Source organism: Carassius auratus, chromosome 4, assembly GCF_003368295.1.
Source record: "Carassius auratus strain Wakin chromosome 4, ASM336829v1, whole genome shotgun sequence".
NCBI lineage: Eukaryota > Metazoa > Chordata > Actinopteri > Cypriniformes > Cyprinidae > Carassius > Carassius auratus.
In genome coordinates this window covers 17,677,301-17,821,479 of record NC_039246.1, presented here as the reverse complement: position 1 = coordinate 17,821,479, position 144,179 = coordinate 17,677,301, and the positions used below count along the sequence as shown (strand labels likewise).

The window sequence follows — 144,179 nt, the reverse complement described above, 5'->3', positions numbered from 1 at the left end:
AATGTTAAGATTAGTTACCTGCTTCATTATGAAAAGAGCATATGAATTCTGGAAAGAAAAAATGAGAATTTTGGCAGTAAATGACATGAAACAAACAAATCAAATCACAGCCATTTTCAAAATTGCCTTAGCTCTTTTATGGAGAGAACTCCTAAGCTATTGCTAATTTTTTGTCCAATAAGCGTTGAGGATTATCTCTCTTATTTACATTTATTTGCATACTGAATTGTGATGGGTCATTTTTTCAAGCATCTGTTTGACTCTCTAGTCTTATATTTAACATTATATAGAAAACGCGCTCACTGTGGTGTAGACTTTTATTTACAGTAGCTATAGCCTACAGACGTATGTCTACCCAAAGTTCACGTGAAGCGTATGTGTCCTAACCATGTTCTTGAGGAACTGCATATTCCCTGCACGCAGCTCGCACGGACTCGCCCAAAAGTGAAAGTGAAAGAGAACGTGACGTTTAAACTAAAACGCGTACAAATGTGGCACCTCTCTGCCAGTCGCTGTTATTTCACATACATTCATGAGGATTTCACGAGGATTTACCCTTCGGCGATCCCTCTGAATTCTCCGTGACAAGTGGACATGCATATGCTCTTTACATTGATTTTCATAACGGCGGCAAATATGCATAGTATTGCCAGAGCAAGCGGTGAGTTTGGATCAACATTTCTTAAAAATACATGTTGAGCAAACCTAAACAGCGTTATTGCAGATACTGTGTTGAGGCTCAGCATTACTAGCTTATTGACTGTGGATTATGCTATTAATAACTGAACAGCTTGGCTAAAGCACGTTCTCTATGAGGGCCTTCAAAGTAAAAAAAAAAAACCGAAACCATGTATTGGAAAAAGAAACTGGTAAAGGAACAAGCTTGAATGTGGAATATGAAATAGCCTAGTGAAAACCCGTTCACGTGACAGTCCCTAAATTATGGAAATAAGAGGCCTACTTATAGGCGATTATTTGCAGCTTGATTATATATTTATGTGTATATTTATTTGTTTGTATTTGTTTAAATACCGTGATTTTTTCTATTTTTTTATGCTTGTAGAAAAATGGACAATGCAGTTGGTGTAAATGCGGGAATTGAATGCTGCTCAATGTGAGCAATTAAAACAATCGCAAAAAAACATTACATAGTCTAAATAGCTATGTTTGTCCAAATAAAGGCAGCTTTGTATTAACCAACGGCAAACCATGATCTGCTTTACTAGTTCAGCAAAGAAACCGTATGTACTGATACCTGGGCTGATTGTTTAGACATTAGAAGTTTAAGTGATTACATTTTTTTTTTCTAGATAGGCTATTAAATTAAGGGAATAGTTCCCACAAAAAATAAATAAATAAATAAAATAAATAAAAGAAATTCTGATACTATTTACTCTCCTTTATAGTTTGAAAGCCAAGTGCTATTATGAACACAAAAGGATCATTTTGAAGAATCTTCAAGCAGTTCTTTTTTAATACAACAGAGGTTTACAGTGACCAGTCTGTAGCTCCAATAAGAACCACAAATGACTTGTTTTCTGAAACCATACAGTGTTTTGTGTGGTAAACAATTACATGACGTTAACCACTAATCTTTCCCTCTAATTAGGATTCATTATGATAAAACTGGTTCTTTTCACATTGAACTCATCTGGTGATGACTGGTAAATGTCAGCATGAATAAACAGCAAAAATAGAATGTGTTTGTGCAAACCAGCCTTTATTTTTTTGGTTTAGACAACATTCCCAGAAATGCACACAAAGGAGGATGTGGCATTTTTGATCCGTTACAGAATGCTGAATTAGTTAAGTGAATAAGAACCTACATTTGGCTCAGCTAAAGCGGAATATATACTGTTGAAAAAAGTCACTCACATGTTGTCATCAACCTAAAGTATATTCATTTTTGTGCTGCACACAAAAGAAGATATTTTGAAGAATCTGGATAACCAAACAGTTGCTGGTCCACATTGACTGGGAAAAATACTCGGAAGTCACTGTGAACCAGCAACTGTTTGGTTTTCCACCTTCTATTAAAATAGAGTTTATGTTTAGCAGAAGAAGGAAACTCATTCAGGTTAAAAACAACTTTTGAGTGGGTACATGAAGGTATAAAAAACATAACACTAACCCATTTTAATTTTGGGGTGAATTATTGTTTTTATGTCAATAAAACACCAAATACAAAGAGAAAAATCACTCAATACTCTTGACAGAAAAAACACATAATACAGTTGCTTTAATAGGAATCAGTGTATAGTGTTTTATTTTTATTTGTTCATAAAAAAATTTGAATGCCCCTGCTAAATACTATTGTACCTGAAAGTAAAACACTTTATTATTATTGTATATTATGTGTATTTGTAATGTGTATCTTTGTTCTAATTTTTATTTTTAATAGCAAAGATAAAATAATGACAAAGATATTTATCTTCTCCCACTTTGGCCTAAATATCTGCAATACTTTTTCATATTTTGTGACCTTAATGTAACAAGCTTTTTCTTTATTATAGGAATATTAGTTTGGCTGTAATGCTCAAACAGCTTGCAAAATAGAAATCATGATATTTCAAAAAAGAATTGTGATTGTGCCCTCATAACAACAATTCACCCCCCCCCCACCCTCTGTGGGGTGGTTGAAAATGACTTCTACAGATTGCAAAGGCACATCTTTACTGCACAACAGCTCCCTCACATTTTCTTCCAACAATATAATCAGGTTATGCACTTTAGCTAATTTCCAATTCATTGAGATTATTCTCACTTAAGTCACTGAACATCAGCAAAGCTGGTGAAATAAGTGCTAAATTTTGAGGTGATTTGTGTTTCAGGGCTGTTTTTTAATAAAATGTAGGTGTCAGATAAATAGTGTGTCCTACAACCCCCAAACTGTAACTTTACCCTCTTCTTTTCAACAGCTATGCGTACAGTCTTGTCCAACAATGTACTGAAGATTTTTTACACCACAGATATAGCCAAGGATTTTTGTACCAGAATTATTTTAATCTGACCTTTTGACTTTTTATTTTACGCTTGATTTGATGATTTGAAACACACTTAAAGTGCAAGTTAAGTTTGTTGCATTCATGTTGGTCTAATATGGTTTGGAAAAGCTTTTTATACCACTTCAAAAACTTTTGATTTTTAATTCAATTAGTATTAATACACCATGTCTTTTAACCAGATAGTAAAAAATAATAACATATTTCCCTTGTGACCAGGAGAAGCAAACATTGCTAATAATATGTTGAAAAAACCCCGGGCCATTTTGTTTTTTTCAGATTTACTCGGGTTTGTTTTTCTGGTGTGTATCAGCTTTCACACCAGCTAAAGTAAACTCTGACAACAAGCTGACTGCCCCCGAAAAAGTTCCTTACAATCTTTGTGAAAGAAAGCATAACAACACTTACCTAATGGCTTTGGCATTGAGGTCTTGTCTGGGATTACATTGTGACTAGGTCACCATAGAATAAGTGGTAATAATAAGACTAACAATCATGAATTGATTCAAATTGTTTCAAATCCTTTTGAAGTATATGTAGAGCTATAGGTGCTACACAAACCCAAAATCAGGAAAGTCTTATCACTGTTGGTGGGCCAAGTTTCTGATCACCTAATAGCTGTCATTTATATTTATATCCACTTACCTGATGCCAGATAGCTGAATTTTATTTCAAAAAAAGAGAAATGCAATATAAATCAATATATTTCTTATCGTTATTCTTATTGTTTTTAACACATTTCCCATTTAGTCAACATTTTCCATCAACAGGTCGAATGTACATCTTGACATATGCAAATACTGTGATTCCCATTCATTGATTTATTTGTGACAGCCAACACATTATCAACACTGACTGCCACAAACAGCTTTTCCAAAAGGCTTTGACTTTGTTGAGAAAAACTGTACTATATAAAGTCAAAACGCCTTTGAAGGCAACTGAATATCTTCAGAAAAGTTTAGATGTCATTTTCATTGCATCATTTATATTTAGCTTGATAAATTAGCTTTCATAAGTGCAGTTCTGCTTTGTGTACAGCCAATATCATGGAAACTGCTGTATTTCTGCAGTTCCAAAAGCGCCACCTGCTGGCAGGGAATGGATAAGCATAGTCTATATATATATATATATATTATCATTCATATGTGATATTTCTCTTACTTTTTCTCAGGTGTTTGTGGAAAACCAGAACTGGCAGACAACACAAAACCTGTGTTATCATATATTGGAAAGACCATCGGTGAAACTATTCGCATTGAGTGTGCAAAGGGCTATGTAAGGAAAGCAGGGACATCCAGCCTGTTCCGATGCACTCAACAACAAAATAGCAACGCATGCTGGCACTCTGATCTTCCTCTCAAGTGTATACGTAAGAGTCTTGTTTGTTGTAAAGATACTTGATCCCTGGACATGAAATGTCTGCCCCTTGTTTATGGTCTGTGGATCAGTGGTAGAGCAATTGGCAGTACAAAAGGTCATGGGTTCAATTCCCAGGGAGCACACATACTGATAAAAAAAAGTATAGTCTCAAAGCACTCTGAGTCACTTTTTTATTAAATGCATTAATGTATATGTGGCCAACATTTTATTAAAATGAGAAAATAAATGTATAAATCACTGGAATAAATTCTGATTTGGTGGACACAGATACTACGTTTTTTGTTTCCCAAACTAAGTGCCATCTTCCTCATAGTTTAAAATGAGCTGTCAGCCTCAAGTTAGAAAAAGTCATATATTTTTGGAAAAACATAAATGATGACAGAATTTCACATGAATCTTTATTAAGCTAAAGCTATGTTTATATATATATATATATATATATATATATATATATATATATATATATATATATATATATATATATATGTGTGTGTGTTCTTACCCTTATGAAGGGAATTCACTAAACAGAAAAAGTCTGTTTGTCCATGGTCCCTAAGCGTAATAGCTGAGTCTTATTCACTAACCATCACAATCCAGTTTACTGTCAATTAACATTCCTTTTTTGTGCAAACATGCCTCCTTTAGGCTAATTGCAAACTGTGCTTTAATTACAAAAATTGCCTGTTACAATTTGCTCTGCACTGTTGCCCCCGATTAATGATTGAAGGCACTTTCAAAGAAACCACGGCTATGGTCATTAGAAATGAAAATCACTGAAAATAACTATGCTTTGGCAAAACATGGTAAACATGACATGATTCTGAAATGTAGAAGTTGGTTTATCTTAACAGATATCAGATTATCAATGTAGTGATTTTATTGTTTCTACTTTGCAGCTGATCCCAGAAATCCACCTGTGGCCACAAGTAAGTGCCATCTTTCCTAATTCCTCTCTTTTCTGTATATGTTGTTGAAAAGTGCAGTGTGTCATTTATGCACCTCAATACCAAATGGAATTTAATAAATAGCACACATCACCCTTGAGACCTATCACCAAGATAGGAAGTCGACTTAAATCTCTGGTATTATTTATTTGCTTTAGCAGAGCCCACAAGTCCTCATCCACAAGTCACATCATTGACCACAGAAAGAACAACAAGTAAGCATCCCACACTTCATGACACAAGCTCGCCAACCACAGGTATGTGTGTTATATTGTGCTAGTATGTGTTGATATTGTTTGGGTAGGCTTACATTTAAGTTAATTGCATGACACACTCCAGCAACAGGACATATAGCTTTGACAACAACAAATGAAGTTTTCACAACCAAAACAAGAAGAACCACCAGCCAGCCTTTGATGAGCACAACAAAAGAGACGGAGTCTATTACAACAACCAATGAGACAACAACCAGCTACACAAGCAGAGAATATATGACAACAACATCGTCACATACGCTGTCAGGCTCTTTCACTACAACAACAGGTGAAGCCATTTACTATGATGGGTTAAGGTGCATGGGGCTAACTAGTTAACACAAAAATTAACATTCTGTCATTAATTACTCACCCTTGTGTCATTCCAAGCCAATATGACTTTCTTTCTTCCACAGAACCCAAAAGGAGAAGTTTAGCAGAATGTTCACGCTGCTCTTTTCCATATAGCATATAAAAACTAAGAGCTGTCAAGCTTTTTAATTACTCATGTATACATTCAATCTTCCTATAACAGGTTGTATCAAGTTTGAAAAAGTCATAGAGGTTTGGAAAAACATAAATGATGACAGAATTTCCATATTTATCTTTACTAAGCTAAATCATTGTTTAGGTATAAAAATATGTCCTCACACTTATTAATCCGGGCTCAGACTACAGGTGTTTTAAAATCTTTACCGATTATGAAATCTGGTTGCAGCACACCCATAAAGAGAATCTTCACAGATTGTCTTCCCTCAAATCTTATACTGTACATATAGACATTAGTTAACATTCTAGCAGCTTTCAACACTCATGCAGTACGTTCAAAACTGAGGCGATTTCACTCCAGAGTGTGGTGTGTTTTGGACACATCTCCACTATTTAAAGGACCCATACAGCAGCTTGTTTTGTGGTCATGCACTGGTTATTATGAAAGTTCTAATGTAATCATAGCCAGAGGTGCAATATTCTATGTAATTTAGAAATAAATTGGCCTAAAAATTTTAGAGCGGAATTCACTAAACTGTAAAACCCTATTTGCACATGGTAATTCAGTGTAATATCAAAGTTTTATTCACTAACCATCCCAATCCACTTTACAGAGTACAAGGCTGAAGTTGCACTGCATCGTGAATATTTAAATTAACTAGTCAAGTTACCACCATTCCTTTTCATGCAAACATGCCTCCTTTAGTCTCAATATAGACTGTTCTTTATTTGCAAGAATTGCCTAGCAGAATTTGTACTGCACTATACCCACCAAATGAAACTAAGCAATAAATTAACGTAGCCTAGGCACTTTTTATGTGCATTTTATTTCAATGGTAATTTTAACCATGTGATGACATTGCCAACCCCTGCAATATATGTATATTTTGAACAAGAATAGGTCAGCACTGTTAGCACATCGTCCCCTTGGAATTATAAGGTTCTATCTGACATTTTTGTCAAAATTGAGTTATTCACATTTTCTTATTCTGTGAAAATTTATTTACATTATGTGATGTTTTATTTTAAGTTGTGTACATTTTGGGATTTTTTATTGAAAAAACAAAAAAGTTCTATCTACAGAAGTCTATGGAACACAAAAACTTTAAAGCTCAATATCTCAAAACTACTCAGAACGCAGATAGAACCTTGTAATTCCAAGGGGACGACATGCAAAACACACTTTTACTGGCTGGAGTTCATTCTTAGTGATACAGTTCTCTTCTGACCAGATGAAACCAGCAGTTCAATTCTAGGCAAAAAGCAAAGTAAGATTGTGCAGAAGAAACATCTCTTTCCTGTGGTTTTGTCCCGGTGGCCATCTAGGAGACAAGGTCTTTACTGTGGATCTGTCTCTGTAGCTCATATAGTTGTCCTGGTCTCTGCTAACATTCAGGGCTGTAGAGGTCCTCTCTAGGTGCTTATCCACAATCTGTTCTGGATACGTACTGGATCCAGGTGACTGGAGTGACCATATGATTTGGATACAGACTGGATCTGGTGGCTACGGTGACCTCGGAATAAGAGAGAAGCAGACTAATATTAGCATAGATGCCATTCTTCTAACGATGTAGCAAGTACATATGGTTTCCGGTTTACCTAATTAAGAAAACTGATTTGAATATTAGAAATGTGTTGGTGTGTTATGTGTAAACCAGGTTAAAGAGGTGGGTCTTGAATCTAGATTTAAACTGACAGAGTGAGTCTGCCTCCCGAACAGTGTTATGTAGGTTATTTCAGAGTTTGGGTGTTAAATAGGAAAAGGATCTGCCGCCTGCAGTTGATTTTGATAATCTAGATATTATAAAATTGCCAGAGGTTTGAGAGCGCAGTGGACGTGGAGGACTTTAGCGCAATAAGAACTTGTTCAAATACTGAGGTGCTAAACTATTCAGGGCTTTATAAGTAATAAGCAAGATTAAAAAATCTATATATTGTTTGATAGGGAGCCAGTGCAGTGTTGACAGAACCGGGCTAATATTATCATACTTCCTGGTTCTAGGAAGAACTCTAGCTGCTGCATTTTGGACCAGCTGGAGTTTGTTTATTAAGCATGCAGAACAACCACGAGATGGAAAAATGCAGTTTAACAAATGGTAGAAATGTGGCTTTCAAAGGAAAGATTGCTATCAAATAGCACACCTAGGTTCCTAACTGATGTCTTAGACGGTGAAGTCTTAGACAGTGTTCTAGGTTATTACATGCAGAGTTTTTATGTCCTATAATTAACATTTTTAGTGGTAAGAAATTACTCCTATTTCAGGTTTTTATATTTACTATGCATCCCATACATTATTTAATTGGTATGTTTCTCTGGGCCTCGAAGAAATATAGAGCTGAGTATCATCAGCATAACAGTGAAAGTTAACACTGTGCTTCCTGATGATATCTCCCAAGGGTAACATGTAAAGCGTAAATATAAAATCCCAAGTACTGTGCCTTGAGGTACTCCATACTGCACTTGTGATCGATATGATACCTCTTCATTTTCTGCTACAAATTGATGGTGGTCAGATAAGTATGATTTGAACACTAAGATCCAATAGCACTAACAGAGAGATAGAACCATGATCAGATGATAAGAGCAGGTCATTTGTAACTCTAAGGAGAGTAGTCTCAGTACTATGATACGGTCTAAATCCTGACTGGATAACCTTACATATACCATTTTTCTCTAAGAAGGAATATAATTGTGAGGATACTACCTTTTCTAGTATATTGGACAGAAAAGGAAGATTCAAGATCAGTCTGTAATAACTAGTTCTTTGGGGTGAAGTTGTGTTTTTTTGATGAGAGGTTTAATAACTGCCAGTTTGAAGGCTTTGGGGACATATCCTAATGACACTGAGCAATAAATAATAGTCAGAAGAGGATCTATGACTTCTGGAAGCACCTTTTTTAGGAGCTTAGATGGAATAGGGTCTAATATACATGTTATTGGTTTAGATGTTTTAACAACTTTCTCTACTGTTCTAGAGAATGAGTGGAACTGTTCTTCATGTGATCTATAGTGCACTGTCTGATGCGATACTGTAGCTGACGGCAGCATGGTTACAATTTTATCTCATATAGTATCGATCTTAGAAGTAAAGTAGTTCATAAAGTCATTACTGCTGTGCTGGTGTGAAATGTCAGCACCTGTTGATGCTTTATTTTTCATTAATTAATTTAACTACTGTATTGGATAAATACCTGGGTTTATGTTTGTTTTCTTCTAAAAGAGATGACAGATCAAAGACAAATCATAGTTCAGTGGTGCCTGGGCAGAAGAGGGAAGGGGGGGCAAGTTCGGGAGTGAGTTCAGCTTCCTGACAGCCTGGTGGATGAAGCTGTCCTTCAGTCTGCTGGTCTTGGCCTGGAGACTCTGCAGTCTCCTCCCTGATGGCAGCAGGCTGAAGAATCTGTGTGACGGGTGGGTGGGATCACCTGCGATGCAGAGGGCATTGTGAGTGAGAAGGGTTCCATAAATGTCCTGGAGGGAGGGGAGAGAGACACCAATGGTCTTCTCAGCTGCTCTCACTATGCGTTGCAGAGTCTTTCGGCAGGACGCGTTGCAGGCGCCATACCACACAGTGATGCAGCTTGACAGAATTTTCTCGATGGTGCCTCTGTAGAAAGTGTACATGATGTGGGGCGGGGCTCTGGCTCTCCTCGGAGGAAGTAGAAATGGTGATTTGATTTCTTGGCCAGTGCTGCTGTGTTTTTTGTCCAGGAGAGGTCCTCTGTGATGTGCACACCCAGGAACTTGGTGCTACTCACTCTCTCCACAGTCGCACCGTTGATGGTGTGGTGTATTTTGCCGGTTCTCCAAAGAATCGAACTCAGTCAGGGATTTTTCTCTCAGAAGAAAAGACTTTATTTTGCGCAAAACAAAGCCGAGAGCTCCTGGCAAGGAGATCTCTCGTATACTATTGGGTTTTTCCTTGTATACACTATATGGGGCGGTTCCACATAGTCAACAACTTTATCTTTAGTCTACACATTTCATACATCCCTAGAGGAGAGGCCCTCTGCTTGATTTACGCAGGCCCTCAATGTATATCTGACCCTGTGTTTCTTATCAGTTTGGTACATTCCAGGGCGTAGGCAACTTTCTATTAGATTTTAATAGAATAATAACTTAAAACAAAAATGGCTAGATTCACATTGATTATATACTTGATTAATTAAAACCTTACTACTAAAAATCTTCCACATATTCTCCCCTTTGAGACTTAATAAGTCTCACATTTGATTATTCTTATCCAGAGTGCTACTCCATAATCCAGTCATATTAGTTACACTACCTAGTGACTAAATAAGTCACATTGTATTATCACCAGTGACTAGATTATGAAATTCCACTCTGAGGGATTACTGGACCAAACATCTCTCTCCTTTTTTGATTAGGAGCGAGTAAAAGATCCAGTCTCCCTATTTCCTTCTTTAATAGTACACAATGTTAAAAGCGTGAGCGTGCAATTGGTTCAGCATTTGCCTGTGGTTATCACAGTTATGTATAAAAGACATAAACATACATACATCATGTCACACATTGAATATCACAAGATTATAAGAGTTGATCTTCGGCTCAGATACCTTACGTATCGTAGAGAGCCTTTTCGGTTACCTTAAAAAATCTATTTCCCATTGTCTTGACATCTTTGAATTTAATTTGCTTAGCTGTGGCTTTGACTCGTGACCTCAATATAGGAAGAATACAGTATAAAGAATAGTAAATATCCTGTTAATAATGCACTTCCTAAAAACTTTCCCAATTTAGTTATAAACTATGCTCCCCATGCTCCTAACTGTAAATCAAACCAGTCTTACATTTTATTATCTTTTCCAACAGTTTCTTTATCTACCCTTCTTAGCCTTTTCAATTTGATCAGTACTTCATTAAATGCTCCTTCTTGAGCAGTATTATTTGGTATATAAATACAGCATTGTCCCCCAAACATAACACATACTTTTCCTTCTTCAATTCACAAATAATCTTGAGCTTTTCTATTTTGCTCCTTTCATTCTATTTGTTGCATCCAATTGCTCTATTCTCCCTTCTATCCTTCCTACATCCATATTTCCCTTCTCATAACCTTCAAATTCTTCATCTACCATTCCTTGACATTCTTTTTCCACTTTTTCTTTTCTATTTGTTGGCTCATATCTGCACCCAAGTATTTTGATCTCAATAGCAGTCCCATCATTCTCTCATTCCATCTTCACCAGGGAGACTCTTTGCGAGTCGTTGCAATGGTCTTTCCCTCGTTGGCAAGGGTGGGTCGTTACTAGCACGCCATTCATCCCTCACTTCATGCTGTGTGGAGTTGTTGAAGCTGGTTGGATTATTTTAAGGTTAGAGATGTGAACTCAGGTGTCACTCTGTAACCATTTTGCTGATTAATGCCAGGCTCTCTTGAGATCATAACTGCACCCTCACTGGTTCTCTTTGATGGGGCGAAGCATTCCTTGGTCTTACTGGAACTGCTGTCACCTGTAAATGGAAAACTTAAGAGTTTTTTGTTAGTGTTATCAAGCATGCTAATTTGCTCATCTTGCTAGTCGTCCTTCTTGGTGTGACCTGTGGAAATGTAATGTGGGTTGAGGGCTGTCCTGGCCCCTTTTTGAGTTTTCAATTTCAATTTACAATTCCAGTGCTGTCTTTACTATTTTTTAATTCATTTCAATTTTATTCTCAACAATTTGCTTATTTAGTTATCTCTTTGTTTTGTAAACTGAGTTCCACTAGATTAATGGATAATTTATCTAAGCCTATGTTGCTCAGTAGCATAGGCCTTTTGACCTGGAAAACACTCAACCCACTTTATGTTAACATTTAGAAAGACAATATTTTATCCTTTTGACACAAAATCAGCTCCCTAATGTTATGCTGAAAAGAAAGTTAGATGTGGGTGGACAGAGCAAGCTTGCTTTGCTCTGCTCTGCCTTCCCATGTTATACGCTGCGCAAAGACCTAGGTACTGACCAGGAAACTTAACCAAATTCATCCATGGTCATTATTTTTCTGGGCATAAGTTTGCGCTGTGGGCCCACATTCAAATTTGTATACAGCTGTTTGGGCAAATTGATTGAATTGCCTCAGTGTCTCGTCAGACACTCTCTTTCATGCCATACAACACCATCATTCATACTTTTTCACACACTTTCACTCCCCCTTTTTTTTTTTTTTTTTTGCCAAAAACTTTTATTTTCTTCTCCTTTTTTCAAAATCTCATAGATGAATTTGTTTAGAATATTAGGCCTAGGCATTGGGCATTTGAGAGAGCCAATTATAATTTCTCAAATGTCACTTGTTCGTCTAATTTAAAGTTTTTAGTCAAATACTTTTTTGTTATTGCTCATGAGCAACTCTGAGAAGAGGATTGGAGATCTCTGTAAATCTTGGATCCATGGTCATCAACATTTCCATCTTGTTATCCCCAGTGATGACAGCATATTTGATTTCATGATTTTGGATCTTTGGAATAATTTTTTATTCAATATTATTTTATTCAGTTTTACCTTAGAAAATTACCTTTAAACAAAATGGAGTGACCAATATTTCTATTTTTTTCAACCATATATATTTTTTCTATTGTTCATCAAGATACCCTTTTTTTTTTTTTTTTTTTTTTATTCTCTTTTCCCAAAGCACTCAGCATTGTTGTCAAGTATTCAGTTATGCATTTTCCCCTAGTTGGTTAATGAAACAGCCCTACTATGCCAAATCCAGCTCCATGTTTATCTGATCGGTGAGTCAAGTACTCACTTCTGTCTGTCAGAATATATATATATATTTTTTTCTTTAAAATATAAGATTGGACTGGAACCTATTGAAAAGCAGATAGAGAGTTAGTTAAAACACAGAATTTAAAGAAATGCTGTGAGACCAGTGAATAATCAAGATTAAAACATAGTAAATAAGATAATGAAATAAAATAATTAACATTTGAAGCAGTCTCTATAGTGTTCATTGAATATGCAGGACCTGTGCACTGAAGGGATGGAAGTCCTTCTGATGACATCATCAGCCTGGGCTGTTGTACTGGGTCGTCAGTCTGTGATGGCACTCAAAGACCTGATGTTGTGGAGTACGGTCTCTGTTGTTCCTCTGCTTCGCTTCTGGTTGCTTTCTGCCAGAGTTTGGCATTTCATAATGTTCTTTTCACCCTCAGGAAAAGTCTCAAGTGAAAGATTCACCTTTTCCTGCTTTTATTCAGTCTTTCTCCTTGCTGCAGTGTGTTCTTCTCTTTTAGGAGGTTATAGCGTCCATTAGCCCCTCCCTCTTCTTCTCTCTGCTGCTGTGTTTGCTGCTTTGCCACTTCTCCAGTTCATTGCTTTCCTTTGTCAAGGCACTGTTCCAGAAATCATCTGAAAGTTTAACACTCAGAGACTGCATTAATCAAATGTACCTATGTAACTTCTGACCAAATTGTTTCTGAGCAGTCAGCTCTTTTTCAAATTTTATATACTTTTAATCCTCCTCTTTCAGTGGTCCCTTAATAAAAACAAAATCATCTGGTTGAAAACAGCAGTTCTCTTATTCTTTGTTAGTTAAGCAAGTTCTTCATTGCAGAAAAATAGCAAGCATTTTTTCTTCTTTGCAAAATGCAGAAATCAGCTACCTTTATTATCTAAGTATACTGCAATAAAATAAAATAAACCCTTTTATAACAGCATGACATGCGCATGGTAAAATAAAGACTTCAATCATCATTTTTCTTCTATATTTGCATACATGATTCAGCATAATCTGGTATTGGTGAATTAATGTTTCCTAACCAACATAAAATAATTCCTATTATTGTAAATAAAATAATTAAATTAAATTATTTAAGCAACTAGTTCCCTTCCTATTGTAAAATGCCTATGGCTTTTGTATCAAAATGTCTATTAACTTGGTCACCCAATCTTGCTTTCATTCCACATTGCACAAGTTATTTATTTTATTTTTTACATTTAAACAAGCCCAATCTCTGAAACTCTGTAATGGATTAATTTTTATACTGTGTCCCAGGGATAACAAGATACAAATTTTAGATGTCTTCACATATTAGGTATAAAGTTTTAAGCACGTGCATCTTTTAAATTAATTAATCTATTAATATAAGTTATTAAATAATAAATGCATATCTTATTTTTATTAATTTATTATTATTTCTATATTCCACCATATCTACCATCTCTATATTAGTCCATTTCTTGGAACATTTGTATTTATTTTTCTCTAAAACAACCTTCATACAGTTAACTTTATTGTTTTAGGGCTCCTGCACTTATCCTTTCTGGGTTGCCTCTGTGTTTTCACAGCTGGCTTATTTTCCTCATCCATGTCTAACTGCCCTTCTAACTCTAGTTCTCCTGTTACCTCCATGGTTCCCTTGAGTATTGGGAATTCTCCTGCTAAAGGCAGATAAGGCAGATCTGGGTCGAGTCCAATTCTACCAGTTCACACCAAAGTGAAGGTCCAGGAACGGTGCTCGACCCTTACCCACCCAATACGGAATTTATTTGTTCATACATTCATCATCGTTCACACAGTCATTCGTCCGGACACAGTTACATCCACACAACAAAACACAGCTCTTCCTAGAGCTCCTTAAGGGCCCACCTATTCAGTCCTTAGAGAATTTCACTTATACTTTCTCAAAGCGGTATCCGTGGGACTTTTCCTCGCGATTCCTTAACTAATCTGCTTATCCGTTTATCACTGCCCTTTCCTAGGTCACAGCTATCCAATAAACACAGAACATTGCATACAATGTCTTTCTGCCTACACCATTTTTGTTTTAAATCAAGGTTACCTTCCAAGGCTTTCCTATTAATAACCCAAATATGTGCATGCAGTTATTTCTTCTGGAGTAAAACCCCTTTTTCAATTTAGATATCCTATTATTTTTCTACATTTGGAAGAGCAGATTTTAAGTGTCTTTACCACTCAGAACTGACCAGTCAACAACACACACTAATTATATAAGCAAAAATGCTTACCTTATTCTATGGTGGCCACCACTGTGTGTGTGTGTTGCTCATCAGTCAGCTCAAAAGCAGTCGTCCACTCTGCTCCTTTCCAGTCCCATCTGGGGTGCAAAATATGTGGTGTATTTTGCCGGTTCTCCAAAGAATCGAACTCAGTCAGGGATTTTTCTCTCAGAAGAAAAGACTTTATTTTGCGCAAAACAAAGCCGAGAGCTCCTGGCAAGGAGATCTCTCGTATACTATTTGGTTTTTCCTTATATACACACTATATGGGGCGGTTCCACATAGTCAACAACTTTATCTTTAGTCTACACATTTCATACATCCTCTGCTTGATTTACGCAGGCCCTCAATGTATATCTGACCCTGTGTTTCTTGTCAGTTTGGTACATTCCAGGGCGTAGGCAACTTTCTATTAGATTTTAATAGAATAATAACTTAAAACAAAAATGGCTAGATTCACATTGATTATATACTTGATTAATTAAAACCTTACTACTAAAAATCTTCCACAATGGTCAGAGGAACGTGCTGAGTGTGTGCTCTCCTTAAGTCTACAACAACCTCCTTCATCTTCTCCATGTTCAGAGAGAGATTGTTGTCACTGCCCCACCTGGACAGGCGGCTCACCTCGCTCCTGTAGTTTGTCTTATCATTGTTGCTAATGAGACCCACCACAGTCGTGTCATCTGCAAACTTAATAAAAAAGTTGGAGTTGTGTGAAGGTGTGCAGTCATCTCTTATCATCCCTTGGCTGCATAATTTCAACACCATCAACATCAATTCCATGCATCAGTATTAAATCTAGAGTATGATTTCAACAATGAGTAGAACCTGACACGTGTTGTCTAACCGCAGTAGAGTTCATTATGTCTATCAATGCTGGTCCCAATGCATCTTTTTCATTATCAACATGGATATTAAAATAACCAACAATTAAAACTTTATCTGCAGCCAGCCCTAACTCGGATATAAAATCAGCAAATTCTTTAATAAATTCTGTATGGTGCCCTGGTGGCCTTTATACAGTAGCCAGTACAAACATCACAGGATTTATCATCATTAACACTTGTTTCTCTGGATAATGCTATATTAAGGACCATTACTTCAAACATGTTATATCCGATCCCGCCCTCTGAGAAATACTGAAAATATTTTTTTAGAAACTGAAGCAACACCTCCCCCCCCCTTTACCTTTTGGACACAGCTCATGTTTATAACAGTAATCATGGGGGGTAGACTCATTTAAAATAATGTAATCATCAGGTTTTAGCCTGGTTTCTGTCAAACAGAGCACATCTAGGTTATGTTCAGTGATCATTTCATTTACTAAAAGTGTTTTCGTAGAAAGGGACCTGATATTCAATGAGCCAAGCTTTATCATTTGTTTATTCCGTTACACTTTTTTCGATAGTCCACTTTAGACATTCTGCTAACAATAAGTAACTTTGTAACTACAAGTCAACTACATGTCAACTAATTCTCTTTAATTTGCAACTAAATGTCTACTAACTCTCAGAGAAGACTGTTAGGGTAGGTTTAGGTTAAGTATAATTTGACTATAAGTTGATAAAGAAAGTGTTAGAAGATATTAAGCAGATAGTCTACTAATACACTACTAACTGCTAATTGACATGTAGTTGCAAAGTTATTTACTGTTAGTAGAATGTCTAAAGTGAACGATCAAAATAAAGTGTTACCATTTATTCATATTACATTTGTTTTCTTATTTGTTGAACATCAATTAAATTGTTACTCTTAAATTGGTTTGGTTTTTTTCTAGTTCTTGGGACAGACACTATCTCTATATTGTGATATCTAGATGACAGAGTCTCTATGTTCTGAGAATTAACTGTTTCTGTGGCGTAAACAATGGATTAAAATGTTCAAAGAGAACCTTTTTAGAATATTGCATGCTAATTTTCTATTTAGTTAAATTTCAAATGTTCTCAAATAACTTTGATCTAATTTAATGATGTCTGTGGGGATTTGTATGTAGAGGCCCTGACCTCCACATTACCCCAAGAGATTAGGTTACATAAAGATCCCAGTGTTGAACTTGAATTTGAAACAAGACAGGATGCATACCACACTTTGACAAGATCTTCCTTTTATGTACAAAAAATGTTGGTGCATAATCACAACTACATATCACCAAACCCAGAGTGTACAAAACTAACCACGTACAACCAGGAAAAAGACATGACACACTAGGGCTGTGCAATTAATCTAAAAAATGATTCGATTTAGATTTTGGCCTCCAAGGATTATGAAAATCCAATAATCGAGATAAAACGATTATTGTGCCCCATTCCTCCCCCTTTTGCAGCACTGTGCTTTCGTTCCGCCATAAAAGCCTAATTTCCATGCAAATCAGTAAAATCATGTAACGTGACATTTGCAAAATGGAATGTGCATGAATTATCGAAGTATATTTATTCATTCTTTTAAAAGCACCCACCTTTACACATGGGCATACATTTAATCAAATAGGGGACAATAAACAACATTTCTCATGCTATTTTTCAAGGGGAACACCATGTTTTGTCTTAATATGGGGACTTTTTGTACCTGGCATTTTGGTGCACTTAAAAAAAGTGATCTTGCCAATTCTGTCAATCTCTCTCAATCTTGTCTTAATACTTTCTTTACACTTTTCTACATATGAGTTACTAGTAAACTAGCTACCAAACAATCTAGATGACATTATAAATGATAAATGCATCAGTTAGCATTTTTTGTCACGACTAATTGGTTAATGACTCAACATTAATTGTATTAAAGAGAAAAGATTCACTGCATCTGATGTTTAAACTGAATGAAATAGTCTTGACAGCCTACTTACTGGTCTTCCAGAGCTACTGAATTGTGTATATAGGCTTTTAAACTTAAAACATATTTATTTATTTACTTATTTTTTCCTTTCTTGTTTGCACAAATTAAGTATATATTGTTATATAATTAAAAAAGTGTGGTTTTAATTATATTTTTAAGGGGTACAACCCTCAGAAAAGGTGTGACCATTTTTTGTTTCTGACTTTGACAATAAATAGGTATTTTTACTGCTGCACCTTTATGAACTCCCTTATCTCAGAATATAACTCTTCATGATACTGCCTTTTTCAGTGTATACAGGTGAACAACAGTAACAAAGTCTGTGGCAGTGTCAGCATATGCTGGCTTGCAATCAATGAACTAAAGAGTGCTCGCCACTATTGACATCTTTCTTACAGATTTTAATTTATAATATTAAACTTATCTGATCTCCTACAACTGGCCTCATTTTCCTTCTCCTGTTTTTATTTGTATTTTTTATTTCTATCTTTTATTAGGAGTCAATGCATCTGTGAGGACCTCAACTATTTCTGAAGGTAATTTCTTTTCCTTATTCATAGGGACAATATTCTCAGTCTTCTTTCTTTATCATTATTCTCTATCAATCACAAAATCAATTACATGGAATTTGAACCTGAATTTCTTTGACTAACCTGAAAATTTGAGACCAGTAGAAACAGTAACAAAGAATAAAGCCACGATTGCAAGCTTGCAAGCTATCTACATTTCTGTCACTGCATCGCAAGATGTAATAATCCATTTTAAACAAATCAAAACTCTTATAATATTTGTATGCATATCTTTCATATAATTTTAAGGAGCTGTCAAGCTCCCAAAATGCTGAAAACTACAGTGAAAGCAGTACTTTAAGAAGTACATATTCATGAACTGTAAGTCTCACGAAGCTATATGACATCTTGTTCATGAAGCAGATGGAAATTCTAGTTATTCATTAAAAATCTTCCCCTCTGCTATAGTTCTATACACATGCATTTATTAAAACATGAAAAAACATGCTTTTACATCACTGGTTGTTGTATGTTCTTACATGTAAACTAAACTTTAGAGCAGTGGTCTCAGACTCAATTTCTGGAGCATCACAGTTCTGCAGAACTTCGCTCCAAACAGCTGCAAAAGCTGTGGCCTTTCAGGAATTGAGTTTGAGACTGGAGGGATGATGTTCAGTTAAAAACATCTTTCAGTGTGTTCTTCACAAAAAAAAAAAAAAAAAACTTCTCAGTGGCAACAGAAGACTTGGAATATAGCATAGAAATCATATGGGCTTTATTTATATGGCGTATTTATGTTTTTGGAGCTCTAAAGCCTGTTAAACTGTTTATGATTTTTCCACTCCATGAAAACACAATTTTCATCATGTTAAATGATAGAAATTAATCATTTAGGCTTGGAACAACGTGACATTTTGAACAAAATAAACCTACTTAAAATCTCTTTCATTTAGGAGGAAATGCAGGGGCAGCCTTTTCTAATGCTTATACATGTAAGTGCCATTTATTGCTGTTAATTTCTTACACACACAAACTACTCTTCTCTACTTTGTGCTAACTAATTTTTTTTTTTAACAAGTTCCATTGTTGTTGTTTTTTATTTTTTTCAACACTTAGCAACAGCAGGTGGAGTTACAGTAATAATTCTCCTTTGCCTGGTGGGAGCATTCATTTTCGTGTGGTATGTTTTAAATCTATTGATGTTTGAAGTTTGACTTTTTGTAGCCTCTTTTTTAATAATTTTCACCTTTTAATCCACAGCTTAAGACGTCGAAATCATAGAAACCACCATGAACATCACCCCCAACCAGATCTCTGCATTTCTTACTCAGCTTTACCAGTCGGTGCATCTGAACCCAGTTCGGCTCAATCAAACAAAGCTGAAAACTCCACAGAAGGCTCTGTCATTGACAACAATCCAGTCATCACCCATGGTGTGGACACTTGTGATGAGCTCCTCCCACGAACAGACTCCTGATAAACCTTGTTCAAACTGTCGGTCCAAATCTAAATTTTTGAGCATACAGTATCTGATTGGAATCTGATCATATTTAGCAAGTGCGAACGGGGAAAATAAATCTCATGGAATACCATTTTTTACACATCTGTTTCAAGATACTTTAATTTGTTGCCTGTTCAGATCCCATTTCTGGACATCTGATTCAAGTCTGACCACTTTTGACTGGGTTTCGTCACTTTTTCATGCCATGTTTAATGTAAATACATCAGATTTGCTTATAGAAAACACGCCAAATGTCTTTGCAAAAACAAGGTTTGTGTTGTTTTGCAGTGCAAGTCGAGCAGGAATGTACTGCTCGATATACTGCACACCTCTTTTAATAGAGACAGGTGGAGACAGTGAAATGGAAAAAAGCCACTGCCTCATAGGAGATGTAAATAATCCAGTATTTATACATAATAATCCAGAACAGATAATGCAGATAATCCAGTAATAATACTGTAGGTAATAATCCAGAGCAATGGCAATAATGCATGCCGATAATGCAGATACTCCATTAAACAAAAGGGCAGCACTGGACACAAAAATCGAATGTGAACAGTTGGGATACACAGTGTGGACATTCATTGATCTGATTCCAGTCAGATGCACAAAATACTTCACACTCCACGAAATACACCACCATAAATGCACGTTTAATCACTTCCATCTAATGTACCTCATCTAACTCTCCAGTCTTTTAATGTTATCATGAAATGAATAAAGTTTTTATATTGTTTTTAATACATTGTGTTTTTATGTATATTTTTTCAATGACAAAACACACGAGTAACATTTAGATAAATGGCTGCAAAAAGTGTCTCCCTACACTGATCATTCAATAGAAATGATTTGAATGCAAACACACTTGTGACTGTGCATTTTGTAATACGTATTAAATTATTGTGCATAATTGTCAGGGTTTGGAAACAGATATTTTGATACCCTAGGCAAGATATCTTTTGTCAACCATCCACATTTCTTTCTAACAACAATTCAGCTTGAATTAAGGATTTTATTTGGAAGCTTCATGTTCAAATAATTTGTTCAACTTAAATATCAAATGCATTATGATTGCACTTTATAATTTCAGGGGCTTTATCACATGCAGTAAGCATCAGAAATAGATTGTGGTATGGCAAGTAATGTAATAGACCAGTGGTTTTCAACCTGTAGGCCGCAGTGGTATTGCAGGTGGGCTGCCAATTACTAATAAAAGAAATAATAATATTGTTAATAATGTAAATGTAAAAAGTCATAACAATAACAATTTCATATATATATAATTAAAGAACAAAAAATAAATATTATCCTGTAACTATGCTTCCACTATTCGAGCTCGCTGAATAAACTGCCAATTTATCTTAGATATTTTTGCTGCATATGCTACTGAACAACAAATTCAAACATGCATAAATGGCTGTCAAGAGGGTTAACATAAATGGCTGTCAACATGTTCCCTCCTGACTGCATGCTCCACTGACTGTCTACCTGCTGCCGAGCTCTGCCTGGATCTGGTTTTCCCATTTTGCTGAGCGGTGCCAGCCCGAGTTATTTTCTTTTCATTGCCAGTTCATTCAATAAAGACAGTTAACAGTCTAACTTCTGAGTACTAAGTTATTAACCCAACAGTAACAGGGTCAGTTCATTTTTTTGCAGTGGGCCGTGCAAACATATGTGTTTGGTTGTGTGGGTCGCGAGTTGAAAAAAGTTTGGGAACCACTGCAATAGACAATATAATACAAAGTTACATTTCATTATTTTTGCAGATACTGTTTACAGGTGCATCTCAATAATTTAGAATGTTGTGGAAAAGTTCATTTATGTTAGTAATTAAACTTAATTTGTGAAACTTAAATTCAATGCACACTGACTGGAGTAGTTTAAGTCTTTGGTTCTTTTAATTGTGATGATTTTGCCTCACAAAATTTTATTTAATTTGGAAACCAAGGTCCTAGAGTCTGGAGAAAGGGTGGACAAGCTCATAGCCCAAGTTGCATGAAGTCCAGTGTTAAGTTTCCACAGTCTGTGATGATTAGGGGTGCATTGTCATCTGCTGGTGTTGGTCCAGTGCACACATTTACCAATACATTTTGGAGCACTTCATGCTTCCTTCTGCTGACCAGTTTTTGAAGATGCTGATTTCATTTTCCGGCAGGATTTGGCACCTGCCCACACTGCCAAAAGCACCAAAAGTTGGTTAAATGACCATGGTGTTGGTGTGCTTGACCATCCAGCAAATTAACCAGACCTGAACCCCATAGCATTGAGTGCATGTACAGTAAATTTACATTATTTAAGTCCATCAATTCACTAAAAATGTAATTTTATTGGTCTTATTAAGTATTCTAATTTGTTGAGATCAAAATCAAGACAATTTAAAGAACCATACTCTTAAACTACTTCAGTCTATTTGCACTGAATGTATTCAATACACGAGTTTCACAATTTGAGTTGAATTACTGAAAGAAATTAACTTTCCCAAAATATTCTAATTTATTGAGATGCTCCTGTATGTATGAAAAAAGGCGCTGTGCTAGTGCATGCCAGGGCGTGCCAGGGCCAGTCGCGTTTCCACTCTCACTACCAGTGCTTGATCGTACCTCATCGGTGCTAATCAAAGTATGTGTATGTGGTTTGTGTCAAAGTAAAATCCACATGAATGCCAAGACTCTGGTTTTACCAGCAGGACGTTGACCAGAGCAAAACACTGCCTATCTCTCATAGTGCATCCTTCTGCCATCTCCCCAGGTAAACTATACACATGCGCCCAGCCACCTCATCTAAAATAAATCTTGATTCATCATACCTAACAATCTTTTTCAATTGCTCAATGGCCATTTTTTGACACTAACATGTCCTTTCAACTGTAGGTACTTTTATGCAGCCCCATATGCAGCAAACTGTGATGACCAGACCACATTTATTTTAATAATTAACACAAAGCACATTATGGGCACCACATTTTCTGCAGTGTTTAGTTTAGTTTATTGCACAAGTCATACATAACTTAATACATTCATTCATTCATTACATACATGAACGAACAGGACAGGAAGAAGAAAATCGTCTCGGTTACGTACGTAACCCTCGTTCCCTGATGGAGGGAACGGAGACGTTATGTCGACCGACAAATGGGGTCTCACTTGGGAGGCCAATCATCTCTGATTTTAAGAGAAAACGCCAATGAAATTGGCAAGTGGATTAACACACCTGAGCCACTCCCCGTGCCAGCGGGTATAAATAGGGCGACAGGTGCATCCACTCATTAGGTTTTACGCTGAGGAGCCGAGAACGTGTCCCGGCAACAGCGAATGGTTCAAGGTTGTGGCATGGGGACATAACGTCTCCGTTCCCTCCATCAGGGAACGAGGGTTACGTACGTAACCGAGACGTTCCCTATCTGTCGGTCACTACGAGTTATGTCGACCGACAAATGGGGTCCTATGGAAAACGCCATAACCTGAACCTCGTCACAACCCTGAGGCGCTGCAATTGTTGACAAGCCTTGGCGTGCCACAAAAGCTACGCTTAAGGTCGTAACCTTCCCAAAGCCCCAGCGCAAATTCACTGACCTTGGTACCGAAGGGGCCAAAGGGTGAGTACATCGCTGCTGGAGAAGGCCATGCTGCTGTTCCGCCCACATAAAGTAAATGGAAGGGATTTCAACCTTCAGTGAAAGATTGCTTCAAATCTTCCCTATTTGTTCTTTCAGCTGGCAAGACAATGGGGAAGCGAGCCTTTAGGAAAGGTCGCTACGGAGACCACATCCTACCCGTAGGGAGGTGACATGTGGATATACCGATATGGACTGACCCAGGGGGCAGTACTACATATGGAAAGGGTCTCTGAGGCAGGTCCTACCTTGGAGTAGGGATGGAACGGCTGCCAGAAGAGACTGACAGAGCGATCTGTCAAGGGAAGACATGGGTTTGCCAAGAGGGAAACCTTACCGTGGAAGAATACACATATGGGATTACCCGTAGGGAACCCAGCCATATGGACACCTAGCCCAGTACAGGGGCTGACCGGCTCCGGGCATGCTAACGCCAGTACTGGGCCTGGCGACAGACTGCTCCGCCAAGTCTGACGCCGAGGGTGCTGGAGGATGCTCGACCAGGGTACGCCAACCGGGGAACTCTACTGGGAGAAGAAGGCGCTCACATCCCCGTGTTAGGGGGAATGGCGCAGCAAGCGAGACACCCAGCCAGCCCTTCCCGCCAATTACCTGTTACCCAACACACGGGAGGAAACTGGCTCTACACGGAGGTTGTAAAACCTCGCAAAGGTGTTAGGTGTCGCCCAGCCCGCAGCTCGACAAATGTCTGCCAGAGAGGCGCCGTGCGCCAAAGCATAGGAGGAGGCCACACTCCGTGTGGAGTGGGCCCTCACCCCCAGGGGGCACGGCTCGCCTTGGGAATGGTAAGCCAAGGCGATGGCGTCCACTATCCAGTGGGCCAACCTCTGCTTAGAGACAGCCTTCCCCTTCTGCTGACCTCCAAAGCAGACCAGGAGCTGCTCAGAGCTTCTGAAGCTCTGGGTGCGGTCCACGTATATGCGAAGCGCTCTTACGGGACACAGCAACGACAAGGCTGGATCTGCCTCCTCCAGGGGCAGCGCTTGCAGGTTCACCACCTGGTCTCGGAAGGGAGTGGTGGGAACCTTGGGCACGTATCCAGGCCGGGGTCTCAGGACAACGTGAGAGTAGGCCGGCCCGAACACAAGGCACTCTTCACTTACCGAAAATGCTTGGAGGTCCCCGACCCTCTTGATGGAAGTGAGCGCGATCAGGAGCGCTGTCTTGAGAGACAGGAACTTCAGCTCAACCGAATCCAGCGGCTCAAAGGGACCCCTCTGAAGTCCCGCCAGGGCAATAGAGAGGTCCCAGGAGGGAATCAGGGGTGTCCTAGGAGGACGTAACCTTCTGGCACCCCTCAGGAACCTAACGATCAGGTCATGCCTCCCCAGGGACCGGCCGTCCACTGCATCGTGATGTGCTGCAATGGCAGCCACATACACCTTCAGGGTGGAGGGTGACAGCCCACGCTCCAGCCTACCTTGCAGGAAAGAAAGCACGACTCTGACCGGGCATCTCCGGGGGTCTTCCCGGTGAGAAGAACACCAATTCGTGAACAGACTCCACTTCAGAGCATAGGCCTGCCTCGTAGAAGGGGCTCTAGCCTGAGTGATAGTGTCTACCACCGCTGGGGGCAGATCACTTAGGTCTGCCGCGTCCCGTCTAGAAGCCACACGTGGAGGTTCCAGAGATCTGGGCGCGGGTGCCAAATGGTGCCAAGCCCCTGAGAGAGAAGGTCTCTCCTCAGGGGGATGCGCCAGGGAGGGGCTGTCACGAGGAGCATGAGTTCCGAAAACCAGGTCCGGGTGGGCCAGTAAGGCGCAACCAACAGGACCTGTTCCTCGTCCTCCCTGACCTTGCACAGTGTCTGTGCGAGCAGGCTCACTGGGGGAACGCATACTTGCGTAAAGCCAGAGGCCAGCTGTGTGCCAGTGCATCTGTGCCCAGGGGGGCCTGGGACAGGGAATAGTACAGCTGGCAGTGGGAGGACTCGTGGGAAGCAAACAGGTCTACCTGGGCTTCCCCGAATCGACTCCAGATCAGCTGGACCGTCTGGGGATGGAGTCGCCATTCCCCGGGGAAAGTGAGCTGTCGTGAGAGCACGCTGGCTGCACGATTGAGCTCCCCCGGGATGTGGACAGCACGCAGCGACTTGAGCCACGTCTGACTCCAGAGGAGGAGATGACGGGCGAGTTGAGACATGCGACGTGATCGTAAACCGCCCTGTCGGTTGATGTACGAACAGCCGCAGTGTTGTCCGTGCGGACCAACACGTGCTAGTCCAGCACTAGCGGACGAAACCGTCGCAAAGCTAGATGCACTGCCAGCAACTCCAGGCAGTTGATGTGCCACAGCAGTCGAGGTCCTGTCCAGGACCCTGAAGCTGCCTGCCCGTTGCATGTCGCGCCCCAGCCCGAGTTGGAGGCATCTGTTGTGACAACAACGTGCCGGGACACTTGTTCTAAGGGCACGCCGGCCCGTAGAAAAGCAAGGTCCGACCAAGGACTGAATAGGCGGCGACACATCAGTGTGATGGTGACACGATGTGTACCGCGGCGCCATGCCCATCTCGGGACTCGGGAGTGTAACTAGTGCTGAAGTGGTCTCATATGAAGCAACCCGAGCGGCGGGACTGCGGCTGCGGATGCCATATGCCCCAGGAGCCTCTGAAAGTGTTTCAGCGGTACCACTGTCCTGCCTCTGAAGGAACTCAGGCAGTTCAGCACTGAGTGGGCACGCTCGCTGGTGAGACGTGCCATTATACTCACCGAGTCTAACTCCATACCGAGATAAGAGATTCTCTGCACAGGGGAGAGCTTGCTCTTCTCCCGGTTGACCTGAAGCCCCAACTGACTGAGGTGCCGAAGCACGAAGTCCCTGTGATCGCACAGCTCTTCTCGGGACCGGGCCATAATGAGCCAGTCGTCGAGATAGTTGAGGATCCTGATGCCCACTTCCCAAAGTGGGGCAAGGGCGCCCTCCGCGACCTTCATGAAGACACGGGGGGACAGGGAGAGCCCGAAGGGGAGGACCTTGTACTGCCATGCCTGACCCTCAGAAGCAAAGCGCAGGAACGGTCTGTGACGAGGGAGGATAGAGACATGAAAGTACGCGTCTTTCAGGTCGATCGCTGCAAACCAGTCCTGGGGCTGGACGCATTTGATAACGCGTTTCTGCGTCAACATCCTGAACGGGAGCTAGTGTAGGGCCCGATTCAAGACTCGCAGAACCAGGATAGGTCGAAGGCCACCGCTTTTCTTGGGCACGATGAAGTAAGGGCAGTAAAGCCCCGTCCTCATCTCGGCTGGAGGGACCGGCTTGATTGCATCCCTCGCCAGGAGGACAGCAATCTCCTCGCGCAAGACAGGGGCGTCCTGGACTGCCACCGAAGTCTCGAGCATGCCATTGAACTTGGGGGGGGTCGCCGGGCGAACTGAATCGCATAGCCGAGTCGAACCGTCCGGATGAGCCAGCGTGACGGGTTGGGCAGCGCAAGCCACGCTCCCAGATACCGTACAAGTGGCACCAAAGGGACAGTCGACATACCCGCAGTGGTGCAGCGATGGGGAGTCGTGCCGGAAGGCCCAGAAGGCACTGCGTCCTGGGTCATCGCAACCACACTCCCCGTGTTCCCGGAGGAACTGGCCAGAGACGCGTGGAGAGGCGTTGCGTCTCCGAACCGCGACCTCTTGGCCGCTGGCGAAAGGGGGCGTCGTGGGTGAGAATGAGGAAGCTGTGCGTCGCTCATTGTCAGCCCACAAGCCTTGCAACTCGGAGGAAGGAGAAATTGCTCTTCCAATGAAAATGTGGGTGCCACTGGCCGTTCGACCAGCGGCGGAACAGAACCAGAAGATTCTCCACCCGGCCCTCCTCCGGGGGAGGGAGTGGCGCTCTCTCCGCCATCTCCTGAAGAGCAGTTCTCCGCATCTCCGAGTTGCCCGTGTCAGGGCCGCTTAGTCGACTTCCTCGAGGACTTTGCAGCCGGGAGTGACACGGGGGGCGCCGCTCTCCTGCGCGGGGCTCGACGCGCCGGCCTCGAAGAACTCTCAGCACGGGGCGGAGCTGGTGTGGAGGACGCAGGGGGGCGCCCTCGGCGACGAGCAGGCTGAGGCACTGCCTGCGACGGAATGGTGGCAACCAGAGGATCACGTCGTGGCAAGATGTGCTGTATGGCCTCAGTCTGCTGTTGTTCTGTCAGGAACTACTGGGCACAGCCCCTGACAGCGTCGCCACACAGGACAGCCTGGGACATGGGAGCATCGAGAAAATGCACTTTGTCAATGTCTCTCATACAGACCAGGCTGAACCTGAAACGGCACTACTGGACCACCAGAGTGGACATCGCTTACCCGAGGGACTGCGTTGTGACTTCCGTCACCCAGAAGGGGGAGGTCAGTCGCCATGCGCAGCTCCTGCATCAACCTCGGGTTGGATCTACCCTCGTGCATTTGTTAAAGCCTTGGCTTGTTGGGTTTGCAGGATAGCCATGGCATGCAAAGCAGAGACAGCTTGGCCCGCAGCACTGTAAGCCTTGGTAGCGAGCGCGGCCGACAGCTTACAGGCCTTGGGTGAGGGGCGCGGACTATCCCTCCCAGTGGCGGCGTTTTGCGGACACAAGTGCACCGCAATCGCACTCTCCTGCTGGGGAATGTCAACACACCCCTAGCTGCCTCGCCATCGAGGGTAGTGAGGACGGAGGAACGAAATGAGCTGCTTCCGGCCGTAAAAGGGGCCATCCACGACTACATCACTTCCCCATGCACATCCGGGAAGAAAGGAACCAGAGTAAAACGCGGTTGTGAGTCGCGCTCCACACCGAGAACCAATCAAACAGCCATGAGCACTCAGGGCTGGCGGTGCATTCACCTCCATCCTGATGCTCACAGCTGCCCGGGCAAGCACGGCTGTCGACTCTGGGTCCAATTCGGCAGTGGCGACAACACCCGAGGGGGGCAGCCCCGCCGAATCTTCATCCACAGAGGTCGATAACCCATCCCCCGATGCTGCAATCGACATCTGATCTCCGGCGGCAAACTGAATGACCCGCTGGGACTGCCATAAGACAGCCCAGCAAAATCACCCAGCAGCTGCACAGGACAAACACTGCGGAAGGGGTAAGAGGTCCGTGGGGCGTGGCCCGGCGGAGAAGCTCTCACGGTCACCTTCAAATCTCCCAGAGCACTAGCCGGCGGTCCTCTGCTCGAGACAGAGAAACCAGAACGGGTAGTGACAGAGGGGTCTGCTCCCTTCCCTTTAAGAAAGGGGAGACGCGATCACAGCGTTGCCATGGTCACACACGCAGTGCGTGCATGAACCATCCACGAACGCGCCTTCAGCGTGCTGAATGCCCAGACACGGAAGAGAGCGAACGTGGCCGTTGTCAGAGAACAGGAAACGACCGCATCCAGAAGGACGCGGACGAAACGGCGTCTTGAAAAAGACGCGAATCGTCCGCGATTTGCTCTTTTAGGAAATCTGCTCTCTTAGTTGAAGCGCCCAGGGGAATCGCTGAAAGGGACACCGCTGTTTGCGCCGTACCGCCAACCAGAACAGCTTCCCGACACAGCAGATGAATGGCTTTGTGGAGTATAACGGCTTTCATACAACCACTCGGCTCCGAAGCAAAAATCTAATGAGTGGATGCACCTGTCGCCCTATTTATACCCGCTGGCACGGGGAGTGGCTCAGGTGTGTTAATCCACTTGCCAATTTCATTGGCGTTTTCTCTTAAAATCAGAGATGATTGGCCTCCCAAGTGAGACCCCATTTGTCGGTCGACATAACTCGTAGTGACCGACAGATAGGGAACTTATGGTACCTGTCACTTATTTGTGCACATCAAGAAAACAAAAAAACAGCTACTTTATAAATGAATCAACCCCAATCCTCACCCAAAACACCAAGTATTTTCAGTAATACCTATCTTTACACTTAATTATCATCATTATAAGCATGTTAGTCATCATTTTTCTTATAACATTCCTGTATTTTTTTCTTATACAAATTCTTAAATTTACAAACACTTTTGCAGCACTTCTATTCATAGTCCAAGGTGTTCCATAGTTTAACTCCGTAAATAGACAAACACATCTGTTTTTGTGTAGTACATGCAAAAAGAGTTTTAAAATAATATTGCTTTCTATGGCCATCTTCCTCAGATACAAGAGTAAATAAATTTTGTAAAAACATAGGCAAAACTCTCTGCTTAGCTTTCCACATAAAAATCAAAATCTTCAAGTCAACCAAATCTTTGAATTTTAGAAGTCCAGAATTTACAAATAAACTATTTGTGTGTTCTCTGTAGCCTGTCTTGTTGATAATCCTTAAAGCTTTTTTTTGTAACAAAAACAGAGATCTTGTGTTACTAGAGTATGTATTACCCCAGACTTCTGTGCAGTATCCAAAATATGGGAGTATTAGGGAATTGTACAACATATGCAATGAAAAACTGTCTAGAACATCTTTAACCTGATACAAGACCCCAATACTTTTACAAACTTTACTCTTAATATAAACTATGTGATCTTTCCAATTCAATTTATCATTCAAAATAACACCTAAGAATTTTATCTCATTAACTCTTTCTATTTCATTTCCTTCAATTGCTATTCTTACATTTTCATTCTTTTTACAATTACCAAAAATCATGTATTTAGTTTTCTCCCAATTTAAACATAATTTATTTTTGTCAAACCACTTCTTAACTTTTCCCATTTCTGAATTTATATTTTCTGTAATTTCTGACAAATTATTTCCAGAATAAAAAAAGTTGGTATCATCGGCAAACATCAAAAAATGTAACACTTTAGAAACTTCGCAGAGGTCATTAATAAACAAAAGAAATAGTAATGGGCCTAAAACGGATCCTTGTGGAACTCCACATATTATATCTTTTAAATCAGATCTTTGACCATTAATTTGAACAAACTGCTGTCGATTATTAAGATAACTTTTGAGCCATTGATAAGCTGGACCCCTAATGCCATAGTTGTATGATTTTGACAATAGCAAACTGTGATTTATAGTGTTGAATGCTTTACTTAAGTCGATGAAGACCCCCACTGTATGTTGCTTTTTCTCAGTTGCAAATGTTATTTTTTCTATGAGTTCAATTAATGCCAAAGCTGTTGATCGTTTTGCTCTAAAGCCATATTGTTTTTCAGTAATTAATTTATGTTTTTCTAAAAAAAATAATTAGTTTTTGAGCAAACCACTTTTCAAGGATTTTTGAAAACTGAGAGAGCAATGACACTGGTCTGTAGTTGTTAAAATTATGTACATCTCCTTTTTTGAAAAGTGGAACGACTTTAGCGACCTTCATCTTCTCAGGAAAGACACCCGAATGTATAGACAAATTAAAAATAAAAGTCAGTGGATTAATAATACAGTCAATGGTCCTTTTTACAATGGCCATGTCAAGTCCATCACTATCAGTAGAAGTTTTATTTTCACATTTACTAACAATAGATGAAATTTCATTTTCCTGAACCTCACCCAGGAACATGGACTGCATTATTCTACTTTCCATTCTACAAGTTACATTTTGACTTTGGTTAGATATATCAATTGATCTGGCAATATTTTCCCCAATATTAATAAAAAATGAGTTAAATTCATTCGCGTCATCTATGCTATAGTTCATAACAGTTTCATTGCACACAAAATATTCAGGTAACTTAATATGTTGTGAATTTGGTTTTATTATATTATTTAATATATTCCATGTTATTTTCATATTTCCTTTATTATCTTTCGATCGTTTATTATAATAGTCCCTTTTAGTTTCTCTTAAAATTGTCGTCAATTTATTTTTGTATGCTTTGTATTTGGCCTCACAATTAGATCCAAGGTTTATTACTTTTAGGGGTTTTCTTTGACAGCTTTAGTGGGCAGCATTTATCATAGCTAGATATATATGTGTTTAAGAAGGTTTCATATGCTGCATTCACATCATTCACATAGACACCTGACCAGTTCTGCTGTGAAAGCACACTCCTAAAATCATTTATTGTTTTCTCGGTTCTCACTCTAAAATATAATGGATGATGTGAACTCTTGTATATCTCAGGTTGCATGTCATATATGGTAAAAACAGGCAAATGATCATTTATCAATAATCCACTTTGAACAATTTTTTGAACATCATTTGTGACGATATTATCAATTAATGTGGCACACGAGCTAGTGATTCTGCTAGGCTGCGTAATTAGAGAAAAAAGAGATCTTGTATACAATGCTTCTAAGAAATCTGAAATAAACTTACATTTAGATTGATTAAGAAAGTCAACATTGAAATCACCACTTATTAAAAATGTTTTATGGTTATTCTGTGTAACAAGTAATTGTTCAAATTTGTCCTGAAAAACATCAATTTTGGATCCTTGAGCTCTGTAAATGCAAGCAGCGATCACATTCCTGTTTTTTCCCATATCAATTTCAACAGCTACACATTCAAAAATTCCCTGGATTGCAATAGACATCTTTTCAACAAGTTTGCATTTCAAATGACTATCAACATACAACGCCACACCTCCTCCTCTTTTTCTGATCTACTTACATGGTACAGCTTGTGTCCTTCTATTTCAAAGTCTACACCCTTTTCATCGTTAATCCATGTTTCAGAAAGTGCTATTATTTTAAATCGACTTGTAAATGTAGTGATATAATCCTTCAATTTGTTGAAATTTGCATTAAGACTTCTGATGTTGAAATGAAAAAGTGACAGACTGTCCCTTGAATTAACGTTTAAATTAAATTCATAATCAGTATAATATTTAGAGGTGTCACAGTATAATATTTAGAGTGTTCATGAACCAATGCAGAAACAGAGAGTATAGATAGCCAAGCAGTGATCTTCCTGGAAAAAAAATTGAGGGCAAACCATGTCAGGAGGTAGGGCAGCCTAAGCCCCAACATCCCACGGAATGTTCTGCAACACGTGTTGAAACAGATCCAGAATACACATCCCCAAGTGCATTTGCAGTCATGCTTGAGGATAATTTATCTGAGCTGTGCTGCCAAATTATCTTAAAGGTCTAATGCCCGTTGCTGGGATAATTCAGAATGCAAATGATTCAAGGCCTTAAAGGCATCTGAGCTTTTATATGCCAAGCTGCCTAAAGTAAAACTCAGAAATGCTGTATTTTATCATGGGAAAAGGGAATCTCACTCTGGTTGCATCTTTAAAATAAATAATAATAATTATATATATATAAAAATAAAAATAAAAATAGGAAGTCGTGGCCTAATGGTTAGAGAGTCGGACTTGCAATCGAAAGGTTGTGAGTTCGAGTCTTGGGCTGGCAGGAATTGTAGGTGGGGGGAGTGCATGTACAGTTCTCTCTCCACCTTCAATACCACGACTTAGGTGCCCTTGAGCAAGGCACCGAACTCCCAACTGCTCCCTGGGCACTGCAGCATAAATGGCTGCCCACTGCTCTGGGTTTGTGTTCAGTGTGTCTGTGTGTGTGTGCACTTCGGATGGGTTAAATGCAGAGCATGAATTCTGAGTATGGGTCACCATACTTGGCAGAATGTCACGTCACTCTGGTTGCATAAAGCCTTTATGTTTAATGCATTATAAAAGTAGTTTTAAAGTACTAATTATGCTTTGCAATTAACCTTATAATGCATTTTATGAACTCAGTAATGCAGTTATAATTATTGTTGGGCAACACTAATTATAACAGATTAGTGATTATTTCTTTAATCACAATTAATTGCATTATTATACAACAGTCACTGGCTTGGTTGGAAGAGGTGGACAAGAGCGCGGTTCAGTTATACATAGATCAGTGAGTTTGACTGCTGAATGCGCCGGAGTGCAGATCTTCTAATACTTGCTGCATGATTGCGTGAATATTTCTGAGAGTCAAAAATGATAGATTTGTAAACTAATATATTGTGAGAGGGATGTGTGTTACCGTGTCCCATACGACTTAAAAGAATAAACCACACCGTTAACAAAATAAGTCACTCCACTGTGTTGAGCAAACGCTTCTCTGCTGTCTTCACGTGTTATCGGAAACTTCCTAAACCCAACTTATAAAGTCATTATTACGAGCTCATTGCATTCTTTTTTGTTAAAAATAACAGTGGACAGTTAATGTTGATACTTAGCCTTAATAATTTGATCAATAGCAACCCCAAATGTGACCCATGTATGTGTATTCACTGTATTATTTTTTTGTAATATTATTATTGTGTATTATTATTTATTTTATTTTTTTTCTCTCCTGGAATAGCCTTACCAGCTGTCCAGCTCCTATGCCTGGAGCATTTGGGCCATTCGCTGGAGGACCACACCAGGGACTTTCTCGATCTGGCGTGCCTTACCCCCTTCCAAGACGGTACGCTCTGTACTTTGTATTATCACGGCCTGAGCGAGCGGTATAAACCAGCGAACGGTCCCAGAGCGGATTTGGGTAGACAGAGGAGAGGAGTGCTAGTGAATAACAGATCCCTGTTCAGATCCACTCCCGCTGCATGGAGTTACTGCCTGAGCCCACTGCAGATGGAGAGCCTAATCCCGCCACGACTGAGCCGATCGTCGCCATGGAACCTGAGCCTTCATCATGGACTGACCAAGCGCATGAGACGGCAACATCGTCCGCTCCCGAGGGAGTTTTGGTGAAGATTGAGGGCTTGGAGGGTGAGCAACTGAAGGTGACCTGCATCTGGTTTCTGGATTATATTTTGAGGAATTTATAGGCGTTTTCCAGACAGATTTAATTGACTGGTTTGGTAAGGCATTAACCAATTCCCCTCTGTCTCCGCTGGTTCTGCCCAGCCCTGAATCTCATGCTTCTCCGCTTTTTCCGCCCAGCCCTGAATCTCCTGTGTCTCCACTGGTTCCACCCAGCCCTGAATCTCCTGTGTCTCCACTGGTTCTACCCAGTCCTGAATCTCCTGTGTCTCCACTGGTTCCACCCAGCCCTGAATCTCCTATGTCTCCACTGGTTTCACCCAGCCCTGAATCTCCTATATGTCCGTTGGTTCTGCCCAGCCATGAATCTCCTGTGTCTCTGCTGATTTTGCACAGCCCTGAATCTCCCTGCGGCTCCGCAGCGGTCTTCTGGAGCCCAGCCTCTGCTTCGGTCACCTGTGCCTTGATCGCCGCCTTGGACCTCTGGACCCTCTGTGTCATCCTGGCTCTCTGTCTGCTCGGCTCCATCCTGGGCTCCTCATCCATCGGTGCAGTCTCCATCAGTTGGCCCCCTGGTGTGGTCGGCTCTCATTCCACCATGGCTCCTCCCGCCATCGACTCCACCGTGGATCATCTACCTGGCTGGCCTCTGGAACACCATCTGGCTCCTCCTGCTCCTGGCTCCTCCCTCCATCTACTCCACCCTGGTACTAAAGTCTATGCTCCCTCTCCATTGCCTGCCCGACGACCGCCTCCTGAACCCCCACCCTCCCTTGGCTGGTCTATCTCTGTTGGTGCAAGGACACACTGTTATGGGAGAGGGTGAACTGTTACAGTTATGGACTTCTGTTCCTTTTGAGTTCTCCTTTTTTGGTCATGTTCTGTTCCTTGTTTTGTTAATTGATTGCTCCCCACCTGTTTCCATTCCTCTTACTTTCCTTGCCATTTTAAACCCTGTCTGTTCAGTTCTGTTTTGTCTGCTATTGATGTGATGTTACAATGATTTGAATATGTTTTTCGATGTGCCCTTTCTACTACTGAGAATCATTAAAAGAACTGTTTATATATCTTCTTCATTATGTTATATTTGGTTATGTTAGTTTGGGGGGGGGGGTGAAAGGACATGGGGGTTCGGGATCTGCCGTGGGGTTCATAGTTCAGTGGTGCCTGGGGCAGAAGAGGGGGGGGGAGCTTCAGGAGCGAGTTCAGCTTCCTGACAGCCTGATGGATGAAGCTGTCCTTCAGTCTGCTGGTCCTGGCTTGGAGACTCCGCAGTCTCCTCCCTGTGATGGCAGCAGGCTGAAGAAGCTGTGTGACAGGTGGGTGGGATCATCTGTGATGCAGAGGGCTTTGCGAGTGGGACGTGTTCCGTAAATGTCCTGGAGGGAGGCGAGAGAGACACCAATGATCTTCTCAGCTGCTCTCACTATGCGTTGCAGAGTCTTCGGGCAGGGCGCTTTGCAGACACCATACCAAACAGTGATGCAGCTCGAAAGGAGGCTCTTGATGGTGCCTCTGTAGAAGGTACACATGATGAGGGGCAGTTCTCTGGCTCTCCGCAGTTTGAGGAGGAAATAGAGACGCTGTTGTGATTTTTTAGCCAATGTTGCGGTGTTGTCGAATATAGATTAATCAATTAAAGTTATTAAATTATATTCAGTCAATATCAGTGAATGATTTTCTTTTAACATTAATGACAGGCAGTGCGTTTATTAGGCTGTCTCTTTAAGCATGCATATCCAAAAATACTGTACATGTGTGTTTTCTTTCTCATCGGTTTACATTCACGTAAGATAAAAATGTGTTTTTGTATATACTGCATATTGGTTGACAAATATGAAAGAAGTGAATTTCTGCCTGGAACAACCTTTTCTACAGTCGAAATACACGGAACGGTTCGAGAACGGACACAAACCTGGAACCTGTCCCGTACTGCTAACTGTTGTTCTTTGTGCTCATGCTTGTGCTTTGTGTGCACTGCACGCAAACAGGGTAAGTTCAGGGAATCAGTTCTCTGAAATTTGGAACCGGTACTAAAATTGAACTGGTTTTCAATACCCAACCCTGATATCAGAAAAAAATTATTAAGTGACCAGGTGTAAACAGCCCCTAAAATTCTTTGAATGTAAACTGCTTTTATTTAGAGTGAGAAATACAGGGGAGTGGCTTCATTACATCAGCTATATATCACTTTGCTCACAACTGATTGGTCCAGTTTGGGTTTGTGATCTTGAAACCAGAATAAAACTTGCTCCACAGCAGGTTAGCCATGTATTCAGGGTATCGAGAGTTTGCTCAAACTAAACGTGAACTTACCTTGAGAAAAATAGGCCTCTGGGCAGTTAAAAAAGTTCACAGTGAAACGAAAAAAAGATAATATCATAGCTGAATGTTTTCTCAAAGTTTTGGGATTCCTTTGGAACCCATTTAAATATTTTGCTGGCCACCTGCTATCCTATGGGGACTTATCAAAGTGAGAATCCCTATTTCCTTGTTCAGCCTTTCTGATGCTTCAATTTTAGAGTCATGCTTAGGATTACAATGAGATGGTTTATTAAGTATGTGTGGCTGACCAAACCGGTTTTACCTTGTGGAGAGAGAGCTAACATCAGAATCAGAAAGAGCTTTATTACCAAGTATGCTTGCGCATACAAGAAATTTGTTTTAGTCACATAAACTACTAGTACACAGAGACAACAACAACACACAGAGAGACTAAAAAATTAAAAATATATTAATAAATAAGATGGACTATTCTGACCATGCTTTTCATACTTTCCTGGACCTTGACACTGTTATTTATTTGGCAGTCTATAGGACAGTCTCAAACCTGCCAGTTTTCATCAAAAAATATCTTAAATTGTGTTCCAAAGATGAACAAAGCTTTTAAGGGTTTGGAACGACATGGGATGGAGTATCCCTTTAATAATGAATAATCACTTGATTTATTACCTAGAAAAAGGTGAACCTAGAATACCTTATTACTTCCAGTAAAAACTCTTTCCATAAGACTCAAAAAGTGAAAATTCAGTCACTTCCATTTGTCAATCTTTGAGCTTTATCCATTCATTGTATCTATTTAGTAGTTGTTAGTTACTCTTGTCTATTACTTTGTTAATAAAACTATTTTTTATTACACCTGTGTGTTCCTAGTACAGTAAAAAGTCTCTACAAGTTAACGATATCTCACAAATCCTTCAGATTGGACAGATTGCAACTTTCTATTGATTGTAATTCTTATTTATTCAACTACCTTCCATGATTGTTCTTTATTGTTAAGGTGCAAATCCTTGGCTGGTGCCCCATAAAATAGTATGACCAAAACGAAATGTTTATATTTATATTTAAGTCCAAAGCCATTACACTGGTGGTGCTACATATTTCTAAAATCACTTCATTTAGTGGTGCCCCGTGTTTGGCTTTCTAACATCTGATATCACTACAATAAGAAAAGTAAAAGGTAACTGGATAAAAGCTTTAACTCATCCATTATGAAGTCATGTCAAATGATGCTCTAAATACAGCATGGTTTCTTGGAAAGTCAGTGTGCTACAGTATATAAATAGATGCGCAGGTGTGTAAAAGAAGTCCTAAGAGTAGATATGCCAGGCAATAAGGTTAATTCATCAGTGAAGGTCAATAAATGAAACGGGATACTCGAGAGTCATCGCAAAAGGCCATGGTAAAAATGGGATTGCACAGACAAGGGTGATGTGCCAGCAGAGTCATGTGGAACTGGACACATTGTGAGAGTGAGACTGAGATGCCATTCTCCAAACAGTCTTTCACAGTCTTCAAAATTTTGTTGTGGTAGTAGGATGTTTTAGCAGTGAAGACATTTGCTGAGAAGGAAGAGAGGAGAGACTGATACACACTGAGGTCGGTAGAGTTTCTTGATTTCTGCCATTTCCTCTCTGCAGCCCTGAGTTTAGAGCGATGTTCATGGAGAACCTCGGACAGCCAGGGGGCAGATGGGGAGGTGCGTGCTGGTCTAGACAACAGTGGGCAAAAGTTGTCCAAGCAAGATGTTAAAGTGGAGCAAAGAGTGTCCGTAGCGCTGTTCGTCTCCAAAGCTGAAAACTGAGAGAGTGCAGGAAGCGAGGATGAAACCACAGAAGATAGGCGAAATGAAGAGAGTGAGCATTGGTTCCGTCGAAAGGTGACCTGCGTTGGAGTGTGTGTCGCTTCAGGAGTAAGTGCTAGGTTAGCAGTAATGAGGAAGTGGTCTGAGGTGTAAACTGGAGCAACTGAAGAGTTGTCCACAGAGCAACAGCGCGTGTAGATGAGGTCCAGTTGGTTGCCTGATTTATGAGTCGCTGTAGTAGGCACTTGCTTGAGATCAATGAGGCGAGCAGAGTTTTGAAGGCTGGGGTTTATCTAGGTGGATGTTGAAGTCACCAAGCAGTAATAGAGGAGTACCATCTTCAGGAAAGTTTGATAGCAGCACATCCAACTCCTCCAAGAAGTTTCCCAATTGTCCTGGGGGATGGTAAATGACCACAAAGTGGATTTAACTAACCCTTTAAACTTGCACGAACCCGGTAGTGAGATTTTTGGCACAGAAGTTCTCTGTCATACATCCAAAAAGTTTTTTCTCATGTTTAGCATGAGAATCCAAATATTTATCAGAGTAAACAACTCTGAATGCATGAAACAGAATTGCACCCTCTTTAATAAAAATTGGCAGTAGGTAGCGACAAGTCATAACAAATAAATAACTAAACCAGTCATTCAAATATATTTTTTTAATGATTCATTCGGGGACGAAACAAAACTTGTTCTTGTGTTGCTTGGAAGATGTACAACTTTCCGGCGTGGTTTTGTACCTATTTATAGTGAAAAGACTACATTTTTCGAAAATTTAAGTTAGTTACTATTAAGTTACTTACTAACTAGTTCACATTTATCACATTTGTAATGGTGCCCATGTTCAGGGAAAACCGCAATCTTGCTTGTGTGATAACTCTTTACTATATTATAAATATAAAATTCACATACTTACTATTGGAGCATTTTTGTCCACATAACTCGAATATTGGAATTTGGTCATTTTTATGCTATTTTTGCCCTAAGCTCCCATGTATGTGCGTCAAATCAAAATCCACAGACTAATTCAATTTCGAGGAATAAAAACATGACAAATTAAATGGTTTAATAAAAGCAAAAGTTTTTAGCCTCAATTAAAAACTCCTCAAAATTCATTGCCACCATTAAAGTCCTCAAAATTCATTGCCACCATTTGTCTCATTATGGCCGCCACGCTAAAGCTTTGTCACATTTTGCCACTCCAGAGTCAAATCAGGGCTGCTCTGCCAAAGTTTCTTCATTTTATGACCTCTATACCAATGAACTGCAAGCAAGAGCCTCCTAGAGTTGGGGTACTCATACTCGAATCCGGTCTTAAGTAGAATTTTGGATTCTGACTCCGATGCATTTTTATTGGACTCAGACTTGAGTCCAACCGAGTCCAGGGACAGTTGACAGAAATGTCACTGTCTTGATGCATTATCACAAAAGTAATATTCAGTATTTTCATGTGTTTTTAAGTCTTGACTAGTACTTGAAATCCAAAGGGTATTTCTGTATTCACACACCGAAAACGCGCTCACAGTTCTGTTATTGCTACACATTTAAACAAAAAGTTATGTTAAACTGTTCATCTGATCCTGCTATTGGTGTCTTTGCTGTTTGCATCATTAGGCTTATTTAACTTCATGCAGCAATGCAAAGATTGGCTGCCGCCTGACAAAAGCAATGGATTATGGTGAGAAAATGTCTTGACTTTTTTTTAATTGGCGCAGCTTCCGCCGCCTTAGTATCACATGTGCCATCAAAGACTAGCTAGCCATCTATTTCAGGTGCTGCAGTTGCTCAAAATTGTAAATTGAAAACAATTCCGTTTTTATAACAGTAAAATCTTTTTTAGTGTAGTTGCAATGCTGTCACATAAAACCTAAAATACTGATAAAAGCATACATACCCACACTTTTTTGGCATTTAAATAATATGTTTATGTTGAAAATTATTCATGAACTGATAGCAAGGTATCAGGAAGTTTATAAAAAGTGTTTCTGCTGCTCATTAAAAGGTTTCTTAAACACCTGTGTGTTTGACAAATACTGACTTTATTTCACTTTACCTGTGATAAGAGTATGCAAACACTATCTGTAAGTGTCCATCTTGATGTCTCCACTTTTAATTCCTCCAAGACTGCAAGCTGCTACTCTCGCCAGTCGGTGGCAGGCTAGTACAGTTCATCTCAAACAAGCCTATTTTCTTTGTCAAATCACTGTTCATCTTGTATTTTTTCATGGATATCAAGAAAATGCACATCACAATCCACATGACTCCAAGTCCATCAGTTAATGTGTTGTGAAACAAAAAGCTGTGCGTCTGTCCATCGTTAAGGTAGATTAATTTTACAGTCATTTCAGGTCAAAATAGAAATCCATAATGTATATAAACGCTTACTCCAATTGAAAATGTTCTGTTCTTTGAAAAAGCCCTGTTGTTTTCTCAAAAATCTAACTTCACTGACATATTTGTTTAAATTAGATTTGGACAGTTTTCAGATAAAAAATGAAACCTGAATTTACACCATCCTGTCCAAAATGGCACACTTCATGTGCACTTGCTGTCCTGCAGACCTTCAGTGGCTGCTGCATGTGTGTGTCTGTTCACTCCACGAGATCGAGGATGTCCAATTCTTCATTTTAGTTTTTAGAAGTAGTGAAGCAAGTGCCTCCTTTATGCACCCTCGATGCTCATTGCTGCCAAGCCCACATTGAGGCAAGCTCCAAAGTAGACTTCTACCCGACAGTCAAAGCAGCATGACATCATGAAAGTGTGCACTCAAAAGAAGACCACGAGGGTTTAGGGTGTGATTTGTGACAGGGTCTAAGATTCCTGAGTCCATGTCGGCTTCCTGGTGTGGGCCTCATGGTCCACAGCAACCCCACTGGGTCTGTGCCTTCATAAGTGCCTCCCAAACTTTCATCTTTGATTTTTAAAGCATTTAAAATAAGTTTTGTATGCTCATCAAGACTACATTTATTTAATCAAAAATACAAAAAACTATAATTCTGTCATATTTTATTGCAATTTTAAATATCTATTTAAAATGTTCTATTTTAACATACTTTAAAATATAAATTAGAATTTATTCATGTGAAGCAACGCTGAGTTATCAGCATCTATTCTCCAGTCTTCAGCGTCCCATGATCCTTCAGAAATCAGTCTAATATGCTGATTTATGATCATTGTTGGCATCACATCCATATTCTAGAGTGCCCATGACAGCCACAAGAGGGCACTCCTTTCGTCTCATTGTTGGATGGTTTTCCGACAGGTTTCCATCACCCAGAGAAGGACTTTGGAAGAACACGTCTACGATCTTCTATGTTCGGCTGCCCTGGCAAGTTCATTACAAAGGCAACGACATGGGAGTAAGTGATTAATGACAAAATGTTCATTTTGGGGTGGAGTATCTCTTTAAGTTGATTATCTAAATGAGGGCCACCTGTGCTTAATTAGTTGATATCTGAACATTCCCCTCCCGAATGGTGTTAATAAAACATATTTTTTTGGGTGAACTATCACTTTAATTAGATTTCTCATTATTGGCTTCAGACAATTTCCAGTGCACAAAGACTGACAGATTACTATCTGCGCTGTTGCTTAAAGGGTTTACCTTCTTTCATACATTTTTAACATTCTTTGTACTTGTAATTATTACAGAATCACAAATACCCCAAAAAATAAATAAAAAGCCCCCCACACACACACAAGTCATCACAATTTCGTCCGCTTATGCGGGTATCCGCCCAATCTGGCATCCATATACCTTGTGTTGGAGTTATGTATGTGAGTCAACACTGGATGGAAAATATAGAGACACTTGTACAAGGACATAAAAACACATGGATTGAAATTACATTATTATGGTATGCAACCGATCGTTATGTTGTCCTTTAATACTGTGCAGATTACTACGATGATATAGACGCATTTTCTTGGGCGTTTTCTTAGGTGGTGGAGCTTCGGTTGCAGTTTTTGGGATGTTTCTGTCCTGCAAAATGTCATGCTAAATTACGGTTTTTACACTGTATTACACAAAACACAAAACATTGAAACAGAAAACGGATACTCTAAAGGACTTATAAACGACCTTTGCTACTGTAAGCACACAACCAAAAGTGTCAAAGGTAACATTTCGTCATCAGCATTAGCCGATGAGCTACACTTAAGGTTCTTCATCATTACAGGCATTAATACGACAATCTGATAGCTAGATCATCTATCTTCCATCCATATTTCTTATTATTAATCATAATTTTCTAAAGGTACGATTTGAAATATTTGCAGAAAAGTACAATTCGCAGTTTTCTCTTCCTTCGGCTGGGTCTTAACACCACCGTGCACAACTTCAGCTAAACTCATGTCTCATGCCAAGTGGTTGTTGTTTCATTCATAATTTTTCTATGGTAACGTGAAGTTTAACTGTAACTGTAAAGTGAATATAATGCTGCAACTTAAATGTTTTTGGTTGTTGTCGTTGTTTTTCCAGACATTTCTGCCCCGACGCTGTTTGAATCAGTATAATATCTGATACGGAACCTTTCCTAGAAGAAACATCATATCGGACTCATTTATATCATGTTGGCACCTATAAGGTACAGACATTTTTTTCACACGTCCCTTACATTTTTTTTTTTTTTTTTTTTGCAAAGACAGACACTGGTGGCAGCGTTAGCGCATATGCAGCTGGGTGGAAAACATATAGCCTACGTTACCATGTTGTAGTTCATTTCACAAACGCTATCGTATCATCGTTTATCAACCCTCAATTTTTTTTAATATAATTTATTTATTATAATTTACTCTAATTACCATTGTACCAAAGCCCATTTTTTTGTCTTTCTTGTTAAATTATATGACAATGAATTTCAATGCTGACTGAATGTTAATTTACTTCAAAAAGAACGGGGAGCAGAACAAAAACATCATAAATATGGTCGACATAATTCTTGCCTTGTATTCCAATTCGTCGGAAGCCATATAGCAGTTGTTTGAAGGTCAATCATGAAAATTCTCGAAATAAACGTCGTTATTGACTGAAAATTCCAAATCCTCATCAGCTATTCTGAAGAAGAGAGCGAAGTCCGATTCATAACCGTTTGTGATTCGGATCTTTTCAATGAATCAGTTTTGAACTAATTGGTTAATCATTTGGTTTATTTACCAATAGATGCTTACCCAAATCTCTGCCACTACTTTTTTTATTTATTATAATTTATTTAAACATACTTGATGATACACAACCATGCTGTTTAATAGAATACAAGACATTGTTTATACAGTTTTCAATCTCATTTCATTTGTATAGGACTGTGAGCACCGAGAGGGGGACTTGTCCTCTGCTGACTGTTCAGCCCAATCGAGCACAGGTGGACGAGAAATTTCAGATTGTCATAATGAATTTACTGCCAAATCAAAAGGTGACGCTACACTCTCTACATCAATCAGAGGACAAGGACTTCTGGGAGGCTTTCGGACACTACATCAGTGATGAAAACGGGACAGTGACAGGTGCACAGTCAGTCTAATGAATGACATTTAGAGTTTTAAAGGTATTATGTAATTTAGTTCCTGCCAACAACCTACAAAACCATTCAAAAGTTGAATCAGCAAGATTTTACAGTAAGATTTTCTACAATACGCTCAAGTAACATTTGTCAATACTGAAAACATTTGTGCTGCTCAAATTTTTTGCTCAAACCATGATACATTTCAAGATCCTTAGGAGAATAGGAAGTTCAAAAGAGCAGCTTTTATTCGAAATATAAATTTTTTGTAATCGTATAAAAGTCTTTATTGTCATCTTGGACCAATTAGTTAATCTCTACCAGATAAAATCCTCCTGAAGGTGGTGCGTAGGCTACAAATATAGTTAATTCCTTAACTATGTTTACTATAGGGAGATAATGAAAGGACCTAAACCTAAACTACATTGAATGATAATGAATAACCTACTTTGACCAACATAAAAAAATTGAAATTTAGTGGCCAAAGATGAAAGTTTGGGAGGCACCTATGAAGGCACAGAGCAGATGGGGTTGCTGTGGAGCATGAGGCCCGTGCCAGGAAGTCGACCTGGACTCAGGTAACTGAGGCTGGCAAAATCAGATGTTTTTAAGTTTAAATTCCCTTTTTAAACAAATGAATACAAAAAGTAAGAAGTACTGTAAGTCTTGGACGAGTCATCAATTTCTTCAGCATTGTCCTCCACTAATCTTTGATTCCTGTCTCTTGTATTCAAGGCTGCGTAAGATGAATATACTCACACCAATAGTAATTCACATCTCAGTATACAATGGGCATCTCTCTCAAGACTTCAGCCAGCAAACACCCTTGGCAAGCAGTGTCACTGAGCGCTGGTATGTTGCTCCAGGTGTGCAGAGGGTGAACATCAGGGAGAATGGAGTACGAGGAACTTTATTTCTTCCTCCAGGTAAACACACCCACATAATGATGTAAAGATGATACAGAAAAAAAATCCATATATATATATATATATATATATATATATATATATATATATATATATATGACAAAGTTGATTCATTTCTAAATTTTATTACTGTATTTTTTTTTTTTAAATGGCAGTATGACTGTTAGTATCATAATAAAAAAACGTAATATAAATAATAAAAGTTCTTTAAAAATATTTCTAGAAATAGTTTGGCATAATCTTTTATTATTGCTTAGCATTGGAAAAAATTTTGTCTGCCGATTCAAGATTATGTTCAACTTGTTTAAACATAAATGTCGAACCCCTCATGACATGTATTGTATGTCAAGGTCGCTATATCTTTTAAAATATATGAGATGATTTAACAAATTTATGACAAGGCAGTTTTAGTTCAGGTTGTAAGATGTCAAAATTGTTTGAGTTAATAATCCAAGAGACTTAGAAATACCTTTTATTAAAAAATATATTTAATTTGATATACTCGGATGTAAGAAAAAATATATATTACATTTAATACACGTTGCTTGACACATGGCATTGTAATGCAGTACAATATTTACTGCAAGCTGTTTTTTTGTTTATCCATTTTACTTGATGTATGTCACAATAAAAAAGGACATCTTTCTATTTAAATTAAATGAGAACCACTTGTATGCTTTCACCCAGCGGGTTATTACTGAGTACATACAGACGATTGTCTTGGAGACTTTTAGGTCCTGTAAACTGCTTGTAAATAGATTGCCATGTGTTTTTTTAAGGTCCTGGGCCGTACCCAGGAGTGCTGGACCTGTGGGGAGGAGGTGGTGGTTTGGTTGAGTATCGTTCTGGCTTGCTTGCATCTCATGGCTTTGCATCCATGGCCCTCGAGTACCTCGCTCCAGAAGAGCTGAGAACAGCTGATGTTGATGTGTCGTACTTTGAGGTAATGTCATTCAAAACGTTTGACAGTCTCCTAAAAGTGTAGCGACTCTGACATGATATCCTTGATGATCTGCAACTGTCACCGACCTGTCATTTCATTTGTCACCCATGCATTTTGGTGCACTTCCAGTTTCCCTCTTCTCAGGTCTTTCTGTCTTCATATTTGTGTGTGTGCATATAAATATACTGTTCCTGTAGAAAGCATACCAGATCCTGCAGAATCATCCGAAGGTACACAGAGACCGTATGGCAATGCTTGGGCTGTCTTTTGGAAGTGCCGTCACACTCAGTATGGCAGCCTACTCCAAAGTCATCAAGGTTTGCTTCACCTACACACATGGACAGTTATCTACATTTAAAAGCAGCTTTTTAGCTTTTAATGTCATATTACTGTGTTGTAGCCCCAGTGCTGTGTGTGTATCAGCGGAAGTCATGTGTTTCCTGTTGATAAATCCCTCTTTGAAGTCTTTGAGGAAATGAAAAAGTGAGTGAATATTAAACATTATTAACATTATTATCCGACTGAGCCTTATCCAAAGCTTTGGTGGTTCTTGAACTTTGGAGTTTGAAGAATGTTTGGAGAAAATGTGACCTTTTTTATTAAAGATAATCATATTAGTTTAGTTATCCAGAGCATTTGAGGGAAATTTTCCCACACATTTAATTGCTAGAATATTTAAACGAGAAGATTGTAAAAAACATTTACAGTCCTAATCATGATCCTTATCATAAACGTTTTTTTTTTCTTCAGGTATATGGGTAGGATATATATGAATAAAGAGAACCAGGTAATACACAGAGACATTATCTTGCCAATTCCCTCAGACCCAGCTCTCAAAGTGGATGTAAGTACAGTTTACAGATTATCTAGATTTGTTCATACGTGGTCTTTTTCTTTGTTGTTGTTTTTAATGTTAGCTCTGTTTTTTCACACACACACAGGTTGGGAGAATAAAGTGCCCTCTTCTGTTGGTGAACGCTGGTGACGATCAGAACTGGGCTTCTGTTGAATCTGCTGAAGATGTGAGTCACGTATGTTTCACTTTGGCTAAACTGAACAAATAACATTTATGATTTCATAAGATATCTGAAAAGAACAGCACTTGTAAAACATTTGACAGTAAGACAGTATTAAAGGAATAGTTACCAAAAATGAAAATTCTGTTATCAATTCATGCACATCAGTTCACCCCCCCCCCCCTTTGTATCAGTAGTATTGATTACTAAAATAATGAAAAGCTGAAATAAAATATAATTAGAAAAACACTTTTTTTAATGTAGAGCTGAAATTGTTGAAGCACTAAAACTATTTATTATTATTATTATTTTTTTTTTTTTTATAAATAAAATATTTTTAAATAAACACTTACTGAAACAAACTAAAATTAAAATAAAAATTGATCAGATAAAAACAAAACCGTAATAGAATGTTTGCAAGAGTTTTGGTGACCATTGACTTCCAGTGAACGGACAAATATAAAAGACTGAGATATTTCTCAAAATATGATATATTATTGTGATTATATTTTATAATTTAGACATGTGCTATCAATCTTGGCCACTAGGTGCCACGATCACTATAAACATGAAATCTTAGGAGTTCTTGGAAACTTAGATCCTTGATATGGGTATCTTACACTCAGATGGAGATGATGATGGAGAAAGCAGGAAATCGACACCTGTTGACGGTCCTGACGTATCCTGACGCAGGTCATCTGATTGAACCTCCATACTCGCCTCACTTCAGAGCATCTAACTTCATCCTGCAGGAAATTAAGGAGAAGAGTAAGCATGCATGAGCTACTGTTTCTTTTCCTTCATGCATTTTTTTGTGTATGATCAAAGTATTAAGACCTTCTTAAATGTATGATCATATGTGCAATGTATTCCTTGAACATTCACTGAATCTTTTGTTGTTGCTGCAGTTGTCATGCTGTGGGGTGGACAGACGAAACCGCACGCATACGCTCAAGAGGACTCATGGGAGAAGATTTTAACATTTCTGCGCCAGCACCTCTACTTCAGTTCAAACTTTGCAGTTAAAGCCAAACTGTAGTTCTATCATCTAGAGCAATTCAACTTTATTTCAAACAATGTTGATAATGATCGCCAGCACGTGTTACTTTTCACCTTGGTATCTGTAAAAAATTAAAGTTGAGCAAGTATTATATTTTTTAATACTTTAGTAGTATAAGTTACACATAAATGCATTATTAAGGCTTGTAATGATGTTATAGGTTATGATGACAATAACTAAAGGCATTACAAGAACAGTTTAGGATGTGCTGAGCAATATTTCTTGATGCATTAAATACAATATTTGGGCAGTATTTTTTTTATGTACTCCTGTTTGTACCCAAAATCCATTTCTAAGAATGTGTTAGAAAGGCAAAGTTGAAATGAGATCAGTCCATTCTCTAATTTAACTGTTTAAAATTGATTTTGGGAAAAAATAAGTATTTTCTAAAGCGAATATCATGATTGTTATATAATTATGATAATATTTTGAACAGGAGGACTGATGCAAAAGCCACCAGATTCTAGATTTTAAAAACAATGACAATAATATTTAGTTTGTTTTAAAATTTGTAAGTATAGGAATGTGATATAGAAATGTAATTCACTTTGAATGTAATATTGAATGCCATGTTTTTAAATTCACAAATCAGTTGTGGATGAATAAATATGCTATTTTAAAAACCCTGTCTTTTTCATTTAAAAGTGAAAGTGTTTTATTTTTAATTTATGTATATTGTATATTGCTTAGGTATTAAGTAATTACAATTAGGCTTATGTTTTTTTTCCATCTTTTTTTTCTGTTGCATTTGGCTTTGGTGGGATGACATTGATGCTTGGGGGAGAGACAAAATGTTTGTTTTAGTGTCTAAAATGTAGAACAACTAATTCCAAAAATGGAGATAATATTTTAACACAGTTTTATTCTGTTAACATTAGGTTTCCAAGGAAAAAGCTAATAAAAAATTAAGAAGTGTTTTACATTATTCATAATGCCACATAGAATCATCGATTTAAGAAGGTTTTTTGGTTTTTGTTTATCGAAAGAATTAAGAATATGTGGAAAGTATGATTACTAAAATTATGAAAAGCTGAAATAAAATATAATTAGAAAAACACTTTTTTTAATGTAGAGCTGAAATTGTTGAAGCACTAAAACTATTTATTATTATTATTATTTATAAATAAAATATTTTTAAATAAACACTTACTGAAACAAACTAAAATTAAAATAAAAATTGATCAGATAAAAACAAAACCGTAATAGAATGTTTGCAAGAGTTTCGGTGACCATTGACTTCCAGTGAACGGACAAATATAAAAGACTGAGATATTTCTCAAAATATGATATATTATTGTGATTATATATTCACAGAATATTAATTTCTGAGCTGCAACTTTAGACATGTGCTATCAATCTTGGCCACTAGGTGCCACGATCACTATAAACATGAAATCTTAGGAGTTCTTGGAAACTTAGATCCTTGATATGGGTATCTTACACTCAGATGGAGATGATGATGGAGAAAGCAGGAAATCGACACCTGTTGACGGTCCTGACGTATCCTGACGCAGGTCATCTAATTGACCCTTTTTCTGTTGCATTTGGCTTTCGTGGGATGACATTGATGCTTGGGGGAGAGAAAAAATGTTTGTTTTAGTGTCTAAAATGTAGAACAGTAATTCCAAAAATGGAGATAATATTTTAACACAGTTTTATTCTGTTAACATTAGGTTTCAAAGGAAAAAGCTAATAAAAATTAAGAAGTGTTTTACATTATTCATAATGCCACATAGAATCATCGATTTAAGAAGGTTTTTTGGTTTTTGTTTATCGAATGTTGTAACGTAATACCGTGTTTATTAAATTAAAACGTTGTTTGTCAGCGCGCCTGCGGTACGATGCCCAAAAAAATGCTGTTCGTGCGTGCGCCATCAAAACATGCTTATTCTAAAATGTGCAGCCCCAAAATAACTGTCTTGGTAGGCAGCTTACAAAGATTTGAGACTGCTCCAGAGTGTTTGGCGTGATATAGTGTTTGCAGCAGCACTACAAGCGTAAATCAGCGTTGACTAACATCATGGGCGGAAGCTTCGCTGCTCCCACGCTCCACACACACACACACACGCACACACGCACACAGTTACTCAGCTCTGGAAAACACTGCTGGAGAACGAGAGCAACGATGTGGATTCTCCAGATTACAGCTCTTACAATATGTAAGTTTGTTTATTAGTATTCTTCCATTCATAACGTAAATGTAAAAGACAGTGGCTTTCATTTGATACAGTTTGTGTATGAAGTTTGATGGTGAGCCAGAAATATTATTGTTTTACACAGATCAATGTTTTGGTGTCTGTAAGGTAGAATTCGAAAGAACTAGAGAATAAAAGTTGTTTAAGTGTCCCTGTCACGATTCAAAACAGTTTTAGTTCTAGTTTGAAACTTTATTTTGAAACTTTACTTTATTCTGAAGTATAAGTATTGGAAGAAAGGTACAGGTATGTAGTGTTTGTGAAATGTTTTGTGGTCCAAAGTCAGCATCCAGTTTAAATGTAGTAGGTTTTGGTGTTACTAAGTGTCAAGTTTGGTGTCTAGAGGTTTGTGTGCATCCCATCTGGTTTCCTGCATGCCACATTCAGCTCTCCATCAGGTCATTAAAAGTTCTCATGTGAAATTCATTTCAATAATTAGAAACAGACTCCAAAGACTGTAACCAGAAACCAAAATGATTAACCATGTACTTAGTTCACCCATGTTTCAGTGATTATAATAAAAAATAAATAGAAATAATGTATGAGTTACATAACTAAGGGGCTAGTTGTCACAGAAACTATAAGATATTGAATCAAAATCACAGGTCAGTGTTTGTTTATTGTGTGATGTTAGTGGTTGCATGTAAAATCGAAAAATTAAAAAATGTAATGGAAAAATTACCCTGAGAAACATTCACTGGACCTATAAGTATGACATCTGGCTCTCTATAAAGGAACTTTTATTGTACTTTTTAATATTTCTGGTTATCATTTGGGATTCATGACACTAGTAATGCGGCTCATGTTCAAACATTTTAGGATGCAATCTAATCGGTACAATCAATGTGATTCCCATAGCTATTGCTTTACACACCCTGGCACAATTACCTGATCTTAATGACAAGTGTGCGGAGGGGAGCTGTTACCCTGCTACTGGTGATTTGCTGATAGGAAGAGCACATCGGCTTACAGCCTCCTCCACCTGTGGACTGGATGGACCAGAGAGATTCTGCATTGTAAGCCATTTGCAGGTAATGCATAGTTAGACATATACAGTCATGCACTATTACAGACATGCACTTGAGAATCAAATATCCAAAGATATGTTCAATTGGTTTAAACAAACATTGTATGCATAATTATTTGTAATGCACTTTTTTAATCTCATATACAACCTAAAAACATCTGATTTGGTCATGATCTTTCTATGTTGCTGGGTGGGTTTCTTTCCATGCTTATATTCTCTGTCTGATGAACAATCAGATCTCTGTGTGGAGAGTATGTGGTGGGAGGATGAAGGCACATGCCCGATGTTCCAGACCCCCTTAGGCCACTGTTTTGCTCATTACATTCTCTGTATTCTGAGTTCTATATTGTGAGAGATAAACTGAGCAATGGTAAGAAGCTCAGACTGAAGTCTGACTGTAAATGTCAATGTGTGATATGCGTGGGATCTGAACTGTGTGTATTTGATCTGAAACCTAATAGTCAAATGTCTGGATGCACAAATGTAAGATGCTTTCAATCTTTAATGACGTTCCAAATCCTTGAAGTTTTTCAGAATTTCCTTGCAATAATTATAAATGAAGTTGGAAGATATTTAGAAACCCATCATAAAAGTATGCAAATTTGCTCGGATCTTGGTAGATTGCGTTGGTCATTGCAGTCAGACCATTCCCATAATGACCAACGCAATCTACCAAGATCTGCGCAAATTAGCGTACTTTTATGACAGGTTTCTAAATAGCTTCCAACTTCATTTATTATTATTGCAAGGAAAATTATAGAAAGTGATTTGATCAGAAAGACTTTCAATCCTTAAGGATTGATAGCATCTTGTTCGATATTGTGTGCATTGTCAGCGGATAAACCGCAAAACTCTTGAGAGTGGGAAAAACAGGTGCATGTTCAGAACATCTGGATTCCTGCAGTCCGCATTAATGTGTTTTTCTTTTCGCTAAACCCCGAAAGACACTATATGTCTCACTCGCTCCACTAACATCTGCATCTCGATCTCTGTCCATCGTCAGGATGAGGCAGACTGTTTTGAATGCAATTCTCGGCGGATGTACAATGAGTTCACCAACCCCAACAGCCACACCATTGAGAATGTGGTGACAACCTTCGCTCCCAACCGCCTCAAAACCTGGTGGCAGTCCGAGAACGGTAAGTTCTCACACAACAGTAAGAACAATCACAAATAATATCTCAGCTGTTTCCCCAGATTTCTTGGTGATCAAATATGTTTCCTGTAGAGTTTCAGAGGAAATCTCAACAAAGCACAGATTTATAAAGTTGCAATCAAAAGTCGAATCTCATATGCACTGAAATATTCAAAAAATTTCAAAGACTGAAATTTCTGAAGTTTACTATGTATACATATTTGTAGCTTGACTATATGCCAACAATTGTCTAATTTGTGTGTTTTATTAGAAATATTAGTAACCCCAGAGACAAAATTGATATTTAAAGGTACAGGTTGTAGGACCTGCCTCTAGAGGACGCACTACCAAAACAATAACAATCGCATAGTTTGATGACGCTAAGAAGGAGCGTGGAATGATGGCATTTGTTGTCTTCTACCCAACCACCGACGGCCATTCAAACACAATAATTGGGCATACATAGCAAACGCTAGTTCAACGATTTGTGATACTAATCTTGTTGATCATTATAATAGCATATGTTTTCTGTAAAGAAATCAAAATAACTCACCTGTCGAGTAAAACACAAGCGAGATCGGCATCTCTTTCTAGTTGAAGTTTGTCGCGATTCGCGAAGCTACTTCCGCATTTGTCCAGGACACTGTTGTCATGTGGTTTCTACGTCAGTAAAGGCGCTAACAAAGGGTAACTAACGTCACTGACAGGTGACTGCACTGCCCTGTTTCACTGTTTAGAATGGGAATTTTCTCATGATTTACAAGTAGTTCAAAAAATTAGAGATATTGTTATTAATCAGCTGGACAAAATATATAACACTAGCCTAGTGGTTTTTGGATATTTTGCTGCAAATATCTTACAAATTGTACCTTTAAAGGGATAGTTCACCCCCCCCCCCCCCAAAAGTGTTTCCAGACATGTTTGTCTTTCTTTCCTCTGTGGAACATAAAGGAAGATATTTTGAGATATTCCACGTTGTGGAAGTTGGTTGTCACCAGAATTACTTTGTTACCAAACATTCTTCCAAAATATCACCAAAATGTATTTCAATGTGTTCCGAACATGAAAGAAAGCCACAGGGTTTCGAACGACATAATGGTGAATAAATGATGACAGGTTTTTTATTTTGATTGAATTTTCCTTTAAATGGAACATAAATGAGACTCAAAGTCACTCAAATAATTTGAAATAAAGAAATGCATCTTAAAGTCTCGCAAAAACACACAATTTTCTTATCATTGCTCCCAGAAAAATATACACTGGAAGAACATACAGTACAATGTATAACTGCATAAACTTGGACAGACAGAGAGAACAGGAGGGAAATCAAGTAAAAGAAATAGTTCAGCTGAGAAGAAGAGCTGACAGGAAGTAGTGGGAATGAGAAAATAAGAGTTGGGATGAATCCTGCCGCTGGGCGTGGGAAACAGCTGGCCTGCTCTCTCCCTAGCTACGAGTTTCCACAACAGTCACGCTACCAGACTGAGTGTAAGTGTGTGGCAGGGCAGAGAATTTAGGACTTTGGATGCTTTATTTGGCATTGTGCTGCTCTTTTGTTGCACCATTGTTCCCACTAAATATAAAGAAAATGTGGACATTTTCTATAATGTTTCAATTTTGTTTTTAGTAAAAGGGATTTAAAGATTACGCTTCTTTACATTTTCAGCTTCCTGTAGTGTGTAATGTTACTTTTTGTGCAGTAATGGCTTGTTAACTTATGGACTGCATAAAATGTTACATTTCACATTTTTCATAACCGTTTTCCATCTGACAACTAGAATTAAACAGCCTGTTTTACAGTTGCTACTGTACCTTTAAGGTTTGGGTTGTATGGAGACCCTAAAAGTACATGGTGATGGAAAACGTATGTTTCGATGCTTTTGCATTCTCTTGCATAACTTTTGTGTTCCCTCAAGAAACTTTGCATTCTCTTGCAGAAACTTTTCAATTGCCTTAAGAACCTTTTTGTTTGCTCACAAAAATGTTGTGATGGAAATTATATCAGGTGTGAGGAAATACTTTTGCAGTTAAAAACAACATTTCTCAGAGGACTAAAATACATTTTGAAGAGAATGCACAAGTTTTGAGAGTGAATGCAAAAGCTCTGCATCTGTGTACGTAAAATTTACATTATATTATATATATTATAATATTTGCTCATTTTCCATGAAGTCTAATATTGTTTAAGCAGCCCAATCCTTCTCTTTGCAAACTTAATTTAAATTTTGGATGAAAAATCTATCCAACTATGTTGCCATCAACCACTGTGTTGACTATGTTAAAGTTCAGCATTCCTGAGCATGATTCATTGAGCATGTTTTCCATTTCCCTGTACTTATATTATCCTCTTCTGGGGTTTTGGAATACTGGTATCTATCCTACTTTGTACCTTCTCTGTATTACTTCATGGATGCCTGGATGTTTCTCAACACCCAACAGGAGTCGTCGATGTGCAAATATGGGTTGTTGTATGTTAATAAGGAATTGCCATGAATCCATTGATCGGAGACCAAGTCGTTTTTGGAGCTTAGCTTAAAAAATGAGCTGTATCTGAAATTGCATAGTCTTAAGTAGCTAGTACATCTGATGATACAATAAACATCACACCCGTTAACAAAGTACTAGACATTATACTCATTTTATGTACTGTTTTTTTATACTATATGTTAGGGAAGCAGGCATATTTAGACAAAGGGATCTTTTTAGACTCAAGAGGAAGTTTTGACTTCTAAAATTTACAATATGTTTACACAAGACAGTGAAGTCTTTTGTTTCAAAGATCAAGGAAAATTCTTTTTTCATGAAACAACCCTCTGACTTTTTGATATTATGAACTAACTGGGAAATGATCCGTACCAGATACTTTGCAGTAAACTAATATATATATATATATATAAATCTATGCATTTAGCAGACGCTTTTATCCAAAGCAACTTACAGTGCATTCAGGCTATCAATTTTTGTGTTTCCAGGGAATCAAACCCCCAACCTTGCACTTGATAAAGCAATGCTCTACCAATTGAGCTACAGTACATACTTCACCAGTCAAATTAAATGACCGTTACTGTTGCATAAAATATTATTTAGAATGGGTCCAGTTTATCCTAACCTCGTTTATTTATTTCTTCACTCATTTATCCATTCCTTTATATTAGGAGTTGAAAATGTGACCATTCAGCTGGATTTGGAAGCTGAATTCCACTTCACACACCTCATCATGACCTTTAAGGTGAGAAAGACACGGTCACGCATGCATAAACACACTGAAATAGAGCAGTCTTGGGGAATGTAGAACATTTGTGCAGATATGTTTGAAGTTCTTCTCTTTAAGTCCAGAGCTGTGTTACTGATTGTAACCTGATCATAGAAGCCATTGGTGGCCTCTATGACCTCCTTGCTAAGCTGCTATGATGCTTTTGAGAAACTTTAGCCTTTTTTAGTATCCAATTCTAAGTGAACGTATTGCTTTTTTCCACAGACCTTTCGGCCGGCAGCCATGCTGATTGAGCGTTCTGCAGATTATGGGCGAAGCTGGCAGGTGTACCGTTACTATGCTTTCCAATGTGCTGAATCCTATCCGCACGTCCCTCAGGGGCCAATCAGAAAAGTGGATGATGTTATTTGTGTCAGCCGCTATTCAGGCGTTGAGCCATCAACAGAAGGAGAGGTGTGTACTGTGTAGTGCTCATGCATAAACAAATATAAACATACTTACATATACTATGCAAAATTAAACTCCTGAGCCACTGTTCTTGTATACTTGCACACAGGTCATATTTAGGGCACTTGATCCTGCGTTTAATATTCCTGACCCTTACAGCCCACGCATTCAGAGTAAGTAAATCAGGGCAGCAACCCTCTTGTGATTTGAAAAGATTTCTACTGAATTTTCACACAATTGTTTTTATTTTGACAACTCAGTCTTTTTTTTTCTTCTTTTTTTTCTGACTACTTTTTTGTATGTGTGTTACCTACATGTAGACTTACTGAAGATTACAAACTTGCGTATACGGATGGAAAAGTTGCACACTTTAGGTGATGATCTGTTTGATGACCGAGAGGGAGTGAAAGAGAAATACTATTACGCTCTGTACGATATGGTCGTCCGTGGAAACTGTTTCTGCTATGGCCACTCCTCCAAGTGTGCACCAGTCGGCGTTGAGGCAGGGGTTGAGGGCATGGTGAGTAAACAAAACAACAACTATCACAATCCAGATCCACTTGCACATTACTCACCTGTGTCTCTGTGTGTGTGCGTGCAGGTTCATGGTCATTGCATGTGTAATCACCACACTACTGGACTGAACTGTGAAGAGTGTGAGGACTTTTACCATGATCTGCCCTGGAGACCAGCAGTGGGTCGGGAGACAAATGCATGCAAGAGTATGACAGCCCACAGTTTTAATACAAAACACAACAGCATTATTTCCCACTGACATTTCTGCATTCTAAAATGAAATGAAAGGCTTTAAATTTAGTTCACTCATCTTTTGTTTTTTCTCTCAGGATGTGAGTGTAACCATCACTCGCATTCCTGTCATTTCGACATGGCGGTGTATCTGTCATCGGGGAATAGGAGTGGAGGAGTGTGTGATGACTGTCAGCACAACACAGTGGGCCAGTGGTGTGAGAACTGCAAACCCTTTTACTACAGGCACCCTGGCAGAAACATCAGAGACTCCAGGATCTGTGAGCGTAAGTGTGTTTAACACTTTAAAGAGGATAGATTTACCGTATTTTTAGGACTATAAGTCGCACCTGAGTATAAGTCGCATCAGTCCAAAAATACGTCATGATGAGGAAAAACACATATATAAGTCACACTGGACTACAAGTCGCATTTATTTATAACCAAGAACCAAGAGAAAACATTACCGTCTCCAGCCACGAGAGGGCGCTCTATGTCTTCAGTGTATAAACTCTCTGGCGGCTGGAGATGGTAATGTTTTCTCTTGGTTCATTTCTCTCATTTCATGTCAAATTAATTTTGATAAATAAGTCGCACCTGACTATAAGTCGCAGGACCATCCAAAGTATGAAAAAAAGTGCGACTTATAGTCTGGAAAATACGGTAATTGTGTTACATTGCAGAATGGAAGAAATAAAGGTTTTAAGGAAAACATTCCAGGATTTTTCTCCATATAATGATGCACTTTAATGGTGGCCAACGGATTGAAGGTCCAAATTGCAGTTTCAGTGCAGACAAGGAATAAGGGAAGGGTCTAATCTAGCCAAACGATTGGTCATTTTCTAAAAAACATTTAATTTATGTACTTTTTAACCACAAATGCTCACCATGCACAAGTTCTACTTCATGTATTACATAATAACCTTGGAAAGGTCAAGTAAAGGTCAGGTAAGCGGAAGTGTTTAAAAAGAGTACGTGCAAAAAAAGTCAAATGCTCTCTACAAAAAAATAAGTTAAATAATGATGTTGGACGAGTTGGAGGAGAAAATAAGATGTCATGTTTTTCACCCAAACACAAAAGTACACAAACGAAGAACTAACTGTGCGTGACCTTTCCAACGTGATTACGTAAAGCATGAAGTCGTGGACGTACATCGCAGAGCTAGTGCAAGATGAGCATTTGTGGTTAAAAACTATATACATTGTATTTTTTTCTGAAATGACAGAAGATCCTTATTCTTTGGCTAGAGCCCTTTGAAGCTGCAATTTGAACCTTCAACCCGCCACCATTGAAGTCCACTATATTGAAAAAAGTCCTAGAATGTTTTCCTCAAAAAACGTAATTTCTTTGCAACTGAAGAAAGAAAGACATCTTGGATAACAAGGGGGGTGACTAAATTATCAGGATTTTTTTTTTCTGGAAGTGAACTAATCCTATCAGAACAATTCAATTTTCATTTGAATTCAGAGTTAAATAATTAAAAGTTAATTGACTCTGCATATTCAACTGAGAAATTGAATTCATTTGATCTTATTTTATAACTGTGTCATTTGTTTGTATTTAGCCTGTGATTGTGACCCACTTGGTTCTCTGAACGGAGGCTTATGTGACAGCGCTACAGATGTTCAAAGAGATATGATAGCCGGACAGTGTCGCTGCAAAGCTAACGTGGAGGGACAACGTTGTGACCACTGTAAAAAGGGACATTATGGCCTCAGTGAAGACCCATTAGGCTGTCGGCGTGCGTAAACACACACATATTCACACACCAGCAGCTTTTCTCATGGGTTTTTTTTCAAGGCTTTGACCCCTGGCTTCCTCTATGACCATGTTTGTTTTATTCTCTCTTTTGTGTGTGTTTTTGTAAACCCAGCATGCAGCTGTAATCCTCTAGGCACACTCCCAGCAGGAAGTTCCTGTGACATACAGACAGGAAGCTGTTACTGCAAACGTCTTGTGACTGGACGAAATTGTGACCAGTGTCTGGTAAAAGAGCATTATTACTAGTTTATGCAATCTGTGTATTCGTGCTCGGGCATAACACAGTTTCCCCTTTCAGCCGCAGCACTGGGGTCTCAGTAATGATATGGATGGCTGCAGACCATGTGACTGTGACGTAGGTGGGGCTTTGAATAATAAGTAAGTACCCATATAACAATAATTGATTATCATAACAAGCCTATGTCTATTGATTTCAATATTTTTATCATACTGTAAATGAATTCATCCAGGCCTACATACATATTCTTCCTAATATTTCTGTTCTCTCTGTAGTTGTTCTCGGGAGACAGGACAATGTGCCTGTAAGAAGCATATGTTTGGTAGACGATGTGACCAAGTGCATTCTGGGTACTACTTTGCGGCACTGGACCACTATATTTACGAAGCTGAGGATGCTTCCTTCGGACCCGTAAGTGTACCATTCGCCTTCATTCATTATATAGAAGCAGAATTTGTTTTTCAACATTTTAAAACAAAAGGAATTCAGCATTTTTAACTGTGACATGAGTGTTTTGAATATGACAACTAGTGAGCTCTGTACAGTAACAGGTAACAGAACTACCTTTATTTGAACGAGTAAATTCAGAGTGTTTATTGACTGTATGCAGGAAGTAAAAGTGCTTGAGAAACCGTTACCTTTGGATCGTAAACCAACCTGGACGGGTAAAGGATTTGCAGATGTACCAGAGGGTGAAACACTGAGGTTCAGCATTTACAATTTACCACGATCGATGGAGTACAACTTAATGATCCGCTATGAACCACTGGTAATAAACATACACACCATGTTCAGTTTAAAGCATATCTGCTACACAGGCAGCATACACAAATAAACACGTGTTTGATGCATTTATTGTAGTTGCCAGATGAATGGGAGCAGGTTGTAGTACAGATAGAGCGGCCCAGAGGCACTTACCCATCAGCACACTGCACTTCTACATACAATGATAAGCAGACTGTCTCACTGCACCCTGGATCCAGGTAAGGGTGCATTAGTGTGTGTGCAGAGATTAGTTTACCATGTATTTGACTCCTGAACGTGCTTGTGTGTTTCAGACATACGGTTCTGCCTGGTCCAGTGTGTTTGGAGAAGGGTCAAAATTACACAGTGAAAATTAGCTTCCCGCAGTACTCCTCATACAGCCATCACTCTTCTCCTCACACACTTGTTGATTCAGTAAGTTTATTTAATGTGCATATTAATGCAATTTATAGCCGTTTTAGGTTTAAAAAATATGATATAATTTACTAATTATGTACAAATCAAAATGTCAGATTTAGCTATAAATATTTATCCAAATGTAAAAAAATATGCAAATTATGCATTTTATGTAATGGTGATGGCTTTTCATTTACCTTTAGTGGCTTTAATGATATTGATAATGATAATGATCACTAAACCAATCCTTCTAAAGACAACCTTTTGGTCATCGGGACTATTTATATTCCAAGAAAAAAAGAAAAGAATAAGAAAATTCTAAAACTCAAATAAGACATTATAGTACCTTTATGAAGCTGTTTGAATGCATATTTGGCAAATTGTACACTGTTTTGAGAACCTTAACATACTGAAAAATTTTTTGGAGTACAGTAGAAAGACTGAAATTGTAGTTTCTCCCTAAATATACTCAAATTAACTTTGTTTTATTTACAATTTTTGAAAAATCTAGTGCATGAATATAACATAAACCATCTCACATCTGCAATTACAAACATACCCACTAATACAAGTAAATTTTTCCTCTAAGCTCTACATTTACAACACAGTGGTTTATTACGATATTCATTCATATTGACTTAAACCTTGACCTTGGACTTCTGTAGATAGTGCTTTTGCCAGAGGTGCAAAACCTGGCTCTGTTTTCTGGCGGACCACAGCAGCGGGAGGACTATGAGATGTTCCAGAAATACAGATGTATGGAGCGCAGCCAGGGTGTTATTAAAATCCCCCTAACGGATATTTGCAGAGATTACATCTTCAGTGTGTCAGCACTACTTCACAATGGAGCTCTGGGTGAGAAACACAAAATGCAGCTAGCTAATACTAGAGATTTTCCAAATAAGTACCGGTTTATGCTTTTTTGAGTTTATATTTCCCACAATCTTTTGCTGCTGTTTTAGGGAAGCCCACTTTAAAGCAATCATTATTTTGCTATTTAGTTTGGTGATGCTAGTGGTGCAGAAAGTGCATATACTTCAGCTTTAAAAGTACTGTACATTATTTTTATGAGTTCTACTTAATAACTGCCATTTGTCTCTCAATTATTTATCACTGGCAGAGTGCAAGTGTGACCCCCAAGGTTCTCTGAGCACAGTGTGTGACAATGTCAGTGGGCAGTGTCAGTGCCGACCCAACATTTTAGGAAGGAACTGCGACACCTGTGCCCCGACCACCTACCTGTTTGGACCCTCAGGATGTAGATGTAAGTGAAAACTACTCATATGCACACATAAACAAACCAATGGACACCAACATAGCCATTAGCAAAGAATAACATCAACAATGTTTTTCTGATCACTTCCTCGTTAGCATGTGACTGTAACCCACTGGGCTCTCAGAACCTCTTCTGCCACCCCACCACGGGCCAGTGTTTATGTGTGCCAGGGGCATATGGGCGGCAATGTGACAACTGTAAGCCCAACCACTGGGGCTTCCCTCAATGCCAGCCCTGCTTCTGTAACAGGAACAGTGAACAGTGCCACCCAGTTACGGGCGAGTGTCTGAACTGCAGGGGTCACACCACAGGCCACAACTGTGAGAGGTAAAAGACGATAAAATATTGTTTAACAGGTCTGATACTGTACATGATTTGGTAGTATAATACCATTATGATGCCATATATATATATATATATATATATATATATATATATACATATATAAAATCCTGGCTTTATAATGGCAATCAATGAGAACGAAAAAAAAAAAACGAAAAAGTGCACCACAATGGTTTTCCTTTGCTGTAAACAAAACGTCCTTCTTAAGCCCCCTTCACACCAAGAACTATAACTATAAAGACAACGATATTAGCGTTCACATCAGTGAATGCTATCGTATGTTTATATGTCTGATATGCACACGCTCGTCTGCCGCTTTAAATTCTCCAGCTCCTTAAAGGAGCAGGATGGGTTCTGATTGGCCGTTAATGTTTAAATCGTTCATCGGCAGGATAAAAATCATTCTGAAATGATATCGTTTCACTTTGCCGTTATTGTTATTGCTGTGGTTTGGAATCTGCTATTCTTTAATATTGATATTGAACTGTATCTTTATCGTTATCTTTATAGTTATCGTTCTTGGTGTGGACAGGGCTTTACGCTATGACTACCGTATTTTTTGGACTATAAGTTGCATCTGAGTATAAGTCGCATCAGTCCAAAAATACGTCATGATGAGGAAAAAAACATATATAAGTCACACTGGACTAAAAGTCGCATTTATTTAGAATCAATAGAAAACATTACCGTCTACAGCCACGAGAGGTTCTATGTCTTCAGTGTAGACTACAGGAGCACTAAGCAGCATAGAGCGCCCTCTCACGGCTGGAGTTCATGTCAAATTAATTTTGATAAATAAGCCGCACCTGACTATAAGTCGCTTGGAAGAGCCAGGACATTTTTTTTTGTCTGAAAGAAAAAAAGTCATATATACCTAGGATGACTTGAGGGGGAGTAAATATATTAGGTAATTTTAATTTTTGGGTGAACTCTCCCTTTAACAGTGGGTGAACCTCTTTTTTGGACCTTTTTGTGGTTAGGATTAAGTTTTTATCTTTTTTATTATGAAATTACTTTTATGGCTTTGACCCTGAATTGTGGTACCAAAAATAAACCATATCATGTGAAAATGTTATATTGCGTTGTTTAGCAAGGCTCACTCAATCATAACGCTTAGTCCATAAGTCATTAAATATTCATGCACTTTGTGCGGTTTTTAGTCTCCTCGGCTGAGGAAAACAGTGAAAAAATGTCAGTGATGAAGAGATACTTTTCTTTTTTTAGACAGCAGATGTATCTTTTTAACAGATAGACAAGCAGTTATTAAAACAAGGTGCAGGCTCATTGTTTGCTGTAGAATTAATCATAATTGCATGGAGTTTCTTTAGGCCATTTGGCACAGCTCAATATCTGGGCTCTATGGGTGCACATAGTGCAGCTCTGGGCTCAGTAAGCTCTTTTGAGAAGCCAGTTATTTAAAATACATCCAAGTTGTGCATTTAAAGTGGTAAATATTGAAAAAATATTGTTGTACTTGTCTTAAGTATAGGTTAGTCATAATGGTTGTATTGAAAGTTTATTTCGCTGAATTTTTTTTTCCATTATTAGTTCATAAAAGGTGATTTATTTCAAAGATTAATGATTTGTGTGATGTGTATTTGTGTTTATTCCAGGATGTATACTTTTTTTAAAGCATTTTATGACATTGGGGTTGTTTAAGCCACATTAAATGATTATTAAAACCCTCTGTTCCAGGTGTGAAAGTGGTTATCACCGTAACACACTGCTGGGCTCCAGTGAGCCGTGCCGCCCTTGTATGTGTCCTAGCGGACCTGGAAGTGGAATGCAGTTCGCTGAAAGCTGTTACCAAAATCCCAACTCTCTCCAAATGGTGTGTGTCTGCAGCTCTGGCTACAAAGGTGAATACAGCAGTCTGAGAAATTAACAGAAGAAGCTATTATTTAAAACTCCAATTTAAAACAAATCTCACTCCTCTTCCATCCTATAGGACCCAAGTGTGAGGAATGTGCCTCTGGATACTATGGTAACCCTCAGGTCCCAGGAGGACGGTGCCATCCGTGTCAGTGTAACAGAAATATTAACATGCAGGACCCTGAATCATGTGACGCCCGCACTGGTGCCTGTCTCAAATGTCTGTTTCACACCGATGGCAGTGCATGCCAGTACTGCAGTCGTGGTTATTATGGAGATGCCCGTACTCAGAATTGCAGGAGTGAGTATTCGGTTTAAACAAGTGTGGGCTCTTGTTTAAAAATCCATTCATTTTCAGTGCTGTTTTAGTATGTGACATAGTTGTTCTATGTTAGAGAAAAGAAGTTCTGTCATGACAACTCTCGGAGTGGTAATATGCATGACAATGTTAATGTATTTGGTCTTGGCGGAATATATCTGAGAGAGAGAACTGAGACTTGCTTCTGCCAATACATCCACAACATGCTGCCGTGAGCATGTAAGAAATATTGCTGCTGCACATATAAAATAGCATACATGGATCTCTGCATAGCAGATTTATACAGGTGGAGCTGGGGAAGGTGGAGGGTTTCTGAAGTGCACTGCTACTGCTACAACAAACACTAGCCAAGTATTTTAATGTTGAACAGCTTGCTCATTGGCTACCTATACAGGAGAGAACTAGTCAGCTGTGACATGTCACTAATAATGTCCTTATGTCATATTGAGTTGCGCTATCTACAGTTTCATGATAGAACTTTGAAGAATGTTTCAGCTGTCTTTGTGCATGCAATGAAAGTCAAAGGGGTTCAAAAGAACAACAAAACAACTTTGTTTGTGGTCCACCAAAGAAACATTGGCAGAATCTTTATTTTTGAGTGAACTATGAAAGAGCAACTTCTGAGCGACATAGGATTACCCTTTCAATCATCTTTAAGCTATTGTAAAGCCTTTTTTGTTTGGTTTTGTCTTCAGAATGCATGTGCCATCTCGTGGGAAGTTCTAGGCAAGGATGTGTTGACGGCTTGTGTGAGTGTGACAGGGTTACTGGCCAGTGCCCATGTCTGCCCGGCGTGGTGGGACAGCACTGTGACCGCTGTGCCCCCAACACATGGAACATCAACAGTGGCAAAGGATGCCAGCCTTGCCAGTGCAACCCTGAACATTCGTACACGTCCTCCTGTGATCTGGTACGAACACACATTCGTCTTCATTTAATTCATATATCAACTGAATCACAAACAATGTGTTTTCATGTGTTCACGCTCGTCTCAGCTGACCGGTCAGTGTTCCTGTAAGCCTGGTTTTGGAGGCAGGACGTGTGAGGAGTGCAGGGAACTGTTCTGGGGGAACCCGGAGCTCCAGTGCCATGGTGAGTCTGCACTGCGTCATTAAAACTGATCCGTGCTGTGCTTTCAGTGCAGTTAAGTAGCACATTTACACCCTCAATTTAGTGCCGCACATGTACTTCACCAATAGCAGACTTTTAATGAACACATTTCTATTCAAATTTTGGCATAGTGTATAAAAATTAATGGATGAAAACATCAAGTTAGCATGAAAATGTGTTGATGTTTTGTTTCTATTTATGGGAGAATTTCTAAGTATTCCTTACTCTTGTGTTACTCAAATACAACATAGTCCCCAAAGTCATAATGGATTTCTCCAATACACAGTTCAAAAGTGACCAGACAATGTTTCTGTGGTACGCTGACAAGGTTTCCCTTGTGAGACTGGGCTGCTACAAACAAATACATGCAGAATGTTTCAACTGGTTGGGAAGTATATGCATGTGTGTTTATTTGTGTCGGTGTGATTTATTCTCTTCTCTCTAATATTCTACAGAGAAGTTCAAGAGACCCAGAGTAAATTGTGTGGATGAGTATTCTTGTTGAACTATAACCAAACAAACAATATCTCCTTTCGTGCTTTTTATCTTTCTGGTACAATTAAGTGAGCACTAATGCAAAACATCTCGGGATTGAAGTGGATTTTAATGGTTTGGGGATAATGGCTGCATTTACATGCGCAATCTTTGATCTGATTGAATAAACACCTTTAATGGTTTTCTTTTGTCAGAAAAAGACCATAAACCTGATATAGAGTTAAAAGGTTGTGTTTATGTTTCAAAGTCAAATAAAAAGAGGCATAGGAAATTCCAATGGAGATAACAAAAAGCTCTTAATATCAAAATAAAAAGGGCGAAAATACACATAATATTCCAAAAGGAATGTTATGAACCAAACACTGTTTATAACAACAACAAAAAATAAATAATAATATTTAATCATTAAAATAATTTGTTTTGTGTTCATACTAGTGCTATTTTAGTATCATACATATACTGCGTTAATATATTGAATAAGATTAGATTTTTATATTTTCTGTTTCAATTTGAATTTAGTTCATTTTATTAGGTGTTTTTGAATTTTTTTTATTTTTTATATAGTTTATTTTCTTTTTTAGTTAGACTTGTTGGCCTTGGCAGCTAATTGAAATAAAAGAAATATAAAAATGTTTATAGATTTTATTTCAGTTATTTTACAAGTAATTCAAATATTTTTTAGTTACTAATAACCCGGATCCATACTGTACAATTTATTTATTTGTCATATCGAGTACAATTTATTTATTTGTTTGTATTGTGTACACAGAAAAGGATTAGGGCCAAACAGTCATAAAAAAATTAATAAAACCATCTCAAGATTAAAATCATTATAATGCGGGATTAAACTTTTTACATTTCGAGAAAGATTTCAAAATCTTGAGACTAACTCTTAAAATTTTGAGAATAAAGTTGTTTTCAGAAAAAAATGGGTCAATTTAAAAATAAAATAAATAAAATTCTCAACATTTTGTTTTGTCTTTTTTCCCTCTAAATGTAACCAGTTTTTTTCTCGAAACACAATGACTTTATTCTCAAAATTGTATGCGTTTACTCTCAACATTTTATTTCAAAACTTTTCTCAAAAATGTAACAAGTTTAATCTGGCATTATAATGTCTTTATTCTTGAAAAATAAATTAGTTTTTCTTAACATTTTATTTCGATACTTTTCTCAGAATTGGTTTTATTTTCTTTATTTTTGCTTGGGCCTAATCCTCTTCTGTATTTTTCCAACTGCCATAATGAGAATATTTTTGATACCTAACAATATTAAACGGTATAAAATTTTGTATTAATAATTAAAAATAATGATGCTTTTCATATTTTTCTTTTGGTTTTGGGGTTAATTATGATCTAGACATGGTCTTTAGGAGATTCACCCAAACACATATTTCCCAGTTTTCTCACACAGTTTATAATGCGTGGTAATAAGCAGATGTGTTCTCACACATTCCATCGCACACATGCGTACAATAATTCACTGTTCCTTCCAGCACTCACATCCAACATTTTAAATCCTAAGAATTTTGGCATCATTTCATTTTTTCAATCATTTGTGCATGTTTGTGTTCCAGCATGCGACTGTGATCCACGAGGCATTGCTACTCAGCAGTGTAATAAGATGACCGGAGAGTGTGTGTGTGTAGAGGGTGTAGCCGGGCGGAGGTGTGACTCATGTGGACGTGGCTACATTGGGACGTTTCCTGACTGCGAGGCCTGTCATCTATGTTTCCGCGATTGGGATGTTAATGTGGGAGAGCTGACCAATCACACGCAGAGACTGGTGGATACAGTGGAGGAAATTAAAGACACTGGCGTGGCTACACCCTACAAAGACATCATATCGAGTCTGGATGATGAAACCAGACAGCTCAGACAGATTCTGGAAGATGACAAGGTTCAGCAAACGCTCACACACGTGCAGAGGAAGCTGCAGCAAGTCAAGTGTGTACTACACATTCACACTCATATCACAAAACTTTTTTATTTGGTTAACTCTTCTAAAGAGATTTTTAAGCCAAATAGAGTTTTAGAGATTTCAGCGTAAATTAATCGTAAAAACATGATTTGATTTAGCCATACATTTTTCTCGCCATGAAAAACGCACACAGAAGCTAGCATGGCGTTAAACACAACCAACCCAACACCTTTAAAGCAATAGTTTTTCAAAAAAGTAATGGCATAAATGTAGGTCATACAATTTGTGCATTAGTAAACACACACACACACACACACACACATATATATATATATATATTGTCAAATACAAACATTTATGATTGAAGTCAGATTGAAGCCATGCTTTCATCTGAGATTCTTGGTGTAAACATTATTCAGTAAAGGATACGGTATGTACTCCTGATCTTATATGTTTATAAACATATTATATGTTTATAGACATAAGTCTAAGACCTTATTATTTGCCAAGAGACTATGGAAATATCTTCATCTGTGCCATATATATTCCGCCCACTGGGGATGCTTCAAAAGCTGCTTATTTGTGTCCATCAGCAATTACATAACAAACCTAATGCACCAATATTTGTATTAGCAGACTTCAGTCATTGTAAGATGGACTATGCTCTCCCAGGGTTTCAGCAGTATGTTTGTAACACCAACTTGTTGATTCTGAAAATACAAAGTTTTGTATTGGCTAAAATAAAATACCATTAATAGTTAGTTGATCTGGATGTGTGAAAACATCAGTGTTAATAGAAAATGGATTGAGTCTCAGACTCACAACAAAAATGGACAGAAGAGATCCGAGTCTACTTTCAAGACCAGGGTTAATGTGAATGCAGTTGTTTTCCACACTCTTCACTTTCTGATATTTCAGTTTCTTTCTTCTGATCTTAGTGAGACAGCATCTCTCCTGAGAAAATCAATGAACCGATCTGTAACAGATCTGGACAAGGTCTCTGCTGACCATCAGCAGGCTGTGGAGAACCTAAAAGGCCTGACTGAGGAGGCCCAAAACCTACAAGAGATCTCCTCTGACAAACAGCAGCAGGTTCTGAATATCAAACATTCAGACCCCAGAGGTGAGCAGAGCACACAAACATACCGGTTTGAATTTAATACACACGTGATGTTATCTGAAGTGTGTGCTGATCATCTCCTGAAGGTGCGGTGGACAGCATCAGAGAGTATTACAAGGAATCCGGAGAGGCGCAGTTTCGTGTCAATCGAGCTGTCTCTGATCCAAAAAGTACAGTTAAAGAGTCTGCCCAGATACGGAAAGCTACAGAGGCCAAATTAGACAGCACAGTAAACGAATTTAACCTGAAACATCAGCTGCATTTACAGAGGCTGGACAAAATTGAATCTGACCTGGACGCCGCAGACCTTTCACGACTAAGCCATCAGGTAATTAAACTATTGGGTCTTGATTGTGTCTATGCAGGATCAGAAAGCTCTCGGATTTCATCAAAAATATCTTAATTTTTGTTCACACTTGATGTAAACATCGGCACATTTTGAAGATTGAAGTTTAAGTTTCACTTTAAGTTTTAGTCATTTTAGTACTCATTTCGGTTAGTTGTCAATTTGTCTTATTCTACAGTTTTTCATTAATTCATGTTTTACGCTGATATAGACTCATTATTGGTGCAACATTTTTGGGCAACTTTGAAGGAATTAGTTTGCGTTACAATTTTTGTGCTCGTGCTAATAAGTTCTCAGAAACATATCTTATATTAGTCAAATGTTAGTCAAAATCCAAACAATGTGCTGCTTGCTATTTGAATGTATCAGACCTATTTTTGATGAGTTATAATATCAGATGTGTGGGTGTGTGTGGAGGTGTGCGGAGGGGCGTCAGGTCTAGATGGTTGCGGTAACTGTGGCGGTTTGGGATGTGTGAGCGCGGATGGCACGTCCCAGTGTGGTGGGGAAGGATGTGAGACCATTGTGACACGATCCCAAAAGGCCCTGAACGAAGCCAAAAACTCAGACCAGGAGGTCCTGCATGCTTTAAGAGAAGTAGACAAGCTAAACAAGATGGTAAGTATCTGCAACAGTTTTAACTATTATTACTCTATTTTATTTATTATGTCCACTGAGATTCGTATATATATACACATTAATATTTAAACGTTTTGGGTCAGTATGATTTGTTGTTGTTGTTGCAAGAAATCAATACTTTTATTTAGCAGTCACATGCTGTATTAAATTGATCAAAAGTGACAGTAAAGCCATTTACACTGGAAATTGTAAAAATGTTAAGTAAATGTCAAAATACTCGCAGTTTTCAACATCAACATTCAACGTTTCAACTGTTTTCAACATTAAAGTATGAGCAAGCATAAGGGCATGCATATGTGTTTATTTTTTTTTAGGTGTCAGATGCTCGAGGACGTGCCGATGTGGCCAAGCTCAATGCTCAGGATGTATTACTGAGAGCCAATCAGAGCAAAGCGCGAGTGGAACAGACCAATGAGGAGCTCAGAGACCTCATTCAGCAAATACGAGACTTCCTCACAAGTATGAATTGTCACGTATATAGAAAACACTCACATTTTGGCCGTGCTGAGAATAGCATACTAACAGACTTTCTTTCAAACACTCAGTATGTATTGTGTGCAAGCTATGCAGATCTGCATCAAATGATACTAGATTTTTTTTTTTACGTATAAAAGCTTTAGATTACCCCCATATGCCCTATGCTACAAACCCTTGATATCATATATAAATTATGTCACAAATACAGTAAAAATCTAAATATTGATGTTAGAAACTTGAATCTGTTTGTTTGTGTAGACGAAACTGATCTGAAGCGTATAGAAGAAGTAGCAGATGAGGTGATGAAACTGAGTTTGCCAGTGTTGCCTGCTGCACTAAAAAACGTGACCACAGAGATCCATCAACATTTGTCCAGACTGACCCAGGTGGATGATATCCTGTCCCAGACGGCAGAGAGCGCACACACTGCACAGAGACTCCTGCAAGCAGCACAGGCTGCCAAGTCAGTGTTCACATACACACTTTCAAAATATACCTTTTGTTAATTATTTACGTTATTGATTTTCTAAATATATTTATATTTCACTCTTTTTCTTAGATTGTCATAATTAAAAAAATGATTACTGGGTATGGGACAAGGGAAAAGGCATTTGATAAGAAGCAAAAAACTACATAGAGAACAGTGTGAATCTGTAACGTACTGTAATAAAATCCCTGCATTATAACAACATCCTTGACTAGAGAAGTGTGTGTTTTTTGTGTGTGTATCACAGGGAGAGAGCTACAGCTCTGAAACGGGCCACTGATGAGGCGAAGGAAACTCTGGAGGACACTGAACGCGCTCAGACTGCAGCCGGCGAAAAACTGCAAGAGGTGAAGAGCGACATGAACCAAACAAAACAACAAATCGCAGATGTGAGTATTTCTACCTTTAAAATCACTATGCGTCTGTTTTTTGAATTTCTTACTTACTCAAAATGTGTGTTTACAGGTGCAATCAAAAACTGAAGCGACTGAGTTCAAACTGAGTAGCAGCACAAGAAGGTTTCTGGATCTCGAGAGAGAGGTCGACGAACTCCAACACAAAACTCAAGAAACATCCCGCAGCGCAGATGAGACCGAAAGACTAAAGGAGTACATCACATCAGAAATCGAGCTCACTGAAAAGGTAACTGGATTTTAGCGGCGATTTATTCAAAAATACATTCAAATGAAGTTCACTCATTAAAATACTTGAATACTACGCTGAACATGTTTTAAATGTGTGTATTAAAACACATTTTGATATTATTTTGGGGGACATACAATTATAAAATGTTGGAGTGATGCAACTGTCCTGATATTCTGATGAAGATCAAAGAAGGAATGTCTCGAAAATAAGACTTTGTCAAGTTGTTAAGCATAATCATTTATTATTAAAAATTACTCAAAACTATACTATAGATTTCAATATATTGAAGGTGTAAGGAAAATATTACTTGATGGAGACACCACGGGTATTAAATTGATACTTTTCTTGAATGCATATGCTTATACTCTCTTATACGCTTTTGACCCTTTGTGTATTTTAGGACATTGACTTACTCGTGCAACCGAAGTACCAACTGGCCAGTGGTGTGATAGATCAGAAGGCAGCAGGTGTGGTGGATGCACGTCAGAAGGCCGAGGAACTACGTCAGGAGGCAGAAGCTCTATTAAAAGATACCACGACCAAACTACAGAGACTGAGAGGTACAACTGCTCCCAGGTTTGAAGATTTGATTATAGATTTACCTAGGATTCCTCACTTTTCTTCTTCTTTAACTCTTCCAGAACTGGAGAGATTATTTGAGGTCAATCAGGACATTCTGGTGGAGAAAGCTCAGGAGATGGATGCACTGGAGAACGAGGCCAGGGATGTACTGCAAGAACTCAGTCAGAAAATCACCATCTACAGCACCTGCGCTTAACTACAATGACCAAGAACTAATTAATAACGTTATAAACTCAGATTATAATCAGCTGTGTATTATTAAAAACATGTTGCCATTGCAAAAGCAATGCAAGATTTTAATTTGACCTTTCATTGCATAGCTAAATAAACTTGAATTGAATACATGTTTTTGCCTTTTCTATGAAACTATAAATAACTCATCCAGTTTATTGTGTCCTTTATGAAGAATATTGCAATGTGCAATATTTTCTCAACAAACATTCCTCTTGGCAGAATAGGAGAAAGCCCCATGTCCCTTGTGAACAGCAAATCAGTTTGGATTTGCTTGATAAAACTAATGGTGACATATGAAATGCCAAAATAAAAATTACATGTGATAACGAAGCTATGACAACTGTGGATTTTTTTTTTATTCCTTTCATAAAACTGTGGAAACAGTAAAATAATGAAAACAAATATTGTACGATGTTTATTCAATATTAATTGTGTTAATTGTTAATTGATCATACAATGATCATTTAATAAAGCTTGAGCCAACTGAATTTATAAATTAAGCCTTCTCTAACTTGTCCAAACAAGATTTTATCGATTTTGATGGTGACCCTGCTGAAAAAACAAAACAGCATATGCTGGTTAGGTATGTTTTGAATAATCCAAAAATAATCTTTTTGAAAATCCGTTGGCCCACAAGTACACGGACCATGTTTTGATGCTGGCCCTTTGCTGGTTTATGCTGGTCCTTTGCTGGTTTTCCTTCATCAACCACAAGAGGGCGGCATCAAGATTTTTTTCTGAAGCAAACGCGTTATCAGTGACCTTTAAAAAATAATGAAAGACATTTAACGCTTCACTTCAGGCCTCGCAAAGGATTATGTGTCAGGTAACTTAATGTCAAACAGCACAGGCAGTGTAATATAAATATTGAACTGAACAACTACAATTGAACAAGAAATAGTTAGAAGAAAGAACTAAATGGTTCCATCCACTGAGAAATTCATCTGGTGGTTGAGTAAATAAAGAATCAACAAAGTCAAATTTCAGTAAAAATGAGGCCGTTTATTTTAGGTTTAGACCATATTTAAGACCAGACCAGTCTCCTACCACATGGACACTGTATAAAATAAAATCACTTTCCCCATGCTTAAAGGTAAAAAGGCCTCTAAAACTCTATTTACACACCACATTTTAGTTCAGGTTGATGGGTAAATTCAGATTTAGTGGCTTATACAATCTTCAGTCAAAATCACAGACAGGCACACACTCAAACAGACAGTGGTAATGATGCTGAAATCAGTTTGCATGGTGGGAATCATTCAATTATACATTAAACAAAGCAAATTAAAAAAAAATGTATATAAAAATAGTAATTCTAACTCCAATGAGGAACAGTTCAGAATATGTTACATAAGCTTTTTTCCTTTTTGTTTGAAATTTGTGTCCTTCTTATGTTCTAGTTTCTATAACCCCAAGGCATTTCTATTACACAACAAACAAAAAGACAGTGTTTCCATCTTCTGTGGTCAGTACAGAGAACCACTTCTCAGACTAAAGAATAATAATACAATTAAATTAAAAAAAGCCCCACACAGAATCTCATAAACCTGGGCACTGTGTTTAAAGTGCTAGTGAAAAGAACTTCAGGCCATTTCAGTAGTACAAATAATGCTAGAAAACAGTAAACAGATAAAACTGTGTCTAAAACATGTCCGTATTTGTTCTCTATTTTAACATTAAAAATAAAAAAAAATAAGCATACATTTTACTGCATAAAGAATCAAGCATTTTTTTAAGACTGTTACCTTTTTTGCATTCTCATTCTCATTACTGCAATACAAATCGTATTATAAAAAATTAGAGAAAAAAAATATTGTTTTCAAATCAAATACATCACAGTAATAAGACTAATGAGAATAATGAAGAACATTGAGAATAATAATAATAATAATAATGAGAATTCCTCAAAAGTAAACCACCCATGAAAAAATCATGACAATAATGTCACAGTAAAAAAAAAAAAATAATAATAATAAATCTATGGTCTCTTAATTATTCTTCATGTTCTTTACGCAAAATATTTTGTTCTTATGATTACAGGATGAAATATTATATAACAAAGTTATTTGAGATAACACAGTATAGTCACAGAGGTGGATCCGTTTCTGCTACAGTACATCATGAATACTCTTTCACAAACACACAAAAACACAACAGACCAAAAAAAAAGAAGAAACGAAAGAACGTGTTAAAGCCATTGTCTTGGGACAGTCACATTATGAAGGGAAGATCCCAGGAGGATAAAATCACTGAACATGCATGTTTCGCGTCCCTCATCTGGGCAGCAGCATTCGTTCTATTGCACACTGCAGATGCTCCCAGTTGCTCCAGCTATACAGCAGCAGACACACGCATACGAAAGTCCCGAACATGTGTAGACGACTCCGCATCAGTGGAGCGGAAAACTTAGCAGCAGTGGAGACGCACACCAAGATCACGGTGACGATGGCCAGCATGATGTTGATGCATTTTCCCAGCAGCACTTTGGCGTCGGCGCTTTCCAACTGCACAACCTGCTGCTGCTGCTGCTGCTGTAACTCCAACTTACTCACTCGCGTCTGACAAACTTCTAAAGCATCCTGCGGAGTGGAAGAGAAAGATACACAACTCCAGTTTTTTAATCCGATTGTCCAAGCAGCGGTTCAAAAAGATTGCGGATCTTTAATATAAGGGCTCCTTGAGGGATTATGGAGCACTTTTGCATTGGTGAAGATCTACAGAAAACGTATGCTCCAAGTTCCGTCACTATCAAAGTCAGAATATTTGGTGTCTAGATACAGTTAAGTGGAGTGAGATTTTACCGCGGGATGTTGTGGTTGTGGCTGGTTCGGATTAAAGCTCAAATTAACATTGAAAAGATAACTTCATTGTTTTATCACGATTAGAGTAACATAGTATTCCTTTTATTCAGCACTTTACATAAGCGTATTTGAGTGTTTTTGTGTAGGTCTGTACCTGTATATCCCGTGCTCGTTCATTAGCTTGATAGGCCATCTTCTCTTCAATGCTGGCTAGCTCCAGTTTGAGGTTTCCAGTTTCATTTTGATGGAGCTCTGTGAGGTCGTTCAGCTGTTCTTCCAACCGCTCACACCTAATACAGAAGAATATCAATTAGGGAGAGTGTGTGAGAAATACAGAGTGGAAATGAAGAGTTGAAAGACCCGGCTTATGTTGAGTGGCGTGCTGATGTCCCAACATGCCACAAATGGTCACAAGACACATGGGAGCCGATGATATTTGGTATTCATGCTGATAATTACTTGCATGATATGGCCAATAATGAAAGATGAAAGGTGGATATTATAAAATGTAACCTATTTTTTCGTCCTAATTAAATAGAACACTAAAAGGGCTTCAAGTGGATTTTAGAAACAACATTATAAATCCAAAGTTCTATCGTGAAACTCTAGATTGGCGCAGGCTGACGTAAAGACATCATTATTCACATGGCGCAGCTGATTGGTTCTTTTTGTATCAGCAAAAAGATCTTTATCCAGAACACTTCATGTGTTACCAAGACTATTTACCTGAATCGCTCCTCTTGTAGTGTTTGCATAATACTGTCAAATTCACATCTAAACTGGGTCTTCAGCGTGTCAATGTCTTCTGACAGTAGATTCTGAGCTTCTCTCAGGTCCCTGATCTCCTCCCAGGCTTCCACCAGCCGGCTGCTGTTTTCCCCTTGGCCCTCTTCTCTCCCAGACCCTGGCACACCTGATCCAGTCACATGACCATTACTCTCAATGGACATTGACGTCTCTGTGGAGCACTCGTCATCGCTTGGATATTTTGGTTTAGGGGTTATGGTGGCGCTGCCGCTCAGATTTCGGGCCCCCCCTTCCACCTGCAGCCCACTTCCTGTCTCCATGGTACTCTTCAGGTGTGCAATGTTGTCCGCGCTACCAAATTTGTTGCGAATGAGGTTTGCAATCCCTTTGGACTTGCTGAAGAAGAACGGTGGCGACAGTGAAACTCCCGGACCGATAGTTTTGACTTTCTCCAAATGTGAGTGGTGCCCACTTCCTGTGACCACACTGTCCTTGGGGTTGTCTTTGAGCAGCTCATTTTCTTTGGAGTGTGGTGGCATGTGTTTGGTCAAATTTGAGAGGTCCCACTCCTTCAGCTTGCGTTGATACTGCTCTAGCTTCTTCTGAAGCTGAGCGATATTGTGTGCCGTTTTCTGGTTCTTTTTCTCAAACACCTGTTTGATGCGGCTGCTCTGCTGCTTGTCGGCACTGTTAATGAGTTTGAGATACTCAGCCACGTTCTCATCCTGTAAATTTTGCTCAATTCTCAGCTGCTCTTTCACTTTCAGCACTTTCTGCTGTAGGGTGTTCAGACCAGCGCGTGATCGTGGGGTGTCCCGTACCACCAGATTAGAATCCAGATCTAAACAAGTCTCTGAACCTCCTCTACGCATGACCATTGGCACGCTGAGGGTGTTCACATCACCACCTCTCTCTGCCTGAAAAGAATGGAGAGAGACTAAAATTAATCATTTTAGAATGGATACAATAAAGTGTCACACAAAGAGCTTGTGTTTAGTACTGGCCAAAATAATAACAATACATTTGATAGATGTCTTTAGCTACATAATGGTTCAGAATTTCTCCAATGCAGGGCTCGTTAATCAAATTGTTTTGACAGGTTAATCGCTCATTCATTAGTCCAAGTAATAAAGGTTTACTTGTCCAGATTTTTTTTTTTTTATAATATTAAAACAATAAGACACTCTAGGGCTGTTAACATTTAAAACTATTTCCGTTGGCTAACTTGTTTTGAATTTTCATCTCTCTCACACAGAGATTTCTTATGGACTTGTTACTGTCAACATATTATCCATAATCATAACAATGTAATAAAATCAGAGACATTCTTTCCAAAGTTTGCTGCTTCTCTCATTATTTTCTGTTACTAGAGAAGCACTAAACGTTTTAACTAGCAGTAAAATTCTCTTTCACTTTCCCATTCAAAAAATATCCACTTGTCCTGTACATGCAAAATAACGACTATAGATGAAGGAAATGGTTATTGTGTACCTATAGTAGTAAATAAAGATTTGGGTCAACAATTTTTTGACTGAAATAAGCCGTGGACCAAATGGAGTGGAAGAAATTCCTCTCAGAATGAGGAAATGAATGAAGCCCTTCATAAGGTCACTTTACAATCCTGTGAAATGGGTTGACAATAATAAGCCATCCCCAGGGTCCTGAAGAACATAAATTCATTCAGGCAAACTAAAAGGGTAGTTAGTCCAAAAACAATTTTCAGGGCAATGCAGTGGTCCAGTGGACCTTTCATGTTCTGCATGCACACTGCACTTTGGTACCCACTCAAAAAATTTACTGTATGTCATTTTTTTGACTGTACTAAAGCATACAAAATATATACATTCGCAGATAATTAAGAAACACGCTAAATTAGTTTTCTTGTTTCTCTGAAAAACAATGGCACAGCCAGTTATTCTTCTTCTTAAATGTGTGATTCCGCCCACAACCAATTTTCCCCAATAGTATTTCGACACTCCAGGTTGCCAGTTGGTGTAAAAAACAGTGTACTGGAGCCATGGAAGCGAGCAAACCAACTGGGTCAGAGATCCAAGTGTTAAGGTGCCGTTAACACAAAATGCGTCTTTGCGTCGAATAAGTTTTTTACAATAGTGCAGCACTCCACTTTGAAACGTGGTGCAATAACAGAAACAAAAACAACAAACAAAAGCTCACAAAGCTGGCCCCGCCTCCGTGGTCTTCTGATTGATCCACTGTTTTGGAACTGCCATTGATAAGCAGCGTTTCATCTAGAAGCTAATTTTTTTTTATTTTATTTAACTTGACACGACCTCTGAAAAATTTGGCATTCATGTGCAAGATGCTGCAAAAGATGCATGACGCAAGCGCAATGGTCATACAGTATTGTTCAAAATAATAGCAGTACAATGTGACTAACCAGAATAATCAAGGTTTTTAGTATATTTTTTATTGCTACGTGGTAAACAAGTTACCAGTAGGTTCAGTAGATTCTCAGAAAACAAACAAGACCCAGCATTCATGATATGCACGCTCTTAAGGCTGTGCAATTGGGCAATTAGTTGAAAGGGGTGTGTTCAAAAAAATAGCAGTGTCTACCTTTGACTGTACAAACTCAAAACTATTTTGTACAAACATTTTTTTTTCTTCTGGGATTTAGCAATCCTGTGAATCACTAAACTAATATTTAGTTGTATGACCACAGTTTTTTAAAACTGCTTGACATCTGTGTGGCATGGAGTCAACCAACTTGTGGCACCTCTCAGCTGTTATTCCACTCCATGATTCTTTAACAACATTCCACAATTCATTCACATTTCTTGGTTTTGCTTCAGAAACAGCATTTTTGATATCACCCCACAAGTTCTCAATTGGATTAAGGTCTGGAGATTGGGCTGGCCACTCCATAACATTAATTTTGTTGGTTTGGAACCAAGACTTTGCCCGTTTACTAGTGTGTTTTGGGTCATTGTCTTGTTGAAACAACCATTTCAAGGGCATGTCCTCTTCAGCATAGGGCAACATGACCTCTTCAAGTATTTTAACATATGCAAACTGATCCATGATCCCTGGTATGCGATAAATAGGCCCAACACCATAGTAGGAGAAACATGCCCATATCATGATGCTTGCACCTCCATGCTTCACTGTCTTCACTGTGTACTGTGGCTTGAATTCAGAGTTTGGGGGTCGTCTCACAAACTGCCTGTGGCCCTTGGACCCAAAAAGAACAATTTTACTCTCATCAGTCCACAAAATGTTCCTCCATTTCTCTTTAGGCCAGTTGATGTGTTCTTTGGCAAATTGTAACCTCTTCTGCACATGCCTTTTTTTTAACAGAGGGACTTTGCGGGGGATTCTTGAAAATAGATTAGCTTCACACAGACGTCTTCTAACTGTCACAGTACTTACAGGTAACTCCAGACTGTCTTTGATCATCCTGGAGGTGATCATTGGCTGAGCCTTTGCCATTCTGGTTATTCTTCTATCCATTTTGATGGTTGTCTTCCATTTTCTTCCACGTCTCTCTGGTTTTGCTCTCCATTTTAAGGCATTGGAGATCATTTTAGCTGAACAGCCTATCATTTTTTGCACCTCTTTATAGGTTTTCCCCTCTCTAATCAACTTTTTAATCAAAGTACGCTGTTCTTCTGAACAATGTCTTGAACGACCCATTTTCCTCAGCTTTCAAATGCATGTTCAACAAGTGTTGGCTTCATCCTTAAATAGGGGCCACCTGATTCACACCTGTTTCTTCACAAAATTGATGACCTCAGTGATTGAATGCCACACTGCTATTTTTTTGAACACACCCCTTTCAACTAATTCAACTAATTGCCCAATTGCACAGCCTTAAGAGCGTACATATCATGAATGCTGGGTCTCATTTGTTTTCTGAGAATCTACTGAACCTACTGGTAACTTGTTTGCCACGTAGCAATAAAAAAATATACGAAAAACCTTGATTATTCTGGTTAGTCACATTGTACTGCTATTATTTTGAACAATACTGTACATACGTATTTATCTAGAAAAACAATGTACAAAAATTGGCACACTGGAATGGAAAAACGAATGGTGAACATCCCCTAAAGTCTTAAGCAATATCAGTCCATAGAAATAAATCATTTAAGGTAGATTTCAAATGTTCAAGGACCCTACTTAATGATGTTTTGGGCCTTTACTCAATCATGTCAAACTCACATTAATCTTCCATGCAACACAAAATGATATATTTACTAAATAATGTCCCAGGTGCTAAAACGGATGCTGATTTCAACTGTCAAGCCCCAAAAAGACTACAAAAGTAGTGCATAAAGACCTCATAACTTTTAAAGCATTTTGATAGTTTTAGAATTTAAATGATTAATTCATTTTCAATTCTGAAAACCCTTCTGTTGTTGGGCTAAATTTCTTCCCAGCAGCTCTATACAAATCAGAGATGGTGCTTTAAATGAATTATTTGAAGCAGACAGTCGATTTTTGAGCTAAAGTGGAAACAAATTAATAGCTAACAAGATGAAAAATACCGAAATGACATGAGGATGAATAAATGGTGACACTAAGTAATTTTGGTTGAATTAGCCCTTTAAATTGCCCGGGATGAATCATCTCTTCTACAGGATTGTGAAGATGGTTCATTTTCATCAGGCCACGCTCGAGCCTTACTAAGAGCTACATTCAGCATCTCAACACGTACAAACAACACTAACAAGAGACAGATGGAGGCTGCAGTTTTCAAACATATGAGCCATCGCTAGCTTTAGAAAAGCTCTTTTCAGAGCAAAATACTTATTATTATCAGCTCTTAGTGGTGAATTATTTGTGTACGCTTATATAAAACTTAATTCAAATGTCCAAATGTCAGATATTTGCAATGAAATTAAGTCTGTTACCATGGCAGCTAGCCATGAAGCGGTAACAGGCCGACAGAGATCAGGGACAGAGGCTTTTATGACTCGAACTGCAGTCAAGCAGAGGGAAGATAATACAAGCATATGCAGACAACATGTCAACTCAAGCATTAGTGGCTTGAAGTTCATGAATCTGAAAAGAAATAATTCAAAAAAAAAAAAAAAAACCTTCTGGTGAATCATAATTTTGACACCAGATACGTTCATTATTTTATTCAATACGTGCATCAATCAAAACATTTTTCAAATCGAATATGTTCACTTAATCTGCAAAGGAAGAACAATTATGATGCTGTTAATATCAAAAGAGTTCAATATCATCCACTTATTTGGACTGTCACAGGTTAAAAGAGCACGACTTTTCTTGTCAAATGGCGTTTAATGATTAATGCTTGTGAAAGAGCTCTAATCATGTTTGCGCATGTGTCACTGAAGCAACTCTGAACCTCTTCTAACTTTGACCAGACTGTATCCGTGTCTTCAGGGCAGAAACGGTGCTCTGGAGAACTAGGTCAGTCAGATCTAACGTGTCTGCTCATCTAACCTTCCTTACTTTCTCCTTCCTGTGACACACACACCTGGCGTCTGATTTACGTCATCAGTAATTTGTGCAATCTGGAATTTGTCTTTTGTTTTTTTTACATGCAGATTTCTTTAAAAATATTGGCATATAACTTTTTTTCTTGGATGATAATCTTAAATACTTAAAGGATGAGTTCACTTCCAGAATAAAAATTGCCTAATAATTTCTTGCACTAGCTTGGTCTTGTGTGTTATGTAGTCATGTTGGAATGGTCAAGTGTGACCATAATAATATAATAATAATAGTTTCAACTTAAAATATTTTGTTACCCCACTGACTTAAACGTTTTGTCTAGTCCAGGAGTTCTGCTCCAACACTAATTAAAACTCACCTTTCGGTAGCTTTCTATTCAGGCCACCCCTGGTCTAGTCAACTAAAATATCTTTTAGTTTAAAATAAGTTTACGCGACTCAAAAAAGTTAGCGGGGTAACACATTATTTGAAGTTGACTCAAATTCTTTTTTACAGTGTTAAGAAGAAAATCAGATGGAGCTTGTTACTACTTCTGCCTGGGTCACGCATGACCATTCAAATGTGACTGCATAAAGCTGTGGACAAGCATCACAGATCAAATTCCGCTAGATATAAAACCCTTATTCCTCAGCTTGAAAATGCGATTTGGACCTTCATCCCACTGCTCCCCATTGAATTCTACTATATGGAGTCAAATCCTGGAATTTTTCCTGTAATTAATGTATTTTTGACTGAAGAAAGAAAAACATCAACATCTTGGATGAACATGGCGTTTAAGTTCAAAACTAATCCTTTAAAATAACCTTAAAACATAATAATGTATCTAAATGAACTCTGTCTATCACATGTCTGAGTCATATTTCTTTTCCCCAATTATTTTTAACTTCACTATAAAGCATTATAATAATTCCACATAACAACAATTACGCATGCACATATATATGAACAGAATCTCCCTCTGATCTTAACAAACCTGTTAGTTTACATATTACAAGTACATCATGTTATTCTCTGTAAACCTAACGCCTGACTGAGGTTTACACCCCTACTGAACTAAACTGAACAAGGAATGTGTGTACTGAGATTGTATAATCCAACCCTTGATTATTACTGGAGAGAGAGAGAGAGAGAGAGAGAGAGAGAGAGAGAGAGGGGTTAAGATAAAAAGATTAGAGTTAGCATGTGGCCAGTGGAAGTGACCTCACAGCGGGCCTATCATGTGAAGAGCTCTCAGCCTCTGAGCACAGAACAGCTCTGTACACAGAAGACTTATAAAACCCTTGTGCGATGCTTGTTCACATGCTTTACATAATGCTGATGTCTACAGAAAGAACACTGTTGAAATGAAACTACATGAAATTCAAATCAAAACGCCAATGGAATTTCCTTTCTGACACACTCAAACAAGCAGACCACAAAAAAGCACTTATCATTTGCATTTAACATAGTTTGAGTGCCAGATAAAATGAGAAAATGAGGAAGTGAAAAAAAAAAACAAAGGGCTGAGATGGCGGTTTCTGACACAATTAATTTGTATTTTGACATCCCAGATGCAGCTGCATACACACTTCTCTTATTACACACACAACACAGAGAGTAAGAGTGTCAGTTTTCAGCCCGAAAAGGGAAACCAGTGTTTTGTAAACTCAAATGTAATCTGAAATCTAACGTTCAAAGGCTGGGACAGTTGTAGTGGAACAAGTTTTTCTACTGGCAATCCCCTAAAGATAAACGATCAGATTGAACTGGTTAAACTGCATACACAGGTGGTGTGACTATGCATACTTTACAGGGTTTCCGACACAAATTTGCATCATCCTACATACTGAACAAAACAATAGTGCTTGTCACATCTTAATGTTTTATCAAAATACAGTTCATTTTAATTGTAAAAACTGCAATTTAATTGTAAAAACTGCTTATTATAAATAAAATAAAAAACATAAATACAAATCACATACTCTCTTTAGAACGTACTTATTATTTACTTCGCAACGGCTGAAAACAATGTTTTATATAGTGAGATTGTCTATAGTACAAATCGACCTCTTGTTGTCATTGTCCTGACACTCAGTTGCATCGCTTTACCGCCATTTCAGACTCATCTACTATGGCCTTGTGGTATAATAAAGTGTCTATTGAATGCACACCTCAGTATCTCGCTGGAAGTAATATGTCTTAAGTCGTAGTAATTTAAGAATACTGTGAATTTTCTTTTCACATCAATTTTTCGTCTATATAGTTGGGAAATAGGCAAGTTTGGTTGCAGCCTTTGTTTTTGCGTCAAGTCAGAGGATAACGCAACAAATATATGTTGTATATTGATTGTCATTAGTCATTATTATTATTTAGCATTACATATAGAAGCTACTAGGCACAAAGTCCAAAACATAATTCCCACAAACAAAAGCCCAAAGATGTGTTCACTCACTTTCTTCTGACTCCACCTCCCATCCCCAACCCCACCCCCTTAGAGGTAATGTGATAAAACCAATAGCAAAACTGCACACTAAACAGCCAAATTCAAGCAAAGGGCAAAGGGAAGCAAGCATCAAACTGGTTTGCATTAAGTACTAAAAAAAGAGTCAAAAAAGGTCCTGGTTGAAATGTCCATTTGTGTGGATAACTGCATGTCTTTGGCATCCAGGGCTTTCTTCTCCAACTGTGGAATATGCTGCAGGAAACAGTTATGTTGTAATAATTGTAAACTGTAAAAGGAAGTAACAAAAAAAAAAACTGAGAAAGTGTTTCTGAGCACTGTCAGAGGTGCTCATAGACTATGAAAGTATTGACCACGGAGTTATTTGTGCCGCTTTATAGCCCTTGAGTGTTTATACACACACTTGTATGTGTTAAAACACCCATCTCTGCAAGTATGCTTGTCATCACAGTCATTTTGCTCTTAAGTGAAAGCAAACACATGTATAACAGTATATTGGATCTGGGCAGCTCTTAAAGTGTCATTCATGTTAATCAAACAGCAAAAGAGAGAAAATCTCTCACTGCTCTTCTAAACCACTTTTATAATAAGAAATATATATTTTATCTACACAGAGAAGAATAAGCAGTGTTTATGCAGAAGCCCTCTTACATGAAGAGCAATAAACTATCACACTATAATGAGGTCAGTTCATCTCATATCAGGATCTGACACTGAAACCCATAGTTTCTTCAATACTATAGAGAAACAAGCTCATTTAAATTGAAGAGATCATTTAAGCCTTTACCTGTAGAATTGCAGTCTCAAAAGTAAAAACAGAGGCATGTGGCACTCTAAAGTAACTGTAAATACAAAAAAGTAAAGCACTCTGGGACACAAGAAATAACTGTGCCTTAAATTCTTTGTGTAAATACGACAGGTCAGAAGCTGTCTGTTATCACACTGTTGTCTGTGAACACGTATCTGCATGAAGACACACATACAGTAGATACTCGGGTGTGTCCAGCATGTGCGTCCTGCAGAAACTTGCTCTGTCTGCTTGTCACGTGACTAACTTCATAGAAACTCCAAGCCAGAGGGCAAAGACATGTTTGCCTTCAAAACTATGTTCAAACTTCTCTAAAACACACGAGCAAATGTATTTCACATAATGGCCATTTAAAGAAGCACATGCACAGACATAAAAAATTCAATGACGTGATATCATAATTAACTTCCTGTACCTTATCCGTCCTCACTCAAGAACTGAAACGCTTCATGTATGCACATTTACAAAGAAAATAAACCTTGCTTACATGGCATAATTAAACAGAGTGACAAAAATCATAGTTAATGCTTTAAAAGCGAGAATTGGACTTTAAAATAAACTGACCGAAAAAAATGTAAACGACTCACTAACTGTTTTTTTTGTGCAGATCTTTGAGGTCCGCTTATAATGTTATCAAGATTTTTTTTTTACATAAAAAAAAAAACTATTAAGAAGTTATAGGCTGTTTTCTGTTTGTTTTGACCCCCTCATCACAATGCTCTGTTTGAATAGGTGTGGCGGATTGTAGACTCAGAGTAAACAGCCACTATGATTGGCTAATAATTGTGTCTACATCCTTCACAGGTGGACGGTGCTGTGATATAGGTTAAAAACTATCTGTTTAACAGACAATGCAATAGCGATCACGTAATAAAAACATTAGCTGTGGTGGATGAGGAGATACCCCCTCACAATGTAAAGCACTTCGAGTGCTTAGAAAAGCGCTATATTAATGTAAGGAATTATTATTATTATTATTATTATTATACCCATATCCATTAATATAAGCTGATTTTAGACCAACAAGCCTGAAACAGGATGTTTTTAAAAGTACTGTGACCTCAAAAGATCAAGGTTATTTTGGTTTTTCAGTTCGAGACCTTTTCAAAACACTTGCCAAGTTCTCAGAAATGCATTCGTGTTGGTTTCGCATTACTTTGGAATAATTCAATAAATAAATGAAAACGTCCATCACTGTCAAAGAAAGGTTTATAAATGTTGACTAAATGTCATGTGGTGTAACCGAGCATAAAAAGCATGAACATTTTCCTCACATCTTAAATCATTTTGTTTTTCCAAGTATTTTTAACAAATTTAATGAATTGCTAAATTTCATATATTCATATAAAATTATTTGAAGGGTCACACCACAAGACATATTCATCCTGAACTAACCATATTGTGCAAATGTGTGTGGTTGATGTCTTTACATTTTGAGTTAAATGACTCTGTGCGTACAAGATTAATAGGCAATTTTACACTCATAAATCAATTCACAAAATAAACATATTTTAGCTTTCCAAAGAAAAGCCTTTCCCTGTATATTTCCATTGTAAGCTCATTACTATTAAGCCCCCTTTTGTTTGCTTTTACAAACTCTGTGATGCGTCAATTGCTTTCTGTAGAAATCAACAATGTCAGATGCTCAATTTTATTAAACCCAGAACATTCCTTTAATCTGTTTTTCCCCAGTACACTACACACATCTTATATCTCTTCCAATATAGCAGGAAGATAAAATACCAGATCCATCCTCATCCACAAATCTTGTCTTCGCAGAGAGCACTCTGGGGCACAGCCAGTTCCACGATCTTATTTGTGACACACACACACACACACAATAGTAGAGCAGTAAGTTATGGCCACATCGGACAGTTTCACAACAGAGACGGAAACAGTAATAACTCTGAGTGAGACTGAGAGAGTGTGTCAGGAGTGCAAACATCTGACGTGAACAGCACCGTTGATGGGAGCGTTCTAGTGTTTTTAGCATTGCATCATGCTTCACATGCTGGTGAGGGGGTTGAGGGGGATTCTACAGGTCACCCTGGAAACAACAGGAATGCAGGACACCCATGACCACCAAAACATCCCCAGAACAACAGCTTCATTCTCACGTGTTTGCGTGCATGCAGTAGTAAGTCATATAAATTAAATTAAAATTAAATTAAAAATTAAATTATATAAATTATAATTATGTTATTTATTATATAAATGATGACAAAATCACCATTGAGAGAAATTCCCTCAAAAAAATAACAAATAATAATTTCTACAAGTCTGCCAACATTTTCACCGGTCCAAACACCAAAAATATTACATTTCTTTAATGTTGTAAGAACTAGTGTTCGTACATTGCTTTTGTGTTCCTCTGGCTCAAGTTGAAGAGCATTGTGTTAGCAGCGCAAGGTTGTGGGTTCGATTCCCAGGGAACACATGTTAGGTAAAATATGTTAGCCTGAATGACTGTAAGTCGCTTTGGATAAAAGTGTCTGCTAAATGCATAAATTAAATTAATTAAATTTCTTTTTTATAAATGTCTTTACATTTATTATTGGTCACACTTTATTACAAGGGCCAATTCTTGCTATTAACAAACCATTAACTATGACTTCAGCCTCAATAAACTTCTAATTTGCTGTTTATTAATAGTTAGTAAAGTAGTTGTTAAGAATATGCTCATGTACAATATGTGCTTTATGAGTACTAATAAATAGCTAATATGTTAATAATAGACATGCTAATAAGCCACTAGTTAAAAGTAAGAATTGTTCACTCTTCTAAAGTGTTACATTACTTTTTAATATTTTGTTTATGGTTACATCACTTTTTGTAACCCTCATCACAAAGTATGAAATACAAATGTACATATCTGCCAGCTTTACATGACCAAAATGTTCAAAGAATCAGACGTTCATTTTGAAATTCAAGTAAATGAATATAAAACCAATTCAGGTAGATGATAGATCTGCAAATGTGTTTATTTTTGTGTTTTTAGGAGCCCCAAAGTGTCAAAACCCAATTCGTATAGCATCACTTAAGCATTAGTCACATGAACTCAACATATGTTTCCATTTGATCTGTCATTTAATCAATACTTCAGCCACTGGGGAGATCCATAAAGGCAGCTTCACTAACGCAACACGTTTGATACGTCAAAGCATACACGTAAAGCAATTCAATAACGAAAGGCTAATTGAATGTGTTTTACGTTCTTTCTCTCCATTAACGCCAGGCTTAGTAATGCACTGGCAGACACATTCAAAACAATCAGAGACCCTTCCATCCTCTAACCCTGCATCTCTGCTAACAGCATGTAAATGGGTTTCCTCCAAGAACCTCATTTAAACAGACTGATTCAGTGCTGCTAATGCACTCATTTACTTCACTTGAAAGTGCACAAATACTCTTTAGGTTTAGCAATGCAAACCAACACGTTCTTTTAACAAAGTGGCAACAGCATCAGTCTGGCACACACATTGTCTTGGTGCCAGGGGTCGGGGGTCTACACACAAACACACACACACGTTGGTTGGACACAGAAGCACTTGTTCTGCTTACAACAGCCGACTCAAGACCAGAGCACATGCCCCAGCAGGCCACCATCACCCCAGTGTTTCCAATCGCATTTCAATGTGGTTTAGGCGTGTGTGTGCAACCTAGTGTAACCTAGTTACAAAAAAAAAAAAAAGATAAAAATAATGAAATAATTATAATAACCAAGAGATTTTTAACAAATAGTAGATCTAGTGCTTTTAGAACTGGTTCCAATTCATGATGGAAATTCCACTGGCATTCCTTTTGGAATTTTTGTTGTTGTTGTTTTTCGTGCTTGAGCATCGTGCATAGATCATGCAAATAACTGGAATGGATCGGGCATGAACACTACTGTTCAAAAATATGGAGTCGGTAAGAGACGTCGAAAAGTCTCTTGTGCCCTCCAAGGCTGCATTTATTTGATGAAAAATACAGTAAAAGTATTGCAATATTACAAATTTAAAATAATTGTTTTCTGTTTTCATACGTTTTTAAATTGTTATTTATTCCTGTAATGGCAAAGATGAATTTTCAGCAGCCTGTACTTTCCCGATCCTTCAGAAATCATTCTAATATGCCAATTTGACATTCAATGAGCATTTCTTATATATAATCAATATTTTTGTGTAAACCATGATATTATGTAAATGTATTCACTGTCACTTTTTTTTTATTCTGCGTATTAATTACTTTTAGTTTTTTAAAATCTTACTATTCTCAAATTTTGAATGGTAATGTACTATGCCAGGGATGTCAACTAACCTTGAGGTAAATGTTACTTTTATGAGATTTACAAACTATAATATTTGAATTAAAGAACTATTTAGAAAAAAAAAAGAAAAAAAAGAAAGAAACCAAGACATAATGTCTCGGAAAATAGCAGTAAATTATTTTTTGAGGTATATGTTGCCATTTTTAGAGGTTTAACAGAGATATCATATTACTATATAGATTATAAAGGTTGTAGATGCAATGCACATTAATAAAATACCCTTAATAGATTTAAACCTTGTAATACCACAGTAATGATAACTATGCAAATAAAACAACACGACAGCAGTGCCATATCATGCATGTAAAAGACAGTAAAATCGCGGTACGTTAACAGAACCACTGTAACAAAACCATTGTTTACATCAAAACAATAGGCTGGTTGGAGTATTATTAGTAAAATTAAAGATATTTCAGAAAAGCACGCTTAACAAGAAAAACAACATCTTCTTCGGAGCCATAAACAGCAGAAACACATTTGCTCATTCAATATCCAGACATATCATGCACAGTGTCAGGGTTAGATAACGCGCTGCATGGATGGATTAAACACACTTAAGCATAACTACCATTTCGCAGTGAAAGAAAGAGTTCCTCTCGAGTTCAGGTAAAGTTCTGTCGGCGCTGGGCATAGTTCACTTCACTTCGGTCCGGTCCGGTCAAACTAGACTCTCTTGTGCGATTTCGGTTCGCTACATTGTGTCGCAGGTTGCGGGGCGCCGCCGCGCGCTCACGGTCCGTGGACTCCTCTTTGTAATCTGCGCGACACACACATTCACTCACACACACACACGGTCACAGCCACTCAACCCTCGAGCACACTTATCTGGTGAGAGAGAGAGAGAGAGGGGGGGGAGGAGCTGGACGCGAGCTCATCATTACGTCACAGCCATTTAGGGGCGGTACAACAGGTGGTCAAATGTGTTCTTTTCTTTCATCAAAATAAAAAATGTCATTTTAAAGTAGCTCTATATATATTGAGAAAAATTAATGATTTTTTTTTTTCGTATTAATCTGATCAAAAATGCAGTTTTTGGTAATTCTTACCCTTTTTTTTCCTTTATGTTTTTTATGTGTTTTTTTATTTTATTTTATTGTGAACTCCTTTTAGGCTTAAATTTATTTTAAGAAACTTAGAAATGTTGCCTTAGCAACTACTAAATAATAACATATTAAATATAATAATAATAATATAGGTGAAGTACTCAAATTTCCAAAACTACAATTGAAATAAAAAATAAATGAAAGCTAAATAGAGACATTACAAAAGTCATAAGAACGTATTACAAATTAAAATAAAAGTGTACAATGTAAAACAAAATAATACTGGTTCTGTGTCCATGAAGCATCAAATAAAAAAAGTGTACTAAAATTAAATACCAAAATTTTGTTAAAATGAGAATAAGATTCAACATTTGGCTTTTGAAACAAAGATGTTTTGTAGATAATTTCAATAGAATATATATTAATACACAGGTAAGCAGAAGAGAATGATTTTAAAAACATAAAAAATCTTACCGTCTTTTGACTGATAGTGTGTGTGTATATATATATATATATATTATATATATATATATATATATATATATATATATATATATATATATATATATATATATCTGTGTGTGTGTGTGTGTTTGTGTGTGTCTGTGTGTGTGTGTGTGTGTGTGTAGTTTCATAAAACAAATTTTCCACTGTCAAAACTTATTTCCTATTTTTAACAAGATTTACAACTTTTCTTCCCCAAAAGTCATGTCCAATCAAGTATAAGCATCTATTAAAACTTGAGGATTAAAATGTTCAACAAGCATGAGTGATCATAAAAAACTTACAGCATCTCTTAGTCAAGTAATTATTTATCTCACCTGGACAGGAGCTGCAATTCACAACGCGTCACCCGATAGTCCCAACTCCCCAACCATAAATAACCATCATATCTTACAGCATTAATGTTTCAGAGGAGAAACCTTTTCAAATGAGTGCTGAATTTTTAAACATCTTCTGGTCTGAAAGAGTTACGTCAAACTCATTCTGGGTGTGTCAACTGTCTCTCATAGAAACACACACATAGACTGTTTTGTCATGGTGAAAGGTCATTACCACAAGGTCAGAGCTATTGTTTACTGAATATACCCACATTTAACTGTTAATCTGTTGTTTACTTCATGAGTTAACAAAAAAGGAACATTAAAATATCAGTACCCAGATAATTTTAATGTTTAATAATAAAAGTTATGCTAAGCAAACTGCACAAATTATAATGAAATAATATACCAAAGCTACTTTACTCAATTTAATGGGTTTAGTAATGTGTTTCCCAGAGGAACTGTTACAATTATTCTCATCTGCCCTTCTGTGATGCTACATAATCTCATTTTTATGTGCACAAATCCCTGTTGAATTGTCAATCGCATTTAAGCGCAAAGTTCTGATGGTTCTGAAGGTCACGGGGGGGTCAACAGGTTCGAAAATGCTAGTTTGGGAGTGCTAGATTCAGAATAGTTTTAACATTGCTTTAGGGCATGAATAAAACAGTAAAATGTTTGATTCATTACTTCTGTGGGCAGAATGATGGAGCTATTGCTAAAGCAATATGTGGTTATAGAAAAACACTGATGCTTGCATTATGTTTTTGAGTTGGTAATTGGCCATTCTTAAATGTGAAAACATTCAAAAACACTTAACAATGTTGTAAACAGCTAGGGAGAGCCATCTACAATACTACAGAAACAACAACATTCTATTATAAAGACAATTATTAGCATTTTTCCCCTATTAAGAATGTTATGCAGAAACTTTGGTAAATAATAAGACACTGGCCTTGGAAGAACTGGAATTAATTCTGAAAAGCCAAGAATTTAAACTCTCAATTTTTCCAAATTAGTTCTTTCAAAAAGATTGTTTAATGAAACAGCTCATAAAGTACCATTGACATAAAATTCCTGACATCCTGTCATGGCAGGTCACATTCTCGAAAACGTTCTAATGTTGCCATATGTACTACATATTTTTGTTTATTACATTTTGTTACTTTTTTATTTATTTATGATTAAATGTTTTATTATTAAAAGTGACCATTGTATTTTGTGTATTTTTTTTATTTCTTATATAAAACAACAATATAAAGTAACAATAATACATAGTTCTGTCATGAAACAGATGAGACAGGCTCAGTCGGACATAATGACATCATTATTCACATGGCGCAGCTGATTGGTTCTTTTTGTATCAGCAGCCAATGAGCTCGCTGCTCAACATTCAATACTTGGCTTCTGTAGCAGTTCAGAAACCCTCCACCTTCCCCAGCTCCCCCTGTATAGATCTGCTACGGTTGATTAATTTATGTTATATATGGGGGTTATTTCATACATGTTATATGTGGGAATTATATTTTTTGCTTGCTCACAGCAGCATGTTGTGGATGTATTTGCAGTACCAAGTCTCTGTACTCTATTTATATAGCGCTTTAAACAAAAAGGATTGCATCAAAGCAACTGAACAACATTAATTAGGAAAACAATGTGTCAATAATGAAAAATGACAGTTAAGGGGCAGTTCTTTTTTTAATTTGTTAACAAGAGTTGTTATAACACAAATAATATAATTTGCATGTAAAAAAAATTATAAATATAATAAATTTCTATCATTTCTAACCTATTGGTTATGTTTCGTACATCATATATTTAAGTCATAAACACATTATGCTATTCTGCTTTTATACTTACAGTACATCAAATGTTTTGTAGCTGGGAACCAAACCTTTTTAAACGCTTTTAGTTCTTGATTTAATCTGTTCTTCCTCTAGCAAATCTACAACAACATCTTTTTGAAATGAAAATAGCTACACACCTTGCTGGACTATGGCCAGTTCTAGGACATCTAATCTCTGGCTGTTTTCAAAACAAATAGGAAGCATAAAATATTCACTAATAGAAAATATACTGCTCTCGAGGGCCTACTTTATTTCAAGTCTGTGAAATAGCCCAGCTTGTAACACCAGCTATACATACACTAAACAGACACTCGGGCTGAAACCTTTTCACTTGATGTTCATCAAACTGAACAGACAATGTTATAAGACCTTCACACACAAACACACACTCACACACTCCTGCTTACTCTCCATGCACAAGCACCTTGCACAATCACACCAGCACTTATCCTACTTGTGAGAGCTTGTACATTCATACCAGAGCGAAATGAGTGTCTGGAGTTCAACCTTCCTGTCTAAAATGAAGGATTGTGTGTATGTACTATCATGTAGACAGATTATTCATATGTGTTACTGTAAAGTTACATTTGCATTTAGACTCACTGAGAAGGAAATAACCATGTGACGTCAACCTAATGAACAACAATGACCCCCTAACCGCTGACCCTCAAAACACGTTGGTCAATGCGACAGCAATTAGTGATTTTTAATAGTAGTAAATGTCAAAAACGGTAAGCACATAAAGGGTCCATATTCAGGCCAGATTTAGTAATCATCTTTTGGCGTTAAAATAGTACTCTCAGGATTTACTAAAGATGATGAATATGCATTTGTAGGAGTTTCCCCTTCAGATGCAAAATGATATTTTTACCATTATTTATCAACCAAAAAAGGATGTCTTAAAGACGGCGGAAATTTGAACTGCTCTTGCTATCGCGCTGGTTATTATGGAAATTTGAGTGAATCATCTGTAAGATCTAACCATTTTAGTTCATTCCAGCATAAGATGCATGTGAGAGCTGTGTTTCTCGCCCAGCCTCTGCTTGATCAGAACTGCATTTTAACATCGTGATTAGATACAGACAGATGGAAATGAAGCTGTTCTAGTGACCTACAGACTGTGTCTGCCAAACATAATGAAATGAATGAATCATCGCATCTGACTCTTCCATAATCTCACAACTGCTTATAATCACTATAAATATGCAACTACTCTAACCCCACCCCTAAAATAACATTTTAGAGTAGAAATATTTATGAAAGATATTTATGAATCAGTTTCAACTTTGATGATGTTTCCTAAAGGGAGGTTTAGAGAGATTTAAGTGATTTTGTACCCAACATATTGCACACACACACACACAATAAATGTTGTAAAGGCCGTGACTTTTATTTTTAGCAATCTGTGGAAAACCTAATCCATGAGAATAGCCATAGGCTGTTTCTGTCTAGCTGAAAGCTTTTCTACTAAAAACAAGCCGAAACAGAGTCTAACAGTTTGATTGGCACTGATCATGCAGAAACCCCATTAAACGAACAATAAAATCAGGTTTGGTAACCAGATAAAATGGAAAAAAGGGAGAAAAGGAGGGGTTCGTTGTCTGAAATAAACACTTTCATCTACTTCCACCTCATGCAGCATGCAAACAGCTTAGAATCACATAAGTGTTCTACGTTCTTAAAGGGACAGTTCACAAAAAATAATAGAAATTTGTCTTCACCCTAATTTCATTCTATATGTTTTCTGACCTCAGCATGCCAAGCTTCAGAATGTATAAGCACTAATTAGATTAGAAACTTGAGGAAGGGAAGACTTTAAGTAAATAACACCTTGAATACAATTCACTGTAGAGCTTTAGATGACATGAAATACAGTGCGGATTACTTCTTATATGGTGCTTTTTTGTCCTTTGAAATGATAGTAAATGGAGGCTGGGGCTGTTTAGTTCCAAACAGCAGTAGTCCCCATTCACTTTCATTTTATTTAAAAGAGAAAAATGAACATCCTTAAAAAAAATTGTGTTCCACAGAATAAATCAAATGAAATGGGTTTAGAACAACATAAGGCTAGGTAAATGTTAACCTTTCAACCATTCTGACATGTCAGGTTTGTGTAAGTGTAAATAAGATTTAAAACCTATGTGGGATCTGTATCTTTGTTGCCATCCTGAAGTCTCTTTACTTATTCTGTTCCTCTCTCTGACCCTATTTCCCATGTCTCCTCTTCACTCAAAAAAAAAAATACAAAAAATAAAATAAAATAAAAATTTCCACAGAAAAAAATTAAAGCAAAATATTCCTTTAGCAACAACAACAGGTCAAGCTTGTTTATTGGTAACCTATCTTGAAATATTACCCTGTTACCTTTTATTATACCACTCCCTCTCCCCCTCTATCTCTATCCTTCTTTTATTGTCTTTAGTTCTTGCGCTAATACTCTTCTTTAGTCTCTCTAACACACCCACTTAGGTCTCTTTTGTCCTTTCCCTTGTTCTTGTGAATTAGTGCCGTGGACTGCAAAAAGCAGAAAGACAAAGAGACTAAGAACTGAAAGATAAAAGAAAGAAAAGTGACCTTCACCCTTTCAGTTCACTCAGCCCCCCCTGCAGGACATGACATCACTACGGTGTAGTTTTGATCCTCTAAGAGGGAGATGAAAAGAGCCGGTACACACACACACACACACGGGAATGCATCAGTTGGTCATCCTTTCATCCCAGGCAATAACTGCTTTTTCTTTCATGACACATGCCAGAGTTGGCGTCAAAAAGCTCATCCCTTATTACCAAGATGCAGAGATGCAGAGAAACGGTTTTACTTTCCACCGACAGTTATCATTAAATCCTCCCTTATTAATTTATAAATAATAGAGCACAAGAACAAGCATCCACTTTAAAGGGATAGGGCACTTAAAAATGAAAATTCTGCCAACATTTATTCTCTCTGATGGAAGAAAAAATTCTGCTTTACTTTCTTGTCTCTGGAGGTTACCTTCTTCTGATCGAATTTTGAAGGCAGCGTATATGTATCCATCGCTGCCTTTGATATCCCACAATCCTGTGCATTTCATTCCTTGATCAATATTATAGTACTTAAATATTTGTTTAGTTTTCAAAGAGACTGTTGAAACCAACGTTTTGAGTATTTTAGAATGAGCTTGTTTAAAAAAGCCCTCAAAGTGATGAAAAATTTAAATGCAATAAATATTTTTTCTTTATAGAAGAACATGATTTAAAGGGAAAAAAAAACCTAGCCCCCTCTTATGTATATCTATTGGACCTTCTGCTCTTTTTTTGCGAATGCATCGCCTATTTGAAAGGAGTGTACTACTCATCCCATAAAGCATTGCAGATGACATTATCAAATTCACTGGCTACAAATTTAATGCAAACTATTTATATTTTCAAGTTGCTTATGAGTACAGATCTGGTTAATTTCAGTGATTTCGGTTTCCATGTTAACATGCCTCTGTTGGATCAGATCTATCTTCAGCATTATGTACTGGGTAGTGAATTTATGTCTTTTAACTATCTCAGGGTTCACTGAATGTCTTGAAAGGCGTATTTATTTATTTTATTATTTATTTCTGGAACCCAGCTGTGGCGTTCTATTGTATTTAAAATCAATAGAACTATAATAAAACTGAAGATCTGATATATCAGCAACCTTTCGCTCAATAACTCTAATGAACATCATACACAGCCTCTAGAGGAGCTTTCATTGGAAGTCTTGCTGTCACATTATTAATGATTCATCTTCCTGACTACCATTCAAAAGTGAATTATTGATGAATGCAGTCTGTGCGTGTGAAATGACCAAAGACTTGAGTCTAAATATAGCTCCCCTTTAATTGATGATATTAACTTTCACAAGTCAGTGGCATCGTGATTCTTTGAATATAGGCCGATCAACACTTGAATGATTTGTTGTCATTTTAGGGCTGAAAATGGGTCTGGTCTCAGTTTACATAATCTTTACAGCGGAAAAAACACAACAGGAAGTTTCCACCTGTTGCCCTGAAGAATTCCCATAAAAATCACAGCATGAATCAGTCTCCTCTTTTCATCTATGCTATTTCTGTGACATGCTGTCCTTTTTCAGTTTGCATAAAACAAGCAAAAATTGCATTTATAGAAATCCACTTACAATGGAAGTGGATGAGGAAAAACAATTTAAGAGCATAAATATAAAGCTTCTATATTTGGTTACTGACCCTTATGTCATGCAAATCCTGACATTCTTTCACAAACAGATTGTTTTATTTTTTTTTTATCCATATGTAAGCCACTGAGGTCCAAAACAATTAACACTGACATTCATTTTGCAAGTATAAAAAAAAAAAGTGTGTTTGATCACTTCACTGCCATTTTCTAGTATGCCAGTGTGTATTGTGTGAAAGTTAACTGGTTTTGTATTTTATTTAACCAATAAATAACTTTGCACAGGTAGGGTTAGCATGTGATTCTATGCTTGCCTTGTGTTTTGTATATTATATTCAGTTCCTTTGATTATACTTGCGAAACTCTGTATCTCAAATACAAAACTTTGCCCCATAGACTTCTATTTTAAGTGCATTACTGAAAACACAATTGTAGTTTGTTGTTATAAGGAACGAGTCAAAATCTGTGACAACATAGAAATTGTTGATAGAACTTAACCTGAAATATGAATTTTGGTACATTTACATACCAACAATACAAAACAGCGAGCAATCTAAACAGATCATTAACAGACTTGACACTGTGTTCATGTCAGTTCCTGTGACTTGGTATTGTTGAAATACAGGATAATATACAGTTGCCCAAGTTCTGGTTGCGTGTATTTTTTTTACCTGGGTCTACTCTTAGTGGCTTCTAGGTTGCTATGCCGATACTGGGGCGTGATAAATTGGGGTTTCAGTGTTTTAGTGTTCTGGATAGTTGCTATGAGGTTGTGTTATGAGAAATCTTGGTTGTTATTCTTGATTGTCTGGGTTATATATAGCCCAAGTGTTCTGGGTGGTTTCTAGGGTGTTGCTATGTGTATATGGTTACATGGGAGTTCTGTGTGGTTTCTAGGGTGTTGCAATGTGTATATGGTTACCTGGGCGTTCTGTGTGGTTTCTAGGGTGTTGCTATGTGTATATGGTTACCTGGGCGTTCTGGGTGGTTTCTAGAGTGTTGCTATGTGTATATGGTTAGCTCTGCGTTCTGGGTGGTTTCTAGGGTGTTGCTATGTGTATATGGTTACCTGGGAGTTCCTTGTGGTTTCTAGGGTGTTGCTATGTGTATATGGTTACCTGGGAGTTCTGTGTGGTTTCTAGGGTGTTGCTATGTGTATATGGTTACCTGGGAGTTCCTTGTGGTTTCTAGGGTGTTGCTATGTGTATATGGTTACCTGGGAGTTCTGTGTGGTTTCTCGGGTGTTGCTATGTGTATATGGTTAGCTGGGCGTTCTGGGTGGTTTCTAGGGTGTTGCTATGTGTATATGGTTACCTGGGCGTTCTGTGTGGTTTCTAGTTGCTATGTGTATATGGTTAGCTGCGCGTTCTGGGTGGTTTCTAGGGTGTTGCTATGTCTATATGGTTAGCTGGGCGTTCTGGGTGGTTTCTAGGGTGTTGCTATGTATATATCGTTAGCTGGGCATTCTGGGTGGTTTCTATGGTGTTGCTATGCAGCTACTATGGTGTAATATATTTGGTGTTGCAGTGTTTTTGTGTTTCTGGATAGCTGCTATGAGGTTATGTTATGAGAAGTTATTATGATGGGTGTAATGAGTAGTCGCCAGGGTGTTGCTAGCATGTTCTGGATGGTTGCCAGGGTGTTGTTAGGGTACCATACAGTTGTGTTAAGTGTTGTTGTCATTTCTAGGGTGTTGCTATATGTTGTCAGGGTAATATACTGTTGGGTGTTCTGGATGGTTTCAAGGGTGATATTATGCAGTTGTTAGGGTGTTATTTGGGGCTGTCACATTGTTACACTTTTTTGCGGGGTGTTGCTAAGGTGATCCACATAGTTACTAGGATAATAAAGAAACAGAAACACTCCAGCTCAGCAAACTGCACAGTATGACACAGCATAATCCAATAGCAACAGTGAAACCTAACCACTAATTGCAGACACTGGTAATAAAGAAAACGATTATGCATGGAAATAGTTCAGTATTCACTAACGACAGTGGTAAATGAATCTGTAAAGCATGGCACACTGTAATCGAGAGACCTGACGTTTATCTGACATACAAATACACCCTATACACTACTCTAACAGCCGCTTATTCATGGAGATATGAAAATTGAAACCACTTGGCGGTGTGAAATTACACTAGGCTAATGTGTATATCCATAATTCATTACCTCTTTCCATTTTGCAGTGAACTTGTGTGTGTGTGTGTTTGTGTGTGTGAGAGAGAGAGAGAGAGGAATGAAAAACAAAACTAGACATTGTAAATTACCAGTCTGTTTTACACAGAAATACTCCTGTTAGTGTGTTAACCATAAGCTGCTGGTGTCATGCACATATTCATGACCTCTTCTGACAGCATAGTTTGTTCTTTTTGGTGGGAGGGTCATCCGTCATGCAGTGCAGCCTACGGGGCCTGAGAAATAAATCAAAGAGAGAAAAATAGAAGAAAAATACATATATATATATATATATATATATATATATATATATTGCATTATACACACACACACACATATATATATGTATATATATATATATATATATATATATATATACATATATATATATATACATATATATATATATATATATATAAACATATATATATATATACATATATATATATATATACATATACATATATATATATATATATACACATACATATATATATATATATACATACATATATATATATATATATACATACATATACATATATATATATATATATATACATATATACATTATATAAATGAAGCCTGTGTTTGCATCATGCCAGGCACATCTAGATATATTACCAATCAGCAAGGACCATGCTGCCATCAACGTCCCACAATGTTCTCTTGCCGTTCATCTCCGTGGTTTAAATCATCCATCGTTGACGGCCTGAACATCCTAAATAAAAAAATGTGCATTAATAAGGCATAATACAACAAATTTGTGTACATACAGTTAAAATATGTATACTCATACCAAAAAAGTATCTGTTGTCCTCATAGCATTTGTTGCCATATTTGTCAATACCCACCAAGGCTCCAGTCTTTATATCATTCACCCTGAGAAATACAGTTTTTTTTAAATCAATTATTCATGTAATAAGTGCATAGAAATGAATAACATACAAATATCAAGAATAAATCCCCAAAAATATTTAATGCAGGTCCAAAGACGAGCCACCCACCTGAAGAGCTGCAGCAGGAAACCTCTAATACCTTCATGACCGGTTAGCTGACCCACGCCATAAGCGACGGACTGCAGCGTGACTCTCACAGTCACACACGACACTTTGTCTCTCGTTATGTATTATGTATAAATCTAAATTTTAAATGGAACCTTATCACTGGTTTTGTGGTCCAGGGTCACATATACAAATTTTTAAAACTTGATTTTCAAAATTATCTTTATAATTTACCTGAAGCTATGAAACGAGTAGTTTACAGTACAAACAGCTTTTAAAGATGCAAATCATATTATTTCATATTTTACCACAGTATCGCAATTACATAGACGCAAATTCTAACGATTAAATCTTGTTTAATCAATGTTTTTACTTTGGTATGTTAAAAAACAATGTTTTTACTTTGGTATGAGCAGATCACGTGTCTGGGTGATGTGTATTAGCAGACATGAGTAGCTAATTAAGAAATATTCCAAGTGTTTCATTGATAGTAATAATGATTTATAGTGCAATTTAAGTGTCCAAGCTGGTGCAGAACATGTTTCTGAAAGTCTGGTTCATCCTTTAATAAAAATGCAACACAAACATACTCATTATTTAAACGTTATACAGAGTTCAATCACTTGACTAGACTCCCACACACTGAAGATTGCACTCATAGATTAATATTTGGCCAATTAAATATAATAGAGCATAAACAGAAACATTTACATGCACTACATAATTTCCAATGACTTTTCCAGGAATGAAAATAAGATTTTCTGTCACTGTGGGAACCCTGTATATCACATTTAATGTGTTGATAAAAAAGGAACAGTCTCCAACAAATACCATAATACAGACATTTCCCCCCTTTGATTGGACATTTATTATTCTTATATACATCATTCATTTACATAAAGTCAGTGCTTGGGGCGGGGGGCAAAGTTCTCTTTGGGACAGGTTCTTAAGAACAGATTCCTTGCACTTCCTGTATCTTTATAGACACTTTTTCTAAACATAATTACACTAGTACAATAAAAGTCAAATGATCCAAACGCAACAGTTACATAACCCATAAACACAACCACTGACCAAATAAAAAAGCAAAGTCTGAACAAAATGATGTCCTTATGCAAAATCCACATGATTATATCTGTTTCGGCTCAAAGGGTCTGAGCAAGCAAAGCTGATGGGTGTGGCTGTGGCAGGGGTTTCTGTCACTCAGCAGTGCTGATTGGCTGGCTGTTGTAGTCGGTAGACTCCATTTTGAGGATGTAGGGAATGATGCTGTCGATCTGAACGTTCCCAATTAGGCCGGTGAAAAAGAGCTCTTCGGTCACCGCCGCGCTCATGAGCCGCAGAGCAGGCAGACGAACTAACAGTTTTGAAAGACTGAAAGAGGATTTAAAGTTTCGTTTAAGGCCCATTCACACCAAAGACGATAACCATAAAGTTCTAAAATTGTTATCAAGATTAAAGAATAACAGACTGTCCACACCACAGCTATAACGTGAAAATAGCAGGATTTTCTGTTATTTATAGGCCAACTACTTATTGCAAAGAGTGTCAATTATCTGCACCTCAGTATTATAGTACATTATAAAACAGTATGTAGTAATAACTTATTGGGTGTAAATTATTATTTTTATTCAAATTATTAAATGCATGCCACCTTACTGGGACAATAAAGCCCTCCCTAAACCGACCCTAACCTTACCCAATATTTTATTTTCAACTTTTTGATTATTTCCTTCATTTTTATGGAAAATATATGCCTTACGATGTGATGTGAGATTTGAAAAGGAGGGAAAAAAAGTTTGGTAAAAGTCATATTCGAACTTGGGTCGATTGCGTCAAAAAGACAACGGTACGCGCGTTACTATCTCTACCACTGAAGCTGACGTTTGTCTGCTGTCGGTTATAGTGTTGACTATTCCTATCACAAGATTGTGGGTGGAGCTATTGTAAATAGCCTCTGCCAACAAAGTGGGCTATTTGCCCTTAGTGTAAACAGACACTCTGTAACGATAAAGGCACAGGGAAACGATATCGTTGGAATCACTTTCAGAACGATTTTTTCCAGCTAATGAACAATTAAACATTGACAGCCAATCAGAATCCATCCTGTAACGAGCTGGAGAATTTAAAGCGGCAGACGAGAGTGCGCGGAGAATAAACAGACGATATCGTCCGCTGGTGTGGACGCTTAATATCTTTATAGTTCTCGTTCATGGTGTGAACGGTGCTTTATAGTCAACTAGCTTATCACAAAAAAATATATATTTTGACAATAATTATGCACTTTATAATTGAGAATCTATGCTGAATGGTTGGACAAATGCAAGCTACTATAGTCACTCACCGATATGTGTCCTCTGGATACACTTTGCTCACGTAGTCCTGCAGTTCCATGTAGGCTTTCTCCTGAAAGCGGTCAATCTGAAGAGTGCCGTCCACTCCAGAGTGATCTACGACAAGCACACACAATCAACTTCAACTACATTTCATTCATATTTTTCAGATAAACTCTAGGTGTGCTCACCTGGGCTGAAGAGAACCACAGCTTTGAGGTAAGCATATTCATATGCGTCAGGACTCATGCGACTCATACTGTTACAAAATTCCTGCATACGCCAGATATGCTCCATGACTAGCTTCACGCGCTCCGGGGACAGTTTTTCTGTTGAACACACACACATTTCTCATTAGGTATCTGTGTATCAAGTTAATTCAAATAATCATTTCAGATAATATTTGAACAATTTGCCTTAGTACAAAGGCAGTATAAAAGCCAACAATTTAGCTTTCTCTTTACAAGAATGCTGCATTTATGGCATATTTTTTTGTTAGCATCACTCTGGGTCCTTCAATTAAAAAAAGCCAAGAGAATTTTTCCATTCGCATTTGGATTATTGTAGAAAGTAAGCTCTGTGAGCAACAGAGGTTTATGAATCTTGCACATTTTGCTCATTGTAATTCATTTCAAAGACTTGCCAATGACAGATTGGCAGAAAACTTATTTTAAAACCTTTATTAAAAAAAAAAAATCTATTTTATATGAATTATAAATTAACTATGAATTTCTTATATATGAACTATGAAAGATACAAATCTTTTCGAAGCTTCAAATCAATTGAACCAATGACTTTGAAATTGATTGTTTCGAAACCCTCAAAACGCCACACGCTACTGACAACTGCTGGTCAAAAGTGTGTAAATGCAACAAAAACAGTTTTTAATAAAAATACTCATAAAAAGCCTTTATTAACATGTCTTAAAAACTGAAAAACAACATTTGTGCACCGGCGCGTTTGCGGCCAATTTTCTTTCATCAGGATGTCAATTTACAAACTAACTCAAGAGTTTTTAAAACATTAAATACAATAAAAATAATAAAACACCATTAAATACGAAGTGTCTATAATACGTGGTTTTATATTAATTTACAGGGCTTGTTTTGTTTGTTTAATAGAGAGCTTGTATATAGAGGCCGGTAAGAGACTATTAACTACTACTCCTCCTTTTAACTACACAAATGTCTCAGTAAAAATGTCTACAAATTGATGAAGCTGATCCGAGATCAGGAAACACCACAGATGCTGATTCAATGGTTTGACGCCGCAATGTCAAACCATTGTAATTCTGAAACGTTTCGAAACAGTTATGTACTGAAATCACGTGGCTTTGGCTTGTTTTAATATGCGCTCCGAAACCACCGTTTCGAAACAACTGATTCACAAAAATCAGTGCTTCAATATATAATTGCCTGAATTAAACAAATGACAAAAATCAGCTGAATTAATCAACTGACCTAAAGTTGATAAGCTAACATAAATCAGACAGGACACAGAAAAGTCAAGAGCTACAGGTCCACATACCTTCATCCAGGCTGGTCTGTAAATGGTTAATTATGGCTGTGAGGATGGTTTCTACATTCATGATGTGCGAACACTGAGCCAGACCTAAAGCAAACAACTCATTCCAGCAGGCCTTCATCAGTGTGATGCTGTTCTCGGAGCTAAACACCACAAATACAGAACATAAAATGAGGAAAATACAGAAAATATTACACTGTGAGGAAGAAAAAACACCAATGCCTGGAGTTCTGTTTCACTGCATAGGGCCAACATATACTTGTATATAAAACATATTCAAATGTATAATGTGATATGTTCACTTATTTACATCTGTATTTAGTGCTATCTACTTGTGATCATTAATACACTCACCCAAGGGCCTGGAAAGCTGGAATAGAGCGTGCCCAGTGCATTGAGAGGAAAAGCAGACGAGAAGCTGATTCACAGATGTAATTCAGATTCAGGAAGTCTGGCATGGGCAGCGGCATCATCAGCTACACACAACATTCAATCCAGAATGTTATTGGTCCATCATTGTTGGAGATGTAACTGCAGTGTGTGCAAGTCAACAGTGATGCCTGACCTTAAACGGCACATGCATATCTGAGAGCAGCGGTCCCTCTAGTTCCAGCAGGGCGGTGGTCTGTTCCTCGTCCCTGACAGCCCCCTCAGCGACCTCTTCCCCACAACCCCCCTCCGACTGAAGCACCTTCGTGAGCGTGTCAAAGGCCCTGCACACAAACAAACAGAAATTTAAGCATAGCCATTTGCCTGACATCTTCCAGGCTTGAGGTCTACAAAGTTGCTTTCCGCACCGTGTGACGTCATTCGACTCATCCCTTTGAAAGTCCGTCATAACGCTGTCCTCGTTACTCATGGTCTCCATCCCCGACAGGTCGGTACTGCTGTCCATCATCTCACGACTTTTGCTGAGGTGACCGAGTGATGTGACCACGCTGGCCAAGGTACCCAGATCTCCTTGACTAGAATCATTCTACAGTGAAAGAAAACATAAAACGAGAACTGAATCAAACTGACGCTCTCCACACGTTTTGTACGATTGGATGTTTGCTGCACGCGCCCTAGAGTTAATCACAAGCTCTGGCTCAAACTCAGAGAATGGTGATGGACAATGTTTATATCAAGGTACTCAGAGTCAGTTACCATGCTTTACAAAGACTTCATCAAAAGTATCTTAATTTGTGTTCTGATGATGAACGAAGGTCTTACAGGTTTGGAACAAGATGAGGGTGAGTAGTTAATGAAAGAATTGTCATTTCTGGGGGAACTATACCTTTAAAGGGATTAAAGAATTAAAGTTAGGTCCTATGTATCTAGTAGTATGTGGAAGTCTTTTTGTCAGGTGCCGATGCCATGGTGAATCATTACTTCTGAGCTCCACTGATCATGCCGTTTTTTAACTCTGATTCAGCCTCACAGATTCAGTGGATTGAATTGAACCAGCTCAACTCAATTCCGCTGTTCTATATTAAAAAAATACGATGGATTTCATTTGAATAATTACCTGGTCTGGTGAAGAAGGAATTAAAATGGTGTTGTCCAGTTTGGAAAGAGACTGCTGGATGTTCAAGAGCATGTTGGAGTCCAGTAAACTGGTGGACCTGTGATCAGACACAGAGTGAGCGTTACAAACAAACAGACAAAAAAAGAGATTCTTTTTGACCCAAACACACCTGGCAGTCTCTTTTTCACTAACAAACGTTGGCATGGCGGCGAGAGGGCTGCAGAGGTTTTTACGGATGTAGATCTTTTCGATGGAGGGCGCACAGTTTGCTGGCTTCTCTCTCGACACCTCCACCGGTTTCCTCTCACACTGAACAGCTGTTGGAGGAATTTCAGCAGGGGGAAATCATGATCTCCTCAACAAGCTGCGTGGTTTGAGTCATCGGTCATGAATCTGAATTGGACTCACAGTCTTGTTTCATGCCAAGGGCCATGCAGCGCTGCAGTCTGCAGTACTGACAGCGGTTCCGATGGTGTTTGTTGATGACACACTCTCCAGACCCGCGGCACGTGTACACCAGACTCTTCCTGATGCTGCGCTTGAAGAAACCCTTACAGCCCTCACAGCTCACTGCTCCATAATGACGACCTGAACACACGTACAATAATAGTTCAGAAACATCTATCTACAAAAAACCCCACAATGAATCGAAGTCTGTTTGAGGACTCAATTATTTCAAAGACGGCTGTGTGTTATTTACCTGAGGCCTTGTCTCCACAAACTACACAATACTCCACTGGAGGCTTCGTAGAGCCCTGTTCTGAGCCTTCCGACACAAACTGAAAAACAAAACATAAATATGAACAATACTATTGTGTAAATTACAAAAGGAAATATTGTATATATAAACACACCTGAAATACAGATTATCACAATACAAACTTTTATGAGATGACTACAATAATAGTAAGTCTTACCCAAAAAAGTAAATCAAAAGGTCATGTAGGGGTACCATAATGCAGTGTGTTGAGTAATGTTTTTGTACTGTAGTATTTATATGGTGTTCCTCCACACCTGGGGCTTGACTTGCTATTGATTTCAATAGTTTGACATTAGCATGATGCTAAGCTAACAGCACAACACTCTAATGTGGCTAAAAGAAATAGCACACACAAATGTGATCCTGAACCACAAAACCAGTCATAAGGGTCCATTTTTTTTAATTGAGATTTATACATCCCATGGAAGCCTATTATATAAGCTTTCAATTGATGTATGGTTTCTTAGGATCTGACAATATTTGGATGAGATACAACTATTGAATATCTGAATATCTGGAATCTGAGGGTGCAAAAAAAATCAAAATACTGAGAAAACCGAATAAAGATCTTAACAATGCATATCACTCATCAAAAATTAAGTTTTTGACATATTTACTAAATATCTTAATGGAACATTATCTTTACCTAATATCCTAATGATACAATGTTTTTTTGGCTAATGCTACAAATTTACCCCAGTGACTTAAGATTGGTTTTATGGTCCAGGGTCACAAATTTTAAGTCATACATTCAATTTAAATTATACCAAACTATTTTAAAAACTGAATAAAATATGTGTCCTTTTTAGAAATCGGTCACACTTTATGTTAAGGTCTAAGTCTCGCTATTAACAAACCATCAACTATGACTTTTGCCTCAATAAACTCTTAATTTGCTGCTTATTAATAGTTAGTAAGGTATTTTAGGGACGTAGTAAGGATTAGGGATGTAGAATATGTTCATGCAGAATATGTGCTTTATAAGCACTAATAAACAGCCAATATTTGAATAATAGGCATGCTAATAAGCAACTTGCTAGTTGTGAGAATTGGTCCCTAAAGTCAGTATTAGCAAGAATTTTAATTTCTCTCGCTTGTCAGCTATACTGAATTGTTTTCATTAAACTAAAACAAGTAAAGGCCAAAGTAAAGGCCAGAGTATACTGAAATCTTAAGGTGTGCACGCATATAGAGTTGAACGTATACTTGAAAGTGTACATGAAAACAGGATGTCCATACACTCGCACTAGAAACTTTATCTTCGTCCAATGTCTGCGCAATTTCTCTATAAAACTAATGATGACCAATAAAAATGTCTTTGTACACTTTAAAATTAAAGTTGTAGTTGTCTATTTTTGTTGCAGTCTCTAGGGGTGAGCGATAAATATCGTCCGATGATTAATGCACATCTCGTCAGTAAAGCCGGTTCTCTAATCAGTGGTAAATTCCATCAGGTGTGTGATTTCACATAGAGCAGCTGTTACTACACAGAGCCATTGTTAACTGTCTAGCAGCGCAAAATCAAAGCTGATAATGAAAGTGCATTTGCACAACTTGTCAGTTTACAATGGTCTCTTGTAGGCATAGTACTGTTCTGGGCTGCATTTTCCAAAAGCATCATAAGTCTAAGGTGCCATTTACAAATGTTTTTTAGGCAAAAACTGGAAACTTTTTTTGCCTGTTCGCTTACATTGTTTTGATGACTGAAAACACATATTTTTAAAAACTGGTTTCAAAGTGCAAGTTTGAAAATGCCACCGTTATCGTTTCTGTGTAAACACCCAGTACGAGAGTCTTTGAAAGCGGTGACGTCATGCGTGTGTAGTACGTGTTAGGTATGTAGACATGCGCAGTAAGTGTCAATTTTAAAGGCAAGCGCGAACAAAGAACATGAGTACATGGTACTGTTGTTCCTGCTTAAGAGTTGGGTAACACTTCTTCAGCAAAGGGTGGATTTAATCCACCAATATTACAACCAACAGTGGAGACGCATCATATAACTTACATCATATAATCATCACTTCCCTACGGGTACTGTTTACTAACAAGGTGACAGCGCTAACTACTAGCCTGGCATACGTAATACAGCATTTTATGCCATTTTCCTGAATGTGTAAATGCGAATCATTTTGAAAACATTGTGGTGTATACAGTACGTGAAACTTTTAAAAATGCAAGGGAAGTACCTTTTCTGTTTTTGACTACATCGTTGTTGTGTAAATGTAGCCTAAGTTTCACTTTCACTTTCAGTAGATCATAGCTCCACTGGTGACAATGGGTCTACGATTTACTAAGGCTTACGATGCTTTTGGAAAATGCAGCCCTGTTTGTTTTTTGAAAGTGAAACAATGGGCCAGTCTCGCCAAATTGTAGACCAACTAATCCAGGATGCGCACATGAGCTGAGCATAAACACTATATGCATTTAGAAAAATCATTGTGCGTGTGTGCAATGCATGTCACTCACTGAACGCAAAGTGTAGCGTGAACATAACAATCAAAGTATACTTTGGGCTTAAATGAGTGGTGCCTGCTTACCTGGATCTGTTGTCCTGTCAGCTCAGGTGAAGCGAAAAGCAGTTGATTGACAGCAGACCCATCAGCAGATGTCAAGATGACCTTAGCTGGTGAGTTCTCTTGTTTGATGAACAGTTTCTCCTGGTTGGGGTAATCCAGGTTAGCTAATATAAACTGCTGCTTGCCGGCTCCAGCCTGATCAATGGCTGTGACTATCTGCAGCTTCTGAGCCAACTGCTGCTCCGTCACAATCTGATACAACACATGACAACAAACACCAGCAGAATGAAACTAGTGCTGTCAAGCGATTTATCACGTGCAAAATAATAGTTTTAGTTTACATATAATATATGTGTGTGTACAGTGTATTTTGGATGCGATTAATCACGATTAATTGTTTGAGAGCACTAGTTGAAACCTAATTACATGTACAGTAATAAAGCAAATAGAGTAAATGTCGGTTTAAATCAAAACAAATTATGGCATGGAAATGCGGTCAAATTTTTGTATGCCATATGTCCATTCAGATCAATTGCAAAAAAAACTAATGAAAATACAAATTCAGTCTATAAGGCGGGACGCAGAAATACAGTGCTACACAAGGGCAGTGGGGCACAGCTTTACGTTTCTGAAAATGTCACAGTAAGCACAACTCTTATTGGTTGGACAGCTTTTTTGAAGTGCAATGGAAAATAAAATAAATTGTAACACCCCTCAATTAAAAATAATTGAATTAACTGATTGCATACGAAAGTTTGTACTGGTCTGAAAATGCATGAGTGCAGGTTTTTTTTTTTTTTTTTTACAAACATGTACTGTGTAAACACGCAGTGTAAGTCACCTGTAGGCCTCCATCTGCAGACACCAGCTGAATTCTGGGACTTTCTCCTTCCATGATATCTTTCTGTGAAAACCGAGGCTCAGCGACGCCCCATCAGCCACACACCCACTGAGAAAAATAACACACAACTCAAGATAGGATCCACATCAACCATTTGCACTAACACCTTGTAAGAGTCTGGGGGAACAAAATATTACCTATCAATATTTCATGCATATCGATATTTATTTTTAGACTGTTAGAATGGGGTCCCGCGCACAAGGATGATCATATGGATGATCTATGGAATGTAAAAAATTGAAGACCCCTGGTACATATGAACACATTTTTTGGTGTGGTGTCTTTTGAGTGGTGCAAAATCTGCTCCCAAGATGCTAGTCACAGCTGACAAGTTTTTATATGTTACGTGACTTTGGGCTTCTTTTTTTTTTTTTTTGAAAAGTTAGTTGCGTTAAAAAATCGTGTCGTGGTTGCGTTTTTTTGGGGCTTTTTTTAGCAAGTATGGTTGCTTGTTAGGAAAACCTGGCAAGCAACTTTGTTTCTTTACATTTATGGTCAATGTTTTTTTCTCCAATATATTGTTCACACTTTCTGCTCGCAGATAAAAGCCAATCAGTGCAATAATTAATGTGATGTAGTGTTACTCGTCAACGCACATTGCGCCCCCTTATTAGAGTAAAATTACATTTAACGTGCAAACATGTAAAGTTAGTAGAGGTAAACAGACAAACAGGCCACCAACAGAGATGTACAGAGATTGAGGAAACATGGGATAAGGTGAGCAGTGTGCAGAGGAGTAAAGGGACCTAATTTAATTCATAAAATACTTTTATAATACATTAATCATTAGCAGTAATACTAATTGTAGATTCATATGATTTGAGTTTATTTTATTATAATTAGCCTATGTGGCTATATTAAAGCTCCCACTTAGTGCACTTGTTTTATTCTCTTTTTCCATCTCCATAGCTATCGGAGGATAGTGTGTGGCCTCCCGCTTTGTAGACATCTGATCATTTTTGTAAAATAACTTCTGTTTTTGCTTTTGAAACTCCAAGGGGTTTCAGTTTACTATATTGCAAGGCTGATTTATTGATTAGAAATATATCGATGATAATAAATAATATAGGGCTTGTTTTTGAAGCTGCGTTTGCTTGCAGAACCTGATTTTACCAAGTGAGACATGTTCCTGGGACAACATCGTTGTTGACCCTGGAACAACATTGTGATTAACCAATCAGATTTGAAGAACCAGTTTTTAGATTTTGTGAAGTTTACGCTTAAAATCAGTGTTTGGTGCTTGTACATAAGTGTCATTCATCTATCATTTCCTCTGATTTTAGGGATTACTCATGGTTAAGGTTAGGTTTAGGTGTAGGGATATGGTTAAGAATATATTTTTGGAGTAAAATGTTGTTCCAGGGTCAACAAAATATGTTGACCTAGGAACACTTCGAACTTGGCAAAATCAGGACATGCGCGTTTGCTTCGAGAGAGTTAAAAGCAGTGTCTAGACTAGTGTCTAGTGTTGTTGATGATTATTGACGCACTGGAGACTTACTAGAGAAATTGTGAAATTCTGTTCGTTCTTTAATGAGATTCTCCACTCGTTTATTGTCCGCCAGACAGACATCTCAAGTTGTAACTTGTCTGGGATGAATTACATGCCTAGGCTTAACATTTAGGTTTAGGGGTTGTTCATTTAAATACACAAAGAGGTTTGCATCAATACCTGAGATGTTTCCACCTTTTTATTATAGGTCAAATTGTTCATAACTTTGAAGTTATTGCCATCCCATCATCTGTATCACCATAATCAACTATTTAAATCAGGGCATTTATTATTAATGGTCCATCTATGTGCTCCACACGTTTAAGTTTTTTTTCTATTTAATGTTGTCAATCAGTTCAGTCGGACTAAATCTAACAGTCATGTGGCAAGCAGTAGCTACATTAGCACACAAGCCAGCAGTTTCAAGGGACTAAATGATTAAATGATGAAATAAAAGCGATCCAGCGTGAATGACGGCTGGGGGTCAGTAACTCATGAGGAGCGTGTGGGGGTTGATCCGGGAAGATGAAGTTAGATCTGTTCCTGTAGGTTAAAGGTCATGATTGAAGGGTTAAAGCTCACACACACACAGAGGGATCTTCACTGCAGCTGAGCTTCACTCGTGGATCACAGGACACTACTAGTGCCTTCACATTTTTTTTTTAATCTCAAATGACAAATGAATACATCCTCATTATAGGCTTTGTGTTATTTCGTGATCGGATCCGTTGTGTTTATCATCGCACTGATAACAGATTAGCCAACGGATAGTGTTAGCCTGCTAAATAACGTAATGTCTGCGTAAGATTTGTTATGATGTCCACTAGCTGCTTTGTTATATGTATATTTAATGTTGTTAAATAACCAAAAAAGCTCTGACGGTTAGTTTAATCGCAGGCGTTTGCCGGTATATGGCGATATTTTCTATTATGCTAGCGGCTTCTACGCTAACGCGTGTTAGCAGGCCAGTGCTAATATTCTCCAGAATTTTTCATCCTAAACAATAAACGCAAACACAGCGGGCGTTAACCAATATCGAAAGGGTTATTCTTACCCTGAACGCGTGAGAAAATTATCCAGCTACTTTGATGGTTTGATAAATTATTGTAAACTGACGGCTCACTGCAGCGACAGGAGGTCAGAGTTCGCGACCCGCTCAGAGCAGACCTACACATCTGCGCATGCGCACATGCACTCGTGAGCTCGCGTCGATTATAATATAATGAAGGTTCAGCGGTAGTGCATTTACAACGTTAGCCAGCATGATTTACAAGAGATCACACTTTATAGTGCTTCTGAATGCCAAAACTATACAGTGAAGAACTGGATACAGATTTGGTACACACATATATATTCAGCAAACCTTTACGAAAATAAACCATGGTTTTACTACAAAATAAAAATAAAACATGGTTACTGTTGCTAAACTACAAATTAACTGTGGATTTGCTACACTAACCATAGTATTTCCAGTAAAACTGTGGTTATACAAATGATAAATGCGCAAAAAAAAAAAAAAAAAGTTACTACACTTTTACTGTGATAAAACCATGGATCATTTGTTCAAGGAAACATACCCGTAAAGTTAAACCAGACCTACAGACACATTTTCTCATTACATTATTTATTAAAAATTATTTGCACTTTACATTTATGTTGGGGCATAGCCTACTGTCTTGAAAAACTCAAGATATTAACACATTACTTCAGGAGGACAAACCTTCCTTTGGGACCTAGAGCCAATCTGACGAGGAGCATCAGGAATATAAATGATATTTTTTCTTAAAAGTGGATCACATGAAGGAGAGAAATAAAACAAAAACATGACAGTGGTGTATTTAAATTTTCCCAAAATTCCAAACAGTCTTACAAAATGTAAACAAACATCAGTATTACAAACAATATTGAACTTATACCGCAATACCGATCAAATCCATTCCTTGGACTTGTTTTAGATTTAAACGGTGAAATATCAGTGGCTTTCTGTGGCTGGAGCTGAATGAAAACTGTAGAGGATATAATCAGGTCATACTCATTGTCAAAGTATTAAGAGAGGTGGTCCTGAACAAGGTGCATTAGAGTATTTAATGTGTGTTACATCCTTCCCTGATAAGAGCACTAGTTTTTCTCTCTGTATTCACAGCCGGTGTGCTATAATGTCTAATATAGTAAGTTAAAACAGTGCTGAGTCAGCCAGCCTAGCACTGTGTCTTTACTACCCATAATTCACCGAGGCCATTAAACATCCTGAACTATTTTAAATACGCCAGCATTATATTACTATTTACAAAATATGTACACTTCCAGTTCTGTCCAGTATAAGGTTTAAAACAAGTCTAAACACCCACTTTGTACAAAAGAGTTTAACATTTTTTTTAAAAGATTATTAAAACAATTTAGTAACAGGCTGAGAACCAAATAAAAAAGGGCCTTTTTTCAGGGATTACAAGCAGAATAAATATGTATAAATTGTTCATAAAACCATTCTTCCACAAATTGTTGCATATAATGCATGATTTCATGTAATTCATTAATCTTTGTTTAAAAAAACAGCTCACATTCCATGCATGAACCGATTGCAAAATCAACGTCATTTTTCAACACGCAAATGCATGATTTGTTCTAAAAAACACATTTAAGTCAATGGTTGTCAATATTTCTCAATAAAAAGTTTACATTTTGTTACATTCAATATGTGAATCATTTGTAAAATAATTTTTACGTAAATTGCAGGTAACAAATTTAATAAAAAAAAGTTTATACGTTTTTTTTCTCTTTCTTTTTTGCGTAAATGAACTCGTTCAACAAACTATCACCATTAATGTCCAAAACAATGGTTTTATGTACAATTTTGACAAATAGTCGCTCTGTGCTTTACGATTAAGGTCCAGTCATTTTTTAAGCTTTCACAGTTGAATTCGCAAATCTCCCATAATGCACCACGCCAGACTGCACGGACTGCGCCACATGACCGTGCCAAAGGTGCCACCTGGCATCAGATATTCCTTTATCATACTTGCTCATGCACATTCAGACTTGACAATGAATCACACCCTTGACCAAATCTTTTTAAAACCCTCTTCAGGCAACAAGTGATCCAAACTGCCCCATTACATCATAATGGAGTGTTTCAGAAAAGTGGACAGGATTGATTCATATTTAAATAAGATTCATCATAAGCAAACCTATTGGTCAGGAGTCAATGAAATCATCTGTATCTAGAGCTCATGACCAGTCATTGCCTGATGTTTTTGACCCTGAATGCATGGTAATGTTAAGCACCAAAAGGAACTGGCACAGAGAGGCAGTGTTTCCTAAAAATGACATTAAGAACAAAAAGATGGATTAATGCCTCACAATGGAGGCAGACTGAATCAATTTACCTTCATTAGGCTGCTTAAAATAGATTAATGCATAAACTACATCTACCAGCATCCTTTGCTTCAAACTGGGTTTTGATTTATGCAACTTTAAACTCGCTGCCTGTGTAAACAGTTCAGAAACCCAAACGAGCGACATTTATTCATTCCATTTAATCCAATCCAGACCAGTCAAAGGATCATGGCCTCTTGAAACGCTTCAATCCATCTGGAAAAATAAAGCACAGATTGCGAATCTTAGACTAGACTCATAGAACAAACTCTTTTCAACTCCATACAAGTGCTTGAGTACCTCTGAGCAGTGGGGATGTCCTCTGCTCTGAAGATGTAGTAAAGTGTGTTTTTATGATACAGTTTAAACTGCATTTTTTGAGCCGGTCCGGTCTTCTCCTCTCGGAGGAAAAAGCCCAGCAGCGGCTGACTCTCCAATGCCGCAACATCCTGAAAACCACGCAATCATCTTCACCTGACAGTTTTTATTACATACATATAATACATCTTTTATACATCTGCATAACACTAAGAATCAAAAAGAAAAAAACAAATACCAAAAAGCAGTGTAGGGGAACAATCGACTAAAACAGTGACGCTACTAACGTAATTACAGTTTTCAGTATTGCAAAAATAGCCGTTTGCATAACAGTTTTTCTGATAACAAACAACTTTTTTCACCCCAACAAATGATCCTGTAGATTTGCAAAAAATTTAATTCAAAGGACATCTCAAAACGGACTATGCTGATTGTAAATGCTTTAGTTAAAGGAATGTGACATGTTTAGTCATTTATCGCAATGTTTACGATGTTGGTTTCTTGCATAGCAGACAGTTTTGCTGCTGACCATGACATGATTCCAATTTTGTGGACATTGATTAGGATCCTTGTAGTTTTACTATGAGGTGTGACTTTATATTATAATATAACTATATTTTCATATATTATAATATATATTTTCAAATTGAATGCTGAAATCTTTATTTGCGAATTATTTTCGGCTGTTTAACGTAACTCTTATATTAACCAGCTATCTGTACTAACAAGTTGCAGTGTAGCATGAAAATGCACTACATTGTTGATTTTTGTCACATTGCAAAACAGTTTTTAAGTAATTGTGAAATCACTGTTACTTAAAATTGAATGCAAAAATTCTTACATTTTTGGTATAAAACATAAAAATGTGGTGGACATTTTGATTCATTTTAGTAAATCACTGTTCAAACTGATTTCATAAATGAAGTGGTTAAAGAAAAATATTCATATTGACAGAACAAATATCCCTGTGTGCAATATTACAACTTTTTTAATAGCTATTTAAATTTTTTTTACAACATTTAACAGAATTATGTTAGCGCTTTGAAGGATATTTAAATCTATAAATTCATATTTCTTGTCCCAAACAGATACTGCTTTCATTGTAAAAAATCATATATATTCTGTTGGCTCCTACTGCCTTGTAGGCAATGTGCCGACATTGCGCTATGGGCGTCCCGAGTTCGAATCCTGACTCAAGGACCCTTTCCTGATCCCGCCCCCATATCGCTCTCCCACTTAGCTTTCTGTCAGTTTTTAAAAGAGATGAAAAAAGGATATAATCTGATAATGGTTGTGTAATTAGAAAAATATATCCACTTTAAATAGTTTTAATAGTAGCTAGTAGCAAATCAGTAGAAAATGTTTGGCGTTTTTCCACTGCATGAAGCGGCTCACTTTTGGGAGGTTTTCCACCGTGTACAGTAGCTGGTACTTTATTCTGTACCACTTCACCTGAGGTTCCAAGCGAGCCAAAATGTAAAGTGTACATCCTGCTGATCACTGATTGGCCGAAGAGAATCATCACTACCTGCGTCATTGAACTTGTGATACGAGACACCAGATCTGATAGATTTAAATGAGCACAGCCAGCGAAGGATCAAACGCAAACTTTTTTTAATGATAAGCCCTTTTTTTAACAACCAAACCAACCATGGCTTTTTCATGGTCTGTTGAAGAAATACAAACATTCCTCTTGTTGATAGCCAAGGAGTGAATCCAGCGAGATCTTGATGGGGTGACGCGGAATGAAAAAGTTTTCAGGAGGTCGCTCAGCTCTTAATTATACATTATGTGTGTAATCCCACCCACTCTTGTAGTAATACTGCCAAAAATCTAGCTTCAATGTAATTAACTGCTTTTTTAAATAGTTTTTATTGTAGTGTAGCTATTTAGATAATCATGAGTCAAGCTTCTATTGATAAATTATGAGTAGCTTCCAGAACACTAGAAGTTATTGCATAAGTAAAGGTGGCATACTTCACTAGCGGCGTAAGTGTAGAGGACTTTGTTCTTAATGACGAACCACAGCCTCTTCCACGGTTTCTTTTGGCCTTTGGATCTTTGCAGATATCCACTCATGGAGGAATTCTCAGTGTTGGCAGACACCTGTGAGCGAGATGTCATTTTAATAGTAACGTATTAATATGACATCAGCGTCGTGGTAGAAACAGAAACCTTCATTACAGCGAATGCTGCAAGCCATTGCAATATGGGTAAAGTACAATTTCAAGTCACCTCTTTGAGGGCAGAAGGAATCTTCTTCTGTTTTCTAGAAAAAGCAAAAGTTGAACTCCTCCCACTAGGGGAAACGGTCACATTGGATTTCTCACCTATGAGATAAAATCAAAACAACATATTAGCAAAAATGTGTAGTGTTTGCCTGTGCGACCACATTGCTAGTGCATTCTAGTTTCAAATTTCGTGTAATATTTTTACTATTGATAACGTTTAATTTTAGTTAACAATACAACACTGTTGTTATGTGGTTGCTCAGGTTAATACTTATGTTAAAGGGTTAGTTCGCCTAAAAATGAAAATTATGTCATTAATAACTCACCCTTATGCTGTTCCAAACATGTAAGGCCTCCTATTATCTTCGGAACACAGTTTAAGATATTTTAGAATTAGTCCGAGAGCTCTCAGTCCCTCCATTGAAGCTGTGTGTGTACGGTATACTGTCCATGTCCAGAAAGGTAAGAAATACATCATCAAAGTAGTCCATGTGACATTAGAGGGTCCGTTGGAATTTTTTGAAGCATCGAAAATACATTTTGGTCCAAAAATAGCAAAAACGACGACTTTATTCAGCATTGTCTTCTCTTCCGTGTCTGTGTGAGAGAGAGTTCAAATCAAAGCAGCTGGATTTCCGGTTCGCGAACGAATCATTCAGTTCACCAAATCGAACTGCATCGTTTTAAACGGTTCGCATCTCTAATACGCATTAATCCACAAATGACTTAAGATGTTAACTTTTTTAATGTGGCTGACACTCCCTCTGAGTTCAAACAAACCAATATCCCGGAGTAATTCATGTACTCAAACAGTACATTGACTGAACCGCTGTGATGAACACCGAGCCGAGCCAGATAACGAACAATAGACTGACTCGTTCACGAGTGAAGAACCGGTTGCATCGGTGTTCGGATCACCAGTAGTTCTTTCGGACAGTTCGATTCAATAAACCGGTTGAAGAAAACGGTTCACCAGTTCTTTTGTGCTCGACGTAATGGCGTCATTGCCGATGATTGCCCTTGATTCAAGCCTTCGGTTTACCTGGGCTCATAACATTAGCACAGAATCAGTTCAGAATCAATCACCAAAAGAATCAGTTCAGTTCAGACGCTCTGTGTGTCGGTCTGCTTCAGTCAATGTACTGTTTGAGTACATGAATTACTCCGGGATATTGGTTTGTTTGAACTCAGAGGGAGTGTCAGCCACATTAAAAAAGTTAACAGCTTAAGTCATTTGTGGATTAATGGGTATTAGAGATGCGAACCGTTTAAAACGATTCAGTTCGATTTGGTGAACTGAATTATTCGTTCGCGAACCGGAAATCCAGCTGCTTTGATTTGAACTCCCTCTCACACAGACACGGAAGAGAAGACAATGCTGAATAAAGTCATCGTTTTTGCTATTTTTGGACCAAAATATATTTTCGATGCTTCAAAAAATTCCAACGGACCCTCTGATATCACATGGACTACTTTGATGATGTTTTTCTTACCTTTCTGGACATGGACAGTATACCGTACACACAGCTTCAATGGAGGGACTGAGAACTCTCGGACTAAATCTAAAATATCTTAAACTGTGTTCCGAAGATAAAAGGAGGCCTTACATGTTTGGAACAGCATAAGGGTGAGTTATTAATAACATAATTTTCTTTTTTGGGTGAACTAACCCTTTAAGTATAAGCAAAAACTATTATAAACAAGCATGTACGATAAAAAAAAAAAAGAAAATTCTAGTGAAGTAGTAGGAGTAAGAGTATATGATAGAAGAGTAGAAAAAGCCGAAATCTCATACCCTTGTGCTGTAGTTTGATATAGCAGTGGTCACACACTCGTGCCAGCTGATTCTTTAGGTATTCCAGGTAGTATTTATTGGATGAACACGCCTGACACACCACCTGTTGCCAGATCAAGCGCAAATCAGGCCTATTTGTTAATAAAAAAAAGAAACAAAAAAAGAAACAAAGACTAGAACTTATTTCTAACCTTTCCGCAGGCACGGCAGTGATGGCGTCTCCAGGTGAGCGTGAACTCACATGTGCAGATCATACACATGGTCGTTCTCAAATCTGGAATCCAGATAGGAGCTTTAGAGCCCAGCGGCAGACCATCATCAGAGATTCCCTCCGACTACACAGGGGGAAAAAAAAAGACAAGAGTGCTCTTTATCTTTATGATTTACCTTTTTCTTTAAGAATTTCTATGAGCTCCTTCAAAAAGTGTCTGAATATTGTCCTGCTATTATGTGTTGCTCTTAATTGTAAGCTCAGCCATTTGTTGTAGTGTGAATGCTAAGCAAAATCTGAACTTTTTCCAGAGATTTGACAGATTATTTTTCAGGAATTGATCTTCATCAGGCGCATTGATTGACATGACTTTCATGATAACATGTAAATTAACATGACCACCTTGTTGAATGATTGCATAATATTTTTAATAAAACTTTTATGAAAAAACAACAAAACTTTCATGAAACATACTTTTATATTTTCAACGGCAAGGTCAGTGTTTTAACTGTTTGAATTAACAAGCCCAATCAGCTATGGGAAATTTATGTGTGTATTATGTGTTTTATTTTTGTCACAGAATTAGAATTATGAATATATGACATTGGTCTTGGTATGCATATTTCTGGTGCATACGGTACTTAATATTTTATGCTTCATTTACTGTGTTAAGCTAACTGAGACTTGTTATAGCACTTATATATCTGTATATTTGTAAGTCGCTTTGGATAAAAGCGTCTGCTAAATGAATAAATGTAAATGTAACTGGCTATCATACATCAGTATTACTGCAAAAAATATGTTTTTGTGTTTTTTCTTCTTCTTCATGTATTCCAGTACAAATTAACATTCTTAAACCAAAATACATTTATTTGAGATGCAAAATTATTATTTTTTTAATTAGTTTAAGGAATTGGTAATTTATTAGAATTTACATTTTAAATGGCATTAGGTTGAATTAATTCTTCAAAAAAGAACCAATATCTCCCAATATGGAAGATATCAAAGGGTAAACAGTTTTAGTTTTCTTACCCCATTGGCTGATAATGTTTCCTAAGCAAGACGTAATAAACAAGACTTTGTATTTCATGTCATTTTGCATCTCAAGGAAACGCATGTTCAAAGAAAGTTGAAATATTTATGCTGAAAAATGAGAAAATCACTTTTAGCAGTATATACTCATGTCAGTGTAGACTATACATTTTTAAAACGATCTAAAAATCAATCACACAATGCACCCACCTCTTGGCTTCGACTGGAAAAGAAAGAAATCTTCTTTCTGGTGTAGTCATCTATTGCTTTAGCGATGGCTTCCAGCCATTCGTCTCTTTCTGTGGCTGAACTACAAACATAATTTACAGTCTGTGATTTCTATTTAATTAAACATAAGTACCAAATATTGATTTGGCACAAGTGATCAAAGCATCATCATAGTGTATAATTATTCTTTCCACTGCTATTTCTTTCATGTAGACCCCACACATAAATCATTATGTGTGTGTGTGTGTGTCTCTTACTTGGCAGACAGTATGAAGGAGCGTTCCACACTCTCTATGTTTAACTCATTCTGATAGGCCTCCTGACTTGGTTTGCTCACCTATTGAAGACGTGGGACACACATGTCATATCTCTTGTGAGTTTGTGTGTGTGTGTGTGAGGGAGTATTATGCTGGTGGATATCTGACCTTCATGCCAGCCAGAGAGAGCATGCTGTTGACTTTATACTGGCCAGACTGAACTGGTGTTGTGTACAGCAGAATATCATTGAACTGTTAAGAGAAAGACAATTTACTGAATCTGCAAAAATATTGTTTCGTGTCATATGCAGCAATTCTCTTGTATTGTAAATGACCACATTTATGCACATAGCAATATTTGTTTGTGGTCGCAGTTGTGTTTCTTTTTAGTTTTACTGCCTCAAATATGATTCAGTCGGTTGAAAATATACATTTTCTGGATTATTATCATTGATTAAAATTAAAATCTTCAAAATATTTGTTAACTGAAAAATATTTTTTTAAATATTAAGATGCAAAATTATTTTGTCACGTACACATTTATACAGACATACATATAACAATGTAGTGAAACGTAAATCAGGTTCACTCCATAGACTGTGAAATTATTTATATTATATAAGTATATAAAAATAAATAAACAGAGATAATAAGACCCGAACAAAGATGAAAAGCTCTAAAGCTAAATGAATGATGAAAAATAGAAATGTTGCTTTGGCAACTAATTCAGATAAGTTAAAGTTGTTGCACTAACTTGAAATAAAAACTAAAATACATGAAACCTAAATATCAGTATTTAAAATAAATAAAATAATAATAAAAATTACAAAAACACAGAGAAAATATAATTGTTTTTTTTTTATATTAATAAACACTATAACAGTATACTAAAAGAACACTTTAAATTTTATAAGAAACATTTTATCATCATTTAAATATCAACATATTTGACCGTAGTTTCTTACCAGGAAGAACATTCTGGGCTGCATAACTTTCCTGGAGAGTTTCATCAGAGTGCCCTCCTTTAAGAAAACCTGCGTGTGCAACAAGAGCTTGTTAGATTAGCAACACAGAGACATGATGAATCCGTTTTAAGTTTCTTACCCTGCCAGGCTGGACGATTTCATGGTGACCGTTCAGACTGTACTGAACCTGCATCAGCTTCTGAAAGTTATCCTAGCAAAAGTGAGATGCGTGTTATAAGACAAAGTCATTCATATTTATGAGGTCTTAATGGTGGTTTGTTGTGTTACCCCTTGCTTCATGATGTCGTTCGCGTGGTTCGCCACTTCTTTCACCACACTGAGAGCAGCTGGGTAAACCAAACAAACAGTAGTACAATAAACATTAAAAAAAATTGTTGAATGCCAATGATCAATAACATTAGGAATACCTGACCAGCATTTATGACTTTGATGAATGAGGTTTAAAAATATGAAGCTGGTCTAAGATAATGGCCATAGCTGTAATTGCTAGTTGATGTGAATTTTACCAGGTAATTTTATTTATTTACTAGGCCTTGGTCATTTACTAAAAGTGGCATCTTAGCTGCATAATACGAGTCCCTGCTCGTGTGTGTATTATTTCTTACTTTGTGTGTCTTTATAGTCAGATGAATCCTCAGGAAGGTTCTTCAAATAATCTGAGAGAGACATGAAAAGTACTTGGAAGATTCAAAATTGGTGGTTACAGAGATTTATTGTATTCATTAAATTGCTTCATGTTTAAACTCTTAACCTGCACCCAGACGCTTGTCTGAATGATACACTGAATAAAATAATACTACAAGCAAAAATATGGAATACAAAGAAATACAAATCAAAACAACAACAACAAATAAAACTATTTTAAAAACAAATAATACAATTGTTTCATTAAAAGCTACCCTAAAAAAATTGTTTTAAGGTGAGATTTAAAAATGCTGATTTTGAGCCTGCCTTATCTCAATAAGTAAAGAATTCCACAGTTTTGGAGCTAATGAAGAAAAAGCCCTATCACCCATCAATCTTAAACGGGTTAATGGAACAGTTAAAAGGCCTGTTTCAGATGAGAATTTAGCCAAAACTCAAAAAGTCCACTAGCTAAAACAAATGAAGTATCTGCTGTGTTTGGCTTCCTGTGATGGGCCTGCTATCCTCTTGTTCTACTGTTGATTGCAGTGTGTACTCATCTGATGGTGTGTGTGTACCTGTGAGCAGGAGCTGGTATTGAGGTATCCGCTGCACCGGTTTCAGCAGGTAATGCTTCAAAGCAAGATTAGCACAGCGTGGACTCATCTAAGAATAAAAAAAAGTGAAATATTAAAAGTGAAGCATTACCAAATGGAAAAAACTACCAAAAAACCCCCCCAAAAAAACATTGGCCTTGTTTCCATTAAAGATTAGCGCATTATCGTATTTTATAAATAAAGAATAAACTATTGCGAAGTGAAAGTGTTCCCATTAACCAATGTTATGCGATTAAAACACATTTTTTTTCCCTCTCGTGATAAGTCATATGGTAGGTTTATGTATAAAGTGCATACTGCAGTGGCTGGAGTGGTTGCATCTGAGCTGTAAAGCACCACAGACGTGTGCAGTGAAAATAGGGTTTATTAAAGCATTAATGGCAAGGAGAGCCCCTTATACTTAAGAGCTGTATAGCGGTACAATATAAGGTGTTTTTTTGGAGGTTATAGGTTATTTCTCATTGGGCGCATTTTCATTTTCAGTTTGCAATAATGATAACGGAAACGCAGTAAATTACTGTTTTCAAACAGGTTTCCCTATTAACAAAAGACCACTGAACATTGATTGCTCAGGGTAATAGTATAATATGGCAAGTAGAGCCCCTTATACTTGACAGCGGCCTCGTATGAGGTGTTTTTGGAGGATATAGTACATTATAAAAAATAATGTGACACACTAGGTCAGTGGTTCTCAACCACATTCCTGGAGGACCCCCATCAATGCATATTTTGCCTTAATCAAATACACTGAGTTATCTGTTTATTACTAGAGACTCACAGACTTGAAATGGGTGTGTCAGACATAGGAGACATGCTAAATGAGAAGTGTTTGGGGTCCTCCAGGAATGTGGTCGAGAACCACTTCACTAGGTGACCTGTAAATGCGAAAAAACAAACACTGTTTTCAATGCAGTTTTGTGAAATTTTCCTTTTTCTATTTGCCTTTAAAACCAACTAATTGGAGCATAAAAACCCTTTATTAGCGATATATATATATATATATATATATATATATATATATATATATATATATATATATATATATATATATATATATATATATATATATAGGAGTTTTTACAAAAAGTACATTTTCCATTGGGTGCATTTTCATTGCGCAATTTCAATTTGCAATAATGGCAATGGAAACTCAGTAAATTACTGTTTTCAAACAGGTTTCCCTGTTTTAAGAAGTACACATATCCCCTTTATCAAAAGTGAAGTGAAGTGAAATTTGCCAAGTATGGTAGCCCATACTCGGAATGGGTACTCTAGACTTAACCCATCCAAGTGCGCGCACACACAGCAGTGAGAAGTGAACACACACCCGGAGCAGTTGGCAGCTATATATCCAGCACCCGGGGAGCAACTAGGGGTTCAGTGCCTTGCTCAAGGACACTTCAGCCAGGGGTATTGAGGGTGGAAGAGAGCACTGTTCATTCACTCCCTCCCACCTACAACTCCTGCCAGCACCGAGACTCAAACCTGCAACCTTTGGGTTACAATTCCAACTCTCTAACCATTAGGGCACAGCTGCCCCAAAAGACCACTCAGCATTGATTAATAAGTGTAATAGTATGTTATGCAAAATATGTTATGTAGTATGTTATACAACTTGTATGTTGTAATTTGAGATCACTTCAAAAGTAAATTTAAATATCAGAAATATTTTTTGATCTACTAAATACAATATGATTGGAGAAAGCTTCTTTTCTGGTTTATTTCTATAATTATTATTATTATTATTAATGATAATAACTTTAATAATAATACATTTTCATTCCATCTTTCTGTATTGTCTGTTCATGAGCACAGCACTGCTTTGTTTACAGCCGTTAGCAGGAAAACTGTTATTTCTGCTGCTTCAAAAGTACCTTCTGCTGACAGATAATGAATTTGCATTTTCAGTAAGACTGTCTGATGTTTTCAGTATGTATTGTATATATTTTCCCTGTGGGAAGTACTATGCAACACATATAGTGTAAGTTTGTGGAAACACTGGTGTCTCACACACAAACATATGCTTTTATAGCATGATTTATAAGTGATTCGAATATTTATTTAATTCACATGTTATTAATCTCTTTTCATCATTGGGAGAGTGTATTTTTAACATCATTATAACGATATTTATTCCAATAAAGATGGACATGCACAAACTCCTACCTCAAACTGACGCACAACGCTAGCAAAAGGCGGATTTTTGCGACATTGTTCATCCAGCAGAGCCACATTACGGTCAAACTCTCGTATGTAGGTAGAGTACATCTTCAGATACGGACCTTTCTGAACAAAGATATCAGCCAATCTCTGATGATCAGACCTGCAGTAGTCAGAGAGATGCCCAGAAACAAAATTTAGGATTAGGATTTTTTTATTTATTATTTAGACTTCTTAAAAAGATCAATAAACACCATTCAAATTCTAAATACACCCATTCTTTTGCACCCTTTTTTGAACTCTCTCTACTGCTATCCACAAAACATACATACAGGTGCATCTTAATAAATTAGAATGTCATGGAAAAGTTAATTTATTTCAGTAATTCAACTCAAACTGTGAAACTCTTTATGTAATAAATAAATTCAATGCACACAGGTTCAAGTAGTTTAAGTCTTTGGTTATTTTAATTGTGATGATTTGGCTCACATTTAAAAAAAAAAAAACCCACCAATTCACTCTCTCAACAAATTAGAAAACTTCATAAGACCAATAAAAAAAAAAAAAAAAAAAACATTTTTACTCTAATGTTGGCCTTCTGGAAAGTATGTTCATTTACAGTACATGTACTCAATACTTGTTAGGGGCTCCTTTTGCTTTAATTACTGCCTCAGTTCGGCATGGCATGGAGGTGATCAGTTTGTGGCACTGCTGAGGTGGAATAGAAGCCCAGGTTTCTTTGACAGTGGCCTTCAGCTCATCTGAATTGTTTGATCTCTTGTTTCTTATTTTCCTCTCCTCCAAAATTTCTTGGTAAACGGGTGCAGTGACTTTAGTTTTCAAAAACACAATGGACCAACACCAGCAGATGACATTGCACCACAATGTTGCACCCTCCAGACTCAAGGACCTTGGTTTCCAAATGAAATACAAAACTTGCTCTCATCTGAAAAGAGGACTTCAATCCAGTTCTTCTCCTCCTTAGCTCAGGTAAGACAGCTCTGACGTTGTCTGTGGTTCAGCAAATTCCTTGACACGTCTGTGTGTGGTGGCTCTTGATGCATTGACCCCAAGTCCTCAGTTCTTGTGAAGTTCACTCAAATTCTTGAATCAATTTTGCTTGACAATCCTCATAAGGCTTTGGTTCTCTATGTTGGTTGTGCATCTTTTTCTTCCACACTTTTTCCTTGCACTCAACTTTCTGTTAACATGCTTGGATACAGCACTCTGTGAACAGCCATGTCTCAATTTGAATTGAATTACTGAAATAAATTAACTTTTCCATGACATTGTAATTTTTGAGATGCACCTGTACTACTCAAAAATTAAATGAAATTAGTTTGCAACACATTTATCACTAAAAATGTTTATGTGTGTTACCAGTGGGCCACTCTCTCCTCCAGCTCTTTCAGTAGGTCTTTATTGAGTTCGTAGAGTTGGGGCAGATAGTATAATATCTGATTCAACACTTTCTCCTCAACCGGCGGCTTCCCACTCGCACGAGTTGCTTTAGCAACTGCATCCCGGAAATCCTGACACAGAAATGAAGATGTTAGCCACTGCCAACAAAACAGAGACAGCTAGACAAGAAGAGTAATAGCAAAAAAACATCCATAAATACAAACCGTGACTTCATTTACTAGCACTTAAACTTCAATATAAGCACAAACAGTGCCAGTTTTCGAAATAAATTAAAAGGTACAATTAACAGCGCTCAATTAAACATTTCCAAACACAATCAGGGTAAAAACAAACAAACTGAAGCGCATAAACTGACAGCCCAGTCCTTCTACAGCTTTAACAGGAAGAAGAGAGAACATTTTCTCTCACACACACGTCTTTAGGACAGCTGTTCGGGGTCACGGCCAGACAAGTGGGTTAAAGGGAGGGTGGGTGTAATTTCTTTCCGAAACTCTCTCTGTCCGCTGATCTCTTATTCCTCTACCACAGTCTCTCTGGACAAGCTCTTCCTCTTGTCTTTCCTCTGTTGTCTCTTTCCTGTCTATTTTCACTTTTTTTTTCCTGACTTTCTAATTCTTTGCATCTCTCTGAATTGGGATGGATCAGGATGCAGCACTACTTAGCTAACTAGTTATCTAGTGAAGTTGAATGGAATGTATCTAGATTTGTATTTTTCTTAGAAATGGGGCTTTAAATTAGATAAATAAGTAAAAAATCACAATGTCTTGGCGTTGTTGTTATTGTTAACTAAAAATAAAACTAATGTCAGCGCCGATAGCCTTGTGGGCAGCTGGCTGACATACAGTGATGTTGCACTATGAGAGTCCCGAGTTCGAATCCCGGCTCGAGTCAGGACCTTTCCCGATCCTGCCCCCCACCCCCATCTCCACTTCCTGTCAAATTTTTAATCATAGTCAAAAATGCTTCGAAAATTGAAAATAATGTAAGAAAAATAGTTTGATATTTTTGATAAAGCTAAAATACAATATAAATATTATATAAAAAACTTTTTAACAAAAGTTTTGAAATGTTGGCCTTAATAATAGTTAAATACCAAATTTGCTAAAACTAACATTGAGATAACGGGGAAAAAAATCAAAGTTAAACAGAAATTAAAAACATACATGTTATAAAACTTACACATAAAACTACTAAAACCTAAACTAAAGTGAAAACTTAAAATATACAAATACAAATTTATTCAATATTATAATAAAGACTATAATAACATTGTTGCTTGGAGAGGGTTTAGCGAGTTGACAATATTCTGTGCTTTAGGATGCTAACAGTCTAATTTTAGCATGCAAACTGCCTGCATTCAATAATACTTTTCTGAAAACTACTATCAGACTTGAAGTTTGGTGAGTGATGTGTTTATAGTAATGATAACTTAGTCTCAAATAACGTAACATTTACCTGGCCCTATAGACTTCCTTTGTATTCCACTCATTAGTCCTTTTTCTTTTTCAAAAATATCAGAGACGAGTCTGAATATTATTTTGTGGCAATCAATATTATGCATCAAATGCTGTTGACAGCTGAACTTGAGTTCAACCTGGAAAATTTCAACACCATTGGATGGTTTTAAATTCATGTAATCACACATCCTTCATCCTGATAATACCCTTGCGCAGAGCATACAGCTGCTCATTAAAATCCATAAATAAACAGTCCTACTGTGACTGTGAAAATCAAACACTATTCCAGAACACATTCATGTGAAATTAATAAAACACAAACAGATGACTGAACCCAAACAAGTCCAGTGAAAATAGTGATGACTTACGATGTGAAGTAACTTCAGAACGTCCACAAACCTACAAAGACACAAACACATAACCAAAATATAACTCAATGAAATGATTCCCCCTAAATGTGTTCATATGAACTATTAAATATGAATATACATTAAATACTTTTTGTTTTTGTACATACACTTTCTCTGAGCTCTTGATCTCTGTTGCGATGTGGACCACCTTGTTCCTCTTTGCCCTCTCTACCTCCTAAAGACAAACATGTTAAAATGCTATTATAATAGAAGACCATTTTAGAATCTGTTATATGATTTTAAGTGCCGTCAATTTACCGTACACAGTTGCTACATCCAACCATTATTACCAACAGCATACAGCCTCATAGCAAAACAAATGCAGTGCTCCATGTGAGCTCTAGTGTGTGTGTGTGTGTGTGTTGTTATGGGCTGGTGAGAGGCTGCAGGCTTTATTTGGATCATGGTCTGTATAAATACAAGGCCAAAGTTTGACCTAAGCACCCCATGTTGCTCAGATTGGGGTGTGTCTGGGGGTCTCTCTGGATTACCTCGAGACAGAAAGTCTGTTGGACACACCTTCCCAAATCTGATTCATTCACAAGTGATTGGAGTTCCTACTTCTAAAGTTTTTCTCTTAATTACAAGATGAATAACAACATTCTTGATGCATTTAAAGAGATAGTTCACCAAAAAGGTGTTTACTTATCTTCACATCATACCAAACCTGTAAGACTTTTGTTCATCTTCGAGACACAAAACATTTTTAATTAAACCCGAGTTATTTCTATCCCTTCTTTAAAAGGCCAAAACATTAATGCTTCAAAAAGTTCATAAAGAAATTGAAAAAGTAATCCACATGAATTAAGTGGTTTAATCCAAATCACTTTAAATGATGAACAGATTTCATTTAGGCTTTTATTCAGTTAAAAACACTGATCACTGCACATATTCACTCATCAAATATGGTAAATGAAAGCTCAACCATACTTGTTAATTATCAATTAACAATTATCAATTTTTCTTTTATGCCAAAAATCATTAGGATATTAAGTAAAGGTCATGTTCCATGAAGATATTTTGTAAATTTCCTGCTGTAAATATATCAAAAATAAATTTTTGACTAGTAATATGCTTTGCTAAGAACTTAATTTGATCAACTTTAAAGGGAATTTTCTCAATATTTTGATTTTTTTTTTCACCCTCAGATTCCAGATTTTCAAATAGTATCCCAGCCAAATATTATTTTATTATAAATAAATAAAAATGTACCCTTATGAATGGTTTTGTGGTCCAGGGTCGCATATAAAATGAAAACAGAGATAGAATACAAAAAGAAAAGAGAAGCTAGTGTTCATTTTTTTAAAAGAATAGAATTAGAATAGAGAGTGCTAGAGTTAAATGGTCAAATAAAGATGGAAGATATGTGTTTTTAGCTGATTCCTGAAGATGGTTAAGGACTCAAACAAAACATGTTTGCACTGGAGCTTCCATTGCCTTAATTGATGTGCTCTGTGAATGTGTGTCAATCAATGTGAATAAAAGCCTACATTAAATCTTTACGTCGTAAAATCATGGCAAATTACTCAATTTTTTAAACTTTAATTTTTTGTGAACATGGCTTACAATGGAGGGATAGCAATTTCTCAGGTTTCATTAAAAATATCTTCATTTGTGTTGTCATTTCATTTCAGTCTTTTGTTCTGAGATTGGAATTTTCACTTTTGGAAGAACAGTTCTTTGAAATTCAATAAATAACTTCTAAGTGAAAACACAATATTCAGAAGTAAAAAACGTAGGACGGAATTTAATTTGGGGGATTTGACATATTTTTGGCAAATATGTTTTCCCGCCAACATGGTCTTTGTTAAATCAGCAGCTGGCCAGTATGAAGATGGAAGTTGTAAAAGGACTGTTAAGCTTTATCGACAGTATGTGTCATGCCAATGTATGCAGGTCCTTCTCAAAAAATTAGCATATTGTGATAAAAGTTCATTATTTTCCATAATGTAATGATAAAAATTAAAATTTCATATATTTTAGATTCATTGCACACCAACTGAAATATTTCAGGTCTTTTATTGTTTTAATACTGATGATTTTGGCATACAGCTCATGAAAACCCAAAATTCCTATCTCAAAAAATTAGCATATCATGAAAAGGTTCTCTAAAAGAGCTATTAACCTAATCATCTGAATCAACTAATTAACTCTAAACACCTGGAAAAGATTCCTGAGGCTTTTAAAAACTCCAAGCCTAGTTCATTACACAAAACCGCAAACATGGGTAAGACTGCTGTACAGAAAGCCATCATTGACACCCTCAAGCGAGAGGGTAAGACACAGAAAGAAATTTCTGAATGAATTGGCTGTTCCCAGAGTGCTGTATCAAGGCACCTCAGTGGGAAGTCTGTAGGAAGGAAAAAGTGTGGCAAAAAACGCTGCACAACGAGAAGAGGTGACCAGACCCTGAGGAAGATTGTGGACTGAGTCTGGAGTAGAATTACCCAGAGCCACCGTGCACAGGCGTGTGCAGGAAATGGGCTACAGGTGCCGCATTCCCCAGGTCAAGCCACTTTTGAACCAGAAACAGTGGCAGAAGCACCTGACCTGGGCTACAGAGAAGCAGCACTGGACTGTTGCTCAGTGGTCCAAAGTACTTTTTTCAATGAAAGCTAATTTTGCATGTCATTTGGAAATCAAGGTGCCAGAGTCTGGAGGAAGACTGGGGAGAAGGAAATGCCAAAAATGCCTGAAGTCCAGTGTCAAGTACCCACAGTCAGTGATGGTCTGGGGTGCCATGTCAGCTGCTGGTGTTGGTCCACTGTGTTTTATCAAGGGCAGGGGCAATAAAGCTAGCTATCAGGAGTTTTTGGAGCACTTCATGCTTCCATCTGCTGAAAAGCTTTATGGAGATGAAGATTTCGTTTTTCAGCACAAACTGGCACCTGCTCACAGTGCCAAAACCACTGGTAAATGGTTTAATGACCATGGTATTACTGTGCTCAATTGGCCTGCCAACTCTCCTGACCTGAACCCCAAAGAGAATCTGTGGGATATTGTGAAGAGGAAGTCGAGAGACGCAATACCCAACACTCTGGATGAGCTTAAGGCCTCTATCGAAGCATCCTGGGTCTCCATAACACCTCAGCAGTGCCACAGGCTGATTGCCTCCATGCCACGCCGCACTGAAGCAGTCATTTCTGCAAAAGGATTCCCGACCAAGTATTGAGTGCATAACTGAACATAATTATTTGAAGGTTGACTTTTTTAGTATTAAAAACACTTTTCTTTTATTGGTCGGATGAAATATGCTAATTTTTTTAGATAGGAATTTTTGGTTTTCATGAGCTGTATGCCAAAATCATCAGTATTAAAACAATAAAAGACCTGAAATATTTCAGTTGGTGTGCAATGAATCTAAAATATATGAAAGTAAAATTTTTAGCATTACATTATGGAAAATAAATCACAATATGCTAATTTTTTGAGAAGGACCTGTATTTGCTTGCATTTTTCTTTTACTTTGCAACGGTTAAACCATGCTAAAATTAAAGTAACTTAAAAATGAGTTATTCAACAAAGTTCGTCAACTTTGCTGAGGCCAGTATGCAAATTTATCACAATAATCTGAGGCATAATATTCATACTTTCAAAACACTGTGTATGTATTTCAGTGTTTATCCCAGTGCAATGTACTGTCTCATAAACTTCCATTGTATGTGGATTATTGTAAACAATTCTTTTTTAGTGTGTGTGTGTTTACTGTTTACTCTAACTAAGAGATGAGTTGAAATTATTTCCTGTGGTAATGGAAGAAACAATCAGAGATGTTGTCAGAGCTTATCTTGTGCTGAACCCGGCATGCCAAAAATGACAAACCGGTTTGCTGTGACTTACTTATGTCTGTCTGTGTAAAGGTGTAGTACCTCTTTGTCTATTGATTGGCTCAAGTCTTCTTTGCTGGAGTCCGAACTGTTGCCATCTTCCTCATTGGAGCTCATTCCATCCTCTGACAGATCACCACTCACAGAACATCTGTCATCAAACAGAAAGTCCAAAGTAAAAGCAATCAAACGTTTGTTACTGATAGATGGTAACTGGCTCACAAATATGTGCAAAAATAATAATACATACAATAAAAAATATAGTTAGATATTTCAAAATATTTTAAATTTTAAACTTTACCCTATTTATTTCCATTCATTGTATGGAAAAGTGCAACATGGACAATCTCCTAAATTTCTGCTTTTTTGCTCCACATCAGATATTATGTCATACATTTGGAGTGACATTCGAGGTGAGAAAAGCGAGTTTCAATTATGGGTGAACGGTTCCTTTAGCATCCAGAACCAGATAGCACAAGCAAACTCTCACAAACACTCATGCATTCACACACTCTCTGCCCTCTTTCTGGTTCCCCTCGCTCTCATTCTTTCTCCTGCAGCAGGACAGAGCTGCACTTGTTTACAGCTTATATAAACTCACTCTGCAAAGAGACACACACACACAAGCTCTCAAGTGCACAACCTCTCTCACACACTGAGATGCACAGGCAGGAGTTTGGAGTTTCTGTCATGCCTGGACAATTAGTGTGAAAGTTATTAAAAATATGACCTATCTATCTATTAATGGCACTCAAATTCAGAAGCTGGAATCTACCTCATTGAAAGAAAATGCATTAATTATAAAGAAAAAGGGAAACAAGTGGTGCAAGTAGTGATTTGCTGTTTTCACACCAATTGCACCATCAAGTTTTGTGCTCTAAATGGATTCTGATTTGATGGTCATCATAGGATAAGTAATAATGAAGGACTGTGCCTCAAAACATCTGACATTGGCAGAATTTAATCAAAGATCATGTCAAACTACCATTCAAAGACTACAGATTTTGGTCAAGGATCAGAGGAATCTTTAAGATTTTGAAAATTTGTAGAGTGTGCAAGGTCAACCGGGACACTGCACAGACTTCTATTGTTTTTATATACAGTCCTGTGCAAAAGTCTTGGGCCATTAATATGTAAAAAAAGATTTCAAGACAATTATTTATATTTTTTGCAGTAGTGTAATGTCTCCTAGACAATTGAAGAAACCTACCTAGAAAGCTACCTGAAAAACTCTGTGCAAGTGTACCAGGGTTTCCCACACATTGATTTTGTTCTTGCTTTTGTTCACACAGAGCTCGTTCCGGGACTGAACCAGCAATGTTACTAAGTACCCAACTGGGGATTGATCCCGGAATCAGTCCCAGGACGTGTTTGGGTTCACACAGAAGGTGACCCAGCAATGTTCCGGCAATTTTCTGGGTCCAAGGTGCAGTGTGAAAGGGGCTTTAGTGTTCTGTGCTTGTCTTTACAGCTAACAACAGAACAGTTAGCATGATTTGCTCAAAACATTTCGCCATGGTGTTAGAACTGGAACACCGTTGTCATTAGCAAAATGACAATGGTGGCGTCGTGCGTGGAAACATGCAGATTAAGAGGCGGTGATATTATAAAATCGCCTTACAATGCGCCAAGGTGGATCGAAATCGGAGCGGGTAATTTTTTCACAAGCTCGCAGAGAAATGCTTACCAAAAACATTATTAGATCCACCTTTGAATAGACAATAGTACAAATTTAACAAAGAATAAGGAGAAATGTCTGATAAGATGATGGCGAATGATTTGCAGATCCTGAGCACCAATGACAAATATCTAATCTTGTCAAATGTGTGGCAAGTAATGCTGCTCCCTATATAGTCCTTGTGATCTCAAAAGTAAAAAAGAAAGTAAAATGAGAGCACACAATCAAAAGCAGTTTCAGTAGCGGCTCCCTGATGCTTGCAATATATATACAGTTGCCTATAATTACCCAACGATATAATTGCCAAAAAATCTTTTTTTTTTTTTTATCCCGCCATCTTGTAGGCTATTTATTCCCTTTAGGGTTTCCGAAGTACCCTTTATTTCCTTTCCAAACACAAAACTGGGATGGAGCATATATTGCAGTAGAGGGAGTGTTGGGGGTGGGGGGGGGTTAACGTTGCGAAGTCTGTCAGCCATCGGCGATGGACAATGGCATCGTCTATTGGCCCAACCCTATTATATTTATAAAATCTGCAGTACATATATACATACAAGGAATGAATTCTTGAAATATATTTGATTTACAAGGGGGAAACAAGGGGGAGGGGGCAGTTCGACAAATAACGTAGCCTATATATGCTGAGGTTCAGTTCATTTTTGTGACGCGCTTAATTTGTTCAATGAAAGGAAATTAAAATGGGAGAAAGCGACATCCTATTTGATTCTTTATTTTACAAGAGCACAAAATTTTGTTTTTATTGTGAGTGTACAAGCCTTTAACGTAAACTCCTTTTTCTGTTTGTGAGAGATGCATTTAGAGTCAGCACATGGTCACTGTCTATTGTCTTTGTTTTCAAGTGCACAACTCACAGCATTTACTGTTCTTCTGTTGGCGGCTGGTTATCTAACAGCATTACATCGCTGTGGGCACCCCCTTCTGAATTGGAGGGGAATTGCCTGCATTTGTTGTAAGGCCTCATGCACCAAACCGAGATGTCCGTACCTTAAAGGTTATTTATGAATACATGTATTGTCCACCCCTATCTCATTGGACAATTAATGGCAAAAGGAATGTTTGGAAATGTAAACTGATATTCCCTATTGAAACACTACAGCAAAAGATAAATAAGCTTAAAACCATTTTTGTTTTGGTTTGTTCGTGAAAATATTTATGCCTTTTTGAACAGTATCGTATGGCTAGTTATAAGTACGATCACAAAACCCTAACCCATGTTTTTACAAAAAATATCCCCCAAGGTTTTGGGAGATTTTGTCAGGTTTAGCTCACTTCTGGGTACAAATCTGTCCCCAAAATATGGTTTAGTATGTACTTAGATGCATGTTTCACTCAAAGTGCTTCAGCATGACTCCCATTAAATGAGTGCCAAATCAATTTAAGTCCCACAGTTAAAGAAAGTTTAACTTAAATTTTTTTCAGAATGCAAAACTACTTTTAGATGCACTTCCTACAGAAATACATTTCAGAGTAAGTTTAAACATAAGATTTTGAAGATGTCTGCAGTTTAAACAAATAAGAAGTCAGGAAAGAAAGAAACAGATATTTGCATTGTTGCATGGTAAAACAGTATAAAACAGCGTTTACTGCATTGTGTAACTGAGAGATCAAAGATGATAATGTATTATTACTGGGATCAAGAGCTGCTGCCCACATGACTATAAAATATTTGTTGGTAACATCTTGCTGACAACTCTAAACACACGACCACAAACTTGATTCAATGTCCCATGCATCTGGAATGCAATTGCGAATTCAGCAAAATCCTGTAAGTTTTCACCGTCACTGAGACCCCTGACAAGTTGATGTGTGATAAAGGTCAAGAATGTGTTTACAAAGTCCAGAGTCATCACAGTAAACACACTCGAAGTCAAATGTTTGGAATTAATGCTTCTAAATTTATGATCTCTCGATTCTTTTTGATCTACAGGCTTGAAATTAGTTTTGTAGACATAAAATTAACCATGCTTACGCATGACTTTCTCTACTAAACTAAAGCAAAACTTTTATAAAAACACTTACTGCTGAGAAAAAGTAGCTGTGGGCATTGATGTTTTCTAATGATGTCAGTAATACAGTCAGCGGTTGGGATATTTTGCAATCAGAATGAGATGATTCATGGTTTGCTGATATGACTTGATTTTTGCTACTGTGTTGCAAATGCTGTAAATATAAAGCATGACTGTGAGCCAGAAGATTTCAGTTTAAAAAATTCAGAGAATGAGAGAGTGTGAGAGAAAGAGTGTGGGAGAATGAGAGAGAGGGTAAGGTTATTTTTCCAGTGGCTCAGCTCTCTTCTCTACAGACATTTCCTGCTCTGGCCACTGAAAATAACCCACAGGAAAGTGGCCCAACCTGGACTAAAAGAGTACTGTAACCCTCGCACACACTTCCATGATCACACAGATCAAACCAATATGGCGCACATTAATATATATAAAATATTAAAATGGGATCCAGGTTCTATAGTTTTGGGGTTAAACAAGCCATTCACAGCATAGACAACACCGTTTAACAATGACTTTGTTTAAAGATTTAATTACAGTCATAATTCCATGAGAACAGGGAAGTCCCCACCACAACTATAATGACACAGAGGAATAATACTGTTGTAATCACTTGCAGCAATCACGTTTCTCCAGCTGATGAATAATAAAAACATTCACAGTCCATCAGAATCCACCAGGTTGTAAAGAGCTCAAGCATTTAAAGCAGCAGATGACATAATTGCAACACACGTTGATAAAAAAAATATTATCCATCAGTGGACGTTCATATACTTATCATTATTGTTATCTTTATAGTAACTGTTGTTGTTGAGACCAGGTTAATGTTGCGCAGGCATTCAATCAGGAAAGATGTGACTATATATTGTAATTTACAGACATGACTTGGACCTGTGTGAAAATGTTTTTAGGTATTCTACTGACTGCCTGATTAGAAAATATAGCTTGTTGATCTATCAAGTCTTAACCGAGGTGGCCTTTTTTCAGAACAGTAGTGTAGTTATGTCTGTTATTAAGGTAATAGTGATAGTTGTATCTTTTTTAGAAGCCATTTCGGCTGTATCTATGTCATCAGTTTTTTGCACTTTTCTCAGTATTATCAAAGTCCCTTTAATGCAAGTCATGTGAATCGGTGGCCATCTTTGAAATGTCTTTCAGCAACAATGTCATAAATGTAGATTCTTTTGCTCAAAAAGCATTATAAAAAGTGTTTTTTTTTTTTCAGGCTAGATCAGTCTGCACGTGCAGTCACGCATGGACTTTACTGATTAGCGACTGACTCTTTCATTCAGAAGACTGGGCTTCCTGCAATTGAGTGTCCATATTGAGCATTTCATTTTTTCCATTCAAAACCATACGAGTGACACGTCTTGGGTATTTGATAGTCTTTGGTATTAATCCGTAAGTTCCGTATCAGTTACAAAATATTATAAATAGCCTTATACCAAGCTACAATCCATCATGCTCCCTAAGGTCACAAAACACTGGACTTTTGGTAGTTCCTACAATAGCAAAGTCCACTAAAGGAGGTAGAGCTTTTTCGCATTTGGCTCCCAAACTCTGGAATAGCCTTCCTGATAATGTTCAGGGTTCAGACACACTCTCTCTCTTTAAATCTAGATTAAAACACATATCTTTCGCCAAGCATTCAAATAATGCATCTCATAATGTTGGACTTCAGTTATATCTGATCAAATGCACATTATTAATCTTTAGCTTGGTTAAACTAATTAATTTTACTTTGTTGGAAAAGCAGCTACGCTAATGAGATCTCTATTTTGCCAATTTACAGAAGCTCCAGTCTGGATCCAGAACACCTGAGAAGAGATGATGCCAACCTCAGAGGACCCCAGATGATGCTAACTAGGGCTGTCACTTTTGTGAAAGAATCATTTTCAATTTTTAAGACATAAGTGTTCATAGAATCGATTGTAAAAAAACAAAAAAAGACTTTTCCTTTTTCAACGTCAAACAACGGACGAAGGTAAAGAGAGCGCTGGAAACGCACAAGTCAGCAATATTTCTTATTTATTGGCATGAAGTTTCGTGCAGAACAACAAACCACCACAGGAGTGCAACATTCTCGAAAAAAATATATATGCAGAGGGGACGGCTGCCATAACAAATGAAAAAGAACACTGCAGGCTGATTTAGGCAATTCATAAATCTCCAAGATTATTTTAAATAATGATTCAATCCATTTCAAACAACTGTTCAAAACGAAGATGCACTCCGACCGCACTGATGTCCCAGGGACACACAGGTACAGCTGCGCAAGGTGGGGGTATGTGACGATTGGGGTGGGGCCAAGAGACGTGGGAACAAGGAGTGAGGCCAGGTGTAGTGATTGGAGATGAGCTACACCTGCTACCCACCACCTGTCTCGAGTCCCACGTAGGAGATTGAAGGATATAAAACTGGAGCGACGACCGTGAAGGATGAGAGAGGACTAGGCCTGGGCCATTATTTTATGTTTTGCTTTTTATTTATGCGCACCAGTCGTCCGTGAGGGGCTGGTGCGCTGTTTTGTGTTTATTTGTGATTATTAAAGTTTCATTTTGATTGTGCGCCGGTTCCCGCCTCCTTCTTCCAGATGAATATGGAGATTTTATCATTACAGGGTATTACTGCCAATTTTCCACCACAAAAGCCAGTCACTGTCAGCTTGCAATGGTCCTTTTCATAACTCAGAATTTCCTGTAACTAGATGCGGGAATGAGGCGTATGAGGTGAATGAGGCGTAAATGCGTCTTTACATTGACTTAACATTGAAATCATTCGTGCCAGATGCTCTATTCGTTTGGTGTGAACGCAGCATAAGAGGACGCTTTCGACGTCACTGGGTCTGGCGCGTAAAATTGCTGGTATTTTCTGTCTAGCTTTCGCAAGGCATACTGCACTTTCGGAATTCTTTATTTTCTTTTTCTGCTTGTTTGTGAGTTTTGTTACATCTATATTTTTTAATTGTTTAATTATTTTAACATTAATAGTGTACATATTTGGTTAAAAACGATTCCCTATTTTCATTTTCGAAATGTTTTTTGGTTGGTCCGATCGATTGTGCAATCGATTTTCGAACTAAAAGTGACAGCCTTAATGCTAACCCTGAAACCACATACAGAACTACCACATTTAGCTACAAGTGTGATTGCTGGTAATAGTGTTCATCATCTGTTTGACCCTAACCCTAACGCCTTTTATAATTTTTTCTGAAAAATGTACATAAACTGACAGTCACCACTGATAAGCTACTACTAAATATAGTAGCTATACAAATAAACTTGAATTGAATTATTCACAAAAATGTACTCTTATAATCTAATCACTGTGCTATATTGTGCATGTGGTCGAATTAAAGAGGAGAATTCAAATCAAGTGTGTCGAAAGTTTTCATGAACTTTTTCCATATATCGTGTTCCAAACATGAACCAGCACTGTGTATGCACACATATCATGTCTTCTATTCTTCAAATGAAATATGTGCAAATAAGGGCACTGATACAGTAGTACGCAATGACATGATGGATTATGATGATGCCGTTCCTATGTCGCAATTTTTTGTGCTCAAATTTGTTATTTGTAATGTAGCTGCACGGAAACAGAAGTTTGAAAGGGCCTTTATAGCTGCCAATTATACACTTTGGGGGGTTTTGTTATTAAAAAACAAATAAGAAAGCCCAGCCCAGGTGACAGAAATTGTAACTCAAAAGGAACATATAATTACTTTCTGAAAATTGCAATGAGTTACTTTTTATGGAATAAAACGATATTTTAATGCATTGCTTTAAAAAGTAACTTTCCCCAACACTAAGTACACATAATCATAGAAAACTTTTCTCAATGTCTTCGCAATTAAACATACTGTAATACCAAATTTTTACCTAAATTGCTCAAAGGGAATGTGTTATATGTTTTTAATTTAGGAATCATAGTTGAATTGTTACAAAGCCGTTACCATATCTGTAACCTCAGTCAATCACAGTACATCCCTCAAATCAAAACATATTAAACAAGACAACTGTAGTTCAGGATGGTGATTTGAATAATGTCATATATGCACAAACTCACCTGTTCGCCTCACATGGTTCCTGAATTTCATACACGCCTGTGTCCACATCCTGGCTTGAATAAACCCAGGGCAGGTTCATGTACTCCGGAATCTCCTCATATAATGGGACATTCTCGTATTCCACTCCGCAGTCTGCCTCACTGTCATCTTGAGCTTCTTCATCATCGCCAGGACCAACCTGATTAGTGGGCGTGGCTTCATGCTCCTCGTATTCAGCATCAGTACGAGTGCAATCCAGCGATTGTCCACTGCGAAGCAACTTCGGAAGCAACCGTGCACACACACGCAGCTCTAGAAGTTTCCGCAAGCTACGGCGCGTTTGATCGGAGCGCACCAACTGCTCAGAAGATTCGGATCCTGAATCCACTCTCTGAAGATCTGCAGAGGAAAACGACTTTGCCCTCTGTTTAACAAAAACAGATCCCAGACCTCCAGCCTGTGGTTGGCTGTTACTGCGAGCCGACTGGTTTCTACTGAAGAGAGGGATGTTAGGAAGAGCGACACGCCATGAAGGTTTCTCCTGAGGAGGTGCCGGAAGTTCTCTAAATATGGGAGGACTGGAGTTAGGAAGTGGAGGAGGAGTGTGCGTTAGCGGAGGCGTATTTTGCTTTCGCAACATGGCGGATGCGGGAAGACTGTTTCGTTGGGGCTTTTTAGGCATGACTTTCGGTGACTTTTCCTCCCCGCCCAGAGACGTCTTGGTTATAGCTTCCACTTGTGATCCACAGCTGAGCTTAATCTGTTTAGGAAGACTCTGAGTTATTGGGTATCGAGCAAAATCTCCATATGCACAATCTTCTTCATCATCATCATCATCATCTTGGACCTCCTCATCTTTACACTCGACCTCTTTAAGATCTTGGTGGCAATGCAAAAGCAGGTTGTCTACTGATGTTGAGGCCTTGCATGAGGAATCAACCATTTGTGAAAGGGATTTCTGTCGAAGTGGTGGAGCTGGAGGTTGCGACCCCTCCTCCGCAGCTGTGCTCATGGAAGCTAAAGTTACACCATTTGTTGGAACTGAATAATGGGTGGAGTCTAGATCAGGAGGCATGTCTTCAGTATGTGCACTGTGAAAAGAGTCTACATTGTGCAAAGAATCAGTGTTGGTTGAGGATTCAGTGTCCGTGTTTTCCACATTATCTTTAGGGGAACATAAATTTAGAGGTGTGTCCGTGTAGGTGTGACAGCTTTTTGAAGTGTTTTGGGGATTTTCTAGTAATGTGTCTGTCTGAACGTGTTCAGGAGTCTCTGTAGGTGTATCTGCTTGAGTGTCCAAAGGTGCAATTTCCACAACATTCTGCCTAAGAAGCGCCCTCCGAGGGCGTCGTGGATGGGGTATGGGGAGTGGCTTGCTGGGGGGTGCAGGAACACTATCAATGCCACTGGGGCAAGAGCTAAAAATAGAGTTCCCAGTGTGTTTCTGGTCTGCAGACCATTCCTGCAGACTTTCCGTAGGACTGTTTTTTAGGATCGGCACAGATGTTTGTTTTTGTGTACCTGCCTGGTCCTTTTCTAGTGTGGCAGAGTTTGGTTCTTCCTGTGCCTCTGTTGAAGCGTGGGATGAGTCTGTTGGAGCATGCATTTGTTCCCGTTCAGATCGGGAAGCATGTTCCAGTGTGTCATTGTAAAACAACTGTTCTTTTGGAATGTCCCCCTCTTTGAAAACACCTACCTCTGCTGTTCCACATACTTCCTTAGAATCATCTGATTTGCTGTTACCTAGCTGATGACTTTGAGTACTGGGTGGTATAATGTAATGTGACAGGTGTGAGGATAGTAGAGCAGGACCTCCATTTTTGGAGACAGGGGGATGTTGGGTTTTGCAGGGATCTTGTCTTGGCTGGAGAGGTTTCTGAGGGGCTTTGGGCAAACATGGTTTGGGGGCGACAGCAGGTTTTCCTCTGTTGTGTGCGGTGGGTGAGGGTGAAGGCAGCAGGATCTCTGGTTTTGGGGCGATGGGGGGAGGTGAGGGTTTCTGTGACTGAACCAGCTTGGGTTTGGGGGCAACTGGTGGTTTCTTCATTCCTACATAAACTCACACAGAGAAGAAAGAGAGGGAGCTACATGAATTCCATGAATAGACTTGCATACCACATACACACAGCTGAACACGATGGCTCATGACTTGAGTGCAAGACTGAATTGCAGCTCTGAAACATACATTAGTATCTGCACAAAGAAACTTGATTTATCTGATTCTCTGCTATTAAGACTGTGTGAGGTTCTGTAAATATAGCTCCAGTATGAGTCATTATCAGGTCAAGATTTTGCCATCTTTCACAATAATGCTTAATAGCATATTATAGTAGAGCATTCTAAACAGTGGCTTCTAATATACAAAATCTAATATCAGACCTTTCCTTTATAGCCCTTATAAAAAGCACTGATTCTTGAGAAAAAATAGGCTACAGGCATGCAAAAATAAAAGTTCATGTAAAGCATGTGAGTTTAACATTTTGAGGCATTCACCTATGTTTGGATGTTGAAGAGCATTCATCTTTAAGAATGAATGGATAAAACAAAGTCTAATTAGCTCCATTTATTGTATTGAAGGAGATGACAGCTCCGTATTTTACATATCATACAGGTATCAAATGTTGTAGCCACTTTGTTTTTCTTGTGTTGTTATTAGGGCTGTACAATTAATCGAATTTCTAATCGCGTTTACATTTACGGATGCCACAAGTACATAATCATTCAAAGTAGCAATTAATCGTTCAAAGTCCACTTATGTTAATCTGCACGCTTAAGATGCTTTTTTTTCTTTCTACATGTTATCTTAAGGGTTTTCCCATTGTTTTAGTGTTAGTTTAACATTATAATACCATGGTATTATAATGTTATAAAAATGATGTTAAATGTGTTAAAATTAAATGTTTCTTTGATCGCAGGAGTAATATACATTTTTAAAAAGCAGTTATTTCAAATAGTAAAAATATTTCACAATCTTACTGCTTTTGCTGTATTTTGGATCAAACAAACGCAAGGTTGGTGATCTTTAAAAAACATATTATTATTTTTTTTTTACTTGAAGTGTGTAAGTTGTAAAAGAGAAAATATAAAAATGATTAGTGCAATCTAAATTATATATAACTCAGTTTCTCCTCAGCCAATGTTAATGTTGTTGAGATGATGAAATTACAGTTGAAGGATGGTTTTGATATTGCCTGATTTATAAATGTTCTCATAAACATACTTAAGTCTCAGATATCATAGAGACACAGCTGTTTTCTAAACATACATTTTTGTATATCCATCTTAGTTTATAAAATGTAATCTATATGAACTACAGAGTTACAGACACAAACTGGAAATGTTGCTATGTTCAGAACTAATAACAGGCATGGGATACATCCTACAAAATGCAGTTACTACTATTCTTGTTACTGTTACTTCCATAAAAAACATATTATAAATATTATTTAAAAAAAGATGTTTACATGGTTTGAAGCAGATCCTGTTAGTTTTAAGGTAACTACAGTTATCATAGAAACTTTGTGCATGAGACCACATCATACAGTGGGATATTTCGATCTCAGACCTCTCCTTTTACATATGCCACAATTAACGATAAAAGGAGAAAACATTTGTGTTGATTTCGCTGAATTCACTAAGGCAGCGCTCTCGGGAAAAACAACAACAAGTCGGATTTGTTGATGCTCTCTTGAGGAAATGTGGTCTTCCTAATCCAAGACTTGATCCCGGAGGCGCCCTCCTCCGTCGACCCGGAGCTCGTGCTTCAGTCCGGATCCAGGAACCGAGCTCACGCACCGTCTCTCGCCCGGAGTCCCCGCTTCTCCACCGACAGCACGCGAGACCGAGTCATCATCAGGCGGATGTCCTCCGAGAGAGAGAGTTTCTCACAGCAGTGGAAAGACAATCACGGGACACTTCCACGTTTTCCTCCTCGGTTAAACCCTCCATAACAGCGTCCATATCGATTGACGAGAACAAAGGAAAAAGTCAACTTTAACCAAAATGGTTATTTGTGTGTATAAAAACCCAAGGGACTGGGGAAAGCAGATAAAGAAAGGTTGAAACAAAAGAATTAAGTCAAATCAAAGTAACGTTATTCCGTGCGGTTTCAATTATATACGCCTGGGGGATAGAAACCTGGATAAGGCTGGAAAGACAATATCCCTTCAGGGTTCAGCTTTTAAACATGACAAAATAACACAACATCGTCCCTTAGTTAACTTACCTTCTTCATCCAGGAATGTGTTGTGCTTGTTTTAAGTAGTTCGTCCCGTTAGCACAATATTAGCCTCTAACACAGAATGGGAATACTGAGGCTGCTAAGTTACTTCTATAAAGTTGAAACACTTGGAAATATTTTAATGAAACCGTTGAAAATAGCAAATTCTAACCATAAAACCCCTAGGTTTCCGACTTCCCTGCCTGGAGTGCCCTTTCAACAGAAGTAGCTGATGTTTATTCATCCAGGAAACTAACCTGTACTCATGATCCCCAAACGACTCGCTCTACTCCATGAATGAGCTGCATTCAGCACAGTTCCTTCAGATCCAGCTCTTCTCTTCTCTTCTGGAGGGAGCCATTGCACGTCCTGAAAGGAGAGACAACTCGATGTATTCAAAAAATCTTTGTATTTCTAATAAGTCTGAACGTGTCCCATGCTTGCCATGGTTTTAGCCATCGCTTTTTTATGTAAAGCTGGAACGGCGAAGTCCAGTCAAAGAGTTCAATAAAAACTCCCTAGATCCGCCGCAAGAGGCGTACTTGGGAAGGACGATGCTTCAGTGAATCGGTTCGTTGAACAGATCGTTTTAAGGAATCTTTTCAACAAACAGATTCAGTTATTCGTTTCAGCCATGAAGAAAAAAAGTGGATGTGTTTGATTGTGTCACTTGCATAATGGTTGCTTCAAGACGTGATATACGAATACACAGCATTGTTTGGACTCCCATGTTGCCCACACCATAATTTCAATTTAAAGATCTTCTTGCAAACAAAGAATACATGTTGCACAACCACAACAATTAAATCTGATATATTTTTCAGCAACGTTTCCACCTTTATTTACAGTATGTCATTAACAGTTAATAATATCCCTTCTCAAATTATGGTTTTGGGGCAGAGTTCAGTCTTGCGCGATTCTATGACAGATTCTGTGAAATGAACCGATTCAAATGAACGTTTCGTGTGCGAATCGAACATCACTAGAACGCACCGTCAACTGCTTGTGAATAAAAAATAGATGCTGTTTGTAGCAAGAAAAAAATGAGATGGTTACAAGTTGAAACAGAAATAAATTAATCATTATTCCACATTGGGGCACAAGCAAATAGTGTTCTAGTTTATAAGTTTATATATTTTAACACACCCGACTGTATTCACTGTAACCAAATCTTACCGTTAACAGTTTAATGTCTGTGTGATGATGACC

The 144,179-nt window shown here is 37.8% G+C and overlaps 6 protein-coding genes and 1 pseudogene across 27 annotated transcripts; 3 read left to right on the top strand and 4 right to left on the bottom strand.

Annotated features, from left to right (window-relative positions):
- The first annotated feature begins 315 nt into the window (after positions 1 to 315).
- On the top strand, positions 316 to 34,294 carry LOC113061357 (interleukin-15 receptor subunit alpha). Of its 8 annotated transcripts, none has more exons than XM_026230426.1 (9): positions 357 to 661; positions 4,174 to 4,371; positions 5,279 to 5,308; positions 5,488 to 5,541; positions 5,666 to 5,869; positions 18,363 to 18,401; positions 19,328 to 19,366; positions 19,491 to 19,554; positions 19,635 to 20,616. In XM_026230426.1, the coding sequence occupies exons 1-9, from the start codon at positions 595 to 597 to the stop codon at positions 19,849 to 19,851; spliced, it is 912 nt and encodes a 303-aa protein (XP_026086211.1). In that variant the 5' UTR covers positions 357 to 594; the 3' UTR covers positions 19,852 to 20,616. The 8 variants fall into 8 exon arrangements, with proteins under 8 accessions (XP_026086224.1, XP_026086217.1, XP_026086211.1 ...); XM_026230421.1 differs by having other exon boundaries at positions 366 to 661; positions 5,485 to 5,541; XM_026230415.1 differs by having other exon boundaries at positions 375 to 661; positions 5,488 to 5,583.
- A 7,148-nt stretch (positions 34,295 to 41,442) lies between these two features.
- On the top strand, positions 41,443 to 48,246 carry LOC113061318 (acyl-coenzyme A thioesterase 4). 8 transcript variants are annotated; one of them, XM_026230356.1, is made up of 12 exons: positions 41,443 to 41,539; positions 42,661 to 42,766; positions 43,480 to 43,682; positions 44,157 to 44,256; positions 44,414 to 44,604; positions 45,384 to 45,547; positions 45,745 to 45,864; positions 45,948 to 46,030; positions 46,298 to 46,391; positions 46,489 to 46,578; positions 47,190 to 47,331; positions 47,472 to 47,733. In XM_026230356.1, the coding sequence occupies exons 2-12, from the start codon at positions 42,750 to 42,752 to the stop codon at positions 47,600 to 47,602; spliced, it is 1,335 nt and encodes a 444-aa protein (XP_026086141.1). In that variant the 5' UTR covers positions 41,443 to 41,539; positions 42,661 to 42,749; the 3' UTR covers positions 47,603 to 47,733. The 8 variants fall into 8 exon arrangements, with proteins under 8 accessions (XP_026086141.1, XP_026086173.1, XP_026086179.1 ...); XM_026230388.1 differs by lacking the exon at positions 41,443 to 41,539 and adding an exon at positions 41,907 to 42,037 and having other exon boundaries at positions 47,472 to 48,246; XM_026230394.1 differs by lacking the exon at positions 41,443 to 41,539 and adding an exon at positions 41,907 to 42,037 and having other exon boundaries at positions 46,489 to 46,569.
- A 1,395-nt stretch (positions 48,247 to 49,641) lies between these two features.
- Positions 49,642 to 71,743, top strand: LOC113061287 (laminin subunit beta-1-like). Of its 2 annotated transcripts, none has more exons than XM_026230327.1 (33): positions 49,642 to 49,782; positions 50,677 to 50,834; positions 51,849 to 51,984; positions 55,136 to 55,209; positions 55,459 to 55,647; positions 55,751 to 55,814; positions 55,962 to 56,161; positions 56,243 to 56,363; positions 56,487 to 56,675; positions 57,954 to 58,130; positions 58,263 to 58,375; positions 58,449 to 58,528; positions 58,664 to 58,799; positions 58,999 to 59,157; positions 59,250 to 59,371; positions 59,447 to 59,567; positions 60,215 to 60,404; positions 60,670 to 60,813; positions 60,921 to 61,152; positions 62,863 to 63,026; positions 63,116 to 63,340; positions 64,054 to 64,268; positions 64,354 to 64,450; positions 66,540 to 66,909; positions 67,822 to 68,006; positions 68,090 to 68,331; positions 68,767 to 68,967; positions 69,303 to 69,447; positions 69,724 to 69,928; positions 70,200 to 70,341; positions 70,418 to 70,594; positions 70,998 to 71,157; positions 71,239 to 71,743. In XM_026230327.1, the coding sequence occupies exons 1-33, from the start codon at positions 49,644 to 49,646 to the stop codon at positions 71,373 to 71,375; spliced, it is 5,409 nt and encodes a 1,802-aa protein (XP_026086112.1). In that variant the 5' UTR covers positions 49,642 to 49,643; the 3' UTR covers positions 71,376 to 71,743. The 2 variants fall into 2 exon arrangements, with proteins under 2 accessions (XP_026086112.1, XP_026086104.1); XM_026230319.1 differs by having other exon boundaries at positions 50,677 to 50,849.
- A 651-nt stretch (positions 71,744 to 72,394) lies between these two features.
- On the bottom strand, positions 72,395 to 88,797 carry LOC113061306 (transmembrane and coiled-coil domain protein 3-like). Its single transcript, XM_026230333.1, has 4 exons — positions 88,535 to 88,797; positions 74,941 to 75,878; positions 74,369 to 74,504; positions 72,395 to 73,992 (listed from the first exon to the last, which is right to left on the bottom strand). Exons 1-4 carry the CDS (start codon positions 88,595 to 88,597, stop codon positions 73,687 to 73,689), a joined length of 1,443 nt encoding a protein of 480 aa, XP_026086118.1. The 5' UTR covers positions 88,598 to 88,797; the 3' UTR covers positions 72,395 to 73,686.
- A 7,500-nt stretch (positions 88,798 to 96,297) lies between these two features.
- On the bottom strand, positions 96,298 to 99,615 carry LOC113056786 (NADH dehydrogenase [ubiquinone] 1 alpha subcomplex subunit 12-like; annotated as a pseudogene).
- LOC113061270 (nuclear receptor subfamily 2 group C member 1-like) lies at positions 99,573 to 111,325 on the bottom strand. 2 transcript variants are annotated; one of them, XM_026230308.1, is made up of 14 exons: positions 111,109 to 111,325; positions 108,503 to 108,610; positions 107,683 to 107,913; positions 105,086 to 105,164; positions 104,794 to 104,973; positions 104,555 to 104,702; positions 104,386 to 104,482; positions 103,676 to 103,854; positions 103,444 to 103,591; positions 103,233 to 103,354; positions 102,882 to 103,021; positions 101,546 to 101,683; positions 101,366 to 101,471; positions 99,573 to 100,395 (listed from the first exon to the last, which is right to left on the bottom strand). In XM_026230308.1, exons 2-14 carry the CDS (start codon positions 108,554 to 108,556, stop codon positions 100,221 to 100,223), a joined length of 1,797 nt encoding a protein of 598 aa, XP_026086093.1. In that variant the 5' UTR covers positions 108,557 to 108,610; positions 111,109 to 111,325; the 3' UTR covers positions 99,573 to 100,220. The 2 variants fall into 2 exon arrangements, with proteins under 2 accessions (XP_026086093.1, XP_026086098.1); XM_026230313.1 differs by lacking the exon at positions 111,109 to 111,325 and adding an exon at positions 108,700 to 109,034.
- A 336-nt stretch (positions 111,326 to 111,661) lies between these two features.
- On the bottom strand, positions 111,662 to 143,493 carry LOC113061233 (FYVE, RhoGEF and PH domain-containing protein 6-like). Of its 6 annotated transcripts, none has more exons than XM_026230281.1 (22): positions 143,228 to 143,493; positions 142,547 to 142,693; positions 138,772 to 140,800; positions 131,044 to 131,152; positions 127,282 to 127,349; positions 127,133 to 127,163; positions 125,266 to 125,417; positions 123,892 to 124,048; positions 121,687 to 121,774; positions 121,090 to 121,140; positions 120,752 to 120,810; positions 120,603 to 120,674; positions 120,464 to 120,532; positions 119,667 to 119,750; positions 119,499 to 119,578; positions 119,224 to 119,323; positions 117,962 to 118,105; positions 117,771 to 117,873; positions 115,980 to 116,074; positions 115,722 to 115,850; positions 113,727 to 113,875; positions 113,606 to 113,642 (listed from the first exon to the last, which is right to left on the bottom strand). In XM_026230281.1, the coding sequence occupies exons 2-22, from the start codon at positions 142,602 to 142,604 to the stop codon at positions 113,606 to 113,608; spliced, it is 3,864 nt and encodes a 1,287-aa protein (XP_026086066.1). In that variant the 5' UTR covers positions 142,605 to 142,693; positions 143,228 to 143,493. The 6 variants fall into 6 exon arrangements, with proteins under 6 accessions (XP_026086068.1, XP_026086066.1, XP_026086058.1 ...); XM_026230273.1 differs by lacking the exon at positions 143,228 to 143,493 and adding an exon at positions 142,977 to 143,221; XM_026230283.1 differs by lacking the exon at positions 143,228 to 143,493 and having other exon boundaries at positions 111,662 to 113,642; positions 142,547 to 142,958.
- Positions 143,494 to 144,179: the final 686 nt, after the last annotated feature.

Excerpts from the sequence above, each read along its gene's own strand:
- LOC113061357 (XM_026230406.1), top strand. The coding sequence starts at position 595 with ATGCATATGCTCTTTACATTGATTTTCATAACGGCGGCAAATATGCAT. Across the intron at positions 4,372-5,278 it reads TCTTCCTCTCAAGTGTATAC|CTGATCCCAGAAATCCACCT; the intron begins GTAAGAGTCTTG and ends TCTACTTTGCAG. Across the intron at positions 5,584-5,665 it reads CACAAGCTCGCCAACCACAG|CAACAGGACATATAGCTTTG; the intron begins GTATGTGTGTTA and ends GACACACTCCAG.
- LOC113061318 (XM_026230388.1), top strand. Across the intron at positions 44,605-45,383 it reads AACTTTATTTCTTCCTCCAG|GTCCTGGGCCGTACCCAGGA; the intron begins GTAAACACACCC and ends TGTTTTTTTAAG. Across the intron at positions 46,392-46,488 it reads ACCCAGCTCTCAAAGTGGAT|GTTGGGAGAATAAAGTGCCC; the intron begins GTAAGTACAGTT and ends ACACACACACAG.
- LOC113061287 (XM_026230319.1), top strand. The coding sequence starts at position 49,644 with ATGGGCGGAAGCTTCGCTGCTCCCACGCTCCACACACACACACACACG. Across the intron at positions 64,451-66,539 it reads CCCGGAGCTCCAGTGCCATG|CATGCGACTGTGATCCACGA; the intron begins GTGAGTCTGCAC and ends TTTGTGTTCCAG. Across the intron at positions 70,342-70,417 it reads CAAAACAACAAATCGCAGAT|GTGCAATCAAAAACTGAAGC; the intron begins GTGAGTATTTCT and ends GTGTGTTTACAG.
- LOC113061306 (XM_026230333.1), bottom strand. The coding sequence starts at position 88,597 with ATGCCCAGCGCCGACAGAACTTTACCTGAACTCGAGAGGAACTCTTTC. Across the intron at positions 75,879-88,534 it reads CTTTCTTTCACTGCGAAATG|GCAGAGAGAGGTGGTGATGT; the intron begins GTAGTTATGCTT and ends CATTCTTTTCAG. Across the intron at positions 74,505-74,940 it reads CTACAAGAGGAGCGATTCAG|GTGTGAGCGGTTGGAAGAAC; the intron begins GTAAATAGTCTT and ends CTTCTGTATTAG.
- LOC113061270 (XM_026230308.1), bottom strand. The coding sequence starts at position 108,556 with ATGGAAGGAGAAAGTCCCAGAATTCAGCTGGTGTCTGCAGATGGAGGC. Across the intron at positions 103,592-103,675 it reads GAGTCGAATGACGTCACACG|GGCCTTTGACACGCTCACGA; the intron begins GTGCGGAAAGCA and ends GTTTGTGTGCAG. Across the intron at positions 103,022-103,232 it reads CCAGCTTTCCAGGCCCTTGG|CTCCGAGAACAGCATCACAC; the intron begins GTGAGTGTATTA and ends TGTGGTGTTTAG.
- LOC113061233 (XM_026230281.1), bottom strand. The coding sequence starts at position 142,604 with ATGATGACTCGGTCTCGCGTGCTGTCGGTGGAGAAGCGGGGACTCCGG. Across the intron at positions 121,775-123,891 it reads GCGTTGTGCGTCAGTTTGAG|ATGAGTCCACGCTGTGCTAA; the intron begins GTAGGAGTTTGT and ends TTTTATTCTTAG. Across the intron at positions 113,643-113,726 it reads GACATCCCCACTGCTCAGAG|ATGGATTGAAGCGTTTCAAG; the intron begins GTACTCAAGCAC and ends TTATTTTTCCAG.